The 106,163-nt window shown below is 31.3% G+C and overlaps 3 protein-coding genes across 4 annotated transcripts; 2 read left to right on the plus strand and 1 right to left on the minus strand.

Moving 5' to 3' along the window:
* Window positions 1-995: 995 nt before the first annotated feature.
* On the plus strand, window positions 996-11,671 carry LOC136986795 (apoptosis regulatory protein Siva-like). The gene is made up of 5 exons (XM_067284411.1): window positions 996-1,128; window positions 4,999-5,129; window positions 9,924-10,049; window positions 11,166-11,301; window positions 11,437-11,671. Exons 2-5 carry the CDS (start codon window positions 5,012-5,014, stop codon window positions 11,486-11,488), a joined length of 432 nt encoding a protein of 143 aa, XP_067140512.1. The 5' UTR covers window positions 996-1,128; window positions 4,999-5,011; the 3' UTR covers window positions 11,489-11,671.
* Window positions 11,672-17,169: 5,498 nt separating this feature from the next.
* Window positions 17,170-65,864, minus strand: LOC136986784 (ras-related protein Rab-3). 2 transcript variants are annotated; one of them, XM_067284397.1, is made up of 4 exons: window positions 65,777-65,864; window positions 39,033-39,257; window positions 27,658-27,776; window positions 17,170-20,123 (listed from the first exon to the last, which is right to left on the minus strand). In XM_067284397.1, the coding sequence occupies exons 2-4, from the start codon at window positions 39,255-39,257 to the stop codon at window positions 19,811-19,813; spliced, it is 657 nt and encodes a 218-aa protein (XP_067140498.1). In that variant the 5' UTR covers window positions 65,777-65,864; the 3' UTR covers window positions 17,170-19,810. The 2 variants fall into 2 exon arrangements, with proteins under 2 accessions (XP_067140498.1, XP_067140499.1); XM_067284398.1 differs by lacking the exon at window positions 65,777-65,864 and adding an exon at window positions 65,555-65,576.
* Window positions 65,865-70,569: 4,705 nt separating this feature from the next.
* Window positions 70,570-102,521, plus strand: LOC136986783 (uncharacterized). Its single transcript, XM_067284396.1, has 6 exons — window positions 70,570-70,587; window positions 97,572-97,810; window positions 98,087-98,174; window positions 98,659-98,809; window positions 101,853-101,932; window positions 102,019-102,521. The coding sequence occupies exons 2-6, from the start codon at window positions 97,581-97,583 to the stop codon at window positions 102,139-102,141; spliced, it is 672 nt and encodes a 223-aa protein (XP_067140497.1). The 5' UTR covers window positions 70,570-70,587; window positions 97,572-97,580; the 3' UTR covers window positions 102,142-102,521.
* Window positions 102,522-106,163: the final 3,642 nt, after the last annotated feature.

The raw sequence follows: 106,163 nt of genomic DNA on the forward strand, positions 1-106,163 counted from the left end.
GGGACCGACATATCCGGACGGACCACCCCCCGAAAAATTCCTGGGGATTTCTCGACCCGTCCGGATTCGATCCCGGGTCCCCCAGGGCGGTAGGCTGCTAACCTTGACCGCTCGGCCATCCGGCCGCTGGCAGTCCTCTACTTACGAACATTCGACTTACGAACTTTCGAAGTTACGAACAAAGCCGACAGATGACGGGTTAAAGTGCAGTTGGTTATTTTTTATGTATAGTCAAATTTATTTTTGAAGTTTTACGTTAAAACATTTACAGTACATACATATGTACATTTGTAGTTGTTTTAAATGAGTAATTTTAATAAATAATGTACATGTGATTGATTTGAATTTATACTTCTTTTTAACAATCTTAATTCAACATTATTCAAGTAGCCTAAACATTACATAATTGTAAAAACAACGTTGTATTTGAGTTTTTGCGCCAAACATCGTCTTTTCGAGTTACGAACTTTTCTACTTGCGAACGACCGCTACGAACGGATTAAGTCCATAAGTAGAGGACTTACTGTAATTAATCATACCTATTGTCTTGGTTCCAAGGGTGATCACCTTAAGCAGGTCCTACCGTATTTCTATTTTCATATAAAATTTCAAATTATACGTCTGCAAAGACTTCAACCAAGTATGAGTTTATTAAACGTTACCACCTTGACCTCTGGCCATTCGGCTGCCAAATTATTTACGTGCGTAACAGCATAAGGTTAGGTGAAACAACAGTAGATTAAATAATGCCAGAAATTTTGAGGAAATAATTTTTATTTATTTAAAAGAAAAACATAAGTTCTTGTATGTATTTATCTAATTTTATTTTTAAACTATTACAAAAATAAAATGTAAAAATATATTTGTTTGTTTAGTTAACATTTATGTCGTTTGGTTTTAAAATTTATAATGAATTTTATAGTGATATAATGTTTATATATCAAAATTAATTTCAATTTTATATTTATATGTTATATTATAAATTTAAAATTCAATTTTAAATCAATCTGTAAAAGTGGCAACACTGTAAAAATGGCGGGAGTTACAGTATATGTGGACAACACGTTACTTTTAGGTTACGTAAAGTAACTTTGATTTTGATTTATTTTCAATTATATTTAATGTCAGGTGAGCATTTGTTAAATGTCTATTCTTACTACGTGGACGTTTTATAAATTTGTATGGTTTTATTTAATGAATATTATATAAATTAATGCTTTTCAATAATGTAAAATATATTTTAAATGTCGATAAAGAAATGACTTCCGTGTTATTTGTCTTGAGTTGCGTAAATATGTAGGCATTACATATTACAGAATCAATGATTTAGGTACGAGCTCAGGAATGGGTCTACTGTTTTCCTAATTAGGGACTAGTTACGTAAAATGTCACGAGTGGTGGTGGTTTCTGGGCGATTCTGAGTGGAGAAGTGTGCTTTTTAGTGTTTTTACCCGACGAGTTTACAGTTTTCTCGTTTCCATCAAGTCTATGTGACCAGGCTCTGATTAGCCCACTTGACTGTGTAGTACATGTTATATATTAGGAGAGTGTGGGGACTTGCAGTGCAGGACTGCACGTGTTAGAGGTTGAGGCGAGTGAGAGCTGGCCTTGAGCGATGCAGAGTGGAGAATAGACTATGGCTGTGTTTTGCAGACTCAACAGTTCTGGAGCCGTTGAGTATTTTTCTGCTGAATGCCCTCTACGGTAGCACTGTTTGTTAACATGTTTGTGATTTGATGTCACATTTAGTAGGGTCTTTTATTTGCGCTATCTATTGCTAGCTGTAACCAATGTTGCCACGCCAATTTGCTTGCCGTCGGTAGATTCTTTAGGAAATTTTCGGTAGATTTTGGTAGTTTTCGGTAGATCGACTTTTTGTGTCAGAAAGAGGGTTACACATAAACAATAACATTTTTTTTTGGTCATTTATTTTAATATAAACTATAAAACAATAAAAAATAAGAACTAACACAGAACACTTACGTAAAAAAAATAATGGGTGTACTATAGATTACTATCTATGGAATTTCAGGACTTTGATTATATATTGGAACTCGGGACCGAGACGAGTTCAACGGTATCCTATTTTTGGACTGGAGACGAAAAATAAAAATGTTATCATACTTTTTCACTTACCATACTTTTTTAATGCTCTCACGAAGACGGCACCATAGTTGCTAGTACTGCCATCTTGCGGTAAAGTCTGCAAACCATGACGTCGGACTACGGTCATTTCCCGGAGGGTTAAACACGCGATACGAGAGCGGAGAGAGCGACGCAACTTCCGATCATTGCCCGATTGCCATTTCGGTTAATGTTACTTATGGCAGCAAACATGGCGGTCCGACTGACCTCTCGTATGGGCACCACCACACGCCTCCATGTGCTAAACTAGTGATTGATTCACGGTAGTTCTTGAACAAAGTAAAAAAAGGGGGGAAACGTCTACTAAAGGCAATTTTAACGGCAAGCAACGGGACTCTCGATTGCGATAGCAAGGCCGACTTAGTGGAGAGCGACGCGACTCCCTATCATCGCGCGATCACCGAAAAAAGTATGATAACTTTTTTATTTTTCGTCTCCGGTCCAAAAGTAGGGTATTGTTGAACTTGTCTCGGTCCCCTCAGTTCAGATATATACTCAGTCCCGAAATTCCATAGATAGTAATCTATAGTATCCCCAAAATAATAATAGTTAATAGCAGTAAAAGGTGAGAACAACCAAATTTTTACAAAATCAGCATATTTATCAATGATACAAAAAGTGAGAGTCAAAAATGAAAGTTACTTCTAAGTTACCAGAAGAAAAGCAGTTAGTACTTTGAAATAATTCACAAAAAATAAATATTTCTAAATGAAATAAAGTGAGGTTTTTTTTAAATCAAATTTAAAATTTGGTACTAATCACGATACGCACACGCAAGTCAGAGTGCCGATTGGCTAGCGTATGTCGGATGATCACTCCTCAACTTATTATCATCACTTTGTCTGACTAGGTGATAGCAGTATTCATAATGACTGGTCAATTTGATAAATTAATCAATATTTATCAGACTGCGTGCCCTTTTTGGTCATTATTAATAATGCCCGATTGATCACTTTATCCATAACATATGTATCATACTGGGATAAAGCAATAGCTAGTGGAGTGCCAGGCTGGGAGTTACAGGCTGTGGGTGCTGTAGTTGACCCTAGTTGACACTACGAGTAACCAGTGTGGTTGTATCTAAATTAACAGTTCTGGCAGTTAAGACCACATAGAGGTCCAGATAGCGTAACTTGAGGTGACTCTGCACGTCAAGTAGGAATTGCAAATGTGTCTTGCTTTGGGTTGATTCTTTTCTTTCGGAACCTTCTAAATTACAGTGGAACCTCGCTTAACGAGCATAATTCGTTCCAGAGTCTTACTCGTAATACGAAACAATTTTTTCCATAGAAATTAATGTAAAATACGATAATGCATTCCACGCAAAAAAAAGCTCAATGTTTTACGTATAACGTTTATTCAAAAAAATTGTACAATATTTACTGTTAAGGAGCATGAATCATCATCATCTTTTCTTCTAGCGTGGAATGAACCATCTTGGAATGAGAATTCGATTTGCAGAAACAAAAAAAAAAAAAAAAAAAAATTACTGCTAATATGTCTGATAAATACTCCAAATGATCTGCCAAATTCTTGGGTTATGTAAAGGCTATGATTAAGTATAAGAGATTTAAATTATTTCTTACAATGGAAGAACAATTTAATTACATAATGTTATTAAATATACATAGTAATAAATTATCACAAAAATTCTAAAGATTTGGAGAAGGAGAAAATCTTAAATAAAGTAATTTTTCACATGTCCTCATTTTTCAAATGATTATACTTGAAATCTTCTCCTAGTACAAAACATTTTAGTTGATATAAGCCTATCACTTGACAAGATCCAAGCAAGTGTATTAAGAGATTCTCTTCCTCTTTGCTACTGCAATAACTACAAAACTTTTCTCTTGATATATTTATCCGGTAGTCCTTTAACATAATCCGAAATTTATTAAGTCTAAGTTGCATAATGAGGCTTTTCGTGGAAAAATTAGTTTTTTTGTACACCAAAAAAATATGGTAATAAATGTTTTTGAGTCTTCTTCGGCATCAGATAAATTCAACATCAAATGTTCAAATGCTTAGGATCTTTATTTCTAGATCTTAAATTAAAGGTATATATTATTATTTATTTCCAAATTTAAAAACTTGAATTGTTTTCCTTAAAGATTTTGCAGCTTACAGCTCTCATAAGAAACATATTTTATTTATATTAATTATATTTATCTAATATTTAATCTTATGTAAGTTTTATAATTTATAATAATAATAATTGAATTAAAATTAATGTATAAATTATGAATCTTGTAATTTAATTTTATATTCTACATACTTTACTAAAAAAGTCCTTCCTGTCTTTTTTAAACATATGTTATGTTTCTGTTGTGTAAGATCAAATAAATGTGCAAATGTTATCCTATCTCTTGACTTTACAACTCCTTGTATAATGGATTTTGGAAACAACAGGTCAAATCTGCTTATTCCCAGGCATATGTCGGGTTGAAAATACAGTATTTGAGAATATTGGACTGCACTTATTAATGTGCAGAATTTCTATCAGGAGCATATTGATGGCTGTTGTTTGAGTCCTTGCTTGGACGTGCGACATTTATTTCCATTGAATTTATCACATAAGCTGTTAATGTCTGTCATACTTCATATAAAATTTATTTTGTAATTGACCGCGACATCTTTAAACACAACAGACGGTCAGCATTATTGAACCATTCATTGCTTCTCCATTATTCTGTTATGTTGAAGGTCAACAGTATTTCTTCATTTTATAATTCATAACATTTAATTAAATATCCGATTTGAAATTCTTAATAATTAAATTTTAGATGCTGTATACTATAATTTGTATTAAAACCTGCAAAACAATATATAAGTTTTATTTATTTCTTATTGTAGAATTCATTTTGCAATGCCCAAGCGATTAAATCCCTTCGGCGAAACTTTTTCTCCACAATTTAAAACCCACGTGGGAATCAAAGAAGTTAACATGGGTGTAAATTGGAAAGATAACATGAAATTTGTACACGGTAAGTTATATTTAAATTGATAGTTCGTATTTTTATCGGATCTTAAGTTTGCAGGTTATTCAATACTCAAGAAGCTGATGACTGTCATAGTTACAAGACAAATTTAGGATAGTTTTACACACAAACAGTGATAATTTTGTAAAGACTTTTTAAACAAACGTTATACTTTAAAAGTTTAATATAATGAATCACCGCGGAACTGAAGAAATTGGTCCGATGTAAAGAAAGTCTGTTTTATTGTGATTATTCTTTATTAAGGACTCATCCATTTTATCAAAAAGTATATTACTATACAGTAGAATCACATTAGAATGGATTTCAATTACGCTGGTTTTCAACTTCAGGGTAAGTGCCACCTGCATCAAAACTGCGTACACGAAAAAAATTACTGTTAGATTAAAGTGTTTATTACACAAAGACTAAAATAGGCTGCTACTCCTGTAGTTTTCTTACTTTAAAATTTTACCACGTGCAATCTAAATTATATAAAGGATAGTAAAAGACTTTACATTTTACTTTTTTTGAGAGAATTGTTGTGTTTATGAAAGCCTGTTGTAGTTTATCTTTTGCTTTCCAAACGTCTGAAATTGTCTGCTTACTCAGAGACAATTTACTAAGTTCAGATTGAACGTTTCCATCTTCAGTCTGATGAATTACATCTATTTTTTGTTTGAAATCTAAATCTTTTTATTGGGCTGCAGTTTGAAAAATTTGTAGACCTATAAATTCCCACTGTCATCCATTTGAGAGAGGAGTTAGATAGATGAAAGACGAGACCAGATATGGAAACCTCGAGCAGGAGGCACTGATTAACTATATACAAACTTCTGATGCGAACCGAAAGTCATATTATTTCAATTAAAAAATTTTTCCCAAAAGGTGTGTTATGTAGATGACTGGCACAACTCCATTATTAAAGGAAAGTATGATCTACAGGGGCAAACCACTACTAATTTGAGGGGAAGAGCATATATTTTAAATTTTATAAATTAAAAATTGCAGCCCGGCATTGTGACCATGTCAAAATAAATAATTGTTCATGTTATTTTACAATCCATGGCTTTGCTTTACACAACAATTCCAAGACTTGTTGCTCATAGAGAAAACGAAAACATTGGCCATCTCTTATATCAGGATCTGCAATATCGAGCTTTTACTGCATTAGAAAAACTTATATTTCCAACCTTCAAAATCTGTTTCGTACCATATTCGGGCTCTTATGAATTTTTGTCGTAACCCCAAACTGGAAGGCAATGGCCAAGCAATTAAGGTGGCAGTCTACTGCTCTTGGAATTCATAATTGAATTCTGATGGATCAAATAACCACAGGAATTTTTTGGGGTGGTCTTCTGGATACGTTAGGCCCCGTTCCTCACCATCCAGCCACCCATTGTGCGCTTGACTACACCTATAATGAGCTTGCTAGAAAACAAAAGTTCTCTTAGTGCTCGCAGGGTGGAAAGAATTAAGCAAAAAAAATACATTCAAATACAAGCCTTTCAACAGAGCTAGAAATTACTGAAGAAACTTTGTAAACCCTAAGTAGAACACTGTTCTTAAAATTAAATCCGTACTTGAAGTAAAATGTTTTCACCTTTAGTAAATGATTTCTTCCATTAAAAACATTTCTCAATGAATATGTTTGATGGAAAAAATTTAATATTCATGAAGTTTTTAAGTAGTTTTTACCTTATGATGTAAAACCTAGCTTAATATTAATGTCATATTAATACTTACATCAAATAATAATGTTCAATTTTGAATTTTATCTATTATTAAAGGATCAATCAGATTTTTTAGGTTTGTAGAGAATGTTACAAAATGTTGTTTTTATTATAAATCACTATAGCAATACGTTTCTGAGACTTTCATTTAAAATATCGAATGAACGGCTGAATTCCTTTATTGCACTGTTAGGATAAATAAATTGCTAAGCAGTTTGGCAGGGAGCAGGCAGTTAGGCTGTCATCTCGTTAAATATAATAATTACAAAGGTCCGATGGAGGTTCGAGTAGCGTAACTGACAATGCGTCTACACAGTAAGCAAGTGTTGCAAGTTTGAGTTCAGCTCCAGGCCAATCTTTTCTTCTAGATTAGTTTAAAATTTATTTAAATTAATTAATTTATTTATAATTATATTTAGCATGAGATGGCAGCCTGATGGCCTGTCTCCCACCAAATTGTTTAGAAATTATTTAGTCTAGTAGCCTAATAAAGGAATCTGGTTGTTCATTTGATATTTGAAATAATTATTGGGTTGGTTTTATTTATTATTCTTATATTTAAACCAGTGCTTCTCAATTTTTCCTAAATAAAAGTTAGCCCTCTAAAGAACTCTTTTTTGGACAGTGCTTTTTTTCGAATTGCCTCTTAACAAAATTCCAATGCTTTGTACTGTTTTTAAGTGACAAGAATAAATAATAAGTATTTTTGTTTTAATCATTTTTTAAGTTTCTGATTGACCAGAAAGGACATCAAACAGTTTGGACATTCTTTTATTGCCAAAGTTTACACCTTTTCAACATGATCACTTCCACATTAGGGTCAATTTTTCTATAGAAGCACAAGCTTTTTTTTATTTCCTTGTCAAAAAATCCTTCCGCTAGATTTTTAACCCATGTAATTGTAGACTACTAATTCCAAAACTTTTCTCATGGCAAGTACTAGATGAACATTAAGACTTCTATTCGACGACAAGGAATTTGGTAACACAACTGACTTGTATAATGTTGACAGGAGGATATAAGGTGAAATTTATTTTATAGGAAATATAGGGCAAAGGTGACAAATTTTCTGGTTCCTGGCATCATAAAATCGTACAGAAATAATTTCTAATGAGGGAGGAAAATAAAGAGGCTAAAAGTTTTTCTAAAAAGTAGGTGGGATTTTGTATGCAATATAGTTTCTAGAAAGCTTTGAAAATTAAAAAGAGAGCTCCACTCATAAAATTTGGTTTGCAGATTGCATTTAAGAATAAAATCATTACTTAAGCTATGAAATATGTTAAAATTTTTTGACCACCAGTGACTAAAAGCTCTGAACACTGGTTATGGGTTCGTGCCTTGCCAATGGGCTGACCATGTGGAGTTTTCTGGGTTTTCTTCATGTTAGTAATACCTAAATAGGGGCAGTTTCCTATAAGTCTTCCCTGGAGGCATTTTCCTCGGCAGATCATGCATGTGTCGCATTACTGTAACCGAATAAACCAAATATGTCATAGTTTCAAAGACACTGGTGCATTATATGTTTTGTATGTTTCTTCATGAGTGCATAATTACCATATTTACTTGCGTATAAGACGAGGTTTTTATTTATTTTTCACTGCTTCAAAAATCTAGGTCATCCTATACGTGCGAGCAAAGGACTTTTTGTGTTTTTGCTTGTAAACCATGTATTCGCATTTTTTACTGGATGCTCATCCTCTGGTGTTTAAAAACAAAAGTATTTTATCTGAGTTGTTTCAATTGTTCTTGTGTATTGTTAGGAGTAAAGATGAATAGCAATAGAAAAAGTAAAGCTTCTGAATTGAATTCCGAATTCAAATTCCAAAATCACACGGGAGTCTGATATAAGTTTTAATCCATTCCCATGTGAAAACATTATTATTTGGAAATCAGAATTTAGAGAAACTCTTAAGTGTAATCAATGGAGAGTAGATTCGACTGTTAAGAATTGGCAAAAAGAGGTTTCCGATTGTCCAACTTTATGTGGGGTTCGGGGCCATTATGGTCCTCACATTTACACGAACAAATTATACAAATATAAACGCTAACTGAAACCCGATGCATAGCAAATAGACATCCATAACTGCCGTAAAATAATCAGGCTATAATTTGGAAATATCAATTAAGAATTACAAATGAATTTGACACTAGAGGAAGGCATTAGGCACCTAATGCGTCCTTCTCTTGTCAAATTCATTTGTAATTCTTAATTGATATTTCCAAATTAAAGCCTGATTATTTACGAACAAATTCAGTCGATTTTACAAGATTTTTCCTTAAAGTTTAAAATGCCAGTAATTTTTGTGGGATAATGTGGGCATTTAACATGCATTTGATATTTTATTTGTGATTAAATGAAACAAAATTAGAACTGTATTAATAAATCCAATTTTCTTTATTTTGAACTTTAAAGTCACACCTCGTCCCATATACAATATCATCTTATATGCAAGTAAATATGGTAAATGTTTATTTTGTTTCACTTTTATCTTAATGTGAGGCCTTGAAAATGTAACAGAATACACACAATATTGGGCATGAAATAAATTTACTCAAATCTTAGATTTTGAGTTGTCAAAATGTGCTTTTTTCCCCTACTCTGTGGGCACTAAGTGGCCTATTTTTATCAAGCCCATTATCAGTTCAGCTGAGTAGTGAGAGATGGAACCTGACATATCAGGACAGACACCCCAAAAAATTCTTAGGGTTTTTTTCTATCCATCCAAATTCAATCCCTGGTCTCCCAGAACAGTAGGCCACCATCCTATTTTGAATTCATTTTTCAGACTTCAGTCAGTTAATGTCTGTTTTTAGAATAGTTTTACCTGTAAAATTATTGTTAAACATATTTGTTTGTCCATAAAGTAACGAAATAAATAATTATTATATTGTGAAAATAGTTATATATATATCTGAATTGACGACAACCTTCCACACTTCTCCGGCAGTAAAACGTTTAATGTCGTCAATTCGGGTAATTGAAGTAATATTTTCAGTTTTTGCAATAATTTAATTTGATTTTCAAAAATATTTTATCAGTTTATTAACGTTGTCATCTTTTTTCTAACAGATAAAACACAGGATTTGTTATTTAATGGAATGAAGAAACAATTTTCTCAATTAAATTCTTCTGTAAATAGCAAATTTCCATCCAAACAGAATAATTGGTTGTTTCTTAAATCTAAAGAACATTCTGGTAAGTATTTGTAATTTATCTATAAAAATTTACATTTTATTATTTAATACACAAGAGTGGATCATAAAATTAGGTATTGACGTCTATATTTTGTATGTAATACCTTCAATGTACACAATCATCAACCCATATACAGCGGAGTCCTGTACAACGTGGGGATACGTTCCACATTATAGGAAATCACATTATTGAGACGTGCATTATAAACCTAGGCCTAGAAGTTGAAGGAGAAAATGTATACCACTGGAAGACAAAATTAGAATTTTGTATGAGTACTAGTTGCAATTTTTTCATCATGTTACAGGGGAGAACATTATATGGGAGTTCACTGTACTATTTTTCAATATGATCATTAAAAATATTTGGACATTTGTGCTGTGTTTAATGAACTTATCCATTTTGTTACCATAACATTCCTGTATTTGGATGTGACTTAACTATTTAGAGAGTGAATGTTTCATTTCTTCATTTCATACGAACAACATATATGCAATATCTTTAGTGTGTGGAAGAGATAAAAATCACTGAGATCCAGAGCTCCTTGTGTATTGGGACTCACAATCTCTTGCTAAAATTGCTTGCAGTACATACAAATTCATTTGATATGAAATGTCTCCAAAGTGAGCCATAGCATGCTATGTTTCATGAAAATGCTCATCCATACAAAGCACAGAATTTGGGATTTACCACAAGTTTCAATGGGAAATTTTCAGTCATTCCTCAAGTTATTCCTTGTATACTGAGAGTGATTTTTCTTAGTCCAGACCTGGCTCCCAATGATTCTTCTCTCTCGTCTGAAAGATCGCTTGGACATTGTTTTTTATCATGAAGAGATGAAACGTAGTCACGCTACACAGTTGAATCATTAGAGATGAGAATTTATTATGCTCATTAACCTAACAACAAGTAATCTGAATATTTGATCTGATGAGCACATTGAAAAATGGCATTTCAATTGAGATTTCAATCTATACAGTCAATTATTTGCATTAAAAAGACATTGCATACAAAATATGAACTTGTGACCTTATTTTCTGATTTATTCTTATGTATTAACAGGTTTCAATGGAAAATATATCCTGATATCAAGATCTTAATTACTTGTAAATTTTTCAGGTTTAAATAAAAGCATGAATAACAATCCTTACGAGTCTCTCTCTTGTTCATTTTGTGATCGCACAGTGACTGCTTTAAATTCTTGTGTATGCACATCATGTAATGGAAAATTCTGTCATCTGTGTTCTGTTTTACAGTTAGTATATAAATGTTTTCTATCAGTTTATAAATTATCTATAAAAAAGTTAAGATGATATACAATTTTTTATGTAAATTTAAGATATCCATTATAGAAGAGACTTTGTTTAATGTCTGCTTTATATCCCTACAGGTACGATAAACACGAAGACACTGCAATATGCTTGACGTGTTTGCAGAAGTAACATCATCCGACAAGTCGTTTTGTAAATATATGTAAATAAGTTCATTTTAAATTAATTTTTATAAAATATTTTAAATCCTTAGAAATAAATATTTAGATTTCGCTACAAGTTAAATAAAATTAAAAGCAAATATTATTTGTAACATAGAGATTTGATAACTTTGTATCGAAATGAAATTTTAATATTAAAAACAGTTTTAAATTGTGATATGTTCACATCTCAAATAAAAAAGAATTGTTGATAACACAAAATACAATGCTAAAATATCAGTTTATACTTCAATTCTTCCGAGAGTGCATATTACTCAATAGATAAACACTTACTTGAAAACCTTATCAATTTATACACTCTGTAATGCAGGCATGTGTAACTTTTCTATAGTAAGGGACATGTGACACTGTTTCGACATAATAACGGGTGGAACGTTGGTCTAAGTTTGTAAAGAAAATACAAATACCATGAATAATCAGCCTAAAAATTGATCATTCATATCCTTAAACTTCTTGCTGAACAGGTGAAATCATTATAAATTATTTACAATGTAAATATGGTTAAGGATCTTGATAATGATTGGGAAATAGAAAAAATCCCTGAGGATCGCACTGTGCCTGTTGCAGTGTGCAAGTTACAGATGAAAACGTAAGCCTGGTATTCAAGTGTGGAAATGGTCAATGGAACATAAAACAGCTTTACTTTTACCATTGAAATTGACAAAATATATAGTTGAAATTTTCAACTTTTACTGTTGCAGAAACTAGGACTGTAAAAATTACACCAATAGGAAGACTTTAATAATGACACCGTAAACGTCGCACGGGAAGATAGCACTTCAACTATGACTACTGGAATGCCTAGAAAGAATGGTGTAGTCTATTTAGTATCCAAATTAAATATTAACTGGTCAGATTTACATTAAGAGGTATTCATAAGTGTGTAGTTTATCTGATAAGCCATTGATCGTGCTGTTTGTATATCTGTCTTGGTATGCCTAGAACGGCCACTAGAGACACCCCTAGATGTTATTTAAATTAACAATAAATTCAGTATATTATTATTTTTATTTGTAATAGGAATTTATTATTTATACCGCGGAATGACACCGCTGCGCTAGAATGTCCACTAGAGGGCGTCCTGGGCTACTAGATTCAGACTCTAAAGTACTGTACTTGATATCCTTGATCTGTTTGAAGTGTTTTTCTTGCCCAAATTTGTTTCTGGTGTTTTTACTTTCCTGGCTGTTATAGAGGGAAAGTATGGCAAATATGGCAGATTTTTACATTTTTGGACTTAGGACCTCTTGAAACGTCGAGAAATGCAAAAGAAATTTGGGGGTAATTTCTGTATGGATGAAAGTTAATGTGTATGGGGGCACAGTTTTGTTCACCCTGTTTGAAGCTTAATAATTCCTCTGCGTTTTGTCAAATTTCTGAAATTTTGTGAGGAGGTTTGTTTAGGGGGATCAATCTATTAAATTTTGGTGGTTAAAGCTCGGGGGAGTGGGGAGATAATGGGAGTCGTGCATCTCTGGTAGGATCGGACTTAATGACAATTTTACTCATTATTAGCGTTTACAATTTTTTACAAAACTCATCCCAGTGCTCAAAATTAAGTGTTTTGCCATTTTATAATAGTTAAAAAAATAACAAGTTTTTAAAAAAAATGTGATAAGCTGGCACCACCGAAAGTTTAAACGTTGCCAGGAAAATTGAGCAACTCGTTGCTGGTTTATTTTTTATTGCCGATATAACCAAAAGTGAGAATGAAAATTTGATTAATACACACAGCAACATTCTCTGGCACCATTTTTATCAGACAGCACAACATATATCTTGACTTTCTGTATTCTGGCTTTTGTATGCGGATACATTTGATGCAGAAAGAAGACAGAATGGCAATTTTTTGATTACCATTTCCATTGTGTGTTTCCACACACGAACACTAGGCCATAGTCTGAGAGTTTTAGGGAATTTTGATGACGTAATTAGTAATCTGTAATGCTGCTATTGTTGTTAAGGTGTTCCAAGACTAGTAGACATAAATGATAATACAGAATAATCATTAGAGAAAATTTGAAGAATTGTTTTTATTTGTGTGACACTTTATATATATGCTTACAGAAATGTCTTAGTTACTAAGTAAAGCCTATTATTATGAATCAGTCTGCAATTATTTAATATGTGGACAGTTACAGAAGGACGTTCAATAGTTTAGTGGAGAAACTTGAATAAGAGAAGAATTTTACAGAGATGGAAAAATTAATAAAAACAACTGTTAAGGCTTAAGGTAGGTGGGATTTGTGGGTTTGCGTCTCACTTCCGGCCAGTCTTTTCTTCCAGAATGTTCTGAAATTAAATTAATTAATTTATAATTATTAAATTTAATAGGAGATAATGATTCGGCTGCTAACTCCTGTTAAATTATTTAGTAACTGTCTAGCCATAGTAGTGCGACAAAGGAATCCGGACATTCATTTGATATTTAATTAATATTTTAAAAGAGATTTAAGAATTGGATCCGTAAATTTGAGCTTTGATATATACAAGTATTGTGCAACTTGAACACAAACTATATGGTGTATTTTCTCGGACACATGGCAAATTTCATCACTAAGTTTTCCTCAGTTGATGAAATTTACCATGTGTCTTCACTTAGTGATGAAATTTGCCATGTGTCCGAGAAAATACACCATATAGTTTGTGTTCAAGTTGCAGAATAAGCACCGGCACGGTTTCATAAACACTATATACAAGTATGGTATTTCCTCAATTTCAAGACAGCCTATGATTTTGAAATTGAATTTAAAAATCTTTTCTACAGAGAAAAATGTAATAAATTTGATTATTTTAAAGTAATAAGTTATAAAATGATAAAATTGTTGCAAAATTTATGTTCGGCAGCTCTATTCTCATAGTCTTCTAAGTTTTATTTTAATATTATATTATTGTCATTGATTTAAATCTTAAAAAGGAATTTTCAAATGTTTAAGCCGATGGAACCATTGGGAAATACAGCTAAAAAATCTCTTATTGGTTGAAAATCATCACGTAGTGTACTTGCGACAATCACCGATTGTTGATTTGAACTGCAAATATGAGATGCCTTTTATTGTAAGACACAATTCTATTCTGGAGTAAAAATATTTATGTTAGTATCAAAAATATGGTAGTTAAATGTACAAAAGAAGTTCCTTTACATTAATTATGTAGTGAATCATTCAATAAAATCGTCATAAGATTTGAATTTTGAAATTTAAAGATATAGGAAATAATCATTAGGAATATAAACGTCTAAAAACCTGATTTTTTAATTAAAGTGTAACTGGCAACATGACTTTGTGGTATACGGGAACCACACGAGTTCACGTCCCGCTTTGAACTGATTTTTTGCTTCCAGAATCTTTAAGTATTAAAATAATCTATCTATAATTATTAAATGACATCTAATGCCTACTTCTAGGCCACATTACATCAGGCTATTTGTTAATTATGATGTATTAATAATAAGAATATTTTAATTAATTTATTTTTAAAATTGTTCTTTGGACTGTTGGACATTATACCAATTTCTCTTTTATTGTTATGTCCAGGATGAGGAGAGTTATTAATTAATTGACTTAATGAAAGTCTATTAATTCTGCATTGACAACAAATATGTTGTTAACACAGAGAATATTCAAAGTACAAATATATTAATAATTATACGATAGTATTGAATGTTTGAGTCTTCTTCTAGTCAAGTTATTAAGTAATACATCCTATCGTAGTGGAAAACTATGATCTAAGATTCTTACGAACACTTTACGTTACTTAAGCCATACGATGTGCCTGTAAGTGAAGCAAAATTTTTCTATATTTTCTGAAGTTTTGTAGTATTTAGGTGATTACTTTTTACCAGTTTAGAAAATTTTGTTGCTAGAGTTGTCTGCAAAAACATTGCCTTTGTAAAATGTATATAATATATATGTAAATTTTCTATTTAATTTGATGGTGGTTAGATTAAACGTACTATATTATAGTGCTTGACGGTGTTAAAATTCATATAAATTGTATCGATGCAGTGTCAAATTGTCGACGCACCAAGTACATAAAATTAAATTGAATTTTAACACAAAAACATCACAATTAGTTATAAACATGCCACCAAAAAAAATGAGTCAGGTTTATCTAGATTTGAACCTTAGCAGAGGGAGACTACGGAGAAAATACATGCTCTTATTACCACTTTGACAGCAGAGAAACCAATATAGTCTATATGTATTGTAAATGTTGAGGCGTTTTTTAGTAATAGGAGGGGTCAGATGCGAAAAAAATGGACATCATTTTTGTTTTTCTTAGTAATAAATACATTTAACGAAACAAAACATCATGTATTTTATGTACCAGTTGGAAGGTTTGCCATGTTAGATGTAAAATAAATGTTCCAACTATACATTTTTTGCGTCGTTATATATGTTTATATTTGTTTTTTAATTATTAATAAAATAATTAACTATTACTTAGATTAGTTACGATAGTAGACGAGAAATATCACTTCTCTTACATTAATTATTTACTTTGTGCTCTCTAGTTTGGCGTGTGCTCATCCAACATGCGCTTAAAACATATTATTATTATGTTTATATTATGTTTTAAGCGCATCGGAGAGTAAAGGTGAATTAAATTCGTCTTCCGTGGCATTGCCGCAGACAAATTTGTTGAATAATGTGACCAATAAGTATCGAATTAGGGATAATCATAATAGAAGATTTGTTTTTATATGTTTTGTCAATTGTAAAATTTCAGCTGTTTTCTGTTACGGCAGATACAATATATCAGTTCAGAATTAGTGATGATGCTCTTAAGAATAACTGGCCATTAAGTCATTCTTACGAGCGTCAATCTCAAATATTCAAGAAGTAAAAATATAAATTACATTACTATAAATATTTAGTATATTATAAAGAGAATATAAATTTTACCATTTATAAGTTAATTGGACTGCAATTTTCAAATTGCAGAACTATACATTCCCACTGTTGTCCATCTGTCTGCTCTTTGTTAATCTTGAAAATGAAGTTAGATGAAAATCAAGCCAGATATGGAAAGCTCCACAACTACATTCGAACTTCCTGTCTGGACCGGAAGTCTTGCAATTGATTTCAATTCAAAATTTTCTTGAGAATGGAGTTAGATAATGACTGGCACGATTCGATCGTTATCAGAAGAAGTATTAGCAGTGTCTTGTCCCTGTACATATCGGGACTAAATATCTTAGGGGCCAGAGGCTCAGATTAACTACAAACAAACATCCAGACCGGTAGGCACGTTTTTTTTTTTTTAAATTAAGTGATTAAAAATTGAACCCGGCACTGTGACAATGTTGCAATAAATAATTGCTTGTTATTTATGGTATGTCAAAAGACAAATCTATAAATGGATGGTCAAGGGATCCAAGTTAAAATGTCTGAAGTTTCTGTGTATGGTCCGATGCCGATATACAGGATACTTTGCCATTGGCCAAACCTGAAATATACACTCATCTTTTATGACTCCCTTTGCATGCAAGTTCTAAAGACTGCTATTGTAAAAAAAAAAAGGCGGAATATATAACAACGGAACATATCACGTAGATCTATTCTTATGGAATTTTAAAAGATATATATTTTATTATAGTGTGTTCTAGGCAAACAATAACATTTAAAATTTCAGAATACAATATCAGATTTATTGACAAGATTAACAAAAAGAAGTTAACATTCTTTTTTTCTTTTCACAATGATGCAAGAGAAAATTTGAAAGTATCGGCAAGTTGCTAACAACAATTTATTTCACGTCAGAATAATTTGTACACAAAAAGAAAAAAATTGCCTTTATAATAGAAAGCAAATTTTAAAAAATTGTAACATCATGTTAAAAAACAAATGATTCCATTTTAATTTTAAATTAACCGATTGCTAATATACATATCGATATCGTCCGAAGCGTCACGGAAAAACGTAACATAAATACAAAGGTACTTAAAACATTTCCGACAAACATTTCTGCTGATGGTATTTTTTTTTTATTATTATTTTTTTAATTTTCTCGACAGACATTTAAAGCAAAAATTCACTACACAAATTGTCAAAGGTGGAAGCTATTGTCTTATACGTTTTTTTTTTTTTTTTCCACTTTCTTTGGAATAAATTACATACGATTGTTCTAGAACTGAATCGATTTGCTCACTATAGTCACAGTGAAAATACATCAATTATCATACAGGATTATTAAATGACTCCCATTAATTATAGCTACCGAGAAATATCCTGCACATAGCATTTTTATTGGCAGCCGTTTGCCATTTTTTGAAGGAGAAATTCAATTATTGATTATCTTAAGAGACGATAAATTTAACATCCCGATACAAATATCGAATTTCTTTTTTTGACGTTACTCGTAATTTAAATTATGCGAAAAAGCTATGTAAATAACCATTAGAGAGTAATAAAAATAAAGACAGAGTTACGAAATGTTTTGACTAAGTAAATATAAATGAAATTTCTTAATGTGCCGAATCTTAAGATGTAAAAGTTAATCGGAAAATGAAGGATAATTTGTGTGTTATTTTAAACTAATTTGTCGTATTTAAATATCTACAAAGACACTGTCTCTCGCAATTACCTTATAGTTACTATATTAGTCGTTACAGTAGACTGTGCATGCAATATGTGCGATTGGTCTGTTCATTGGTTACTAAACTTTGTTTATTTTCTTTATTACCTACTGTAAATGTTTGATTATAAATATTTTCAGGAAGTTCTTACCCAAAAGATGAATTATTAAATGGTTGTATCTAAATATGACTTTTTTTTAAATCTTAATTTCTCGGTTTATATTATTTTAGTTAAGTAAAATTAAATGTGGCAATATGTATGGATTTAAATTTTGTAAAAAGGATCTGCTGTCGGGGTCGTTCTGTTTTATCGCATCGTTTTGATTCGCCAGAACGGTGTGACTATCTCAAATACGGTTTCTGTATTCGTCGCTAATTAATTTTGATGCTAGTTTATGTTCCGTACGTATTTTACGATTAAAAATTTATCTTCTGTTTACTTTAAACCTGTGATATGGCATCTCTGAAGTACAAATTTTGAACTATCGTATCTATTTATCAAAGAGTATCTCAATTAATCGAAAGGTAGAGTCAAGTTTTTAAGTAGTATTCCCTCTCTTATAGTGGAAAACCATGATCCAAGGTTCTTACGAACACCTTCTACGTCACGTAAGCTATAGAATGTGCTCGTAAGGGAAACAATTCTATAAACCTAACATAACCTATTGAAAATTAAAGATGCTAGATAACAGTTTGGCAGTCGAAACATATTAAACCTTAAATAAATAAATTATATATTTGATATATTACTTTAAATCTGGAAAAATAATAATAATAAATACGTAATGCCATAACTAACTCTCGACTAATCCAATTATTTAACTCAATATACGTCAACACATACTGTAAATATATATATTTTTTTTTATTGACGACTGGTGCATCAGATATTCATTATGTACCAAGGTGAGGCACTCTCACACTTTTCCAGCAATGTCTCATGGCAAGTGAAATAAAATTCAGAGACATTCGGCAAAAATTTTTTTATTGTCCTGACTGTTTTGTTTCCCTAAATATGTTTTGTGCTGATTGTGGAATTTTCTTTGTTATCAAATATGGTTTTTCATAAATAATAATGATAACATAAATAATATGCTGCATGTATTAAACAAAAATTAATAATGCAGATCGTAAATATAATTTGAAGGGTTTTAGGATAACTTTAATTATATTTTTTCCGGTTTTTTTTGTTTTTTATTTATGGGGCTGAACTAAAATTACAAATATATATATATATGTGTGTGTGTGTATATATATATATATATATTTATATATATATACTTTTTCTTTATATTTTACATTCTAGTTACATAATCGCCTATATTTTGGAGTGCTTGTTTTCACATGGAATGCATTAACAAACTGTGCAAACACTGAACACATTCTATAAAGTCTAAGTGCACAGTTTAATAGCTTTTTTTTTTTTTTTTTGGATAACAGGAAAAAGGCAAAACAGATATGTTATATCACATGTTATTTCTGTATCAAGGTGTTATTTTGGTTTTGTTTTTTTAATATAAAAGACACTAGGGAATTGTTATATCCTGTAGATTTTTTTTTTGTTATATAATCGTGAACCACCTCACACTGGACACATTCTACAAACAGTTCTGCCTGCAATAAGATGAGGCAATGAGACAACATTGGACAAGTGGGAAAGCATCCAAAAAACAGAGCTCTATCTCGGTCGATTTAACACTGACAGCCACCGTTAGGTGGAGCTGGATTCTCAGTGAGGCGGGTACCTTTGGAAGCACTGACCAGAGTAGGATCAGAATCAAGGCTTTCAGACATTTTGTCACAGATAATATCCACCAGGCGTTCGAAAACTGCTTTTACGTTGATGTTTTCTTTTGCCGACGTTTCGAAAAATTCTAACGACAACTGGTCGGCTAGCTGTTTTCCTCTTTCTGTCGAGACGACACGCTCGTCTTCCATGTCGCATTTGTTTCCGACCAAAACTACTTGTGCATTATCCCAAGAATAGGTTTTAATCTGTGTTACCCTGTAAATTAAAAGTAATTAATAACAAAAACAATGTATAATTTCCATAACATTTAAATTTTACATGTTAACAGTTCGATTTAATGAATACAGACAGGAAGTAAATGAAAAACTATAATGTAAAATAGTCAAAGGGATGCAATGTAGAAATATTCAAAACAAATTGATAAAGTAAATATACAGTGAAACCCAATTTATGTATTCTTTAATGACTATATTAATTTTTTATAGTTGCATTATTGATTGCTAGATCATCTAGGTTATTAAAGAATATTCTTTTTTTCTGGAGAATCTATTTTGAGTACAGTTTGGATCCACCTTGAGTTTTTCAGATGTTAACCCAAAAATTTTAGACCTTGTCTCTAACTATTCAGTCACCTCATGAATACAATCAAGCCCATAATGATCATGCAAGAAGCTTTGTATACTCTTAAGTCTAGTTTATGCAATATGTCTACTACTGCCGACATTTTGTTGTTCAAAACTACAATATGCATGGATTTACCTCATTTGTAAAAAATTTGTAACTTATTAGTGACCTTGGTTTGACAAGTTGCAACCATTTTGCAGAAAATCAGATGCTTTGCTTGTTATCACATCATCAAACCATTTAATCAACGATGTGATTGAAATTGTGTTAGATTGCACTCACTCACCACTTGAGGAATGAATGCTCTTGTGCATGTTCAGAATAACTCACAAGTTATTCTGAGCATGAACAATCCAGTGAATTTTGTAATTAATCTAAATCATTGACAAATCTTGTCATTGTGTTGTTATATCAAATATAAACCATCCTTTACTGTCTAGAATGAAAGGGGTTTAAAAAAAATCTCTTATTTTTCAAACAAACAAGGAATATTATATAACAACATTTTGTTTTATAGAAACTAATATGTCAAATACTATAGTAGAGATGACAGAGACTTATCACACTGCTACTGGAAACATCAAAATGACACTTCTAATCATCAGAATGCAACTTTATTACTGGTATGCATTTTGGTACACAAGATTCTCATCACCCATACATAAAAAATATATAGATATCTGTTGTAGAACAAATTCGTAGAGAAACTGACATTAATTACAATCTACAATTTAAAACACACCTGTTCAAGATTTATTTCCACCCACACTGCACACTGTGCAGTGTGGGTGGAAATAATTACTTATGCAGCTCACACTGCATGGTGTGCAGTGTGAGTGGAAATAAATCTTGACTTCACTCACCTCATTTGCTCTGTTCACTCTTTTTGCTTTTGTGCTCTTCACATCCAGTGTAAATCAAGTTTAATTTTATTGTTTTCAATTGTTAAATTTTAAAATTAAATATAACTGTTTATCGTGGAACTTGTGCAATGGTAAATTGCAATGTGAGATCAATGATTTTAGGGTATTAAGTCCATTTTTAATAGAAATTTTTAAGTAAACATCTATTGCAATAGTTAGAAAAAATCCATTGCATCAAACACGGATAGAATGACAGCTCTACTATCAATAAATGGATGGAAAAGTTAGCAGTCCATTGCAAAATGATAACATCCAATTATGAAAGAAGTGCAACGAAAATCGTTGCCGAGCTCATAAACCTGCAAAAGTAACCTTCGTATTCTAAACAACTAATGATCATATGACTAAGTTCCCACGCAAATAGAATAAAAGGTGGAGACACCAGGAGTTCCGGGCGTTCGTCCTCAGGAAGGTATATCTTTGATAGTGGCCATTCTAGTTTCCCGGACCTCCATCAAACGGACCCGATCCAGTCCCAAGAGAAGACACCGGTTGGAAGACATTCATCTTCCATACAAGAGAGAATGAGTGTCACATTGGCTCTCAATTAATACATAGAGGTATAAATAGATATTTGTAAACTCTCTCTCCACGCAGAGATTTAGGGCCTAGATTAGTGAGCATGCGTATCGTGAGCTGCATAAGTAATCTTTGTCGCTCTGGTTGTATCTTTGTATCTTTTAATCGTCTATAATAGACATATTTAGCCATCTCTTCATAACCTTATGTATCCTAGCTTTAGACATACAGTGAAAACTGCTTAGCCGACCACATGCATTCAACAGGCACCTGTCAAAATTTGCAAAAATTTCTGGCATGGAATAGTTTATACATAGAGTCTTCATATAAGTTACCCGTATTAAACGACCACCTGTGTAATGTGACTGCGGGCATCGATTTTTGGTCCAAAACAACATACAACTGTAATAAGTGACCACTTCTGTGAATATATCTGGTCTAAACTATTGTTTGAACCCATTTCAAGAACGTTTCCCCCTCCTAATATAATGAATTAGTCTAAACTTTTCTTCGAACCCACCTCGGGCACATCTACCACCCTTGAAATTAGGTGCAGGTATTAATGAATTAGTCTAGCAACAAAGGAAATTTATTTCAGATTGTTCGAAATTGTCCGAAAAACAAAAGTGCAAAGTGCTGTCGTTAGAAGATCATGTTAAAGTTATCAGAGAAAATGAAAATGGTTTATCACAACAGCAATTAGCAGCAAAGTTTAACTGTGGGAAAACGAAATTTATTTTACTGTAGACCTACAGTATTTTCCTTACGGGTATAAAATATTGTACATGATACAATTAATTGGCTGATCTCATCATTTGATAAAATTTATTTTATTATTATTTTTTTTTTTTTAGAAGTTCATTTACAGTACATGTGCAATAAATAGTTTCTGTATCAACCTACCTTATTTCCAAGATATTTTTAGAAAAATAATATCCAAGTAATTTTCACATGCAAAATATTCAAAAAACAATAAATGCATTAATGTGAAAATCAGTTTACAGGCAACCTTTCTTGTTGGAAGGTTGCCTGTAAAACCAATTACCAATTGTCCAATGACAATCGTGGAATGTAATGAAATCATATTATGAGAAAAAATAATAAAATCGTTTTATTATTAATTAATAATTTTTCTTATTGTACTTAAGAAAATATTAAGTATTGAAAAAATACAGTATTTTTAAAATTAAAATAAGATTAAACTAATGAAAACCAACCAAAGGGATGGAGAGAGATACAACACGCTTGTATATCGATGACGTAATACACGTAACTGAGGAGCGAACGAAAAGAACTGAGTTGAATTTATTAAATCGGAAAAAAGAAAATGTGCATTATAATTGAGAAAATGCGAGTATTGAATTAATCTTTAAAATATTAGTATTAAATCTGTCTTATAAAATCATGACTCCTGTAAATCGAGTTATCCGATAAGAATAAAATACAATACCAATATAGCTCTATCGTTGAAAAAATTCGCTTATTTTTGCTCACCTCGAGTTTTGCTTAGTGGAAATGGCTAAAAAGTGCACAAAATATGTACAGAAATACGGTATTACAGCACCACCTGTATTGGATGATCACCTGTCTAAAAGACCACTTTTTGAAGGAACCGTGAGTGGTCGCCATAGACAGGTTTTACTGTATATTAAACTGTTGTTGTGTTTATTTTAAACCTGTCTATTCATCAGAAACTGAGTCACTTACTGAGTTATCCACCACCGCCCCACTCGATTTAAAGACCCTCCTATTTAAAAGCCATCCAGTGACTGTGAGCGAGTTTTACCAACTTGACGATTAGAGGGCTCTGACCCCTTGCCTGTATTTTCACAGTAATCAACATTTATTTATTATTCTCCCTTAATTGTGTTAATTTTATGAATAACGAATAACATACTTTTGAAGAACAATATTCATTATTTCGGATCCTTATGAGGAACAGATACATTAGTGATATGCAAATAGCAATTAAGATCACACTGTGGTAACTAAGGGCTTTGTTTCAGTAGGGCTGACAGACATTTTCATTTTGTATAAAACTTTTTTAAAACATACTATATTTATTCTAATAAACAGCACACTGTCCATAACTTTTTTTAGTTTGTAAATGCACTGCACACTGTATATTAGATGACGCTTACTATTAGAAGGCAATTATTATTTCTATTCTTTGGAAATTAAATATAACTATTATTTGAGGGCAACTATTAATGAAATAAATCCAGTAATTTTTTCATTTTATTATTATTCGAACAAAAATGCAACACTTGCTACACTCAAACTTTATTCCAACGTACAGTAAGAGTGACAATGCCAAGTAGAAATAGTATTTGGCATGTATGATTATTTAAATTTTATTAGAAAAATAAATAATGCACAGCACTGTCTGTCGGCATTACATAAAAATAATTTATTATGCGAGTACTTTTAACAGTATACACCATATATTCCATGCGGGTGTGGGACAAGCAGTTAGAATCTGAATAGGAAATAACGTTTTTTTTTTTTCAATCGCTTGAATTTAAATGTTATGTTCTCCATAAATGATTTGCGTGAAGATGACAATTGTATACCGTTAAAAGTATACAACTGTTGTGTAATAAATTATTTTTATGTAATGCTGACAGACAGTGTTGTATGTTATTTTGCTGAATAGAATGTGTCATTTTTTTCATTTTACAGTAAGCCATATCTTCCTCCAATATAGTGTAGCTTTCTATTACAATTTGTCATTTATTAGAATAAATATGCTGTAATTTACTTCTATTTGTGATTTTAAGCATTAAGTAATTACTTTAGTAAAACTTTGATCATGCATATTCTAAAATTAGTATAATACAGAGATCAGCATGGATTAAGTAATTATTTTACTTATATTTATAATTTAGAGGATCAATAATTATTTCAAGTTAAGTCCTAAAAATATACTTATGCTTCTGATGAGAAAAATGAGCCAATTCTATTGATATAAACATTTTTATAAAGAATTGGTTTCCTGCAACAGATTCACAAAAGAAAGAACTAATTGAAATTTATTTTCTATTCAATTTAAAAGGAAAAGAAATAATTATACAATATACTTTTTGACAAGACTATGTCTTGTTTATAAAATCGTACTGCCTGATGTCTTACCAGCTTAGAGGTATGAAGGAGTACATGTCAGGAGTTGAAATTTGGCACAGAGTATTAGGTGCCCAAATCATGTACACATTAAATAAACCAGACTCGTAGGTAGTCGGGGGACTGGGGACCGAGACAAAATAAAATACAAAATGGCGACACACACTACAAACAGGCAGTAGTGCGAGATTTGTGCATATGTTGCTCCTTGGTAAGTTGGAAATACGAATATTGTGAAATCAAATTTTGACAAACACGTGCATTGGGAAGTTCAAAAAGCAAATGTTACTAAATCAAATTTTGACAAACGAATCTTTGAAAAAACCCAGTTACCTGTCCCGCGTTATTCCCCACATATTTCTGGTCGCCACGTGCTAACCTCAACCGATTGACCGGAGATATCTCGTTTCATCATCAGAACTTTTTGAAACTAGATGGCGTGTTGTTATAATTTTATATTAAAGCTGCTAACTTCCAAAATATAATTATTTTTTCTTTTTACATTTATTAATACATATATTTCGTTTGTGCAAAATAAAAAAAATAATTGCGAACGATACAACAGTCACCATTATTTTTTTCGAAAACGGGAAATTTTCGCATTGACAAAAATTCAACCTAGGGCATCATGCAACGGAGAGAAATTTCAACATTTGATAGGTTAATTTCACTGAAAATGCATCGTGGATGACCTTGTGGTCGTAGCTGTGGCCGGTGAAGTTTGAATGATTGCGCTCAAAACCAGCGATACCAAAGATGATTGGAAAATGAGAACGAGACCTGCCGTGAGTGTCGAAGTGATCCCGCTTAGTAGTGAGTCTCCGAGACATAGTCTTGTCCCAAATACGGCCTTACCGTTTTACTTTTTTTTGTATTATTTTTGTTGTTATATTGATATAACAACAAAAATAATGCAAAAAACAAAGCTATACAGCTTCATTTTTCATATTGGAAGAGATATAAATGAAGGAATCCATGGACTTCAAGAAAATTCCATAAAAGAAAATTTTGAAACATCTTAAAGAAAATTAGTAAACAAATATGTTACAGCTATATTATACCTAAGTGATTCAGTATGGTTCATTTATGAAAGTGAAGGAGAAGACAGTTAATAGAAAAAATATATTATTATTTTAGAATAAGTATATTCATTACAGTTAAATTACATTTATTATTTAAAATGGTTTCTAAAACATAAGAGCATTATGAAATTTGAAATTATATTGTATAAAGAGAGGAATTGAATAGATGTAACTTGGTAAAATAAATTCAATTGATTGGATATCTCTCACCATTGACAGAGGGGATGTATTCAAGTAACATGGAAAATATACAGATTGGCACCTGTACTGTACCTACAAATATGAAGGAAGGACCATTCTGGAAATTTCGTGACTTCCTGATGTCCCCATCTGATTCTGCTTGTCACCAGGCATCAACAAGAGAAATAAAGATTTAAAATTACCGACTAGTGTCTTGCACTGGGACTAACATAAATAAAATAGATAACCTGCCAGTCGAGGGAGTAAATGCCAAACTCACTCGGGTCCCTACAGCAATTTGTCTGATGCTCTACGTATTCAAGTTTAATTCTGGGCCATGAATTTTCAGGGAAGCCTGTCTCAGACATGTTGAGCTCCATCCCTCAGCTTCCAGCCAAATCCATGGTGGGCATGATTAAAAAAGGGCAGAGAGATGAAAATTAAAAATTAAACAAATAAAACAGTTTTATGATAATTTCCTCTGTAGCACAATGACAGAGTTAACACTCTCAACAACTGTAATAATAAATTCATTGACATTAAATTGTCAGATGATGAATAATATACAAGTAATGATAATGCACTGATATTCAATTTAAAACTAGAATAAATGAGTTTCTTTAATTATTAATATTGTCTGTTGCCGACTGCTTGTGGCTATGATTATCCAATCTTATAATCTATTTATGTAGTAAAACTTATAATATGGTCATTTAACTTATTTAAGCAGTTAAATTACAGTAATAACTGAAAATAATAAGATAGTTATTTAGAACTGCACAAAATTTTAATAAATATATCAGTATTTAAAATAAAATAATAAAATATTAACATTTCTTCATCCATCTTCAGAGCCCAGACTTCGAAGATGGATGAAGAAAGTCCAAAAGTACTTAGTTGTGATGTTTTGTTTTTACGGACTCCAGTTTAAGCAGAAAGCTGATAAAAAGATGTGTGATATTAAAGAGTTAAATTACACAAAATATACTTTAAAATGCATAATTAATATTTTAAGTTAGTCAGTTAAATTCTCACGTTACCAATTCATTTTAACCATAATTAAAAATTTAATTGGTAACCCTATACAATCAATAAAATACAAAGGGTAATTCTCCTGATGCAGATTAATAGAATATCTTAATTTTGTTTATTTTACTTATTAAATTTGTCCTGAAAGTTTTCTTAATGAGTAAGAAATAAATATTAGTTCTTCATTTCAATGACTATTTTTTATTCAATTTTTAATAATAATTTTCTTTAATATTAAAAACAGTGTAAAAAAATAGTCATTTAAATTATCTAAAATTTTAAAATTTTATGATTAATGGTGCCAGCACTCACCAGTCTTGTACACTATTGAAAGATTCTTCATTTGTTACGTCATACATTAAAATAAAACCCATAGCGCCCCGATAGTAAGCAGTGGTAATAGTTCTATATCGTTCCTGACCTGCAGTATCCTGAAATGCAATTAAAAGAAATAATTTTATTATTAAATGGTAGTTAATAAATTAAAATTCATTTATTAAAAGTCAAGTTTAGTTTAATTTTAAAATATCGACTATCAATATCATAAATGTTAAAAATTAGAGTTATTCAAGAGATAATTTTACTGATTATAATCAAAAACAAGACCAGGGATAAACTGTTACCCTTGGTAACAGCTTATAACAGTAAACACACAGAAAAATAAACTCTATTCTGATAGAGGTCTGTCTAACACTTTGATTAATATTTCTCTTAATAAAAAGAAATTTCATTAAAAACTTTTATGTTTAAGGCTAATTCACACTAAAAGTAATCAGTAGAAGTTGAGTAGAACATGGATAGTATCCCGATCAAAGACGGCATGGAATACCACTTGCTGTTTCTTATCACCACCCAGTGAATGGCTCTGGCCAACTCTATAACCATATAAAAAGATAGGGGATCGATGGAAATTCGGCTACATTTTAGAGCCAGGTGTATAGTAGCAACTGTTTATGCAAAAGGAATAGACATTAGCAACTTACATATATAATGATATGGGAATTATAACACTGAAGAACAACATTGTGTCAATGAAAATTATATAATGTCTAAGATCTGTTCTAATTATATTATGCACCTTTGTCATTACAACAAGTATTGTCTGTAATAAATACTTCACTTAATTACTTTTCAATCATTTTACAAATATAATCTGGAGAATAGATTGCCAAAATTGCATCATTCTGAAGAACAAAAAATAGTGTCAAGATGCGTTTTAATAATTAAATTATAAAAAAGAAAATACACTATCTGTCTAAAATATTCAAATATATGAAAAGTAATACAATAAAGGTAACTTTTCTATATACAAGGTGAAAATAATAATGTATTTTTTTTAAAAACATTCTTCATTTAACATTAATGACATAAATTTATCTAATGTGACAGAAACATTTGTTCGTGACAGGCATGTGATACAAATCTGCTACCATTCCAAACAATTTTCTTTATTAACTGAATATAATAATTACAATTTCATAATAATACATTTATATAAACAAAACAATAATATAAATCCTTCTATATAAATTTTAATAAATATCAATAATCAAATTTGAATAAAATAAAAATTGCTTCCTTAAGTAGCTAAAATATTTATTCAACAAGAATTATGGAATAAATATTTTGAAAATCTAACAAAGCTGTTTTTATGTTATTTTCAGGCTTTCCAGCTTGTCCTCGGGGAATATCAACACTAGTAATAGAAAATATTGGATTCTACCATCACATATTGTAAACACACCCATTACTAGTTCTTGACTAAGCTCCGTCGTCTGCCAGACAATTATACAACCGCTACCACTCCCTTTCCTTCCCACTACAAAAATGACATGTCCTGAACAACATATCCTTTAACACTAATCTCTTTTTTCATCCAACTGGTTTTTTACTATTCATTACCATGCACATCCCATCTCCCATGTTAACCACACCCGACTCTTCTTTCATCTTGATCTAAAAGAAATCAGATAGCTATATATACAGTACTGTACTTGAAAAAATTAGAGAAATAAATCTGGTTTTTATTGTTATTGATAAATTACGATGCCAAAGTTTACACAAATTGATTAGAGTTATTAATGTTAATACAATGCTCTTTAGTATAGCATTGATCTCCTCTATCATATATTACTGAAGTAAATATAGTTTTTTGCTATCCAATCAACATAAGCTATTATAACATCTCCATCTGTTACTTAATTTTTTAATTGTTTCATATTGGCTTCCACTTAATGGCCATTGCTCCTACTTTTATGATTATGACATTTTATAATTAAAAGTGTGTTTTCGGGAATATAATCTCTATTTATGATACAGCTTGGACATGCCAGCAGAGATAAAGTACAGTACATATTTACAACCACACCTACGCATTTACTGAGAGAATATTTTTATCAACTAGTGTTTTCAGCCTACTCCTAGAGGCCATCATCAGGTTTCAGCCTATTCTATGGCAGAGATATGTTCTTTAAAACAAACCTTTAATTCCCTACTTGTTTCCCCAATGTAAAATTTGGGTGTGGTACAGTTGCATTCTAATTTATAGATAACATTTTTTTTTTTGTTCCATATGTTAGTGCTATGTACATTTATTTTCTTATGTAAGCTGTTGTGATGTTTGGGTACCAAAATAATACCATAATTATTTCATTTATTTTTAATTCTTCTAAGAATATTCATTATGTAAGGGATTTTAAAAAATTTATGAGCTGTGTTGTCAATTGGTTATTTGTGTGTATTAACTTTTTTATTATTAATCCAGTTACTGATCATGTGCTTGCTATAACCGTTCATTAAGTACATTTTTATGATGTCTTCGATTTCATTGGATTTATCAGTTAATTTTATCTAAGTACATGTGAAAAGTGTTCTTTTTACATGTAATATAATCTCCACACACAAAAATTTTTACACTCTTCTTAAAATTTATAGCTTTTTTATTCCTTCTTGATATATAAATCTCCAAACTCCCTAAACATCTGAGATAAGATAACAACACTTGAAAATTGAGATAGGATATGTGACACATTGGATATGATCTTAGCCTTCTGAATCTACACTGACAGGTCCAATGCATAGCCACTAATGCTATTACTGGCTATCTCTTCCTTATGTGAGCTTCATGTTCTACCAGTTTTGCTCTGAGGGAATGGGCAATGACTTCTATATATTCCAGTGTCTTATTAATTCTGTGATCTATTACCATAACAATGTATTCCCAATATGTACCCAGATTATTACTGGATAAAGGGTTATTTGAAGTGTATAGAGCAGAGGTGGGCAAGCAAGAGTTTAGTGGAAGCTGAAATGTAGGTTTTGCAAAATGAATGGGAGCCACAGTTCTGTACTGTCGTGGTGGATAGTATGGTAAGGCTGGGAAGGATAGCATTTTCAGCAAGAACCGCATGTAACTCAAAAAGAGCCGCACATGGCTCTCGGAGTCGCATTTGCCCATGCCTGGTATAGAGCAACCAGTTTGCCTTCCTTCAGTATAATATACTGTAAATCGGTCTAAAGCTCTCAAAATTATAGTCCAACAGTCTAGCCAAACTTATTTATATAGTAAAGTATCGTTTATCCAAATCAATTGGGGACTGGGGTGGTTCGGATAACTTATTTTTCGGATAACCAATTATATATGAAAAAATATATTAACCTATCCCATGTTGAAATTTTTCTCTGTTGCGTGTCGCTACGTGTTTGATAATCTCTGCACACAAAGCTAGAACTAATTTAAAATCGTAGGCACAAAAAACCTTTCACACACTATTTCTAGCAGACAAATTAATGAGCACAAACGTTTTCGGCCGTTTTAAAAGGCCTTCTTCAGGTGCACTGAGGACGGTTGGAAAGTCGGATAGCCAATGTTTACGTGACGTCATTGTTTATGAGGGGTTTCCTCTTACAAGTGACGTCTTAGCAGAGAAGGTTTAAACGAAATTGACCTTGGAAAATATTTTAAGATTAGCCAAGATGCGTGAACTATTGTCGAAGATATGCGAATCGTGAAAGGCGGAAAAAAGGAAATAGAAAGAAAAAGGAAAAAGAAACCTGATAAATTTAGAAACTGCACGAGAGAACGAAACGGACAAGGAGAGGGTGGACCGGCCTATTTAATTAAGGGGGTTATCGAGGAGTGACCGCCAGGCAGGGGAAAGCGAATCTGCATCCCTGCTGTTAATGCAGTTTCCTTTGAGGGATTCAGTAAAGATCTCTATAGCTTCGATTGTTCTAAGTTTGCTAGAGTCAAGAATAGGAACGGTAATCCTAGCATCTTCCCATTCGGCCGTTATACTGGGTTCGCTTGCGTACTGGGCTAGGGTGGAATTAAATTTTTTGTTGCGCGCGTCGTACCTATGCTCAGCTATCCTTTTGGTAAGCGATCTGTTGGTTGAGCCTATGTAGGTTAATTTATTGCTTGGCTTAACTCTATTGTCCACCAGCGGAACAGAGTAGACCCCTGGAATCCTGGCTTCGCTGCATTTATCCTTGTTATTTGTTAGAAGCTTATAAATCGAAGGGCTGCGCTTGTACGTAAGACCAACTTTGGCTTTTTTGGATAAGATTTTATACGCTTGGCTCAACCTAGGGTCGAAATCAACAACAACTTGCTTACTTCGCAGGTTACGATGACTGGAACTGACGGCTTTGTTAACAACGCGATCATGTATTCTCTGGGCCAGCACATCTATAAATTTACCGTTGTAACCGTGGGCTACGGCGATGCGTTTGATGTGCTGGATTTCACGAAACGCGTCATTAGTGTTAGAGCAATGGGTATAGGCCCTACGGATCAGGGCCCGGTAGGCGGAAATTTTATAGGTAAAGGGGTCGTTCGAGGCTGAGGGGATGAAGAAAGGTAGAAGATTAGGCTTATGGAATACACTAGTGGTTATACAACCGCGGTCTAGGAAAATACTGAGGTCAAGGAAATGGGCCAACCTATCATCCTGCTGATCAAGCTTTAACTTAAGCCCAAACGGATTGTTATTAACAGTCTGCAGCAGCTTACCAACGTCCGGTTCGGATCTCCAGATAATAAGAATATCATCAACATACCGCGTGTAGAGTACAATGTCTGCATTGAAGGTTTGTAGGACTTCGCTATCTAATTTTCTAACCACTAACTCACAGAGGTCTCCAGACAGGGGGCTACCCATTGGGACCCCTCTTCTTTGAAGGTAGATTCGCTGGTTGAAGGTGAAAAAGGAGTTGTAGCATACTAGGTGGGCCAGCTCCAAAATCTGCTTGTGGTGCTTAGGTCCGGGCGGAACGGCTTGGAAGAGGAGGTCTCTAAGGGCACAGAAGCACGGCTCCAATTTAATGGACGGATACATAGCTTCATAGTCTCAGTGCACCTGAAGAAAGCCTTTTAAAACGGCCGAAAACGTTTGTGCTCATTAATTTGGCTACGTGTTGAATTTTCGTCGATGTTAAGCCTATCGTAAATTTTTTAAAATAATAATCAAGGCTATTGTATCGTTAAAAATCATTTCTTAATTTTGTACAAACAAAATAAATACATTGAAAAATATAAAAACAAAAAAATTATATTTTGGAAGTTAATCTAGTATCAAAAATGTTCGATTTGGCACGACACAGTCCTACTGGAATGCTTTCGGTTAACCAACATTTTGGTTGATTGGCTTTCGGATAAACGACGCTCTACTGTAATTGAAATATAATTTGGGTTTTGGTTTGCATTACAGATAAAAATTACTGATACATTTATTATTATTTAATTGCTTCTAAATATTAGAAATTATAAAAACTTAAAAGAAATGTTTGTTTGTTTATGTTTCAATAATAATAATAATAATTGTTATGGTGCTTAGAATTTATAATTAGATCTATATTATAATAGCATTTGTCAGTTTTTTTCTTTTAAGCAAATCAATTGATTCTCAAACTCCTGTCATTGGATATTAACATTAGAACTAATCTTTATTTATTTTTTTCAAGTTTACTTTAACATTTATTGTTATTATTATTTGATAAACAAAGCAGAAAGAAGCAATAGAATAAAAAAATGTTTTGTCATTAACTCTCATATGATCTTTTCACAACAGCAAAATTCTTTAATAACTAATGCTTTAGATCATTTTTAAAGGCCATTCTCGGGTTACAAACTTTAAATTAAATAATAGGGAAAATTGAGCAATTTGGAAATGCAAAAGAAATAATATAGAACAGAAAATATAAGAATGCCAAACCATTTTTAAATTAAAACAGAAAATAAAGAAATACAAATAATAGACATATAATAAAAATGGCATAAATAAATGATATAAATGTGATTAATACATGTATAAAAAATGTAGGCCACAAGGGCACAAAAAAAGGTTAAAAAAGGAATAACAAATACAGGAAATACAAAAAAAAAACAGCCATTTGGCCAATGGCCAAAAGTAATATTCTGACATTCTTGACAGACTGGAAGAATTAAACTGTCGAAACTGTAGGGGACTGTTTTAGATATAGTCCTAAGACCAAACAGGACCTTATTGATAAATTCCAGTAAATATGGAATGAAGATACAAGGGATACCTTGAATTGTAACTACACAATTTTGGAATACTTCCATTCCCTTCACATCATCTTTAAGAAGATTGGAAAAGCTATGGGTAAAGAATTTTATACAGAAGAAATCCCACAGTCTAAAAGATCCTGAAAATGACAAGGACCCACTTGACCCCACAGGCATTCCAGGAGTGTACATTCCTATTACAGATGATAGAGTGGAACTTGACTTAATATGTATGAAAACTACTTTAAGTACATGTTTGAAAGATTATAAATACAATGTTCAAAAGTCTCCCCTTCTTACAGCCCTGGCAGCCTAAACTTTAGCAGATCCAATCAATGAACTGTACAAGGGAAACAAGCTAAAATCATAATACCATCAGAAACAGGCACCTTATCTGACACGCCAAAATATATCCAAACAAAAACATCTGCGATGTAAAAAATTTCACCAAGTAAAAACATATGACAATTTACATGACAGTCAGGATTGTTTTTAGGAGTTTTCCTTTGGTAAAGATAAGCTTGGCATTTGGAAGTGAAATGTAGAAAAGAATGATATAGGTAAAAATCTTGTGGGTACTGCTTCAAAGCACCAAGCTTACCTTTACCAAAGGAAAACGCCTAAAAACAATTCTGACTGTCGTGTAAATTGTCGTAAGTTTTTGACAAAATTTTTTTACATCTCAGACGTTTTTGTTTGGATATCAATTGTTTTTTGTTTAATAATTGTATTATTACATCAAGACATAAGACGATGATGTACAATTCAGTTGGAACTTAGCAACTGCCAACTGAACAAATCATCGACCAAATGCACAGCCAACCAAATGCTTTCAATATTCATTTCGGTCAGCGCCAACTGAATGCATCGCTGACCAATTTGTTGGCAATGCATCGGAATACTGAGTGTTCAGCAATGTTGCCAACTGAACACTTTCAATATTCATTTCAGTCAGCGCCAACCAACACTTTTGATATGCCATTTAGAAAAGTCCTCATAAAAAGTTTTAATTGGTATATATTTTAGCTTTTCTTACTTTGGGTAACATTTTGAATAAAATTCATTTGTTTGAATGCAATTTTATCTTTATAAGCAAAAAATTAAGCCATAAAATTTGGGGGTTTTCCATAGAGCCTGAATTAGCTCTATGGCATAATAGAGCTCTACGGCATAATAGAATTTGCAATAGCCCCCATAAACTTTGACTTATCAACCCGGAAGTTTTGCAAGCTCCTCACTGATAATGAGAAAGTCTTAAGTTTAAAATTTGAGCTAGCTAGACTCAGTAGTTTTTCTCTACAAGTGTCTGCAGTACCAGATGAATAAGAAGAAAAACTGCAGCTATTTTTTTGTGATTTTTGCACTTTTCAATTGCTTATATTTTGGCAACCGCTTTACAGAAAATCTTGAAATGTTGCACACCACCTAAAAAAACAATTTTCTTTTGAACAAGATATTCAGAAATACTTCGGGTGTTTGGAGTGGAGAAAACTACCTCCGAAAATTGGCAACTCCGACTTCCTGTATATACAGTCAGTCAGTGACTTTTTTACTTGGCAGCTTGTAACTAATAGAATAGCTCTCATGCACTGATATCAGTGCATGAGGGCTATTCCATTAATTACAAGAGTCAAAATATGCTATCTTCAGCATGGAGAGCTTGGTACAAGCTAGACACTGCATAACCTGGATGGCTGTTTTTTTGTCACGTGTATCTCCACAGCAGGGTTGCCTGCATTTGCTCTTTTTATTCTTTTTTTAAGCTGTAATGGCTTATATTTTTTATTTGTGTATTAACTGTATTATATCATTTATTATATATCTATTATTTATATTTATTTATTTTTATCCTGTATTTTATTATTTTCTGTTTTAATTTAAAAATGGTTTGATTTTCTTATGTTTTCTGTTCTGTGTAATTTCTGTTGCATTTCTAAATTCTTTTGATTTAAAATTTAGAACCTGAGGATGGTCTTTAAAAATGGTTAAAAACCTTAGTTATTAAAGTTTTTGTTGTTGTAAAAAATGTCCTATAAGAGTTAATATCTACTGAAACAGTCATTCTTTGTTATTTTTTTGTTGTTTTGTAGTCATTTGTATTTCAAATACTTATAAAATTTAAGCAGTTTGTTCTCATAAGGGACACTCAGAAGTTTATAATCACCGATTACTTTGAAATTTTGTGAATGTACTATTTACTTGTACTTATAATCTATCAAAACTGCAGGATCCACTATTCAGGCATTCTGAGAAAACTACAATGATATTTTTCTAGAATTATTAATATCTACATAGAAGAATGATCCAAGAATTTGCAGCAGTCATTAGTTAAAGCACCATATGAAGAGCTTTTGTTTTCAAGTTTGATCCCTGTATGCAAGATTTCTTCACATTTATAATTTAATGTTTTCATTGTTAACTTTGTTATGTACAATTTTTATGCCATTTTTAATTATTGAATGTAAACTTCATTACTCATTATAAAATATCAGGGAATTCAAAAATTCTTTTTCAACAATTTAAAGTTTTTGCCACAAAATATATATATATATATATTGAATAAATAGATACAATTATTGTTCCACAAGAATATGACAGCATTTTGGGTGGTATTTACATAAAAAACATAATTGTTCATTGTGCCATTACATAATCATTTGTAGAGTGTCTCATAGAAAGAAGTCTGTGGAACTAGATAAAAAAAAAAAAATTGGACAAATTGGCTTGACAAATATACTGGAGCTTTTAATCCTTTCCCATTGACAGATTACAATATATATACATAGGACATGAACTATCACGTGATTGACAATCTACAATGTGTGGTGGGTAAAACCCCCCCATGTAATTATGTATATCTTATCATATTTTATAAAGTAACCGTTAACATTGTTTCCATTAACCCTATCGTTATAACTATTTTACCCATTTCTAAAATACCCTCTTCTTCGCAAGTTTTGGGCTAGTACGTGGTCACCCACCCCGTGTCAAAGGGCAGAAGGAGGATTTTCGGCACTTTCGAAAAGGGGATTACGAGAGTGGAAGCACGTGCGGAGAGAGAGGAAGTCGCCAGTAAAGAAAAAGAAAGGAACGAGAGAGGAAGAATCAGAGTTGTGTTCAAGGACTGGAGTGATTAAGAAATAATATAGGTATTTGCCGTTGGATGTTCGCCCCTCCGAAGGAATTCCACTTGATCAGGTTATGTTTTTCATTAATCATGAAAAACTTCCCAACTCGCCAAACAAAGAAGAGGGGTCTTCTTGTAACACAACTATCCTATGTTTCTTCATTTTTATCTAACTAACATTAGTCCTAGTCTAATTTAAGTAGATTTAATTAGTACTATTAAGAGATTAAAACCGATTGTGAACCGACCGCTTTCGGGACTTGAACGTGTAACTCGTACTACACGCATTGTGGATGAAAAAGGGTCATCGGCTTAGTCTTTGTAATTTACGATGACAAACGAATAAAACTGTTACTACTATCGTTTAATTGTAATACGTGTGTATCTGTGATATTATTTTATAACATGGTTTTCATTAACCCGTCACACCACAAATGCACAACAACTAATAACAATATAATATTTCATACATTTTCACATTTCCCTCTCTTTCCTCCTTTCCTTTCAGGGTTTCCATGGCAAGTGACAAAATCGAAAGACATGTAACAAAGATAAAAATGAACCTACTCATGACACTTTTTCTACCGTATATAAACAATGAAAAAGAAAACCAATACATTCAGATGAATCTCCCATCGATCTTCTTTTCCTTGATTATGTTCTATCTCGATGTTAAAATATCCTTGTTTGGATGGAGACAGATTGCCGTCTCATCAGTCTTTTCTCTGATCCCGAGTCCTCTTGCACTACTCCTTACCAGGTCAACGAGCTGTCGTCTCTTTGTTCGAAAAATGTCCTTCGACGCTTTCCACCTTGATTTTGTATGGTTCACAGGTAGCCAGAACAAATCAAAGAAAAAAGGCCCTCCATACACAGATCATGACTTTTTATACTGTGCCAAGTGGATATCCTCCCCCACGTGACCTCTGCAGGCCAATCTGGCTGCCAACATAATGCCAACTGGAAAAAGGTGATCTCACAAATGAAAATGAAGGGGTCGAGTGAAAAACCAAAACACAAAAATACATTGTCGCGAAGCACTACACATTTCTAGTTCATTCACACAGTCTTTACATTTTCTTTTAATAAGAGAGTGAAAGATGAACTCTGTGTTTTTGAAAATATTTCCTTCGTGTGTTATTTGAGACACAAACCACGCATATTTTAATGTCGAAAAACTGGTGTGCTCAACTGGTTGCAAATTAGAAATTGCATTTTAATAGCATCTTTATGATAGGCTACTTCTCTATTTGTTTTAAGGAGCAAACTACAGTTTTGTATATTTTTGATAAAATTTTTAACTTGTCTAGAATAAACATCACAAGGCTGACAAAGAGGAGTACATTTCAGCAGTATAATTTTTAATTGGAAAGATGTCATCTACAAAAATTTTGCTGTATATTTTAGAATTTTTTTGATTATCCCAAGAACAATTATTAATAAAAACTTTTCATTTTTTACATATGATTGTAATACTTCAATTAAGAAGTCTATAAATTTTATATTTTTATACTATTTCATCACTCCTATGTTACTTAACTATCTCATTTTATTGATTGATTGTCTATGGGCATACACTTTGATAAACTCTAAACTGGTTATTATAAATATTCAACGATGATGATGATGATAAAAATGACATACAATTAACCATATCATATTTTTTCTCATGCTGACAACTGAGATTTGGTTGAATCTGTATGTTGAGGTGCATTCTCAGAGCATACGAAACACTTTTTTATTTTACTTTTATCCTTGAACGAGAGAATTTAATAAATAAAAATTGCTACATATCTACATAAAATAATGCCAAGAAAAAATGATTCAGTTGTTAATGATTTAATGACTCACTTTAATGAATTCCCAATTTAAACTGCTTTTCACCGTTAGGTTTTTGAATTAAATTTATCATCAAAATTAAATATAACGAAACAAATCGGTAGCGTAGCAAAAAACATTTCAAAATTAAAAATAACAACAAATCAAACTGGATTTACAAGAAGAACAAAAAACATAAATCATTATTCTTACCCATATCTGCAGTTTTACTCTCTTGTCCTGTCTAAACACTGTCTTCACTTTAAAATCTATTCCAACAGTACTAACAAATGCCGAGGTAAACGAATCATCAGCATATCTGAAGAGAAATGATGTTTTTCCTACACTACTGTTACCAATTATAAGTATCTTGAACATATAATCAAAGTTTTGATCTGCAGCATCTTTCTGCCATTTTTGATCTTGGCCTGCAGCCATCTAAATAAAAAATAAAATTAATTAATTTAATATTCATTCATCTTGCAGGATTCTTATCATATTAAATTCTGTATTCCGTAAACATATAATTTAGAATTACGGTTAAAAATTCATGTAACTATTATCCAATTATCACAATGCTTAAATGAACAAGGGAGAAAGAAGTTTATTTTGAATGCTTTCAAACTTTGCCCATTGTCAAAAAATTCTTTCAAATTTACAAAAATGTGCCAAATGATTCTTTTCAGTCTGATTATTTAAATCAGACATAAAAAACTGGCACACATAAACTGGAACTATATACTAAACCAACAAAATTCACATCTAAATGCTAATTCCAGCAGTAAATGAACGAGTAACTTTAATGCTCAAACATTTTCGGCCGTCTTTCAGAGGCCCTCGTCGGGAAGAATGCACAAAACAGAAAAAACAGTTCTATCTTTTGAAAAGTTTTAGCTTTCGAACATAGTTGTGTTCTAATTTTTTAAACATTTAACCGCTGTTCAATATGAAGATCGTTACGTATTACAACATACGAATAAATTATTTTTTAAATAAAGCTATAAATAAATTCATTAATAATATAATATATGGTGTTGTAAAAGATAGCCCGATGTTTTAACGTATAAATGATATTTCCAACAGAGCATTCATTAGCTTTAGGATAATACTCTGCTGGAATTAGCATTTAGATATGAATTTTGTTGGTTCTGATTATTTAATGTGGGTTTTATGAATCTCTCTACGTAGTTTCCTCAAACAAAGCGATTCTAACTTTGACAACACCTTCTTACAATCCCGGAAGTTTATTGAATTCAATGCTGCAAAGAAAATTTCACTCTATACACATTCTACAAAAATGTTTCTTCTGAAAACCAATTAACAAACTTCAAATTCCTGACAAGCATTTTCATTTAGACAGTACATTTGTTAAGTAATCTCTTTAAACGTAAATCCAATTCTTTTAAGTATTATAAAAGATGATTATAAAGCACGAATTTTCTTCTTTGAAACAATTCTATATCTTTGTCACTATCATCATTGTAAAATTATTGATCTGAATTTCAAATTAATATGTGATTTTCAAAAATAAATTTCTCTACTTCAGATTTTTGAAAATCATAATTCTACTAATAGATATGCTTTTAAAATTTAAGTTACAAATGAATAAATAAACCTTTAAAATCCAGAATCATCTAATAATGTAGCCGAAAATGTTCATTTATTGAATTACGTACCAATTTGGCTCTAGAGGTAAGCGTTAGGCACCATCTCGTATTAACATTAATAGTTATAATTTAATTAATTAATTTAAATAATTTAGAACTGCTGGGAGAAAAAAAATCGGCCCGGAGCGGGACTCGAACCCACAACTCCTGCTTACCGTGCAGATGTGTTGCCAGTTACGCTATCCGGACCTCCAGTCCAATCTCCCCTTCCGGCCTATATAAACTAACGTTATAACCATCGACGGTAATTACCCTTAAACTAGCCCGATAGAGTTTCGGCATTTGGTTGGTGTCTAGTCTTATAATATATCGGGTTTAGCGATGTTGTTTATATTCATTTATTGAAAACTAATGCTAGAATTTTGAAGGTTTATCCAATTATTTTTACTGTTTCATCCGGTTCCGTATGCTTTATCAATTTAAATGACATTATTAGACAATTTAATAAATGTTAAAGTTGACTGTGTTAACATTGAGACATATTCTTTACAACTCTGAGTTAATTATTATTATTATTATTATTATTATTATTATTATTTTCCACTAGTTTGTTTCTTAAAGAGTATTTTCAGACTTAGAATTACGCATTAACACTTAATAATAAAACGCAGAGAACATTTGAAGAGGATAATTCAATTGAAACATCACCAAATGATTGCCTAAATAATCAGGCTAATTTTAAATAATTAATATAAAGTAATTTGCTACTAGAGGTAGACGTTAGGTGCCATCTCTTAACTAAATTAATAATTATAATTTAGTTAAGAGATGGCACCTAACGTCTACCTCTAGTAGCAAATTACTTTGTATTAATTATTTAAAATTAGCGGAATTATACCCGACTATTTAGGTGATTGTTTGGTGATGTTTCTATATATACTTATCAGGCTTTGTAATGTTTGTTATACTTATGGATAATTCAATTGATATGATGTTAGAAATATCACACCAACATTTGTGTAATTTAGCAGCTAATTTTTATAGTTGATCTAATATAAAAGAATTTATTGACAGGATTAGAATGGGATATAAGATCAAAAACATTTCTTATTTCGGACACTTTCCGAAACTAAAGTATTGTATAACTCCACTGTGATAGAAAGACAAACTAATTTATTTTTAATGGAGTAATAAATACAAAAATTAAAAAAATGTTCAAGTGCTTTTGAGCTTAACAACTTGTCTTTGGGAATGCAAAGAATATTCTGTTGCTGCGATGTTTTTAAAATCTCATCCATAACAGGATTATTTTTGAGAACCTTTCATAGGTGACTTAGTTTTAATGCAATATAATGATCCAGTTTTAAAATGAAGATCATAACTTAAACAATATTCTAATCTAGAATGATAACAAGAGCGAGGTTGAGGCCGAAGTTTAAAACGCAAAAACGTGTTCGTCGGACGTTCGGCGCCGCTTTCCTGTAAGCCTAGAAGTTTGACAATGGCGTTTGGAAAGTCAGTGGGATCATGCTCGACATTCCAAACGCCATTACCAAACTTCTAGGCTTACAGGAAAGCCGCGCCAAACGTCCGACATACACGTTTTCGCGTTTAAAACTTTGGCCTCAACCTCACTAAGAATGAACTGAAAATTAAGTTTGCCCAAATCAGCAATATTCAATCTGCATTGAGCAGAATCTGGAATTGTACAAAACATTTTAGGAAATTTACAAATTATGGAAACAGGTTTTTAAACAAATTTAAATTGTGATAATTGGGATAAGCTACAAATGTTCAGAAATAATAGAATGTAAAGATGAAGATTTGAAGATTAAAATAATCAGAATAGATATTGTGTGGCTGTACGCCATATTTTTGTACATATGAATTTTAGATTTAATTAGTTTTAATAATTTTCTCTCCTTCTTAACCCTTCTTTCTAATTTCCTTTGTCCATTGTTCTGGCTTCTGGGAACGCGGGCTTCCCACTCCCCACCCACCAGGGGGTCGTGTGGAACAAAGAGTTCGAGTGGAGGACGAGTAAAATCTGGGTCATCGAAGAGTCACTTTTTCTCCGGCCGGACACGAGGAAGCACGGACGAGAACGGCGAGCTCGTGAGACGGAATTCTACGAGGGCCGAATAGAGAGCCGTGAGGTGAGGATCCGGACCGTAGAGTCAAAGACACTGACAAGAAATTATCCTAAAAGGTATTTTTACAACGTTGACGAACCCAGAGATACGCAGAATAAACCACCAGCCGGAATCGGAGTTCAGCGAGAACAAGGGTACCCCACTATCCTATCAATTCTTCTCACTTCCTACTTTTATACTTTTCTATCCTTTTAGGTTTAAGTTAGTTAAGAATCGCGCGGGTTTTATTGTTACAATCGGACAACAAGAGAAGTTGGACTGAGGGAATCCACAAAGAACTTATTTGTATATATTATTAATCGCGAAATTAAATTTGTTTTAATTGAATTCACGTGTCTGTGTATTCCTATCGCGCTTCACACTTTACAATTGAATAGGGAATTTTTCATTTACTGTTTTGATAACATACATCATTCAATAAAGATCTAATAATATTAAATTCTTAGAGGCTATATATATATATAGCCTCTAAGAAGAATAAAACATAAATCATACAAAGAAATGTAATGATGACAGTATTTTTATATAAACTGTATTTGAAACTAGTAGTAGAAAGTCTTTACAGCAAGAGCATATCAATCATATCACATCAACGACAACTCTCCGTTTATAATTTGTATAATTTTTCTATTATGATTAACGAATTGCTGTATCATATGTTTTTCTTTTTTCTAGTCAACACAATATGGTTTAAACTTTATTTTAAAAAGAGAACATTGATATGAAAGAGACAGTAAAAAGAAAGTAAAAAGAAGAAAAGTTTACAATACTAAACCTAGAGAGTTGATTTGATTTACAATGAGTAAATGGAATACAATGACATAAATATTACATTTATCAACAATTTCAATGTGTAATGTAATATATGTATTATATTTCAATTACGTGTACATAATAAAGGGTTGCTGCAGTAATTATCCCTTAGAGAACAGTTAGCCACGGCGACCTTCTTTTTTACTCTCTATGGCAGTGACCTTCCATCAAGTACGGTTATATAATCTTATTATTAGCCATAGTAAGTTTTTTTACTCTCCCTTTATGGCACTGAACCTCCATCAAGTAAAGTTATATAATCTTTTGTTTCTCTTGTGCTTTTATTCATGCATTCTCATGCACTTGTATTTAATCTAACACGTTTCATAAATTAAACATGGCTCTTTAACAATGATTTTCTAAAAATATAATATGACATTATGTTTTTTAATTGATAAAGCATGCTATTAAAGAACAATGACTTTATTCTGCTTGAAAGGATTTGAAAGTCTTCCTTTATTTAATAACAAAATAGATTTATATAGATGAGAAAGATGTGCTATAAGATGTATAGAAGATTAAGTTTCATATTTCTCATAAAATTTCAAAAATAACTTCTTCCAAGAAAAATAATTATAAAGAAGAAAACTATTGAAATTATCTGTTTTTAGTTAAAAATAGTAACGTTAAGTTTAAAATAGAATTTATAATAAAAAAAGCTTTCTGAAGAGAAAAATCAATATTGAACGCAAAGCTTTGTTATTTAAAAACAGAGAATCAAAGTCCGCACGGAAAAATATAAAGCTAATTAGGTCATTTCAAAGAAATTAAACAAACAAAACTATTGAAAAAGTCAAAATTCACTTAATGGGATTAACACTTTATTCTCGGATATCTTCTACATTTTTGCAGTTTGAATTGTAAGAAAATTATATTAAATACTTCAAACAATTAAATTCAAATATCTACAGTTTAGATATAATTTAAGACGATGCGTATGAACAGTTTTTTTCAATAACATTATTTGACTCTTTTTGATGTAATGAAGTTCACTCGGTGATTATGCTACAAGCTGTGAAGTGCCAATATACACAAAAGTAATGAACAACACAGTACAGGTAGTACTAGTTTAATTTAAAAAATAAAAGGAAAACCCTCCAGATATACTGATATAAATTTATATCCATAATCCATATATAAAATTATATGTTCATGACAGTATTTCAACTCAAAATATGGAAATACTTTCCATATTTTGAGTAAATTAAAATATAAACAAAAAAGTCACTAAATGAAAAAAAAAAAACACTGCTTGTATGTATACACGGTTAATAGAAGTAAAGTTCTGTTTAAAAAAATATAACAATAACTAAAAAACAGTATTTAATGCTACTAATTATTTTTCTGTATAAAAACACAGATTTATATTGTAGCATTTATAGTATTTTCCAGATATTTTATATATTCCTGATTGCACTTCTCTATTTCTTATTTTGGATTTAGTGTCAGTTGCTAAATGGTGCCATGTTTTTACTTTTTCCTTCAAAATATTATCTTTAATGCCTCTTTGTATCTTGTTTCTTTACAAGAACATAGTGGGGACAAACAGTTACCAGACAGTACTGTCTGTTGAAAGATGACAGGATCACTTACAAAAGCAGGATCCCTACTCAATTTACTGTTAACATCAGTTCAAATCAGCCAGTGGCGTAGCGTAGTGGGGGTGGCAGGGGCGGCCCGCCCCGAGTGGCACTTTTAGGGGGTGACAAAATTTCACAATAAATAATAATAATAATACAATACACCTGTACAATACACAATAATGATGATTGTTTTTGCCGAAAAGTTCTTTAGAATTACTGTATATTTTAGTCTTTTAAATTGAGACACCTAAATAAGGGGGCGGTGAATTTTCCTCCGCCCCAGGCAGCTGACACCATGCTACACCACTGAAATCAGCCCTCAGCATTTGTTGTGGCTGATACAGAGGCCCAGTTCATTTTGTTCATTTTTATCATCTCTAAACTTCTCACCTGAACTTACTGAGTAACTGCTAGTACTACATTTTCTGTTGATACTTTTCATTTTCTGGCTGAAAACAGCCCTGGTTATATTATATGTACAGTACCTATTACATAAAATAGCAAAAAATTTAATTAGCTGTTGCAGTTTTTCCTTAATAATGTTTATTAAACTGATAACAAAAATAATTCTTTCACTGAAATTAATGAAAAAACTCATCCAAAGATCTATAAAAATTTTATTCTGATATTGATGACAAAGTCAGTAGTATCTATTTATGATAATGCGTGTGGGCTCTCTTTGAGAGTAGAAAAGGAAAGCTCCTTCCAGGTGCACTTTCTGTCGCATCAAGGACAACTTACTAATGAAGGTATTTTGTAAAAGCTCCTATAGCTCACTTTTCATTCCTGTGAAATCTCATGATCTGTTCACTTATAAGATGGCTGCATTTAGGATTTAATAAATAGAGCCTTCATAGATTGTTCATCCACAAAGGATGGAGAGGAGCAGATTAAGTTACATCTTAGGTAGCCACAGGTTGTATGTAGTGGTCACATATGACAGGGTCTTCTATTCTATCTATAAGTATCTCTTACACCACACAAATGACCCACCCTGACTCAAGTGCCTAGAAAGAGTCAAAATCTATAAGGCATTCAAAAGAGGGGCAGCAGTTAACTATAAAGAAACTGACTTCATTTCATCAGCTTGGAGGGCACTGCTTGAGATTTCTTAATTCTCTACGGAAGTATTTTTTTTATACTAGACAAGCACAAGTCTCCCGTATGCTTGAACTTTGATTTCAAAAATGTCGTTTTAATTTTTAATTTGTTCCATTCTGTATTCTTTATGTAGAAGAAAACGTTTTCTGTAAAATTTGTTGTTTTTGTTGGATTGTGGTATTCATGAAGTGGTTTATCCAATTATTAAACCAGTATTTCAACCAGTGACTTTAGTAGTAAGGTATACCAGTCAAAGCTTATAAAAAAAAACTATTGGAAAATATGCAGAATGTCAGAGAAGCTAGATTTTTCCTTAATTGCCATTCTCTGGGTATTCTTGCTATTCTTAGGTGCCATTTACAGGATAAAATTACTACCAGAATGTACAGTACCACACTAGTTCCTGTAGTCGGGAACTTGTACCTGAGATAAACTGGTTGATAACGACATAATACACAAAGAATGAAAATATGCTTTGTTTAGTTTGCTAATCTCATGATGGCTTTTAAGAAGTTCAAAATATACATTTTAAAAAAAATGAGACTGTGATAAGCTTTAATCTCTGGAAATAATTTTTTTTTTGGCTAATTCTCACTTACTTTCATTCAGAGATGAAGCTTGAAAGAAAATTTAGTAGTGTTTCAAAGTAATAAATTCAGCATTTTAAGATAAATTATTTCCAATTTAATGATATTTTTTACATCCTTAAACAGATAGTTCTAATGAATTTTCTCCTTTGTTTTTGGCAGAAAGAATTTTGAAACTTAAACCTATGTTCTTCATAACATTTCTTTAAGTGTGGTTCTTCAATATTTTTTAATATAATAATATAGTTATTTACATCATATAGCTGATGACGATGTTCTACGGCAAGGAACAGATGATCACATTTTTCAAGTAAAATGATTTCAATCTATTTTTTAATATATTTTTCTCCCAAGTAAAATAAAGTGATGATAGTACTATTTTGACATTATTCACTTTTTATTATAGTTCAGACCTAGATCTGAATTTAAATATTTTTTTTACAAGTTCACAATTTTCCATTTATCCTCTTAATCTTTATTTTAATTGTAAAAATATTGCTATCATTACACTTTTCCGAAGAATTTTTTTTACTATTCTTTGTTAGAGACAACAGAGCTTTAATGATTAAAGATTATGACAAAAATATTGCTGGATTAAACCAACAAGGAATATTGTTTTCGCAACACTACAAATTACTCAAACAGTATATTCAATCTTAAATACAACCTTTAATATAATAATTTTAACAAATTTAATTTTAAAAAATAGATCGACAATTGTTATACCTTTATACAAATAGAAATCGGTATCTTATATAAAGTAAAGCAGGGGTTGCCAAACTTTTTTGATCATCGACCCCGCTACAACTTTTCAAAACCTCTCATTGACCCCCAACAAAAATGTTTTTTACAAGAAAAAAAAAAAGCTCTTACTACTTCAATACATATTTTTAATTTTACATTTTTACATTTATTGTATATATGTTAATAATAGTTTTTGTAACTGACAATCAATGAGATGGGTGAGCTTGATGATCCTTAGCAAGATTAGCAATATTTGATTCAAAATTCATAAGTTTTAGTCTTAAATTGCCTGGAAGTTCCACATTCAACTTATTTCTCTGTTTGGTTAAGATGGAATTATCATGGCTGAAACCAGCTTCAATCATACATGAACTTGGAAATGCCTACAAAAAAGAATTTACCATATCACAAAGTTTTGTGTTATATTTATATTTGTCTCAAGAAATTGCTCAAATTTAAATTTTTAAAGAGTTTCTGCTTCAATGTCGGCTAATAATTCAATAAGTTCATCTTGCAAGTTGATGTCGACATTTTCGATTTGAGCGGAAAATGGCGCCATAATCCATTCTGGGATATCATAATCTGCAAAATGCTGTACTATTAAATTTACTAAAACAATATTCAAAAACATAATAATATGTATAGTTATATTTGTGATTTTTATTTTCAATTTTTCCCTCAACCCCCAGGGGTCGATATCAACCACTTTGGCGACACCTGAAGTAAAGATTGTTGATGACTTTTATTATTATTATTATTATCCAGTTTGAACTCTATCATTTAATAAATTTAATTTCAATCCATTCCTGTTACTTCTGTTTATGATAATTAGTTTTAGTTTTTATGATGGACTAATCTAGTGTCTAGTGGAATCTAATTGGGCTGCAATTTGAAAAAACTGTAGACCTATAAATTCCCACTGTTGCTTTTCTGTCCTTAATGTAGAGGACAGAGTTAGACGAAAGTCAAGACCAGATACGGAAAGGAAGCCCCAATTAACCATATACAAACTTCCGGTTTAGACCAGAAACCATGTTATTTCAATTAAAAAATTCCCAGAATGGAGTTATATAGATGACCAGCACGACTCTACTGTTATCAAGAAAAGTATGATCTTGTAGTGACTAATATATACCAAGGTATATTATGTCTATATGAGGGATAGAAAAATGAGGACTTCACAAGATAATAATTAGGAAATCGGCATAAAGATAAATGAGAAACTGTTAGTCAAAAGTAGTACACTTATGATCAACTGTAACTTTTGTAAAGCAAATGAACAAAATGCTGTTTCTACAGCATCAGAACAAACTACTTAATTAAAATTAGCCTAAATAAATAAATTCCAAGTACTTTCAGACTATAATTGTTCACCTTCAGGGGTATTTATCTTTAAACCAAAAGATAAATTTTTAAAGAAGTGTTTCAGATTTATTCTAAAAAATAAAAATTATATATATATGTATGTATTTTTTTAATCTGTTAGCAGATGTTAGAAAATGATGGAAAGATTTCATTTGCTTTGAAGTAATAAAGTTTAAATTATCAGAAAATATTCTCATAGAATGCTTGATGTTTTGAATAGCACAGTCTAAGAATTTAGTTTTAAGGACAGATACAATTAAAATATAAAAGTATTTTAAATACTCGTGTAAAATAGAATTTGTTTGCTAAAAGTATAATATAGTAATTTATTTATAAAAGTTAATTCGTAAAAAAGATTGTTAAAGAATTATACTACGTGTTTACAAAGACTCAAAGTGAATTTCAAGACTATAAGATGAAGTCAATAAAAGAATTACTGTTTTAAACTTGGAATTTATGACTGAAGTTAAAAACCAATCAATGAAAAAGGTTTACGCTGTCACTAGAAAATTAATTTTATATATTTATTTATATAAACAATAAAATTAAATAATAAACAGAGCAAGATAAAAATTGAATGAATTTCCATCAAAATAATACAAAAGCTTTATCTGGAATTAAAACTCAAATTTCAAAGTAACATTATGAAAGTTGCAATTTGGGAAGAATTTTAAATTGTATTTATTAAAAGAAACTATTGAAGCAATTAATATTTATATAAAAATCACTAAAAGTGTAGGGTTAATGTTACCTTAGGTGCCAAGATGGCGGCTCGTTTCTGATTTCAGCAAGGAAACAGTGGGACGCATGTTCTAACCTAACCTAACCTATTCTAATAATTTGGTTGCTAATAATTATGGTAATTTATTAGAATAGGTTAGGTTAGGTTAGGTTAGAATGTACGTCCCACTGTTTCCTTGCTAGAATCAGAGACGAGCCGCCATCTTGGCACCTAAGATAACATTAACCAAGTGTAGAAAGGAAGATCAGTTATTCTCAGTGGATAAATTAAATATAATAATATTATTATTATTATGTTCTTAAGAAGCAGATAACATTGGATACTGACAATTTCATCTGTAAAAACAGTTAGGTAATAATAAAATGAGGTTTCTATATTAAAGTACAATTTTCTTTGTGTTAGATTTCAAACTCATCAGCAATGTTATTTACCAATAAATTATTTATAACAATAATGCTATTTCTATTTAAAGATTGAAGAAATCAATATATTTAATATATGTATATGTTAATAAAGAATTCTTTTTTCTATTCTCAAAGTAATCATTTGTTCATCATCCATTAACATAATAATCGCCTATAAAGTCAATAATTATGGTAATGTCTTTAAACATTATTTTCTATTCAAACTGTTGAAAACATGAAAATATTGTTAAATATAGAGCTGTCATGATAAGGTAAGCGATTTAGGCAATTTGTTAGAGTGCTAATGACATTGGATGCTGAAATAATGTCCATCACAATGAGCTCTAGGAGAAATAGCATTGATCCATCCGGTTTTACGACATGCATTAGGGACAAGATGATGATAAGAACATCTAGCCAGGCCTACAGAACTACACGAAGAGCTCATTTTGTTTATGCATTAATACTATTCTAAAGAATTCTGTTAATGTTGCATTATGCATTGCTTGTTGTATCTGATTGTGATTAGGTGTTATTAATGAAAAGTTTTAGTATATATTGATAAATGTATTGAGGTATTGTAATGTATTTTTATTTAAAATAAAAAAATAATAAATCCAATCTATATATATAATCGAGACGAGTTGATAATAATAATAATAATAATAATAATAATAATCACTCTCCCGTGGTCACCACCTGGTCGTGGTGGGAGAGCCCAGTAATTTTACTGATCCATAGGGCAATGCAGGCTGGAGCATAAGCTCCTGGTAGGGACACCCATGCCAGTAAGGTCTATGGGGAGAAATGAAGCTAAGAGTGACCACACCCACATTCTGTGGAGATATTCATCATGGTAATAACTAGATCAAAGTGTGATACCGGCTCGGACGTCGCCCGGGTTAACAAGGTCCGCGTTCGTGGGTTAGGCAGAGGCTCACGTTCGAAAAATAGGTCACAGTCTCCCTTGGTTACCGGTGGCGAAAGCAGCACCGGCCCAAGCATGGCTACTGCAATGCCCTCAACAGATGTGAGGAACCAACCCAGCCTTGGTGTTTCTGTGGCAATTCATCCACAGACCACAAAGGCTGGAAAACCACGCCAACGGATGAAATGGACAGTAGAAATGAACGAGTTTATCATCCGTACTTATTACACCATCACAGAACTCGAAACAAACATGACAGCATACAGACAACAACTACACCATAGATTCACACAACAGTATCCTCATCTCACTGTCACCGAACAAAGGGTTGTTGATCAAAAAAGAACAATTATACACAACAACCTTATTCCACAAACAACACTTGAACTTATCAAACAACAGGTTGCTGATCAAATACATCAACAGACAGAAACATCTAACATTAATGAAGATCATGTAACCTGTCAGGATAATCCAGCAACAAGCATTGATAATAACACACATACAACAATTACCACTAATGATACTACAGACACTCCCTCATCCATCACTGATAACATAGACTTGGATTTAGTTAATACGCTCTCACTTATATTTCAGGAAACACTCACTAAATATACAGGTACAGATCCCACACAACGACCACGAATACCAAAAATCAACACGTCAAAGGAAGTAGGAAAAACACTAAATTATGTAAACACTCACTTACTACCACACTACATTCATTCAATTTCTACACTCGCAGACATTCATACATTAGTTTATGCTGGAGCAGTCACAGTAGTGACACACCATGGACTGAAAGTACAATCACAGACAAATACACAGAAAACACAATTCAATCACAAGCCTGCCTGGCAGAGAAGAATAGAAACACAAATAAATGACATTAGACAGCAATTAGGCAGGCTAACACAATACACTAAAAACAACATAACACCCAAATTAAGGAAACAGCTCAAAAACATTTTCAAGAAAATAAAAACACACACAAAACACGAACATCACAACACACGCATTACAGAATACATTGATACACTAAAACAAAAACTTGCTGCCAAAGCACGTAGACTCAAACGATACAAAACATGTACACTACGAAAACAACAAAATAAATTATTTACAAACAATGAAAAACTCTTTTACAGACAAATTAATAACAAAGCAAACACTGATACACAGCACAGTGGCACACCAACAGAAGAACAACTCACAACATATTGGTCTTCTCTTTGGTCCAGTGCTGTCACGCACAATGCTGATGCAGGCTGGATCGAGGAGGAGAACAGAAACTTGCACAACATACCAACTATGCCCTGTGTTGAAATAAACATACATGATTTCCAATACACTGTTAACAGAACACACAACTGGAAGACACCTGGTGTAGACAACATTCACAATTTCTGGTACAAAAAGTTTACATCACTGCACCAGGAACTAGCTAAACATCTAACACACATCATCATCAATCCACAAGACATGCCAAATTTTCTTACTCAGGGCATCACCTACATGAAACCTAAAAACAACAATACCACGGACCCCACACAATACAGACCAATTACATGTCTTCCAACACTCTACAAATTATTGACATCCTGTATTGCAAACAAAATATACAAACATGTTGAAGAACACGACATTCTAACAGAACAACAAAAAGGTTGTCGTAGAAACCACAGGGGATGCAAAGAACAGTTACTCATAGATTCAGTCATTCTACGGCAAGCACACAGACAACACAGAAACATACACATGGCATATATAGACTACAGAAAAGCATTCGACAGTGTTCCACACAGTTGGCTGCTACATATCCTACACATGTACAAAATACATCCATCACTCATTGCATTCTTTCAAAACACTATGCAGCACTGGAGAACAACACTACATCTCAGGGTTAGTAACACTTCCATACAAACAAACCAAATTTTTATTAGGCGAGGAATTTTTCAAGGAGATTCCTTGAGTCCTCTCTGGTTCTGCTTAGCCCTGAACCCATTATCCAACATGTTAAACAACACGCAATATGGTTACAATATCAGACACGAAAAAACAACACAGTTTACACTGTCACATCTCATGTACATGGATGACATAAAACTTTATGCATCCACACAAAAACAACTTCATCAACTCCTACAAATCACACATTCATACACCAATGACATACAAATGGAATTTGGCCTAGATAAATGCAAAACACTTCACATAGAAAAAGGAATCCTGAAGAAAGAAGATTTTGCACTTGGAAATGGAGACGTTATTGAATCCATGAAAGAGGGCGAGTTCTACAAGTATTTAGGATTCCAACAGGCCAAACTAACAGAACATACACAAATAAAGCAAAGATTAATTAAAGAATACCAAAGTAGGTTAAATGCTATTCTCAGAACACAATTAAATGCAAAACACACAGTTAAAGCAATAAACACATATGTCATCCCAGTACTCACATATTCTTTTGGAGTTATACATTGGACTCACACTGATCTTGAGCAACTCCAAAGGAAAACAAGAACAACACTTACTAAGCATAAACAACATCATCCTAAATCCGCCACAGAAAGATTAACCCTTCCACGTAAAGATGGCGGACGTGGCCTGATTGACATAGTTAACCTTCACTACAAACAAATACAGTCACTGCGAGAGTTTTTCTACAAAAAACAAGAAACATCACAATTACATAAAGCAGTAACTCTAGCAGACTCGAATAACACACCATTAAACTTACACTCACATCATATGGACACAACGCAACATATAAAAAGCATAGACACCATTAAGCAATCGTGGGCTCGAAAGGCACTCCATGGCAGGCATCCTTACGATCTGGCCCAGGATTTTGTTGACAAAACTGCGTCAAACAGCTGGTTAGCTCGGGGATGCCTCTTTGGGGAGACGGAAGGATTCATGATTGCCATACAGGATCAGGTCATAAATACTAAAAACTACAGAAAACACATACTCAAAGATGCAACACTCACAAATGACACTTGCAGAAAATGTCACATTATGCCAGAAACTATACAACACATCACCTCTGGTTGCAAGCTCTTGGCACAGACAGATTATTTACACAGACATAATCAAGTAGCAAATATAATACACCAAGAGCTTGCAAAGAAACACAAATTAGTAGACATCCACAAACCATACTACAAATACATTCCACAGACAGTATTGGAAAACAACACGCACAAAATGTACTACGACAGAGCCATAATCACAGATAAAACAATTTACCACAACAGACCAGACATCACACTCATTGACAAACAGAATAAAATCACATACATTATAGACATATCCATTCCAAACACTCACAATATACAAAACGCATGCACTGAAAAAATTAGCAAGTACACAGAACTCGCTCAGGAAATAAGGCATCTGTGGAGGATGGATAAGGTGCTTATTGTACCTGTTGTTCTCTCTTCTACAGGTGTCATACCACACACACTACACAAAAGCCTGGGCACATTACAATTGAATAGAAACACATACATCACACTACAGAAGGCCACTATATTGAATACATGTCATATTGTGAGAAAATTCCTGAATACAGACACACACACTAATACACTTCTTTAATTTCTGTTTTGGTTACTATGCCTTGACTTTGGTCCGGCATAGTACACAGCCACCGGTGTTAACCGAGTATATCTCACTTAACCCAACATAATCAACGCAGAGCCCAAATGGTTAGGAGTTGAAAGTTGAAATTTGGTACACAGTTAGGGTACGTCACGAAAACGCACACTAAGAAGGGATTTTTCGAAATTCTTCTCCACGGGGAGAGGGACAGGATTAAAGCTTCTATATACATTATCGAGACGTGCCTAAACGGTTAGGAGTTGAAAGTTGAAATTTGGTATGCAGTTAGGGTATGTTAAGAGAACGCACACTAAGAAGGGATTTTTCGAAATTCCTCCCCACGGGGGAGAGGGACAGGATTAAGTCTTAACACTTCCATCAACAATGGAAGTGTTAAGTAACAATGGAAGTGTGAAGCAACAATGGAAGTGTGAAGTAATAATGGAAGTGTCAACAATGGAAGTGTTACGTAACAATGGAAATGTTAAGAGCCCAAACAGTTAAGAGTTGAAAGTTGAAATTTGGTACATAGTTACGGTACGTCACAAAAACGCACACTAAGAAGGGATTTTTTGAAATTTCTCCCCACGGGGAGAGGGACAGGATTAAGGCTTAACACTTCCATCAACAATGGAAGTGTTAAGTAACAATAAAAGTGTTAAGAGAAAGCGACGTGCAAGACGCAGATGGAGAAAAAACGGGCGCTGGAGAAAAAAAAAGAAAAAGAGTAATATGTTAGAACATATTCTATTTTTAAATTTAAACAGATTAGTTCGGTTTTTCTCGACTTTTCTTCTTTAGAACATTCGATGAAAATCGAACGATATAATGAGAACACTTCGTGAAAATCGAACAATATTACAATATTCGATTTTCAAATTCGATCTTTCTTTAGAAATACTTAGTTTGTTGATGAAATTACTCTCTTTCTTTTGTGACTATAACGTAATAATCTTAATCTTCGTTATCGTTACTTCTGCCCGAGCAACGCCGGGCCTACCTGCTAGTTTAATATACTTTCAAGAATAATGTAGAAAATGCTTTGTTTTAAAGTGAATAAAATAATAATTTTTTTTAATATTTCATGAAGTAAATTTTGCATTTATTGATTTTAATATTTTATAGTTTTCTTTTAATTTAAGTGTTCCAAATTAAGGATTTGTCTAGTGTGTTAAGGATGCTTATTATGACTCTAAATATAATGTAAAAATAAAGTGACCAGATCCCGAAATGTAAAAAGCAGGACATTAAGCGGACACTTCGATGTGATGTCAGACGAGCCGCATGATCAATTTGGTCACTGATCGTTGGTTTTCTAGCTTTCTGACATCATCAACGATAGATGTTACAAATAACCAATGAATATCTTACTTATCCACAAAATAATGACTTACAGCAATAGCAAAAATGAACAGTTAATTATTAGTCTGAGTTTAGTTTTGTTTGCTTTATTGACAGAAGAAGAAAATTGTGAAAGTATATATTGAAACTTTTACAGGGAAAATAAAAACAACTTTAAGTACAGAGAATTGAATAAATGTACTATTTCTGACTAACCAGCAATTAAGTGGTTGCAAAATACTAATACAGAATCAAAAGCAATCAACAATTGCAAAATTTCACTATTATTATAAAAAGTAAAGTAATTACAGATTTATCCTTTGTAACACGGATAGCTTAGCAAAAATCGTCAAATTACTTTTATAACTGATTTGCACAATCGCGCATGGTACACATTCACTGTTCTCTGACAGGCAGTGGTGACAGACTGGGCAATAAATTTCCAATCTATAAATTGTATATTAAAATTTTTACACTATAACCTTGTGAATCATCTTTGACTTACAATTCATGCAATGAATATTAACTATTTTTGAATATAATTATAAAACAGTTCAAAAGCAGGATATTTTTCAGGACTAGTCTGGTCACTTTTATATAAATTCTGCTAAGTATTTACCTATTGAAATACAAGTAAACAAGGAACAGTTCCTTTCTCAAAAAGCATTAACAAATATAAAACTCTTTATTGAAGCTTATCTTATATAAATAATATACTAGATATTTTTAGCACATAGGGGTGCCATCTGCAAATATGTGAGGACCCAAATGAGGTTCGAAATCGTGTAAAACACAGAATTCTTTGGTGTAAAAATAACGATAAATTATATGAGAGAGAGAGAGAGAAAGAAAACAACCCTTGATCAAAACAACGTGACGCAAAATGTAAACGAGTCTTGGGACGACACCAACATGTGTTAAATGACCTGTTAATGTTAAACCCAAAGGTAGAACTCTGACACACGCGCTCATAAATAGGTATAAGTCTGACTGAAGTACCCATAAATAATCGACTTAGGAAAACAATTTTGGAAAAAGGGAAAAATTTGAGGAATAGAAAAATTCACGTATGATTGTTAGAATTCCAAAATGACATCATTTACAAACAATGGATTAAATTATGAGTGCAGGTGTTGTGGTTCTATCAACAATCTCCGAGCATAGTCAAAAAAAGGGTGTCAAATAGACACCTTGAATCGGACCTTTCCCGCGACCCGAGATGGTCTCGTTTGCGCTTGGAAACAAAGAGGAGACCAATTGGGAAGCAAGAAAGGGGACGAGGGACCAATCCGAAAGGTGAATAGTGCACAAGAAAAATGTATAAAAACTCGGACTTCAAGGTCGAAAGGGAGTCTCCTCCGAAATAAGAATTGTCACCTTTGGATTAAGCTCACCGTGTGCTTCAGAGTGTATTGTGCCATCGCCCGAGACATCTCTGTCTATCTCCGATCATCCCCAACACCCGGCGATCCTTCTCATCCGTCCCGGGGTGTGACCGACGTCAAGGTTCTCGTCTGGATCAGTGAAGGACTGTTGATTGACGATGTAAGCATTTATGTTACAAATAAACAGTTTTCACATGTAAAACACTTGTTTTCATTTGCCTCCTTCTCAACTGCCCACATACACGGTTTCCCTTAGGCTCATTCTGACGCGGGATTAATTGTAACCGCCTTTAAAGTTGGCAAATCTTACAAATATACAGGAATTATTTTCAGATAATTTTGTGACGACTGAGGAGAAAAATAAACAATGAGTACAATCTTGTGTTACTGAAGACTCGCACTCTCATCAGTAGTTGTCAGATAAAAACAAATTTCTCTCCCGATAAACTGTGAACATATACTTGAATGGTCCCATAGATTCATTTTCAGAAGAAAAAAAAAAGAAAAACAATACAAAATCTAGAAGAAAAGTTTATGCTATTTTTATTTACTTTCCCTTAAAGATGGGTCGCTGAACTTAAAAATGTTTGTGATCTTATTAATGTAAAGTGGGCTTCAGTAAATCAGTTTATCCTTTGTGTTGTTTATGAGTATTTAAAAAAAAAAATCAAATAAAAAATCTTATCATTCATTTTATTGAGACATAATCCATCTGTGTATTCCTATTCAATAAAATTCAAACAAATCAATTATTGATGAGATAAATATATTTCATCCAATATGTTCTATTTTAAGAATTTTTATAAAAAATATATTAAATAATAATGAATGCTAGATTTGTCAATTAATAGAATTTACGTATACACATTATCCATATGCACACATTCATATGCATGCAAGTATGTGTGTGTAAACATTAATTAATATTAGCAATAGGTAGGCTGAAAAATTAATTTAAAATATGACATAACCTGATGATTTGAACAATTATTAATATTTATATATTTAATGAAATCACATATGTTATTAAAACAATGATAAGAACATACTTTAGTTATAGTGTATTTTATCTAGTCTAAATTATTAATAAAACTAAAACACCTTCATTTTCAAATTATTTTTGTATATAAATCAAGCTATGTACATTATACAGTTATGTATACTGATTAGGGACTGTCCATAAATTATGTCTGCATTTTTCTTGAAATTTTTACTCCCCCTCTCCCTCGTGTCCCAGTTTCCATAACATCCTCCCCTCTTCAGATGTCCAACAAAACGTGACCTCCCTTAAAACCTTTATCATTTTATGAATAGATACCATAAGTAGACAAAACACAAAAAATTTTGAATTAAATATAATAAAATGCACAATATGTTAAAAATTTTATGAAATAAATGGACATCCACTGAAGTTCAACCCCCTTGTCCAACTTGTCATAACCCTTCCTTCCTTCCAGTGTGGATGTCATTTATGTACAGCTCCTTGAAATGAAATAATTTTAACGTTATAAACTTGTAAACTGTAGTATACTGCAGTAGTTATCAATAAGCAAGCACTTGCCAAACTTGAAAATTCTACACTCTGACTAACATAAAAATAAACAAAAAAAAAAACTATTTTATATTCATCGAGTTTTGAAATAAGCACTGTTTTTTAGAGCAAAAGTACATAAAAATTTCAAATCCATTCAGACTTAAGACCCAAATTTAGAGGAACACAATCTAAAAATAAAATATCCTGATGCCTACAGAATTCCAACAAAACTTAACGTGTATATCATGATTAATCAGTGCTATAATCATCTATCTGCAAGATCACACACTATCCAGAGGGCCAAAATGATAAAAACAAATAAATTACACATTGACAAGTCAAATAAATTAATATAAATTATCTGAAACGTTACTGTTATTAACAATAAAGTACTGCAAAATCAGAATAAGTAAGCCAACAAAAACTATATAAAGAATGCATTAACAATATATCCTAGTCCATAACCATATAATACAATACACCTTAGCATTGTTTCATAATCAAATATAAAAATAATCTCAGATCGGTTACTATGATATGATTTTTAAGCAGTTGACAGCTGACAGTACGTAGACAAGCATACGCCAATATGCAAATATCACATGGCAGAAAATATTTGAAGTTTTGTATAATATTGCTTTATTAAACTTATATTTAATATTGCTAACATTAATATTAATCACATTATTATAAATTATAAAAGAGTAATAATTAATACCCTGATCATTAATGTACATTTTAATTTCTGATGAAAATCGTTGGTTAGAATTAGGAGTACAGTAATTAACTTATTACTGATCGTAAATTTAGGTTATAATGCTGTAATATTATATTGACACTTATTCACTTCTTATTCATTAATAGCCTCGTCATGCTTTGTATTGTAATTCTAATTAAACCATTTACTTAAAGAGATTTTGTCTTTAACGTATGAAGACTGATTATGTTTCTAATTGAACAGATTTAAGCCTACATAGACGTAGCTGTAAACATTTGATGATAGCAAATTACCAAAAAATAAATTGTCAAACGAATATTTTATATGAAATTAATAAATCTCTGACTCTTACCAGACTATTTTAATGTTTTAAATTAAGTAATTACACAGTATGGACTAGAGATTAGAGAATAACAGGTCAATAAATAGTCAAATCTTGTTTATTTATCTAAATAATACAGAAAAGAATTGACTTATATATATATTTATATCCTAAGATAAAAATATTTTATTTAAACCTTATTTATATTGCTTTTGTAATAAAAAGAATTATCGTTTTCAATAATAACAACTAATGTTGTTAATGCTATAAATTTTTTATCAGCTTTCACCTAGCTATGAATGTATTGATTATCTCTAAATTTTGTGAGAGCAAATATAGTCTTTTGCTAAGGACTGTGATCTCGAAACATGACCTGTTTATATTAAATTTCCAATTGACTGTTTTACCATTCAAATTAATTTATTACTTAAATTATACTGGATTTATATTTTATATCTAAACTTAGCTGAAATACTGACTAATCTAAATTTTAACTGAAATGGTACGACCAGTAGTGGTCTTTAGAGAAACTGACAGTACCATCAAATAATAAATAAATTTGGCTTATTCAACTTTGATTTTTCATTTCATTGTAAGATTGCCATTCAACCAGAATTTTCAGGGACAATCCCTGAAACAATGCTGATTTTTTAAATTTTTGTTCATTTATTTTGTTTCTATTCTTTATGATGGATTCCATGTTATAGTATGAAGTTTATTAATGCTAAAACAAGTTTTTAAGAACTCATTGAAAACTTTTAGCATTAATGAACGTCACTTTATTTTGTTTTTTAGATTTAGTGTCAAAAACTTCTAGGACAGGCAATATTTACTGTGAAAAACTGGCAGTAAATCCTAGAGAAGTGAAAAAAATAAAACTCTTTAGAAAATACAATACCATTTAATACAAAGCTAAACTTAGCAATATTTGCTGGATATAATCATTCACTTTTATAACAACTTAAAAGAGGGTTTTTGGATGAATAAACAGAAATGTTATGTCCTTCAAATCTGACGTTTACCTGAGTTCAAGAATTACTCAGATGATGATTAATATTCTCGGATATTTTATTTAAATGCATTTTGGATCGGAATTCTTGCCGATCCTCTTCAGTAAACATACAATCTGTGACAGAGCCTACACCAATATTTCAGACTCTTCGAGTTACTGTGACTTGTTTTGAAGAGTCAAAATATTGGTGTAGGCTCTGTTGCAGATTGTACCTTTACTGAAGATGGATCGGCGAGAATTCCAATCTGAAATGCATTTAAATAAAATATTCGAGAATTAATTGTCTTCTGAGTAATTCTTAAACTTGGGTAAACGTTGGATTCAAAAGATATAACATTTCAGTTTATTTGTTTGAAAAACTCCCTTTTAAGTGGATATAAAAGTATACAATACCATTGTATTCTTAATAAAGATGCTGTCAAAATTGGTTTGTAGTATATACATTAATGAATACAAAGTTTTAGTATTTATTGTATAAAATCTACTATATTTACTTGATTAAGATGCACTTTTTCAGATTTTTATGTATTTAAAAATAGAGTGCATCTTAGATTTGACATAATACATTATAATTAGTGACTTCTAGTGCCATGCACGTTATTTGCTACCAATTCCACTGTATCATTTGATGATTTTATCAGATCAAATTTTCTTAATAGTAAATATTTAAGTCAACTTAGCTCAATCTCATTAGTCTATTACAGTAATGACATAACCATGAAAATCCCAGAAAAATTTGTGCATCCCTCTTTCAAGAAATGTTGTATTTTTGATACTTTAAATGGTACTGAGGATGATTGCATGTGGAAAGATGTGAACTTTGAATCCAGTGTTGGTTCAGTAGAACCTAACACAAATAGTGAAGAAGACAATGATATATAACTTACTTCACTTGCAATAAATGCTGAACAAATTTATGTCGACAGAATCAGTTCTGATGGAATAAATTTGTCTATTTTCTATTTTAAAAGAATCTGTTATTGAGTATGCATAAGTTAAAATATGCCTTAGATTCAATGGCATCTTGCATTTGAGTAAATACAGGTATTATAAATGTACACAAAAATCATTTTAATAGTATTATTATCCTTGAAAATACTCAAGAATAATTAACTTATTCACTAGCTTTAGGTTTATTGAAAGAAACGAATGTTTTCGCTCATATTCAGTAACCTTCGCAGGTAAAAATTAATTGAACAATTTAAATTAAAAGACTAATTCAAATAAAATCAATTTTAAAATAATCTAACTTAAAAAAATAAAAATTACACAAATAAATAAAACAATAAAATTTCTAAACAAATTTACTGACACCACATCTTTCTCACACTTCCAGCAATGAATATTTATTGTCACAAATGTTTTCAGTCACTTTCAGAGAGACTGTTTCAGGCGAAGTAACTAGTTCCAGCTTCGGTAAAGTGATATTTTCTAAACAAAATCACTAAATCTTTTTATAAAGTTAAACCAGTGCTAGTGAATAAGCTGATTATTCTTAAGTATTTATAATAATTAAAAAAACTTATTAAAATCTCCAAATATACCAAGAGAAACTAGCCGCTATTCGTAACATATACAATCGCCTTTCTGGTTAACAATAATCTATTATATATCAGCAGCTAGGAATTACTAATTCTTTATTATTTACATTTCTGTTTTAAAACTGATGTATAGATCAACAAACTTGCATCTTTATTTTACATTTAATTTATTAGAATGTTTATACTTCCTATCGGGAAAGCAATTAAAGTTAATTAAAAGCAATCATATGGTATCAGATAAGGTTTCTGCAGTTTGATTAAGTGAGGAAAAAAAAACGCATTAAACAAGTAAATAAAAATATAATTTAAACCATGCTATTTGTTAAAGAATCAATTATAAATTTAAAAAAAATAACAGCACCTAGCTTTATGAAAACATAAATTATCAACTGATAAATATTTTTTAAAAAAAGTTGTCTTTGAAAATGAAAAAAACTTTTGTTAGACTGAAGAACGCTATTCAATAAAGTCTCTTAAGAGATAGTTTTTCAAGTGTAATCGTGTCAAAACCACACAATACTTGAAAAAAACTAAAATAAAATAAAAATTCATTCCTTTAATGCTTCTTTTTATTCCTAAATACTTTTTATATTATATTAATTTTTTTATTGATTGATTATGCATTTTTTAAGCAGATGAAAAAATTAATGAAGCAATATTACAAGTTTAAAAAAATAATTAGTTCTATTTACTAAATGTAAATACAACCGAAAACAGAACGAAGATAGCAAAAACCATAAATTTTGTTCTAATTAAATATTTATATTATCTGCTACTATAACCAACATATATTATTAATTCAGTAAAACAATACCCTCTTCCTACATTCAGGAATAAAAAAACTAGAATGGTGCAGTTAAAGACATAAACTCTAATTAAAATATTAAATAGTCATCAAATTTGCATCAACAGAGAAGAAAATCGAAGTGATGAAAGATTTTCTATTTGGTAATTATAACAAATTAGAATTTATAATTAGCTGAGAGAATAAATTTTTCAAATGTAAGGACGAACAACATCTAGCAAATTATTCGAAACACAAACTCGTGATAAATCTTATCTTTTTCCGGCTTTTGTTCGTGTCTGTCCAATATCGCTTGTTCGAAATCGAAATTAAAAAATACAAATCGGATGCGAAAATAGAGAGCTTTACACCGAAACAAAATATAAGATTCGTGACGTCGGTCTTCTGTCTGATGTTACGCAGTTACAAGAGTGAAAACAGAACAAAGAGTAACAGGAAAGTAGTTGAATAATTTGAGATATGACATTATAAATGAGCTGGATATGAAAATAAATATGCGAATTTTGTATATATGATAATAAAGATGAAATTTTTATTTTGATATTTTATCTGATGATAAAAATGTATTAATCATAAAGAAAAAAAAAAGAAAAACTCTGCTATAAAACTAAATTTTTTCTTTTAATCTTGTAATTTAATCTTGTCTTCTATTGTTTAAAACTATCACATAGAAGGCAATGAAAAGATAGTAATGGAAAGAAACTCTACGACACAATGATAGATTGAACCGAAGAATTTCAAACATCTTTAAATTACGTACTGCAGAATACCAGAGAAAACCAAGAAATCTGCTTATTATAACAATAATAATATTCATGGATATTCAGAAAAGATTACTTTACTGATATTTACATGATTTAATTTTAAATAAAAGTATTTTTAATTTTTAAAAATAGAATAATGAGATCATAAGCATCTCTGATATAATTAATATGAAATTTAATAAAATTAAGAACAAAAATTTAAACATCAATAATAAAATAATTAATTATTTACTTGTTATTTTAAAGTAAAGTAATATAAAAATAGATTTTGTATAAAATTTAAATAGCAAATGTATTTTTCCTGACATATCAGTGATGTCACACAGTGAAAGACATTTTACAGGAGCAATTTCCCTTTTTTTTGTTTTATCATCAATCAAATGTTCTTATAAAATTTTATATACATTTTTATCATAAATGAGTAAAAAATGATATTGAAATTAAGTATGTTTATTATAAATATAAAATAAAATCACTTTAAAAGATATATCTTTAATATTTAATTCAAATATACATTCTTGTAAAATGATTTTATAAATATATATTTACAATAAATATATATATTATGTTTTTATAAAGATAATGTCTTATTGTTAAATACTAAAAACAGCATGCAAATTTGTACAAAATTAAAGAAATAATAATGGAAATGAATGATTTTTATTCTCAATTTACATTTGAATAGGAGATTTCTTGATATTTATATAAAGAAACCTTTATATAACATTAACTAAAGACAAGTTGACATTCAAAAACCATTTATCTGATTTAATATATTTGTACCTAATACAACTGTGTATGTATATTGGTTAATTGCTTGTATTGATAACTGGCATTCGTATACAATTTTATACGTGTATAATGACACATGCTTCACATCATACGCTTACATGCCTATATTGTACTTAATGTATTTACCTATATGTAATTTATATCCCTACGTATATATGTTACTACGACGTATTTATAGCCGTAATCATTCATACTTTCGAACGTGTGACCGAAAATATAACGGTTCGTATTTTAAAACAAAGTCGGTCATTGCAGACGGCGAAGAATCGAAAGTATAACAATTCTCCACAAATTAAACATCGATTAATAACAATTTTACGCAATATCCACATATTACGCGGGCCTTATAATTATAGGATCTTGATGGTAATAATAATAAATAAAAGAAAATAAGAACAAAGCTAATTAATAAATTCCTAATGTAGCTAAATAATAATTTAGTATTTTTGTTAACAAAAATAATAAAATTTTCATTATAAAGTGTAATTGTGTATACACATATAGAAGCCATTATATATACATATACAGAAATATTATTATAGTTTATATAAACCTTAAAATAATTTAACTTATTGATGTGTAATATTTTTAAATATATATATATATAATATTAGATTAAATATATTTAATCAAAGAAAGGAGGGAAAATACGTAAATAGAGTTTTATAATCAACCATACTTGGTTTACTTTTTAATCTTTATCACCATGACGTCATCAGATGGTATATGATAAAAATGATGAATTAAATTTTTGCAATTTTCCATAAAAAATACATATGTGTACACATTTAACTTAAATAAATATCATAAACGATAAAAATGATAAAAATAAATTATAAATTTATATAAATTCTCACTAAATAATTATTTATTCGTATATACCTTCTGCTAGTGTTAAACTCTTGACTGGACTGGTGTTATATATGTATATATACATACACACACACACACAGACATATACGGAGAAAAAGATAAATAAGGAAAAATTTCGAATATAATTGTCTTAATTAAATTAATTGTTAAATGCTAAAATTTCCGAATGTTTTATTAAGGATTTTTAAACCGATTAATGATTATTAAAATGGTTTTATAAGCCAAACCAACCTTGATCTTCTAAGCGATTATGACGTTGGAAAACGGATCTATAGAAATGACATCACGCGTCGCATCGCCATCTGCTGGGCGAAAACGCGATGACAGAAATGCTTATTTATAATAATAATAATAATAATTTTTTTTAAATTAATATTTTAGTATTTTTTTAAATTAATTTATTAAAATATATTATTACTTATAAATAATTTTTAAATTAAAAATATAAATGGGAAAAATATATATATATATATATTTTTTTTTCATTAAAGTAGAAATCATGCTAGAGGTTGTTTACGTTTTAATTAATATATTTTTAAGTTTTTTAGTGTCTAATTATAAAATAGTATTTACGAAAAATTTAAATATTTTTTAAATATATTTTTTTAAATAAATATACAGGCTGCATATACACATATATTATTTTACTATTCTGGAGCAATTAATCTTTCAAATAAAATTTAAAAAAAAAATTAAATTTTCCTTAAAAAATAAATAAAAAAAATACAGATTTATTATCTAAAAATAATTTAAAATTAAAAAATATATACAATATTAATTTAATTAAAAATAACTTAATTAATTTAATATACATTAATTTTTTGGGATTTTTTTTAATTACTTATATTTTACAATAAAAATTGCTTAATAAATATTTAAATTATTAAGTATTTTATAAAGATAAATAATATGACTCCTATTTTTAATAATAATTATTCTAAAATTTCAAAAAAAAACATTTCAAAACAAGTTTAAACCTTGAACACATTAATTAATTTTCAAATAAAAATCATTTAATTATAATTAATTATAAAAAAAATCAAATTTAAAAATTCAATTTCACATTCAAAAAATTATGCACACAGATATCAAATTTCACTCTCTTTATCTATAATTTAAATATTATAATTAATTTTGCATACATAATAAATTAGCAATGAATATAATTTAATATTTAACACCCTTAAAATAATTTTTTTTCAATAAATTATTTATGATTCAGATAATTTTCTGGATGTAATTCATGTATATATTTTTATACAAAAATAATTTTTTATGTTGTTTTTAGATTAGAAAAATCCTTATAATAATAATAGATATGATATACATGTACAGTACATGATAAATATATGCCTGCACCTTTGACAGATTGAGAGATAAACAAATGTTCAATTTTGTCCTAGTTTCCACAGTCAAAGCACATTATAAAGACACTTAATAAAATAATTTAAAATTAAAATTACTTATAGTGATTATATTAAAAACTTTATTATAATTTTTAAATTTTTAAGCATTTTTATTTAAGTTTATTAACATTATTTATTAGTTCATACTATAATAAAACTGTATTTAATTAATTATAAATATATACTAAAATTATTGATTTATGTTTTTATTTAACTTTTAAAGTGCTTAAGATAATATTTCTTAAAGATGTAAATACATTCTATTTAATGATAGAGACATTCTATCAAAGTTAATTATAATTTAACTTTGATTATAAAATTTCTATTTATAAAAATCAATAATTAATTATTAATTTTATTATTTTATTATTTGAAGAAAATGTATTGAAATAATATCAATATTTTAATGTTATAATGAAATATTTTAGTTTTTTTTTTTTAATTTAAAAATATAGAATAGAATTATTTATTTTTCATAGAATATTTTATTAAACCTTGAAAGAAATAATGAATTTTTACTTATAAATCATCACAATTTTTATTAGAATTTTATATATTAATAAATTATAAATAATGTAATTATATTTTGTAATTAATAAATATAAAATTTTTCCTAATTATCTAATAAATTTAAACGAATTTTAAACCCATTTTTAATCACGTGGTTAAGCATTAATTAAACATATTAAAACATTTATCTTCACCCCTAATTCATAATTAATAAAAAATATATAAGTTAAACAAAATATGCATCTTATAATTATAAAAAATAATATATTTTTTATAATATATATAATATAATTAAATGTGTGTACTTATTAATTTTTTTAATTTAATTCTTATATAATTTAATTGTATGGAAGCAATGATTATAATGGTATTTATATATATTATATATAAATATTGTATTATTTTTTAATGTAAATTCTATTTATCATGTTTAAAACGTGGTTAAAACATATACCTATGTCTTCACTACATAATTGTTAAAAATGTTGTGTTTGAATCACGTGATTCATGCAAAAAACCGTAGAATGAATCATAGAACACGATTGTTACAGTAATAAAACGTTTTCGGGAAATGCTTGGTATTTCGTGAGCGATTCATACCTTAAACATGCATTATTGATTATTATTGTAATGTCAACTCATAGATTCATTTATATATAGACAATATAAATTAATCTATGAGTTAGAGGTAAATATACTGTATATATATATATGTATGTACAGTACGTATGTATATATATATTAGCTTATAGATTAAATCAGATCTATTTATATTTACATGTTTAAACATAAATGGAGCCTTAGGTCTTGGCGCTTTTAAATTAATTATCATTTAGTGCAGGTAGAAGGGCCTCTTATATGTTATAGCTTACAGCCACAAGTGTAAATCCACCTGGAATATAATTAGCCTATATTAGTTTCAGGCAGAACCATTTTATTTGGATCATGGACACAGTGAAACCAATAATTCAGTCATTTATTTTAAAAAAGACATCATACGACAGTGGCGCGTTATCCTATGGGCAATTGATTGCCCAACCAACAGGGGGTTCCAAACAAATCTTTTATAAACTCATTACTGTACTAAGAATATCGAAATTTAAATTTGGGCCATATCTGAGGACTAGATTGCTGGTGTGCCATAGGCGGAGGGTGCACTGGCGCAGTGCAGAACTTATTAGTTAATCTGCCAGAGGTCACGTTAAAAAACGAACGAGGATACTGGGTGATTCCCCAAAGAAAAAATATTTAAAGTCAGCACTGTACACGGGGCCCCTAATTCAAATTTTCCTGGGCCCCCACGAAGCTATAACGCGCCACGAATAGCCAAGGCCGTCGAAAAGGAGAGCTGGAGATTTTTCCTCAGGCGCGAAGAAAATTTAGGGGCCTCTAGTAATTCCTACACCTATAAAACATGGCATAAAGTCTTTAAGAGTGTCATTTATTAATAAAGAAATATTCTACGGTATTTTAATTGTTAAAAAAAATGGCAAAAGGTCCCGCTTTACCCTACGCAAGCGCTTAAGACTGTCCTGAGAACACCATACGAAAATGATTCAAATTATAAATTTTCTATCGATAAATAGTGAGGTTAAGGAGATTAAGATGGAGCCTCTTACATGTGGGCCCCATCTCACTCTCCTTAACCCTGTGTTTGTAACCAGAATCTCTATCAAGCCCTGGTTATATAGGTCTTGGGGTCTCACGCTTTTAAATTAATTATTATTTTGTGCAGGTAGAAGGGCATCTTACACGTTACAGCTTACAGTCACAATTGTAAATTCACCCTGGATACAATTATATTAATTTCAAAATGAGTAAAGCTGTTTCATAAAGTAAATTATATTTACCAAATCTATATAAATGAATTTTTAAAATATTTATTACGCTATAAAATTCCAGTTTAAAATGTTAGTGATTAATGTTTTAAATTTTAAAAAGTTTATAGGAAAATGTAATTAATTATTCTAAATTTTTTATCTTTAATTTTTTTTTTGTAAATAAAATAAAATATATTATTTAATTTTTGACGATAAATTATTTATAAATCCTTTTAGGAGATGAAAAGATAAATGTTATTACCATTTCTTCTCAATGTCAATTAATTATTTTATCGGTTTATCTTTTAAAAAATAGAGGAAAATTCAACTTAAAAAAGAAAAAAATAATAATAATAAATTATTTTCCTGTCGCAATCGCCATTTTGATAAATATAAATGAAAGTAAAATATAAAAATTTCTGTTCGGCAAATAAATAAAAATAAACTGTTTGAATGATATTTTAAACATGTAATAATAATGAAAAATAGAGAATGGAAATGGAGTTTTTTCTAAAAGAAAGTTTCGTAAATAAAATTTTTATGATTATTTATTATTATTATATATATATTTTTTGGCCCAAACACGATGTCGTGTGTGTGTTTCAGGTGTGTTTATCAATGCGATATTTGTAAATTGAAATTTAGAACAGTATATAAAATACGTAAATTAATAATTTTAATTTAAAAAAAATGTAAATAAATGTTTATTAATATATTTAATATAATGAAAATTTTTTTATTTATTTATAAAGAAACTTATTACATAAAATCGTTTTCTTTTATTATTATTTATTTTTCTAAGTATCAGATGTTTCTTAAAGTTTAAAGACATTTTACCTTACTTAAATAATTAAATAATCCCTAAGGATACTTAAGTCTTAGATCGTGTTTCTTTGTACTAATGCAATATAAACAAAGGCAATTAATGTTTTAATATATTCTCCCACTTGTACTACTTAATTTTATATCATTAATACATTTATTATTCTTAATAAATATAATTAATTAGTCGAAATAAATAAAAAATGGTTTTTTTTAATTTAATTTTCGACTAAATTAACTTTAAAAATATATATTTTATAGAGTAAAACCTGTTTAAAACGGACACACTACAAAGCAGGAACCTGCCCAAACGAAAAGCGAATTTTTAGAATGAAACCAATTGTTATGTAAGTGGAAAACCTCTCTAACGCGGAAATGGAGACGGATTGCGTGACGTAACCTGGTTAAAGCGGAATTTCTCGACACGACAGCAATTCGATTTGAAATCGTAATACTGTAACCTGTGGACCGAGGACATTTGGTGGTGAGTTGTGTATTTTTTTTTTGTTAAGATAATAATCTATTTGGAAAATGTCCGTGCAATACAATGCCACTATTTCTCCCAACTGTCTGGAGAAATTAATTAATAAAGACTCGAACCTCTATAAAACGGAAATCTGTTTAAACATAAAATGAATCTCGGAAAGAAACGATACTTATGTAGCCGGAAACCTGTCTAACGAGGAAATGAAGGATGTTTTGAGAACAGATTGTATCACAGAATGTGAATAAAGAGGCTTTTTTTTTTTTTTTTGACGTAACAGTACTTAAAATTTAAATACAGTAAAACCCGTTCAAAACGGAACCGTAATAAAACGGAAACCTGACTGAACGGGAAAATTCTTAGTTAAAAAAAAAACCCTGTTAAAAACGGAATCCTGCCACACCGGAATAAATATTCGGTACCATAAGAGTCCGGTTTACACAGGTTTTACTGTAATAATGCCGCAACTAGTAAATCACGGTTGGCTTCTCGATGATGAGAGTAGTTCCTTCTTTGTTATGACTGTACTTCCATTGTATACAAAGTAACTGTAACGAAAATTATTGTATATACAATAAAACCTGTGTAAACCGGACATATAGTACCGAATATTTATGCCAATTTGGCAGGATTCCGTTTTTAACAGGTTTTACTGCCGGTTAACCGCGTTACAATTTGTATAATTTATTACGACGTATATAAATGCTATTAATTGGATTATTATACTTAATTGTAATTAAACAATGATAAATATATTTATTTAAATACGTTTAAAATTATTTAATATTTAAATATAGTTACACAATACAAATAAGTTAAATGCTTAATTTCTTTTTATTTAACGTATTTATAAATCAATAATAATGTTATATAATTTATTCATTTAATATTGTAGAAATTTAAATACCTTTTATACTTTTCTTTTCGCTTAAAATTAATAATATGGACGTCAATGACGCAACAGCGCAGGAGTAAATATAGATAAAAATTCAACGAAGAGTTGCGTAGCTTTTCTGGCTATTAAGTTAAAATTGAGTGTGGCGCCATCTGTTTTTATATTTTATTACAAAAACTTTTTATGTTATTAATTATTATAAAATGACAAAAATGTTAATTTTGAGGGTAGAGACAAGTTTGATTTGGAACAAAAACAAAAAAAAAAAAAAAAAAAAAAAATTGATAAATGCTAATAACGAGTAAAATCTTTATCAAGTTCGACTTCCTGTATCTTCTTACACCCTCGACCTTTAACCACCAAAATTTAACAGCATCAATCCTGTTAACACACAAACCTCCCTGCAAAATTTCAAAAATTTTCGACAAAAGGCATAGGAGTTATTAAGCTTTAAATTGGGTGAACAAAATCGTGCTCAACTCGAGATACGACACGTGACCTCCTATATCTCTCCACCCCCTCGACCTTTAAACACCAAAATTTAACAGCACCAATCTTCCTAATTCACAAACCTCCCTGCAAAATTTCAGAAACTTTCGACAAAAGGAACAAGAGTTATTAAGCTTCAAAGTGGGTGAACAAACTCGTGCCCCCATACATACAGGAAAAAACTCCGAATTTTTAAATATTTCATTTTAAAAGAATTTAAATATATACAAAATATAGAAGAACGTTAGCTAAATCTTTTAGTTTATTCCATTTACTGTAACAAGTTTTATTTATTAAAATATACAAGTTGCGCACCCGAATACTAATAATTTCCATTACTTGAAAAAAAAAAAAAAATTATTTGACGAATTTATATAATTAAAATTCATTAAGTAAGAAATAAAATAAAATAAAATAAAATTTTATCGATTTCTTTTATATTCTGTTAAAAATAGAAATAATGGAAAGACGATGTTTTCTAGTCGTTTTTTTATTTATTTTATATATATATTTTTTGTTTCTAACATCATATAAAGCGACGTTAGTACGTAGCAATTAAGTTTCTGATTCCAACTCGACAATCCAATAATAGATTTCCTGGAAATATAAAAACTTAAACGTAATTATGTTATAAATATAATTTATTAAATAGATTAAATTTATTAATTGTTTTCGATTATATATTCATTTTTCTATTAAAAGAAACGGGGGAAAAAAATCTTTAAAAGTTCAATTTTTTTCTCAAATTTTTGATAAAATTATTCTTTTTTTTGTCATTAATTTTAAACGATAATTATGTATTTTAATTTTATGTATTTGTATAGCGAATTTTTATTTTAATTTTTTTTTTAAAGAAAATTAGTAGAAATTCGATGCTTTCTTCTCCTTCTTAACGGGAGAATATAAGAGAATTATGCGAATTTTCTCGAATTTTTGATAAAATTATTATCGATTTATCATTATTTAAAAAAGATAATTATGCTTTGTATTTTTAAATGTATTTTTTATGGCTTTTTTTAAAGTTTGCACCCTTAAAATTAGCGCAGAATCGATGCTTTTATGTCCCTTCTTCGTAGAAGAATGTAAGGAAGATGCGTGTGATTTAAAATAATATAAATTTAAATTTATTTACTTATATTATTATTATTATTATTTTGAATCGATAAAAAATCTAGTTTAACGAGTTGCACGCGATAGTTCCAGATTAAACACCTTGTTTATTTGTGCTATAGATGAATGTACTGTACTCGCCCACGCTACCTTCTAGAATGTCCTGAATGTCAAAGGTAGCCAATGTGACAGTTTTATTCCTTATTTTTAACCTTAAATCTTTTCTTAAGCTTGAGTTAATTAACATAATATACGCTTAATTAGATTAATCGTTATGTACAAACAATGCGCTTCTCCTCAATGCTACCGAGCATTAAGGAGAAGCAACCTGTCAGGAAATTGCATAATGTTTTTCAATATGAATAATTACAAATCTCAGCGTATTGACCTTTATATATATATTATTAAAGGGATATTATATTTAGAAAATAAATTATATTAATCATTCAATAATTGTGTCCAATTACGAGTCTTTTATTTAATTAAATAAATCATTAATAATTCATTAAAATAATTTTTAAAAATTAATTTATTCGTTAAAATTTTAATTATTTGAGTTTTATTCACTTGGAATTAATTAATTTTATCGTAATAATTACGTTCGAAACTTCTTCATGCAGATAAATGAGTGAAAATTGGAAAATTTTCAATAGCTTTCTTCCAGTCACAGACTTAATTACTGGATTTAAAGTTGGAAATAAGCGATTTAATTCAGTAAACTTTTATGTTTTTTATTATTTTTTATATTGAAGGGTAAATACAAATAAAAATTTGATGTCTTCGCACATCCTTCACAGCCACACGAGCACAATTAACACGAGAAGAGTCGACCTTTTGTTTGAGGCTCGCCTCTGCTTACAAGTATGTAAATTGATTAAAGGCACAGGATTCTTGTAAAAGTATTACTTGAAAAATTTTTAAAAAAATTCAGGATCAAAGTTTTAATCAATTTACATATTTGTAAGCAGAGAAGAAGATCAAAGGAAAGGTCGACTAGGCTCGTGTTGTGTTCCCGTGTTTGTAAAGGATATGTAAAGACATCAAATTTTTAAAATAATTTTGTGTTTTTATTATAAAAATGCATTAAGAAGGCAACAAAATAATTTTTCTTTTGTTTTTTTACATTACAAAAGTTAATAAAATTGTTGTAAGACTTCCAACTTTCGGGAACACTCATCAAAATGATCGAATTTTCGTTGATAAGTAAACAAATCTTTTACTAATTTAAGTTATTTACATAGTCAAATCATTAAAAATTGATATTTTAAGAGCAGGTTAAATGTATATTTTATTGGTAAATTTATTTAATGAATAAATCTATATTTTACTATAAATAGTAACTGGGTCAAACTTCAAATCCTATGAAGATATTTGATGCATCACAGTTTATTAAAACGAGTTTTTACATTTCTCCTTATTATATCGTACAATAATTACACGAAAATAAAATAGTTATATGTAGAAAAATATTAAAATACATAATTATAATTATATATTATACCATAAATTATCTGTAAAAGTGTATAAAGTAGGATTTAAGTAACTAATAACAATAGTATTAAAATAAATAAATACTATTATATTATATTATTTAAAAGTTAATTTTATTAATTATTTTATGTATTTTTATTAATTTTCAAATCCAAACTCATTTTTTCTATTATTTATTTTAATTGTTAGGTCTTTCATTCAAATGCTTTGAAGAAAATTCGTATTTTTTTTTTTGTTTATTTTTGACCTAAATTCTTGATGCTGCCATTTAACTCGAAAGTGTTGTTATTATTTTTTATTTTTAGTTTAAAAAATGCGTATTTTTCTATTAAAAAAAATATTTCTTTTCAGATTTTTCTATTATTTTTCGCTTTACATCACAATTTCGAAGGCGATTTTAACGTAAAAGCTATTGTTTATTGAATTAAAGCTTCAGTTATTATTATTATTTTATCTTTTTATCTAGGATAAATAATTTAAAATTTTTATATAAATTTTACAGTAGTTCTATGTAGAGACATTAACAATACATTAAAATAATACTCCTGAAGAAAAAGTAACAGCGCGGATTTAAAAAATAAAATATATTTATTTTATTATAAATACAATATTTTAAAATATAAATAAGTTTAATTAATCCTTAAATTTAAATTAAAAAAAAAAAAATTAGTTTTATAAAGTCTGATCCGCCATTTTGTATCAATTTGCTTCAAAATGGCGGGTCTTATTTAATATCCGCTAGATGGCGTAATATTTTAAATTTTAAATTTAATTTTTTTTTTTTTTTTACATTAAGTAAAATTATTAACGATGCGAATCATTTACTCACATTTTAAATTTTATTTATCAATATAATCTTATGAATTTATATGCTATATAGTATTTCTCGGCCCTCACCATCCTGCCGCCCTATCGTTAACACGGCCGAAGCCATAATGGGCTTGAGCAATAGGAGGACCTTTGTAGCAATATAAAGACCCTCCTACTGCTCACATGGTGGAAGGAGTTAAAAGAAGCAGCCACATAATAAAATACTATTAATTTTTTTATGTACAGTAGACCCCTCTATAACACGGGTTCATATAACACGGATTAGTATAACACGGCGAAAAATTGCGATCGGGTTCGTATAACACGCTAAAAGAGACTCGTATAACACGGTAAAACGTCATCGCCGATTCGTGTCGCGACAGGATTGGTCGAATCTGGACCAATAGCGGATATTGTACAAACCGTTGAGTTTAAACGAGCACTGGACCTACTAAAAACATTTACTATTCAACAGCCATAAAAATTATATTTTTATTAATGACGTCGCCAAAGTTAAGTTATTATATCGATTATTCCCAAAAGATTATACGTGATTTGGAAATGTTGAGTCAAATTAGTCTGGAATCGGTTAATTTTATGGAAGAAAACCTTTCAAACAGCCGTAGCCTCTAAACTGCACACGTGCCGGGCTGTGATTGGCTCGTGTATTTAAGTGACTCGTACAACACGGATTCATATAACACGGAACGTATCTACCGTGTTATAGGGGGGTCTACTGTATAATTAAATTGTACAACGAAGTTTTTGCTTCAATTTTATTTTATTTTATGGGCAATAAATATATTTTTTTTGTTTATTATGGTTTTGGTCAATATTAGAACCAACTGGGAGGAACTTTTTTCGTTTTTGACTCGTTCCTCTCTATGAGCACAAAGGTCTTAAATTCAGGGTGAGTTTAGTCAGGCCCACAATGGAGCTGGGCTGCGCGTGGTGAGGAACAGAATCTGACATGCCAGGATGGGCCACCTCTAAAAATTTCTGGTTTTTTAAGCCCACAATGAGGCTGGGTGGTATGTGATAGGGTCCACATTTCAGAACGGATCATTCCTCAAAAAATTCTTGAGGATTTTCAACTCGCCCGGATTCGATTCCGGGTCCCCCATAGAAGTAGGCTGCCACCTTATCCACTCGGCCATCCGGCCGTCTGTTTTTTTAATTACAAAAAAGTTCAAGAGTTAAATGTAACAATAGTCTAGAAATTTCAGGAATTTTAAAAATTCTACAATAAAATTTTTTGTAAAAATTGCTTCTCTCACGCAAATGTTTCGATTATTTGTATTATTTAAACGACAGAACAACTACAGTTATCGAATATAGAGAGTTACATTAAAAATTTATTATAAATATCATTCATTTAGATATTTCTGAAAATTACAAAAAATTACGGTTTTTCTGTCGAAATTAATTTAAAAAAAACTGATAAATTTACAGACCATAGATTCATCTGTAAGGGTATCTCCATTTTTATTTATATCGTTTGCATTTAAATTTAGAATATTATGAATTATTCATGATACTTACTTGAATATAATCTTCGAACATCTGAAAAAAATTCGGTGTAATTCTTGATAAATTAAAGCAGAATACATTAAAAGGAAAAGTAAAACTGAATATAAAACACGTGTCGTAAACTGTTTCCGTAGTTTTAAAAGGTCATAGTACGTACTTAACGGAAATAATTTAACTTATGTTTGATATGGAATATTATATTGGAACTTTATCTTAAAAATACTAAAAAATTAATAAAGAAAAAAAAAATGTTCTCGTTTCTTGTCCACTAATTATTGATAAACCAGGGTGGAATTTTTACGTAAGCTAAACACGGGCAGTATTCTAGTATACGATAGCTTAGGGCCTCGTATACTAGAATACTGTATCAGCTATTTGGTTATTATAGATTAGGTCCATAACACGTCAAAATCCGGCCCCGACTGATATGACAAGGAGGTCGATGAACTAGTAATCCACCAATGGATAAAATCTCTGCACACTGGTTTGTAGTGGGTTTGCATCTCGCCGAAGGAGTTGCCACGTAAAGTTTTCCGGATTTTCTTCGTGTTTAACATCTTAATAGGGACTAATTTCCCATAGAAATTCCTCCAGGGAGGCATCCCCCTCGACAGATCTCCTACGTATCGCGTTGTCATGTACACAAGGAATGAACTGGTGAAGCTTTATGAAATTGTTCCTGTTCCCTCACTATTTTGATTATTCGATTGAAAAACTAAATTCTAAAAATTGGTGTTAGGTCATTTGTAACTGTTAAGGAACGGGCAAAAACATTAATAATTATGATCTTACTGAGGGAAAACATAAACAAGTAATATATTTATAAGGTTTTTTATGTGGGGGGAAATATAGGGGCTATTACCCCTAAAAAACCTAACCTACATAAAAAATCTAATAAATATAATACTTGTTTATGTTTGCATTTCTAATTTACATTTTGAGCTTCTTTGATGTTTAACTGGGAAAAAAGTGGGTGGCCATGGTCTTTTTTTTTTTTTTTTTTTTTTTTTTTAACTCTTTCCGCCCTGTGGGCACTAAGAGGGCCTCTTTTAGTAGGCCCATTATGGGTTCGGCCAGGCCCACAATGGGGCGACCGGGTGGTGAGGGACGGGGCCCGACATATCCGAACGGACCACCCCCCGAAAAATTCCTGGGGATTATTCGACCCGTTCGGATTCGATCCCGGGTCCCCCAGAGCGGTAGGCTGCCACCTTTACCGCTCGGCCATCCGGCCGTGGGTGGCCATGGTCTATGCAGTCCCAGGTTTCCAGTGGCGCGTTATCCTATGAGCAAAAAGGGCAATTGCCAGGGCCCTCCACCAACTGGAGGCCCCAAACCGATCTCTTATAAGAAAATATTTGTACATTGTACATGGGGTTCCCTAATTCAAATTCACCTGGGCCCTATTAAGCTATAACGCACCACTGACGGTTCCGGAGACCTTGTATTCTAATAAATACAACAAACTTATCGTCCTGAGCAATGCTAAATGGGTCAGAAAAGACGATAATACACGGGTTTAAGAAATGCCTCTGCAGATGTTGAAGGAAACCGACTAGTACAGTATATGCATATATAACTTTCACAAGTGTGAGGCTTTGGACAGGTCCAAACCCTCACTAAAATTCGCGTTAAAATAGTTTTTGAAAGAAAGAAGCTAGAAATAATTTTTTTTTTTTTTTTTTTTTTTTTTTGTTTTTGTATGAAAAACGCGACGCGAACGTATAAACAATAGAGGAATGTAAGTCCTAAGATCGATTATGTTCGGTTGGGAATCGAATTAAACGTCGATTTTGACCTCTCCCGCGACCCAAGCTGAGGTCTCGTTACACTTCGTAACGAGTGACCAGCCACTTAGAAAGCGAGAACGACGAAAGCGACCGATCGTAGTGGGCGATCGAGAATAGAAATTAACCCCGAATTTCAAGGACAAAGCACGAATTTCCGTTATTTTAACATTTTGAAGTGACCTGTGCATGCCTCTATTCTCTGTTCCAACGTCCTCGCCGTAGTTTCTTACTTTGTTCTGTCGTCGACCATCGTCCTACATCCGCCGGACTTATCCACGACACCAGTGACCAAGCGGTCTTCGTACCCTAAACACTGGGAGTTCGGTCGTGGGTTCGCGCCTCGTTCGGACGGGCTGGCCACGTGGAGTTTTTCGGGTTTTCTCCACGTCTATAACGCCTAAATAGAGACCAGTTTCCCTTAAAAGACCTCCCGGAAGGCATCACTCCTAGGCAAATCGCCCATGTGTTGCGTTGCCATAACTAAACAAACAAACAACTTATCCACGACACTGCCCCAGGGCTGCCAAGGAAACTTCGAAGAGACACCTACGACAGGAAGCTTTGGACATTTTCTATTTTAAGATCCTTGATCGAGAAGGATCATCTTTCCGATGACTTTGTAAGTTGCCACTGTAAACTTTAATAAATGGGTTTTAATTGTAACGATGTCTGAATCAGTGTGTGTCCATCCCCACTCGCACATCGCCCTAAACCCCTCGTACTGTATGTACATCTTGACTTGAGTCTAACTATCTCCCTTTCCCTGGTCAGCAATCCTTACACAAGGAACAACTGTCACAAGGAGATTCTTATGATCAAAAACACCATCCTAATGTGCTAGAGGCCTAATAAAGACATTTTTCAACATTTATTGTCTTGTCATTACGGTATTGTGTATTCGTTAGTATATCCTCTAGCACATTAGGACGGTATTTCCGATTATACATTCCTATGTGAATACAGTTTTTATATTCTTTACCTCCCTAAAGGTTTGCACCCCAAGTTTTGAATCACCCTGTTTGTAAAGCATACGGCACCACTGACTAACGGATATTAATTTGATTCGTAAAATAATTTTTGAAATAAATACAGATGTCTTGCATACATTGTACCAAAGAACGTCACTAATATCAGTTTAATGTGTTGATGTTGAAGCTGCGCCTCCTCGTATGCTCCATTTTTGGACTTAAGACACTTTAAAACAGTGTTTCCCAACGTGGGGCCCACGCCCCACAAGGGGGCAATTTGATTCTTAAGGGGGGCAATTCGAAACTCGTCCAGAGTTTAAGTTAACCGTATAGCCGCTGTATGCTATATTTATTGTAAATATTGATTTAAGTTAGTTTTAATTTTCTTTGTTTCCCTTTCCTTCTAGAACTTTCCTTTATAACCCTTTTCCCTTGGGGTGGGATTAACAATTCTGGGAACCACTGAGAACAAAGAGATGAACGAGGCCCTGAGGCCGGTGAAAGAGGAGAAAGAACATTCTTTGCCCAGACCTCGAGGTGGGCAGACGTGAGTTGTGGTGTTCCAGGTCGCGTTTGGCAATGACTGGAAAGTGCAAAAGACTGATGAAAGGATGGGTTTTATCGTGGTTACGATAAAACAGTGCGGCAATTAAGTGCAAGAAAAAACTTCAACGAACACGACAACGAGAGACCTTCCAAAAGAGTTCAACATATATGTTGGGGGAGGGGCATAAGAATTTTAGAAAGGCTTAGGTGGGGCATAGCACAAAAAAGGTTGGGAAACACTGCTTTAAAACGTCGAGAAATTCAAAAAAAATTCAGGGGTAACTTCTGTATGTATGGATGTTAGTGTGTGGGGGGCACGATTTTGTTCACCCTGTTTGACGCTTTATAATTCCTGTGCTTTTTAACGGTAATTTCTGACTTTTTTACAGGAGGTTTGTTTATTAGGAGGTTTGATGCTATTAAATTTTGGTGGTTAAAGATCGAGGGTGGGAGATAATGGGGATCGTGGGTATCTCTAGTAGGGTCGGACTTAATGACGATTTTACTCGTTATTAGCATTTACAATTTTTTAATAAAACTTGTCCCTATCTTCAAAATTAAGCTTTTTGTCATTTTTTAATAGTTAAAAATATAAAAAGATTTTTTAAATAAAAATATAACAGATGGCGCTACCAAAATTTCAAATGTTGCCAGGAAAGTTGAGCAACTCATTGCTGAATTTGAAAAAAATTGTAGGTATAAATTTCCGCTGTCGTTTATCTGTCCGTCCGTTTGTCTGTGTCCGTCTTTCTTTCCTTAATCTCGAGAAAGGAGTTAGATGCAAGACGAAACCAGATACTGTAACCTCAGGGGACAGGGTCCCGAATTATATATGAACTTGCAATGCAAACTGGAAGCCACGTTATTTCAATTCAAAACTTTTTCCCTGAAAGCAGTTAATAGATGACTGGCACGAGTTCATCTTTAAAGGAAAAGTATGATGTACAGGGGAAAGACACTACTAATTTGAGGTGGAGAGCATATATTTTAAACTAAATAATTTTTAAAAATAATTAAAAATTGCGGACCGGCCATGTCACAATAAAATAATTGTTCGTTTATTTTAAATTTTAGCCCAAAAATTTCAGATTATTAATTATTATGCCTTTGTGTCCTTTTTAACTCTATTTAAAATTTATTTTGTATACTAATACTTTCTATATATTAACAGGACTTATTATACTGGAAATTATGGATGCAGATATTTAGTCTTACAGATCAAAAATAATGTTCTTTATTTAGTTCACCCGAACACATACACTTTAAACTTGTGTTTCGGACTTGTTCGTCCCTCCTCAGCAGGCCTTTAAACGACACTTTCTACAATTAACAATAAGAACATTTCTCGGTACAATTATAACTAAAATTAGTTAAAAACACAAACATTTCTCGACAATAAATTTAAAAATTCTTACAATTTCTGTATTTCCGATCTTCTCTACATTTCCGCCTAAACTCACGATCCACAGCAACCATACAATTTTACACATTCCTAATTTTTATACATTAAAATCAGTTTAAAACGATAAATTTAATTATTATTTTAATTAACTTACTTCTTTTTGTTTATTCGTTTCTACTTAATTTCGATTCTAATACGTTCCCATCACATCTTTTATACCTCTTCCTCCCCTCTTCTTATAATGCTTAACCATGATTGGTGGATCTCTCTACCATTGTTGTTATTCATTTTATTAGTTTGCCTAATTATATTTAAATGCTCATACAGTTGTCTTTTTCCTTTTTTCTGATTTTTACCGTATTTAGATCAATTGCACAACCTTCTGTATTACAATGGTCAGCTACTGCCGAATTTGCATAGTTTCCTTTGATTGCTCCGATATGTTCACTTAATCTTATTTTTAATTTTCTTTTAGTTTCTCCTATATATGTTTTCTTTGGATTACAATTACAATCAAATGAATATACTATTCCTTTCTCCTTTGTTATATCATATTTTTCTTCTTTTCTGTAACACAATTGTTTTTTAGTTGAATTTATTTTTTTCGGTGTTAAGTTGATTTTATTTTTTAATTACATTTTTAATTCTTTCAAATAATTTTGAAACATATCTTAATTTAATAAATTTTTTCTCTTTATCTATTGATTTTAATTGTTTGTCATTATCTAGTTTCTCAAGCCATTTTTTTTTATTATACATTTTGGGTAATCGTTTAAAATAAACATTTTAATTATTTCTTCTTCTTCTTGTTTTTGTGTTTCTATTTCGCTCGTTCTTTGCCTTATTTTATTCATATACATTTTAAATATATTATATTTCATACTGACCGGAATCACAGATTTATAGTTAATTATTTTGGGTATTTGTATTGGTTTAACATATTTCTTGTAAATTAATCTATTATTTTTTCTTTCTATTGTTATATCTAAATAATTTATACTATTCTGTTTTTCTTTTTGTATGTGTGTTTAAGTGTATGTGTTCGGGTGAGCTAAATAAAGAACATTATTTTTGATCTGTAAGACTAAATATCTGCATCCATAATTTCCAGTATAATAAGTCCTGTTAATATATAGAAAGTAGTAGTATACAAAATAAATTTTAAATAATATTTTGAAATCCTATTTAAAATAAATTTTAAATAGGATTTCAGATTATTGTTTGTGTAGTCTAATTTATGCCAGAATATATAAATATACATCTTTACTTGCGTACCTGTGTGTGTGTATATACTGGGCTATATATACGTATTCGAATATTTACTTGTATGTATTATTATTTATATTACGCTGTACGTACTTATATACATTAAAGTAGAAAACACTAAAATATCTAAATTCAATGTTAATATCATATGTTTTATAAAAATGCATATTCCATGTTTTATTTTATCGAATGATCATATTTTTATTCATAAAAATCTACATTAATATTTATTTTCGAGTAATACAATTGGTTCGTGAAATAATTTATATGATCACATAAAAATTTATTTGCGTTATAATTATTTCATAAATAATTTATTTTATGCAGAATTTCTAGTGTCGGAGAAAGAATCCGAGATAAAATTTCCAATTGCCTTCCGTTAATAAATCAGACAAGCGAATCATGTTCTTCACTCGGATATTCTTGTGTTTAGTTGTTCAAATCGCCATCATCATCGAAGTAACGGCCAGAACAGAGAAATCACCCGAAAATTCTGAAGTCATTCCACGTAACCGCCTGAACGCTATGGCCAAAAAATACAACGCGAAAGTACACAGAGAAGGTTCTTGCTCGAAACCAGCGATCAAATTGATTCCGGTGGGTACTTCTCCGGAAAAAATCTACGTTCCTCACTGCGCCATACTCCATAGATGTTCGGAGGACACGGGGTGTTGCCACAGCAGCAGAAAGATTTGCCAAGCCAAGAAAACGGAAAAGGTCACGCTTCCGTTCTGAGTGTTCGAGTTACTTACTAATGGCACGTACGATAGAGGTGAACCCATCCTTCTAAATTTTCTGAATCATACTAAATGCGCTTGTAGAAGCGTGCATTTTGATAATGAATTACGGAGCCACGCGGTCTTGGAGGTGTAGTATTTTGTCTGTTAACGTTTGTTTTCATTCCTACAAACTGAAATTACGTCTAATATATTTTGGAAAATATATTTTTGAATTGTTTCATATTTTTTAAGAAGTTAAAAAGTAGTAATAATTTGTAAAGCAGATTACGATTCACTACTGTGCATTCATGTATAAATTCTAAAATCAAGTAATGTTTTTCCAGTTATCTAACACTAAAAATTTTAAATGTTACGAAAAATAATTTTATAGTTATCTAAATATTATGATCTCATTTATGAATATAACATTTATGTTTTGAAATAAATTAATTTTCTATTAAAAATTGTAAATTAGTCTCGTTTTATTGTAAGAAAAGCTACGGTATATGACACAATGAAGATTTTAAAATTATTCTGCTGTTTCAAACGTTTTAAAAGCCCTTGGTGGTTTATTAAGGGAAGCTGATAAATGCTCCATGTTAAGAATACATCATGACCTAGTCTGCTCAAAGCTGGACCACAGTTGTGTTTTTGTTATAGCTCTGCGCATGAATCTACCTTGAACTGAAGGATCTAATTCGTCATCAAGCATTGTATTTGGTCACAGGTGCTTTTCGGATATCTATCTATCCAGTCTGTGTGTTGATGCCTACAGTCCATCTGTGTCTCCAAGAAGAAAGTAGTCGTCTCTGCCTCATATGAAGCTAAAATCTCTGCAGGTCTTCACTAAGTGTATGTAGTTTACTGTATACCTATTAAACATTACTTAACCATCCTTCTTTCAATATACGAATGGAGACACTCTGCAGCACTATTGACCTAGAAACAAACGATTATTTTGCAGTCTCAAATTCATACTATTTTATTCTGGTCAATTGTTGCCATTTCAGACGACTTTAGCTTGAAGCAATAACCTAAGAATACCACTTCAAAACTTTATTTGCAAGTACAGGTATCATTTTACAGAAATTCGTCGCGGTAACAATTACATATGAATGTCTGTTGATGGGTATAATTCTGAGAAGTGCCAGCCATGATGCGCTGCGATGAAATTGTGGACAAACAGATTTCTTCTTTGGCTTCTATTTTTATGGCGTAGTTGCATGCTATACTCTAGCTTTAGTTTAAAGCATATTGTGAAGAAAGGCAAGTGCTACATTGAAAAATAATTATCTTTTTGATTCATTTAGTGCACTGTAGGCTCCGGTCTCGTAAAAACCAATCTCGATATTGCATACACGCATTCCATAATAATATTTTTTCATCCCTTTATTACGGAATTATAGCATTTGGATTCCACTCTATGAATATTCAGAAATTTTCGTGGCTTGGACGAGTCAAATATGTCTGAACTGTTTTCTCTCATCGCTCAACTTTCCGCATTGTGGGTCTTTTTGAAACCAAGATGGGCGTTCTTAGGGCGTGTTGCCTGCTAAATCGGCTTTAATACAGCCGGATAAGCAAACCAATGGCACAACTTTTTTTATTTGAAACGGGCTATGCCATTATTTTTCTTATCCGGTTGTATTAAAGTAGTTTTACCAAGTAACGCGTCTTCAATGTTCACGGGTTTGAGAGGCGGATGGCCGAGACGGGAAAGGCGTCAGTCTGTTGTTCTGGGGAATCCCATATCGAATCCGGACGGATCGAAAAATCCCCAGGAATTTTTCGGGTGTAGTCCGTTTGGATATGTCTGGCCCCGTCCCTCACCACCCGGTCGCCCCATTGTGGGCCAGGCCGAATTCATAATGGGCTTGCAAAAAGAGGCCTTCTTAGTACCCACAGGGCGGAAAGAGTTAAAAAAATATATATAAAAATAACTCGACCGCTCATCGTGGGTCTGGCCCAACCCACAACGGGCGGCCTTGCTAGTACTCACAGGGCGTAGAATTAAAAGAGAAATAATAAAAACAAAAATTAATTTATTAAGAACATTCAAAATTTGTAAAAATTAGGAAAAAATATATGTATATATATATATATTTTTTTTCCAGGAGAATAAAATATTTCTCCACCAGGTGGCGAGCGGATCGACATAAACAACAACAGATCGTCTGGTTTGTACGTCAAATTGCACGTTAAATTTTAATTTACTCTATTTAAAAGAACGTAATTATAATATTTAATAGTTGAAGAAGGATAGAAAAGGCGTCTGAACGTTAAAAATTCAATTTACATTCTATTAAACAGGTAAAATTATCTATATTTGATAAAAAAAACACGTTATCTCTGAAGTCTTATCATACTTTGAGTTCAAAAATGTTTCCAGTATCATGAAATGAAATAATACGAATTGTGAGCTACAAAAATACATTTAAAAATATCTCTGGATTGAAGTAGAGTGAAAGGAAAATGTACATATTTTTAAATATATTTACATAAAGTTAAGGTAATACATTCAAACCCATATAATATACAGTTATTCTGGCATTAAACCGTATTATCTTGATTTGAAAATATTTAACGAAAGATTATTTTCAGAAAAATAAATAGTTGTTGCGACGGCGCGTTGTCCTCTAGGATAAAAGGTCAATTACCTGGTACACAAACCGAACGATCTCGTATAAGTTCTTTACCATAGTAAGAGTGTGGAAATTTAAATTTGGGTCGTATCCGGTACCCTAGATTGCTGATGTTGCGCAGTGCAGAACTTGACCCTTTGGAGGTCATGTTGAAAATGAATGGGATTTCCTAAAAGATTCCCCTGAAGAAAAGTGATCTGAAGTTGAGGCAGTACGTGGGGGCCCCATGAAGTTATGACACGCCACTGAGTTGTCACCCAGATAGATATTGGATAAACCATTGGCCTAAAGTGAGATGGTCTGGTTTGAATCAGATCTGTATATTGTAATTTTTTGTCGATAGTATAGATTGGAAAGTTGTTTTATGTTCTTTGTCTGTGCCGGCTGCCTGTTGTGGAATGGTAGAACTACTTGTAGGAGTTGTATTTGATACTAGATAAATAATCCCTACTGTAATGATTTGCTAGACTTGTCATTCAAGAACACAGTAAAGAAAAATAAAGGAATGTTATGATAATATATACAAACAAAAATATGATTTAAAGTTTTAAAAACAATAAAAGGGAAGGTATGTGAAATAGCTGACATGGTAATCTAAGTTTACCTATTACGTGTGTGTTTTATTCTTCCTCTTTATTGCATTTACCTTACCTTCCAGCACTCCTCAGCAGGCAGTCTCTTCTGAAGACATGCCTCATCCATTTTCTTTTTCTTTTCCTGATTTCCTTTAATATTTTCCTTTTTTCTCCAATTTGTTTCAAAACTATTACATTTCTGACTTTATCTGTCTAGCTAATCTTTTGCATCCTTCTCCAAGTCCACATCGCAAATGCTTCCACTCTATCTCTCTCTGCCATTCTCATTGTTTACATTTCTGCTTCATAAAGTAGTATACTCCAAACAAAGCACTTCATTAATTGTTTTCTTAATGCTATACTTAAAATGGTCCACTTAACAGTTTTCTCTTTCCAATGAATGCATCCTTTGCCATTGCTATTCTTTTTTCTATCTCCCTTCACTTGTCCAGGAACCTAGATACTAGAATCTCTTCACTGCTCTACTTCTTGTTTTTCTATCTGTAATGATATCATTTTTCTGTCTTTCCCTAGCCACATTACATTTGTTTTATTTACATTGATTTTTATCTCATATTTGAGGCATTGCTTTTCCACAGTTTTTGTTGATTTTCTTAGTGTTCTTGCAACCTCTGCTATCACAGCCATATCATCTGCAAAATGGATGTGTTACTGTGAATGACCAATATCTGGCAAATGTCAACATTCTCTGGTGAATGTCAGCATTCACACAGTTGTTTCATGTATGTATGAAATATTTGCTAAATATCATTATTTCTCACTTACACTGGCAAATGTCGACATTCAGAATGCACTGATGGTGAATGTTGAATAAAAATATTTTTATTACATTAAGACAAAAATGCAACTTTTTAATATGTCAAAATAGGTCAAAATCATCATTTTTCTGTTTTCATCTTTCTTCCATTTTCCTTATTATTTCTTCTGTAATTCACAGCTTCTTTGCTCTTTTAGTTCTTGTTATTCCTATTATATACTTACCTGCTTCTATTAATTTATCCTTAATTCTGAAACATCTTTCATCTGTATTGTTTATGAACTCAAAATTCCTATTTATTATTGCCCTCTTTTTTTTATATATTTGATTAAAAATATCCTTTCTTTATTCTTTTAAATTTATTCTTATTCCATTGATTCCTTCCACTTTTGATTCTTTTGAGTTTTACTATTATTTTTCCATAACTAAGTTATGGTTAGAGTCAATGTCAGCATTTGGGTAAGTACTGTACATTCTTAATACAGTTTCTATATTAATCCATTATAAAAATGTAATCTATCTGGTATTGTTCTTTATTTTCAGGTGTCTTCCAGGTATAAAGTTTTTAAACCAAATATTCATTATGATGATCTTGTTTTCTCTACAAAAGGCTATAAGATGTTCTCCTCTTCCATTCCTTTGACCTAGCCCATATCTTCCTACAATTTTATCCTCACTTCCCTCTCCTATCATTGCATTCCCATCTCCTATCATCATTACACATGCATTCTTTTCCTACCTGTTGATCATTGCCTCTATTTTTGCATACAATCTCATCTTCATGAAGGCTGCCACAAACTAGGCAATATCAAAGCAAATGGGTTGAAGTAAATTCATTTAATCATTACCCACTTGATGATCATTGATTGCCTGTTATCGACAACGTCATACTCTTTGATGGAAAATAAGTGGTTCGTTTGATGCCTCTCAGACCAAGTTTGATTTTTTGGCCAGATGATTTCAAAGAAGTAAGAATATAAATTATTTTATTGAAATTTATAAATCTATCAGGTTCTGCGATTTTGTTTTCATTTATTTATTAAATTTCTGACAAATAGATAACAAATGGAAGTTGTCATAGGTTGTTGTCATTTTACAAAACGGACTACTGAGCAATAATTAGCTCATAGAAGGGTAGATGAAAGTTTATTGATTCTGTAGAACTATGTCGTGAGTGATATCACAAGCGGCAAATTTTCCTGGTTGTCAAAGCAAAACAGTCACATGACCAGAAAAATTGTCTTTGACATCCCATTGAAAGTGATGGCATTGTCTAGTTTGCAGCAGCCTTTATGGGCACTTATTGGCATGTAGACTTGTATAATCACAATATCCCTTGTTGTCGGTTTGATTCTCACCATCATTAGTCTGTCACTTATGTAGTCAGTTTTATATAAACTATTTCTTATTTTTTTGTACATTGTTATTGATACATTATGATGAATAACCTCTCCCCATTATGATGAGCAACATCTCCCAAACGTGGAAGGAATCTACGAGCTATCTTGTGGATTCCTTCCATGTTCCAATTTTAAAAAACCTTTAAATTAAAGAATCCAGTTCCAACGAAAGAAACAAATTAAGCCTGAGGAAGAGCCCAGGAGGGGCATCAAAAACGTTTGCCGTTTTGAAATTTTCACACCGGTTATTGGTTGTGTGTGAGTGTTGTTTGTACAAAACTTTTTTGAACAAACAACACTCAGATGGATCAACATTACAAATTTAAATTTAAAAAATTAACAATATTTATAGTATGGCCTATACAAAAATTATAATAAAGATGAAGTAATAATATCTGTGCACAAATACAAGATACAATTACATTAATACAAGATATTTGCTAGTTAGAATGGCTGAAGAGTTGACCATCATCTTTTAATTTCTAAATAATTTGTCACTAGAGGGAGGCGTTAGATGCCATCTGTTGTTAAATTTAATAATTATAATTTAGAATATTCTGGAAGAAAAGAATCAGCCCAGAGTGGGACTCAAACCTACAACTTCTGCTTATCATGCAGATGTGTTGCCAGTTATGCTACCAGAGCCTCCAGGTCAATCTCCTCTTCCAGACAAATTTAATTCTGATATAACCATCCTCGAATACTTACGGTGCTGACTGGGGATGCCTTCAGTGTCCTCGTCCTATAAACTATTCATGGCACTCAGCTGGCCATTGCTCAAGCCATGGCATGGTAAATACATATACATATACAAACATCATGAAACCCGATTAGAAATTAATTAAATATAACCTTGGAAAAGTAGTCCAATGAAATGTGGTAGTTGTTTGGCTTATTTGCTTTATACTTGTTGCTGATCTACCAGTAGTCTCACAATATAGGTTATATCAGCGGTTCCCAATGTGTGTGCCACGGCTCCCTAAGGCACCACGGCTTTCTCTCAGGGGCACCGCGAAATATAAAATTTTCATAATTTTATCAGGTCAGTCCATAAGTTCATGCATATTTTTATCTACTAAAAAAGCAGCAAAAAATTTTAATTAAATTTTATTTCAATCTATAATGTATTCACCATTATTTTGTGCAATTTCTTGCCATCTTGATGGTAGCTTTTTAATCCCGTCTTCGTAAAATGACTTCAATTTTGAATCAAAATATTCAGAAATAGCCTTTTTTACTTTGTTCTTATCCTCAAAAGTTTTCCCTTTTAAAAAATTCTGCAAACTGCGAAAAAGGTGATAATCACTGGGAGCAATATCTGGCGAATATGGTGGATGAGGTAAAATTTTCCAGTTGTAGCTTTCAAGTTTCTGTACAGTTATTTTTGCAGCGTGTGGTCTGGCATTGTTATGCTGCAAGAGAACCTGCTTTCTGTTCACTAACGACAGTCGATTTTTTTTCAATTTTTCATTTAAACGCTCTAATTGCTCACAATACATTTGAGCTGTAATTGTTTGATTAGGTTCTAACAGCTCAAAGTGAATTACACCTGACATATCCCACCAAACAGACAAAAGAATTTTTTTTGGATGCAACCCACCTTTTGCAGTCAGTTTTGGTTGCTTTTCGCGATCCATCCATTGTCTTTTTCTCGTCACATTATTATAGAGGATCCATTTTTCGTCTCCAGTAACCAGCCTACCAAGAAAAGGTTCTAAAGCAATACGGGATAAAAGAGACGTGCAAATGTTTACACGTTGTTGTTGGTTAGCTATTGACAGTTCGTGCGGTATCCATTTTCCTAGCTTTGAAACTTTTCCGATTTGTTGTAGGTGTCTATGAACAGTTCCGTGGGATGAATTTAAACGTTCCACAATTTCATCAACTGTTAAAGATGGTTCTGCTTCAACTAGTGCAGAGAGAGCATCATCATCAAAGTCAACGGGTCTTCCAGTACGAGCCTTATCCTCCACACTAAAATCATTGTTTCTAAATCTTTCAAACCACTTCTGCACAGTCCTTGCACTAATTACGATTTGATTATTTACAGTATTTATTTTTTTGGCTGCATTTGTAGCATTCTCACCACTTAAAAATAAAAAGTATAAAACATGTCTTTTATATTCATCGGTTACTTCCATTTTAACAAAAATAAACAACTGAAATGATCACAATTCTGAACAGTATTATATGAATGAGATCCAATTTAACACTTCAGTGTAAAAATTATCACATTAGACTGACATTTTTAACAGCAAAACAAGATTTTTCTCAAGGTCATAAAAATGAGCATGGACTTATGGACTGACCTGATACTTTCACTTTCAATTCAATGTGATAAGATACGACATCTAGCAGACCTGATGCAAATCAATAACTCAGTAATAAAGGTGGCACATAGAATCACAAAATGTAAAAAGCCTCATACTATTGCAGAAAAGCTCATTCTACCGGCTTCTGTAGATATGGTGAACATTATGATCAATGGGTCTACTGGATAGCAGCTTTCAAAAATGCCTTTGTCCAATAACTATCAGCTGCAGAATACAGCACATAGTGAAGGACTTCCAATGTTCAGTTATTGAAAAAAATAGAAGGGAAGGAATTTGGGTTGCAGCTGGATGAGGACACAGATAATAATAATGATGCTCACTTGATTTGTTATGTACTGTACAGTTTATAGATAATAATAACATTGTAGAAGACTTTCTCTTCTGTAAAAGTATCACGGCTGGTTCTAATGCTCCTGACTTGTTTGAGATCCTTGATATTTTTATGTCCAAAAAATAATTTGGAGTGGACCTTGTGGAGTGGAGTGGAGTGCATTGGTATCTTTACTGATGGTGCTCGTTCTATGTCTGGATGTTATGGAGGATTGCAAGCACTTTTTTGAAGCAAAGACCCTGATGCATTGAGGACCCATTGTGTTATTCACAGGGAAGCACTTACATCAAAATATCCGAGTCCTGCATTGAACCAGGTCTTAGAACATGTAGTAAACTTTATAAAAACTCAGCTGTTCAAGGCAAGATTTTTCAAAAAACTATGTGAGAATATGGGATCTGAGCACACATCTTTGTTGTACTACAGCACTTTGCGATGGCTCTCTTGTGATAATGTTTTGCTCATACGTTTGAACTGCAACAGTAAATTTATATTTTTCTTAAAGAGGAAGAGCACAAGTATGCCGAAAATTTTGTGATTGAAGATTTTTGGTAAAACTAGCATACTTATGTGATGTTTTTGAAAAACTGAATGATCTGAATCTCTCCCTGCATGGAAGTAATGTACACCTTTTAAAGTTGATTGAGAAAATTTCAGCTGTTATCAAAAAGTTAAAACTGTAGAAAAGAAAAATAAATGAAGACAGAGGAAAGGATGTTTCCCCTTGTTGCATCAGTGTTTGACTTCCAATGGAGTTGATTTCTCTCGAGGTATGAACTCTATTCTTGAAGAACATTTATAACAGCTTATCACCTGGTTTGAGAAATATTTTCAAATTGATAATACAGTGAAGCCTGTGTATGGCGACCATTCGCAGTTCCTTCAAAAAGTGGTCTTTTAGATAGGTGGTTGTCTAATACAGGTGGTGCTGTAATACCGTATATCCGCATGTATTTTGCGCACAGATATGGCTAAAAGTCATATATACTAAGCAAAACTCAAGGTGAGCAAAAATAAGAGAATTTTTTCAATGATAGAGCTACATTGGGTCTGTATTTTATTCTTATCGGATAACTTGATTAACAGAAGTCATCGTGGTTTTATAAGTCAGATTTAATACCAGTATTTTAAAGATTAATACAGTATTCGCATTTTCTCAATTAAAATGCACGCTTTCTTTTTTCGGAGATAATTAATTCAAGTTGGTTCTTTTTGTTTGCTCCTCAGTTACATGTATTACGTCATCGATATAAAAGCGTGTGGTATCTCTCCACCACTTTGGTTTTGGTTTTCGTTAGTTTAATCTTATTTTAACTTTAAAAATACTGTATTTTTAAATATTTAATATTTTCTTAAGTACAATAAAAAATTATTAATTAATAATAAAATGATTTTATTGTTTCTTCTCCTAATATGATTTTATTATATCAATGACAATTGCGGAATCGAAAAAGGAAGGTTGTCTGTAAAACTGATTTTGTGTTAATGAGTTTATTGTTTGCCTGCAAAAATTATTTGAATATTCTTTTTATAAAAATATCGTGGAAATAAGATAGGTTGATACAGAAACTATTTATTGCACATGTACTGTAAATGAACTTCAAAAAAAATAAAATAAAATAAATTTTATCAAATGATGAGACCAGCTGATTAATTGTGTTGTATACAATATTTTATACCCCTAAGGAAAACACTGTAGGTTTATGGTAAAATAAATTTCGTTTTCCCACAGTTAAACTTTGCGGCTAATTGCTGTTGTGATAAACCATTTTCACTTTTTCTGATAACTTTAACTCGATCTTCTAACGACATCACTTTGCATATCTTTCGTTTTTCGGGCAATTTCGAACAAACTGGAATGAATTTCTTCTGTTGCTAGACTAATTCGTTAACACCTGCACCTAATTTAAAGTGTGGGAGAAGTACCTGAGGCGGGTTCGAAGAAGAGTTTAGACTAATTCATTATGTTAGGAGGGGGAAATGTTGTTGAGATGGGTTTAAACAATAGTTTAGACCAGATATATTTGGGGAAGTGATCGCTTATTACAGTTGTTGTATGTTGTTTCGGACCAAAAATCGATATCCACGGTCATGTTACACAGGTGGTCATTTAATACGGGTAACTTAAACGAAGACTATGTATAAACTATTCCGTGCCAGAAATTTTTGCCCATTTTGACAGGTGCCCGTCAAATGCAGGTGGTCTCCTAAGCAGTTTTTACAATATCTATAAATTTGCATGGATTCAAGATCCATTTAATGCCAGTGCTCCATCTGAATTTACTGATGCAGAAGAGAATCTTATTGAGTTGTCTTGCGACAATACATTGAAAACAAAATTTAGCAGCATGGATTTAACTGAACTTTGGATATCAGTAAAAGATGAATATCCCTTCTGAGTGCTACAGCTCAGAGAATCTTAATTTCATTTGCAACCTCTTATTTGTGCAAAGCTGCATTTGTCACTGTGATAAAAACTAAGCATTGCACGAAAATCAATGTGAAGAAAATGATCCAGTTTGATTCTAAGGTTTGAGAAAATATGTGATGATCAACAGGCTCATCCATCCCACTAATTATAATTAATTGAACTTGTTCAATTAAATTTTTTTTGTTACCTTAAATACGTGTTTTATTTAGTTTTTACTTAACGTCCTAACCCTTTAATTAAAAAGATACTGGCTATTTTGCTATTTCACAAATTGTACTTGTTAGAATTTGACATAGGGTGTCTTGGAAAAATCTGAATTTAGCAAGGGTGCTGAGAATCAAAATGGTTTGGGAACCACTGGGTTATATGCATAAATTACAAAAATATAAAATGTTTGTGTATACAAGGAAAATTAATGTTCTAATTCTTTGTTCTTGCTTCTAACGGCAATTATTTATCATTATTTGGAACCATGCCTATACTCTTTGTGTAATTTTTTGAAAATACAATGGAGTGTTTATTGAGTGGAAAATACAATGGAGTGTTTAGTGTCTTCAATTAACACTCCATTGTGTTTTCAACAAAAGGAATTATGTAATTTGTAATGTATGATATTTTTATGTTATTTTTCTTCCAAATGCATTTTGTAAATGTAATGGAACAAAACATTTGATTTAATTGAATGATTGAATAGGTTTAGTTTTGATCATTTATTTATTTGCAGAGTTCAAATTTCTGGCATTTTTTTCTTCAATTATATGTTAACATGTTGTTAGAGACAGTACAGAAAATGCTAGTAGACAAATGATACTGGATGAATTAAAGCCAAATGATTGCTGAATTATATGTTCAATATAATTGTGAAGCTTTGGAAATGGGTCTAGAATTTGTGCAAAAAGAGGAAAAGAAATTTTTTTTTCTCATTGTTTTGGAATAGAAGCCAATAATAATAATTATTATTATAATAAATTTATGTTTAAAAAAACCATTGTGGCCAACCTGGCAACACTTACTGTGACCCTAGATTTTGCCCTTTGTCTCCCGGTCAGCCATTCTGACCACGTGCATGGTACTGCTGACACTCTCTGTACTAGAGCTCCAAATAAATTTGTTTTATCCGTTAAGTTCTGTGGTTATTTCATCAAGAACCCTAAACCATCAACAAGAAAAAAAGGGAAAACGAAAAATGAATGTTTTATGTCCATAAAAGGGCATGTCTGTAGAGATTTCCAAGAAAGTCAAACTTCTCAGGTTAAAACAATAGATGAATTTGAGTACTTAGATCGAACATCTTCGGTAGGAATCGAATTGTCAGTTGATGTTGACTCATCCGACGACCAGGGTTCCGATCTTGTTACAATGCGTAACGAGGGGGGGACCAATTAGAGAGTGGAGGCAAGTCGACATCGACCTATCGGAATGTTCGATCTGGGACTCAAAGGAAAGTTATAAAACCCGAAGAAAAAGCGGAGATGACGTTCTCGGTCATTAGTTCTCTCAGTACTTGGCTCATCCTATCTTGGACGTGTGTGCTTCCGTAAACTTAGGAGGGAACTTTCAGACATCGTGGAAACAACCTCTCTGTCGTGTCACCTAGTGCCATCCAGGTTCCTGGGAGAAAAATCACCTGAAGTCGTGCCCAATGCCTCGGGGTCTACGATCATTTCACCGTCCACACCGAACTGTAGGAAAAGAAATCCCGAACATTCGAACTTTATTTGGACTTAATTCTCGTGCTTTGTGCTGTGTTACCCCTTTGTTCAAGGAAATATTGTAAGAAATTTTTATTTTATTAAACGGTTTTGAGATGGAAAACCTGTCTCCGTGAAATCCTTCCACTCCCACACGGCAGTGTTGACTGCTCGACTGTCGCAACATCTTTTCACCCAATCGGCTAACCTCACATAATTCAGTAGTCATTTGGCTTTAATATATAACTAGATGTGTGACATTGAGAAACTTGAGACGATGTTTATCAATGTAGTTAGCCTGGATGAGCAGTTTGAGCACTGATATGTCACAAATGAAAGATTATAAGTGATTTATTGTTGAGAAAAGAAAAAAATATGATGAAAAGTACAGATAAAAAAGAGAAGTGTAATAAAGAAATTAAATTAAAGTAAACAAAAAAATAAATAAAAGAATAATAAAATAAAATCAGTTGGCATTTAAGTGGGAAAAGTCTTTGATAAATTGGAGTTGCTCGTTAAAAGCAGCCGCATTTGAGATTTTGTCTGGTCTCTGCTGAGGGAACTGCGTCTGAAACATAACATCGGTGAGTTGCTTGACACGACTAAAAAAACACGTATTTGAAATAGTTACGTAAAAGTTGAAAATTTCTGATGGGACAAGAGGAGGGAGTTGAGTAGTTGAACGTAATTTTGTACCCATTCAGCTCCTCCAATTGCTGTATTTTAATACTCTATATAATCTATATATTCATGGAGGCCATTGGTATACAGATTATATGCAGCTTAAAACTGCATGCAAACAATATACATAGAAGGAATAGTAATCTTACTTACACTGCTCAGAGGGATCCTTCCTTTCTTTTCTTTCTATCTCTTCCTCCTCCTCCTTTCCCCTTCCCCTTCTTCCTCAGGTTAAACACTTAATGTATGGCTGTTGTCATCTGTTATTTCTTATTTGTTATATAATCTACATTTTAAATTAATAAACTATATTATGAAAAATAATGCTTTTATAAATCCTGCTCTTTTAAAAATACTTTGCCAAGGCTTGTATGTAATAAATTAATAAAGTCAAAAAAGCTTGGTTTTAGGAGTCACACTGATCTTTTATTATTGATCTCAGGCAATAACAAAAGATCAATTTACCATCTGTCATTTTCCAGTGGAAAAAATCCTTGTGTTTTTCATTCATAGTCTATAGTAATAGTCTCAGTATCTGGTAAAAAATCTTTTGGATGCATTAGAGGAGGGGGAATAAACAGGACCAAGTGAAGTGAATAGATGAGTTGTGGTTTTGGCTGAGTGTGTTTTTTTTTGTTACAAAAGAAGTACATTGGAAAGCTCAAGTGAATTCTACACATGCACAAAATATAAAAAAAAGACATCATCGTCCTACTTATGATTATGTGGGATGGCTTAACTCCTCTGCAATGCATTATTTAGGCCATGTAATTTTCTTCTCTTTATGTTCTTTCTCCTCTAATCCATTTGGAAGCTTTTATACCAGATATTGAGGCAATTATCATAAATCTTCAGAATCCACTAAGGATTTAAATGATTTAATTAGTCAATAATAAAGGACAAATGACTTCTAGAAGTAATTAATTTATTAGATATGAAAAATTTTAGAATAGATTCAGTCTTGTATAGTAATTTCATTTTCATTCTGATTCTGCTTGTTCTAAAACATATCAATTCTCTCTGACTTCTTGCAACATAATATTAGGTTTATATGGATTAATTAAATAGATTATAATTAGTTTGGTTAATATTTTTATCTTTATTAGAAGCAGACAATGGCAGATGAATTATTAGAGGATTTGCGTCAACGTTGGTGGAAAATCTCTGACAGTATGAGTGATGAAGCAAGAAATAATTGGTGGACTATAATACAGAATAAATATACTGAAGACTGTAGAAAATATCATAACATAACACACATACATAAAATGTTCCAGCATTTTGACAGTTACCAACAGTTTATTTCATCTCCAAAAGCAGTAGCATATGCCATTTTTTTCCATGAGTGAGTATTTATTTACAATCAATACTTTGAAAAAGATTGGAAAGTCTGAAGTTAAAATGTTTCAATTTTAACTTTAGAATTTCCATTTTTTGATCTGTCAGATAAATGTCTGTAATTATTCTTATTAATTTTATAAAAGTTTTTGTCTAAATTGATTTTAATTTTTGAAAATTAATCCAAACTTTTATTTTACAGAATTTTGTATTGTCACACAAATTTTAAAGAATTTATTAAAGAAAATTTTCAATGCAATTTATAACTTTCCTTTTATTTTAGTCTTGAATATGATCCAAAAGCTGGTGATAATGAAGAAAAAAGTGCAGAACTTTTTAAACAATTTTCTAAAGAAGCCACAATTTCAGAAGTATGTATTCAAATTTGTTTTTTTTTTTTTTTGTAAAAACAAATCCATTTATTGACAACTAAATTTAAATAATACAAAATATTTTCACAAGCCACTTTTTTTTTTACTGTAATAAAACTTTTTAAAGACATATCATATCATATATATTGAGCCTTGAAAAGTTTAAAAAGCAAGATCTTATCCAATGATGAGATATGTATCATCATGAAAAATGTTTTATCACAATAGAAAAGGATGTTTACTGGAATATTTATTACTGTTTTATGGTCAAATTGAACTGTTAATTGTCCAGTTGACAAACCTAAATTAAATATTTTTGACTCTCAGAAAGAATGGGGTTTTTATTTAGAAGAGCTAAAAAAAGTTTAAGTACAGATTTTATTATATAATGTGTTAAATTTTATTATTTTAATATAACTTTATGTATTAATTAATTATTAATATTTAACATTTTCAAATTAAAATTACTCATCTTTAATTTCAGAATAGTGATCTACTTGCAGAAGTTACTGAATTAATACTATTAACTAAAACTCATATTACTGAAGAACACAAAAGCTCCGATATATTTGGAAAAGAAGATAAACATTTTTTCCTGGATTTTGATGTTAGTATTCTTGGTAGTGAAAACAAGGGTAAGTATCAAAATTAAAAAATAACCTGTAAAGATGATTTTGTTTTATTTATAAATATCTTCTAGTTATCAAAATTATTTGAAATATCATAATTACATATATAAAAATCTCAAGATCAATATACAAATAAAATTTATACAAGTTTAATATTGATATTTTCAAAATTGCTACAACATAATTGAATGAATGAATATTAATTTTGTAAATTTAAACATATACAGGGTTTTTAAAAAAGAATGTTACTATTTTAAGCTATTCTAATTATGTTAATTATTTTCCAAGAAATTTTTAGTGTAAATTAAAACAATAGAAAACTGTCCAAGTTAACATTTGTCTGTTACAGTTTCTCATTGTGTAGCTCATGTCACACGGCAGACATTAGCTGATATTCACATTCTTCCTATGCTTGATATGGCAAATCCCTTGTCACTTTTTCCACATCCACTCCTCCCACTCCTCTCACCTTTCTACAGCTCCTGTAGATTATTGATGTTGCACAATGACAATTGGTTCTGATTTTGCAAACAGCAGAACACAAAACATTTTCTCTTTGTAGAGTTGACGTTTTTGTTACAGTGCTTCCTAGAAGTTGTAGACACAAGACATTTCAATACAGATGGTAGCCGAATGTTAAGAATATCCTTAAATAAATATACAGATATATATTTTAAAATATTAAAAGATATTTTACTATTTGAATGTGTAATGTGATTATTAAGAAATTAAGAGATTAAATATCAAATTACTTTCAAGAAAGATTGACACTGTCAGAAAAATGAAAAGCTCTCTGTACTATTTAGTAATTTAAAAAAGTTCTCCATACTAATACATGTTCTTATCACTGTCCTTGTATGTAATGAATTATTTGAGAGAAAGAATTGAAATTAATTTAATTTCATGGACTAAAATTATATTCTTGCACCAATATGACTATAGTGGGAGTTCTTATTGAAAGTTTTCAAGAAAATTGAGATAATTTTAAATGAATCTGTAATATATTTTTAACATCAGTAATTTAATTCAATTTTTGAGTTGAATGTATTTTTTCATAATTACTCAAAACTATCTTATTAATTCTAATATATTAAAAAAATGAAGCTTTAAGAGTTTTCAGGTATATTGAAAACTTATAACAATTATTCTATATTATTGAAGGGTTTGATGTAAAAGAAGTGCCATCCATATCCATTAGTATGTCTTAATGTGTGTTAATATCTAAACAGAAATGCATTTCAAGTTAAATATTATATCTACTTTTTGACGAGACTATGTCTCATCTCTAAAATTGCATTGCTGTCAATGGCTGCGCACCTTAGAGGTATGAAGGAGTACGTGTCAGGAGTTGCAATTTGGCACAGAGTATTTGGTGCCCAAATCATGCACACATTAAGTAAACCAGACTTGTAGGTAGTCTGGGGACCAAGAACCAGGTCAAAATAAAATACAAAATGCTGAGACTGTTTCTACAAATAGGTGCAAGTGCAAGATTTGCACATGCATTCCTCACACTCTCTGAGACATAGTCTTATCCCAAGAATGACTTTGCCATTTTACTTGTTAATTATAATGTGCACTTCATTCTGATTAAAGAAGACAAAGCAGAAAACTTTTTAAGACATTTAATTTTTGCATTTTCTGTGAATTTTCATTATAGTACTTACCATCTTTTACACTTGAATATTTCAATTACTGATCATTGTGCATTGATATTTGTTTAAAATTGATGCAGGGTGATAACAAAAGCTCTATTCCAGCCAGTTATTTCTAAAATTAATACAACAATTACTGTTTTTTCACCAATGTATAGTATGTCAGACATACACATAGTATGAAGACCTGCTCTTCAGCTGGTCTGCATACTATGTGGCTCCTAATAAAAATAGGGCAACATTGTCAATTACAAATTTTAACATCTAGAAAAAAATACATACTGTTATCTTTTAGTACATTCTGAAATATCAAATGGGATACTGGAATAGGTTGTCAAATATGACATATAATTGCTTCACTCTACAACACACAAGCGATAGCAGTGCATCATGCATCACTGCATGACACAAATATAATGTCAGAGCGGTTGAGTGTGTAGTCAGGTTTAAGTTAGTGATATGGATTATATCGATAATTCAACTTAACAGAAAGCATCAAATACCATTAAATAAAGCAGTGCTACCTGCTCATCATTTCACTACTAACCTAAACATAATCACATTCAACCACTCCAGAATTCCATTTGTGTTATGTACTGCTATCCTGTATGTGTTGTGCAGTGAAGCAATTACCTGTCATATTTGACACATTGTTCCAGGATCCCACTTGATATTTCAGAATAACTAAAAGATAATAGCGTGTATCTTTTCACATGCTACAAGTCTGTAATTGACAATGTTGCCCTACTTGTTGAGATTATAACATCTCTCTCTAATAGATGGGCTGCAGGGACAGAAATTTGCACCATTATTTAGCACATGCCCAATATAGTATGCACTGACAAAAGATCTACAGTTATTGCCCTATTAATTTTTGAAATAACTGGCCAGGGAAAGACATTTGTTAGCACTCTGCATATGTGTTTCATAAAGAGCCAAGAATATTTTTTTTAAAAGACCTTAAACAATGTAGCTTCATTCATGTCTTATCTTTATCCTGGATGCAAAAATTGTAAACATTTTGTTAAATTAACATAGTTAATATTAATATTTTGTAACTTTTAATTGTCTTCTATCAAGTGAATAGAATTTGTTCCTAAATCTTACAATAAATATTGAATTGAGTAACTCCAAATATATAGAATTCATGACGTTTCTAAGCTGTGGAGTAGATTTTTTCTTATCACTGACGTTGGAATTTGAAGATGGCCATAAGATAGTAGAAAGCATTCATTCATTAAAAATTTTCGCTGGATTTAAAGATTTATTTTAGAACAGTCAGTATGTAGAAAATGTGTTATGATGATTTTTGTTATTTCAAATCTATTTTTTAATAGATACGTTTATAGTAAAATTCAAATCATATGCATATACACTAAATTTTTCTTCAACAGAATATGATATGTATGCCGAAAACATTCGACAAGAATATTCTTTTCTTCCAGTTACAACCTACAATAGTTTAAGAGCAAAGGTAAATATTTTAACAGTTATCCGTATAATATTGATGTATTTTAAATATTTCTATTGAATTTATATTAATTTCATGTACAATTATAGGTATTAAAATCTTTTCTTCAAATACCAAACATTTTTTCGACTCAACAGTTCCGAGAAATGTATGAAGATCAGGCCAAAAGAAACATACAACGTGAAATTAAATTACTTGAATCCAGAACTTAGAAAAAAGAATAAATACATAAAATATTTATTCATGAATATTTGCTTATGATAATTTACTTTGAGAATTACATTATCAAAATGGAAGAATATTTTAATTATTTTAAATGGTAAATATGTTATTTTTTATATGGTAAAAGAATATCATACTTATCAATTTTGTTAAAAAAAAAATTTATTTACAAATCGTTTTTGTTAATTATTGTTATTTTTCTGATAAAGACTTTACTTTTTTATTTTATTCATTTGTTAATTTTTATTTATGAAGTTGATTATACAAATTTTTCATCTACAGATTTTGTATTTGTAAACCTGAATAATTGTGTAATGTAATTAAAAATTGATTTGCATTGCCAAAATAAATATAAACATTATCCATTGCATTTAGCACATGTTAATGTTTTTCACACAGCTTAAATACAGATTCTACAATGAAAATTTTGTGTATAAAATTCAAATCATTTTAAATCAATAAAATAAACAACAGAAATATTAAAAATACAGTCGACTCCGCATAAGTCGAAACCCGGATAACTCGTCACCGTGGGTTAATCAGTCAGATTTCTGTGGTTCTAGCCGACTTACATAGGCAATAATGTTATTAATGTTTAAAAACTCGGTTTACTCGACATCGTTTGACTCGTCACCACTGGATAAATCAACATACTTTATCTGTTTCACACTTTTTAGACATCTGATAAGTCGACTCCCCTCCTGAAAAAATGAGTTCACACCGTACAATAAGCTGTGTGGTGTGAACTCATTTTTCAGGTGGAGAGTCGACTTATCAGAATTCTAAAAAGTGTGAAACAGAAAAAGTATGTTGATTTATCCAGTGGTGACAAGTTAAATGATGTCGAGTAAACGGAGTTTTTTAAGGTTAATAACATTAATGCCTATGTCAGCCGGGACCACAAAAAATTCACTATGTAACCGACCAATGACGAGTTATCCGGGTGTCAACTTATGCAAAGTCGACTGTATATAGAAAAAAAATTTAAATCAAAACAAAAGAGTATATCTCTATTTTAATTTTGAGATTTACAAAATAGTTTTAACAAATACACTTTATTAATGAAAAAGTTATGCATCAACAATGGTACAACTGCAACTCTAAATGAAGCAGTTGGGACAACTATCTTATGCCCATAGAAGTAAAAAAAAGTCAAAAGAAACTGATGGTTTACGTGTGACCTTTTATGAGATATAGCCTCCCAAAATTAGGTGACTGAGTTGCTTGTTTGGCATGTGATAAGTTTAATGAGTGTGGATACTGCCATACCTGTCCATGGCCATCATTCCTCCATAGACAAGTGATATTCATCCATATATAGTACCCAATGCCATTCGGTGGTCCAGTTGTGATGATGATGATACCATGCCAGGCATTCAGTCCCGTGTTGAGCGGTTAATGGCTTGCCACATTGTTGTTGCAACCCAACTTTGTGCAACCTGTTGTGAATAGTTTGGGTGGAGACAGATGTACTGGTTAATGGTGACAAGTGGCTTCACGTCACATGCCTGGTCCCAACAGGGTGTTCAGCAAATCTTCTGGTCTGTGTGCTCTGCCATGTGCCAGTGTGATCTCCCTCTTTGGCATGTTTGCAGATGTTCCTGTCTCCGTCGTTTTACACATTTCTGGATGGTACTCGTGTTATGCCCAACGTGCATGGCAACTTTGCACATTGACAAACTGAGGTTGCACATCTCAGGATACGGTGTCGTTCCTCAGCCATTAACTGGTGATATATGGCTCACTGTCCTCTCCGAGGCATTTTCTACACTACTTCAGAAGTTCAGCTGTCACAAATGATCGCCAATAGCGTTTACAGCCTAAGCCGGCTGTCGGTCTTTGTAGCCCAAAACTGGGTATCACATGTTCTTCAAAAACAAATTCTTTTGGAGAACTTTTATACTTCTTTGTTTTAATGTATAATGTAATATATACTAATTTTATGTAATTGTTGTCTTTATTTTTATGTATATTTGTTAATTTTAGGGGTAGATATCAACTATCCTTTGGGATTTTTCTATTTACATGTAAAAATAAATAAAAGTATGTAACATGTACAGGATGATTTTTAGTTTATGCAAAACTTTAAACTTTAATAAATTTCCAACTATATGAGATAAAAAGATCATTCGAAAAGCATATTATACAGAATTTATTGCCATTTAATGAATTAGGCTTTCAAAATGACTACATTTATTTGCAATAATAGTTTTTAACCAATTTTTGAAACATTCAATAACAGTAATAAAGGTCTTTCTTGGAATCACCATTATTTTTTTTTTTTTTTATTGTGTCTATCAACTTTTCAATGGTTGTAGGAGCATTGTGATATACTCTTTATGATAAACCCATGTGATTTCTTTTTATGGAACTATAAGGCAACCACTCCATGCTGCTACCAGCATATTTTTTGTAATTCTAATCTGATTACATGCTTCTGAAACATGCCATAAAGGTTTTTAAATACTTGCTTTGTGTGATGGGGCCTCGCACAGATCAACAATGTTTATGCCCAACGAGCATTTTGGGATAAAACTTCTTTTCCCATAATTCAACTTACGCAGCAGAAGTGACATTCTTTTTGAAGAAGAATGGGCCAATAACTCCGCTAGCATTGATAGCATACCAATTGGAGAATTAGAATTTCGAGAATAATTCTTTACAATAAAACACGTCATTCTGAAGTGAATGCCATCATTTTGAAAATGAGTGTTAACGTTAATCAATCATCAACATAGTGTAAACACTGTACTATACAGTAATTTTTAAATTTCATTTTTATCTCATTCAGTTGCACACGCAATATTTTCCCCGTAATTTTGACTTGTTTGGATTTATGAGATTCCAAAACGTGGAGATATGCAAAAAATACAGAGGTCAAAGTTGACACAACCAATACTTTCATTTGTTACGTATGCATAACAGCCAGAAAAGTAAAAGGTTAAGATCGGAAGAGACTACTGGTGGAAGCAGTGGCCGATGTTCAGTTGCACCCCTAGCGGGAGTGCAAAACGTACTTCGCATTGTTGGTCGATGGAAACAATGATACAATTTAAACAAAGCTTTAGTGCAATTGTAGGACCACCTCCATGGACAGCACACCGCTGTTTTGGCCTTGGGAGTGTGGGGTTGCTCAAAAGAAAAGTTTCGAAAGAATGGCACCCTATAAACTCAGTTTCGCATGTAAACTATGGTTTTTTTTTCCAATTCATAATCATCACTGAAGCAATAAAAAGCGAACATACCAGTATTTTACAAACTCTTTACACCAATATGAGAATGGCAAATTAATTATAAATCACTTCACAAGTTAATTTTATTTTAAAAAGTTACTCTTGTTACACTGAAGAAAATGAAACTGTATTTACAGAAAGACCCTCCAAGTGTCACGCTTCCTAAATTTGTCAACTACAAAAAAGGAGTATCATTTCAGTTTATCGCTACGATCACGTCCAAAATTAAACATGACACACTTTGATATAATTGTGTGGTGTCTTTGACTTAATAATACTGCAATCCTCAAAGTTTGATGGGATCAAAGATCCCGCTAAACACCATCTTCGGAGCCCTTACGTATTCCCCGTCGCAGTGACGAATAGGAAACCAGGGTGAAGGATGATGCCCGCAGTTTCAAAAATAAGCCATAAATGCTGCCAGCAAATGCTCCAGCTAAGGCTTGACCCATGCCAAACTGCCCGCAAAAGCGTCAGCTGGGCTGGGGTCCCTAGCCCTGCATAATACTACCCGATAAAAGATGCCAAAGAGGAAAGTTTCTCCTGCGCAACTAAAGACGAGTAAGTGTAAATATTACTGCGATATTGAATTACGGTGAGTGGCGCGTTATAGCTTCGTGGGGCTCGGGCAAATTTGAATTACGGGGCCCCATGTATGATGTTGACTTCGGACATTTTTCTTTGGGGGGGAACCCGTTTCCTCGTTCGTTTTTAATGTACAATCTAAAACGCCTATATATTGCGTTGCCTTATTACGTCACTAATCCAATTTCCATCGA

The sequence above is a fragment of the Centruroides vittatus genome, unplaced genomic scaffold (genome assembly GCF_030686945.1).
Source record: "Centruroides vittatus isolate TY-2023 unplaced genomic scaffold, ASM3068694v2 scaffold_1172, whole genome shotgun sequence".
In the NCBI taxonomy this organism is placed as follows: Eukaryota; Metazoa; Arthropoda; class Arachnida; order Scorpiones; family Buthidae; genus Centruroides; species Centruroides vittatus.

Excerpts from the sequence above, each read along its gene's own strand:
- LOC136986784 (XM_067284397.1), bottom strand. The coding sequence starts at position 39,257 with ATGGCTGCAGGCCAAGATCAAAAATGGCAGAAAGATGCTGCAGATCAA. Across the intron at positions 27,777-39,032 it reads GAGTAAAACTGCAGATATGG|GATACTGCAGGTCAGGAACG; the intron begins GTAAGAATAATG and ends ATTGCATTTCAG. Across the intron at positions 20,124-27,657 it reads TTCAATAGTGTACAAGACTG|GGTAACACAGATTAAAACCT; the intron begins GTGAGTGCTGGC and ends TTTAATTTACAG.
- LOC136986783 (XM_067284396.1), top strand. The coding sequence starts at position 97,581 with ATGGCAGATGAATTATTAGAGGATTTGCGTCAACGTTGGTGGAAAATC. Across the intron at positions 98,810-101,852 it reads TCTTGGTAGTGAAAACAAGG|AATATGATATGTATGCCGAA; the intron begins GTAAGTATCAAA and ends TTTCTTCAACAG. Across the intron at positions 101,933-102,018 it reads ACAATAGTTTAAGAGCAAAG|GTATTAAAATCTTTTCTTCA; the intron begins GTAAATATTTTA and ends GTACAATTATAG.
- LOC136986795 (XM_067284411.1), top strand. The coding sequence starts at position 5,012 with ATGCCCAAGCGATTAAATCCCTTCGGCGAAACTTTTTCTCCACAATTT. Across the intron at positions 5,130-9,923 it reads TAACATGAAATTTGTACACG|ATAAAACACAGGATTTGTTA; the intron begins GTAAGTTATATT and ends TTTTTCTAACAG. Across the intron at positions 11,302-11,436 it reads CATCTGTGTTCTGTTTTACA|GTACGATAAACACGAAGACA; the intron begins GTTAGTATATAA and ends ATATCCCTACAG.